Source organism: Bradysia coprophila, unplaced genomic scaffold (genome assembly GCF_014529535.1).
Source record: "Bradysia coprophila strain Holo2 unplaced genomic scaffold, BU_Bcop_v1 contig_297, whole genome shotgun sequence".
Classification (NCBI taxonomy): domain Eukaryota; kingdom Metazoa; phylum Arthropoda; class Insecta; order Diptera; family Sciaridae; genus Bradysia; species Bradysia coprophila.
In genome coordinates, this window is record NW_023503555.1 from 3,647,571 (window position 1) to 3,791,749 (window position 144,179).

Genomic DNA, 144,179 nt, shown 5'->3' on the forward strand with positions numbered 1-144,179 from the left:
AATATGATTCTAATATGCTAGTAAACACTTGATACAGTGCCGCACTGGCCATACTAGGAAGTCTGGAGATACCCGAGGAACATATGACACAATTGAATCAGTTGGTTTTGTTTCAAATTTTATAGGCCCTAAACGAAATTTCCCGAAGCGTAAGGTGCCAGTATTTGCAGCCCTGATTTAAAATTGTCACATACGTCAGAAAAATTGAAATAGACGCGAAGAAAAGTGGAATTATAGAGAATTTTTGTGTTAGTATACTTCAATCAAAATTGAAGCTCAACGAAAGTCGTGCCGCGGTAGGTTCATGGTGTCATGGATAGTAGAGGTCACTACCTACCCAACGACACCCATATCTTCGAAGTCTATCGTTGTAACTTTTTGAAAACACTCTGCAAAAGTTGGAATTTTTTCCCCTAAAATAGCTACTGCTCCACATACACGAAAAATTTCGAAATGTTTTAAAGGCCAGCTTATGCGGCGTCAACACCTCTACCAATGACCATAATTTCAGATAAATGCGTTACGTATTCTTGGTGATATGCAACAAAAACTATTTTGGTCACCCTCGCGCAGTACATTTTTTCATGATTTCTGGCGTGAAAACATAATTATTTCGAGGATTTTTTTTGTTGCAAATGACTCAGGAGGATCACCTGAATCGATTACTGTGTACCCGCCGAAAATCGCTGATGACTTGTTTTCATGTTTCATACAACTTGGTTGAAGTTTTGGCGAATTGACTCTTAACACTTAACTCAAGTTTTTACGTTCTTATCGATCTGCAGTTTTATTGGCTCCTTTGCTTTCATTAAGAGAAACGTAAAGAAAGGAGTTGCACTTACTAGTACATGTCGAATGGAAGAAATGAAAAGAGGGACGTTATTGTTATGTGATGGAATATATGTGGAACGAATAAAACGATGGAAGCAAACAAAAACCACGAAAAATAAGGACTAATTTTGAGCTGAGTTTAGTATTCCTCAAAGAAGAATGATTTCTTCGTCGTTAGCATTCTTGCGTGAAAAACAGCGAAGTGGGTCACTTTTTCAAAAATAGTAAAATGTGAAGCCTATAGACGACATTCTACAAAAAATGTCTCTACTACTTTGGACTCATGAAATGTTTTGAAATATGATAAAGCCCCTTTGAGTTTAGCTCATGAATCGTCGATGTTCACTCGAAGGCGGTCTTAACTAAACATCTCGTGTGATCAGTCCACGCAGTCAATATGAAACAAGAAAAGAGCAATTCTTAGAAGATGCAGTCAAGAAGACGGTTTGGTTGTGGCCAGAGCGAAAGCCACAAGTCACCTGAGAAAATGCAATTTTCAACTTTTTTACCGAGTGTTTTCACAACAAAGGCGTCCGAAGTTTCCGCTAAGATGAGAAAAGGACCATTTCCCGCCTGAGTTGTGAAAAAGTTCTATCGTCTAGCATGTCTATACGCTGAAACCAAGGTTGCATCACTGACAATAAAGTTTTCAGATTATTACCTGTGACAGATAATCTTTCACCAGGTAATGTAATTTCTCATACAAACATAGCTAACGCCGCCCCTTACGAAACACCTATTCGTATCAAAAGCCTTTAATGTGAAACTCTTCATTTCTCTTACTTCATTTTCTTCTCTGCTGAAAAACTATTCTTCCTTTTAAATCACTTACATTATCCACTCTTTGCCTTGTTATCATATACAATTAAATTGCCGGAGGCAATATAGACAGCCCCGTACGAAGTCAAATTTCATAAATTCCTATTTAAACAGCTATATACCGCTATATTTACCTATATTTCACTGTAAATAAACATTTCACAGAGGAATATGCTATTATATAGCTCTATATGCCTGTATATAGCTCAATATAGCTGTATATAGGTATATATAGATGTCCATATATGGAATCCCTGAAACCCCTCACACTTAACACATTATTTCCATGTTAACAGAAACTCTCTAAGCATCATTTTTCCCACTTTATATCACTTTTAATAAAATCCAATATGGCCGCCGGCAGCCATTTTGTTAGGAAACCGAAAATAGTACCGACGCTTTACATTCGTTAATACCTTTCAAACAAAAAAAAATCATGAAATTCGGTCAAAATTTACTCGAGATATTGACAAAATACTCCACGTTCACTGTACGGCCGAGTAGCCAGATAAGAGCTCACTCCAAGAGACCTAGCTCACGCTCCGGAGAACATAATTTCATAAACTTTTTTTTCCCTGATTGGTACGGTCAATACCTATCTAATAAAGCTAAAACGAACGAAATATGTTCAAATTTAGCCGACCTACAAGCAAAAACTGCTTGCCGCCCTGTGCCTGTTTCACACCAACTAACTCACAAGTCGGTCATCCGATTTCCATAAACTTTTTTTTTGTCGATCGGTATTGTAAATATCTTTCATTCGATGTATCATTTACGAGTATAGCGTTTAAATGTCCGGAGATATCTTCGAAAAACCGTAAAGCACTTATTGGGCCCCAGCTCAGGAGGGGTCGATCCAAAATCACTTATCTTCGAACTTAGCCTGTCTTTTGACATTACCAAACGGGGAAAAAAGAATTTTCAAAATCGGATGCGTTTTACTCAAGTTATCGTGCAGACAGACAGACGGACGGACGGACGGACAGACGGACATTTTTTTTCTTGCTGATTTGGCATCTCTGGACAACCACAATAGGTTTCCCCTTACTCAGGGAGTCCAATTCGACGTGTTACAAACGTATGCGTAAACCTATAAGACCCCAGTACTTCGTACGGGTCTAAAAACAGATAATGTACCTGGTGTACCTGTCACAGATAATGTGATTTTTATATGAAAAATTACATTACTTGGAGACAGAACTGTCAACTTTTTTCTGAGTGCATTTCAGTGGGGCCGTATCGCAAAAATCAGTGAGTTTTAGCCATAAAGGCCCCAGTCATAACCTTCTCATATCCTCATATAAAACCTTGGCTGAAATATTCAAATTGAATCGGTAAGGTAGCTAAGGTAGGTTTACAGCGTTCAAAACTTCTCTTTTTGTCACTGGTCCGGCGGCAATAGAGTGTTATGATGAAAGAGAAGAAGATATTTTGACAAGTACCCCAAGGCAAGTTAAAATAAACTGGTCTTACGTCCTCTCGCTCTCAACGTACCACGTTGAAAGAGAAGCAAATACTTTGACAAGTACCCCAAGGCAAGTTATAATTACTAGTCGTCGGTTTTCTCGCTCTGATCGTAACAGTCTATGCAAAGTGAACCGCTGTCATAACTGTCACATCTGTCATTCATCTACCAGCCTTCAGATACACAGTCAACTGTCTTTACATCAACTTTGATAATTATATTTTGTTTCTTAATTAACTTTTAGTCAGTGTAAGCTTTCCATTTTTTCTGTCCAAGCCGCACACGAACTCAGAGAACATTGTAATTCGGCGAGCAATCAACGAATCCATCAAAATCGCCCATGATTTTGCCGACGTGTAAAATGCCGAACTGGTATTATGACAAAAAGGACCTGAAGTGTTCACCATCGATTCGCGATGGTTTGGATTTCGAAACAGAGCGTCGTTATCGCAAAGAAGGAGCTCGATTTATTATGGACTGTGGTAGGTCAAAGACAATGTCATTTTTGTAGACGAACAATCTGATAATTTATTAGTCCCACCACTAATCACAATAAAAATCGGTTCTCTGCCAGGCATGTCAATGGATCTGGGTCATAACACAATGGCAACAGGCGTAGTATACTTTCATCGATTCTACATGTTTCAATCTTTCAAAGCGTTTCCACGCTATGTAACCGCATGCTGTTGCCTGTTTCTTGCTGGTAAAGTGGAAGAAACGCCTAAAAAGTGCAAGGACATCATTCGCACGGCAAGGACATTGCTGTCCGAGCAGAAATTTATGTCGTTCGGTGATGATCCGAAAGAAGAAGTGATGACGTTGGAACGAATATTGTTGCAAACCATCAAATTCGATCTGCAGGTCGAGCATCCGTACAGCTTCTTGGTCAAATATGCAAAGTGTTTGAAAGGTGATAAGGTCAAACTTCAAAAAATCGTTCAGATGGCCTGGAATTTCGTCAATGATTCACTAACAACAACTGTGTGCCTTCAGTGGGAACCAGAAATAATTGCCGTTGCATTGATTCATCTAGCCAGTAAACTAAGTAAATTTAAAGTCGAAAAATGGGACGGCCAGGAGACCACGCACTTACGTTGGTGGGATAAGTTCGTTGCGGATGTTACAATGGAAATTCTGGAAGACATTTGCCATCAAGTATTAGATTTGTACCAACAACCGAACTCGTCGAATGCAGAAAGTCCACCGCAACTGCCACCCAGCAAATCTAGTCCGCCACCAAAGCCGAAGCGTGCCAAAATCTCACCAACCTTCAAGGCATCGCCGATTCCAAATGTGGCTAAACCGACAATTGATGAGAAAATCGAAAACATGCCGGTACCAAAGTCGGTGATGACCGACAACTACGCTTTTCCGCCGGCGTACGGAACGATGTTTACACATTTTCAACAACCACCACCTAACAGTCAACCACTACCTCTATATCCATCGCATGCAACATCGGTTCATGCTCCACTACCTCATGCTCCACCAACACACGCACCGCCTCCGCCATCAATTCCACCACATTATCATAATCCTCCACCAAATCCTCCACTGCCGTCATACTATCATCAACAACAACCACCGCCGATGCACCGCGGTAATTTTTATCCAGGACCATAGGACGGAGATGTGACATTTCGAGACGGATGTTCGATCATAGACATTTTATCAGTTCAAATAAAATTTGTATTTTTAACGCTCGCAAATGGCTTTGAATTCGAATAACTTGTCGATGGAGATTTTCTTGATCGTTCGGTGATAATAATGTCGCTCTCTGCGTTCTATGATGTGAAAACATTTGCACACAGTAAGTACAAATTCAGAATGGGCTCCCTGCACTTATTGTCGCGAGACTTCTACAGTTTCTAACGATTCAAATCCTGATTCGGTAGTCAGTTCACATTACTAAGGCGATTCAACGAAATCTGATTGCCGACCACTTACCGTTAACGTACAATGTTTAGGACGATAAAAGGTTTCGGAAATTTTTCCCGATTTTCTCAAAGGTAGGCAGTGTTCGTTGAAACTAGTTACGATTGTAACCCAAATCATCTTGCGAACAAAAAATGACGGCCAGTGAACGAAAGTAGATCCAAGCCTAACTACGTTACGATCTAGTTAGAATTCTTCCCCGACACGAAATGTGACGCAGTCTAATCTCCTTGAAGCACACATGTAGGTGAATTACTTTGTAGAAGGGTTACACTGGACTCAAAGTCCAAGAGATTAGCAATAGGATCGACGACATCAAGAAAAATAAGGGCTACGCACCAACTTATGAGTCCACTTACTGAGGCAATGGATATTCTTAAGTCTGTTGGCAACTCATACACACTCTAGTTTTGAGTTGTTGTGCTTTGAGCACGAAGATTCAGGGAAATAAAAAATCTTTGGAGTGTGATGGATTCAAAAATCTTATCATTATCTCCCCTCGTATATGTACAAATCAGTAAAAGTAGCTCATGGTCGCAATTCACTAGGCCGTTCACCCTATATCTCCTTCACAGTCATTGAAAATCTCCATTTAATTCAGATACCCAGTCGCTTAAAGTCGTTTCAAAGCGTTCCCTTACTTGACTGCCTACCAGTGAAGATTCGGAAGCTGGAATCGTATCGAAACCAACGGTATGCTCCTCGGCTTGATGTACCTTTTTTTTGTGTAAAATGTGTAGAAACAGAAACTCGAATCAAAGCAAATTCCACAGCAAAATTACTCACATGCAGTTGAAACGAATGGAGAAACATTTTCCTGCATATTCGGCAAATAAAGGCCGTGATTCTGATTTCATCAACGGCAGCGTTGTGCTCCTCTGCTTCGTGCATCTGACGGTGTCAAATGTTGAATCAAAATTTGTCGTGAAGAATATGTTCAACTGCAAAATGCTCACCTGTAATTGATGTGCATCTGCACACATTTTGTCGCATATCCGGCAAATGTATATCGTTGTTATCAGTTTAACCCTTGATTTCGGTTGTGCATTTTGCTTAGGATTCTGAAATATTTCAAATTTGAAAAGACACAGTCCGTCAACTGAAAGGATGTTCGATGTGCGTGCCTCGGAACCTCGGACTCCAAATGTAAGTCTGAAAAATTTTGCTTGAAAATTTATTTCCTTACCCTGTCGATATCTGTGGCATCACTTTCGACCATAAAGTCCTCTCTGCTCTTTATTCGAACGAATTCAATTCCTTTTTCGTCCGATTCATCTGCAACAGTATTGGTACACCTAGTACCATCAACCGTACGTTTCTGTGGTAAATAGGAAAACAGCGGAGTCTTAAACCCAGAATGTAAAGCCAGCGCACCGATATGATGACAGATTTCGTCGGGGCATGAGCAAGATACCGATTCTATCTCATAATCATCAGTCACATAAATCTACAAATTGAAATTTGGTTAAACATTCAACGAAGAATGGACACAGATTGGGAATGGGATAACGAGCCTGTCTACCTTCACTTCATACGATTCGTTTCCGTCAAATGATGTGACGATACCACCGAATTTCATATCGTTTTCAGTGAATGAGTATTCCTTAACACAACCCGTTACGATGGCATCGAGGGCTCCTTCTATGTACACTTCATTGATTCCGTAAAATTTTTTGAGAGCTGTAACGCTGATTTCGAATTGACTTCTGGTCGATGTATCAACATTGGACGAATTCCACATTGTCATTTACGGAAGTGTCTACAGTGAAATGCAACAAAAATGTAAATCCTAGGCGAAGGAGAATTCTTCATACAAAATAGCACAACAGTCTTCACGGACTTCAAATTTGATAAACAAACTGACGGAACTGACTAGGATTTTCTTCTTACTGTTAAATGCATACGTTTCGGGTATTATGTGTGAGGTACATATGGCGAGGCATTTGAACATTTTTCCATTGATATTGTTTCGGTTTCATTCATAAGCTTTACTGTGAAGGAAATTAAATGTTTGATGATGTACTGAGTGTAATTGTGCACACTGAAATTAATCATTGAACAGTCTTAGGATAGTATGTGAAATCATAAGGCCACATTTTGTGAAGGGCATTGTCATTGTACGAATCGTAACTTATTTGGATCTTTAGCTACCATGCAATGTCTTATTGAACTCAGTATTTCGATAAACAGTGGCACAGATAAGTACGTATAACACTACGCAAAATGGACTTTGTACACAAATGGTGGGATAGTGCATTGAATAGGTCTCGGTGCCATCCCTGAGTCACAAAACCGTCTGTGGTTCCGCGGATTCACAATTTTTTAAGTAATGTGAACGGGACAGTTGTAGGTGCAGGAGGTCTTTCGTGTGCCATGAGTGTCAATAACCAATTCATAGGTCTCCAGTTCCAATCGTTAGTACAAATCACATAAAACTTTCCCGCATAGGACAAGACCAAAGTAGGTGCCTCTGATTTCGAACTAAGGGCAAGGGCTCCGAGACGTATTTAATGCCAAAATGTATGTAATTTCCAACAGTTTCAAATTTTTACCTAGTGTGATGGAATTTTGTATGAGTATAATGGTTGGTATACCTATTATCGATTAAATTTTTGTAAATTGTTTTTTGTAGGGTGAAACTTGATACTAGTGTCAACAGTATTCAGCCGAAACCATTCTTTTCTATCCAGGAGATCAGTTCATTTTTCACTAATTTAATTTATTGTGTCGTTTAGAAAAAACTATTAAGAGTCATGTTACTAGACTACGTTGTCTTAATTTAACACGACAGCGCCAATCTAAGTTTGTAGTTAGTAAAATAGTTAAATTGGAAATTTCATCGATTCTTCTACTAAGGTTCACTGAGAGCGAAATGGCAAAGTCCCTATAGTAAATACTTCATTTGTTTTTGGTTGCTTTAAGACTCAAATCGTTCTACTGTTTTATTTCTTGCTGATAATATTTCGTCTCATTTTAAGATCGCACCAGCTTTTTTTCTGTTTCACAACCACAAGGCCTCTGTTTAAATATTAAAATTTATTTACACATTCTGAAACGTGGACCACGTACACCAATTAGACGAGTGTTTTTCAAGTCACACCGATTTACATAACAGACGTATCTCAGCCATTATCCAGCGAGTTTCGTTGAGGTGGTAGCGAATTGGAAAATGAAAATTTAGTTTCGGACAAAGAATTGTGTGAAAAACAACCGGTGAATGATTTTTCTTTCTGTTTCTACGTTGTATAATTCGGTTAGTTAACATATTCAATTCAAACTTTGAGTGATAGAGGAAAAGAAACTTTTTGTAGCGATTTTTAGTTCGGTTTCCTTTTTGATACATGCGTTCTGTGAAAGGTGGGGTAAAAATGGCAAAGTACTTACGCGAAGCCTAAATAATTTAGTGCTATTCCCTTACACGGCTTAAGACTCTTTCGATACACCCTCCTAAGAAAATTAGTAAGTGTGTCTCCACTTGAAAATAGTGTAATTGTGATTGTGATGACTGATGTCGAATAATTAATAGTTACTTACTATTATTTTCTATTGTGGAATTTTAACGAATTTCGCGAGTTGACAAGTGAAAGTGCTTAAAATAAACTGTCCACAACAGATGCGTATACAATTTCATGCTGAGGTCCTAAATTAAGAGAAAAATTCCAAAATTTATGCCCAAGGCATAACCGTAACACGTAACTCTTTCGCAATATCGTTACGAAAATAACTATTATGCAATCGAGAAATAAATGTTGCAAAATAGTTGAAAATAGCAACATTTTCTACGTATACGGCTGCTTATAGTAAAATATCTTTGATGGTAACATTCGATAGTCGCAAGCCAAATTTCACTATTTTCAGTTAAATCACTGTTTTCCATTCTTTGAGTATTCCATTCTATCCTACGTTGGAGCTTTCTCTCCCAGAGTCCGACGTTTCGTTGTTGTTTAACTTTATGTAGAATCGAGTTGTAAGGTGCCACCCACAAAGTCAGCTCGCTTCTAAGCGGAGGAAAGGGGTTTAGACAAAAGCGTTCCCTTCATACATTTTCTAAGGGGCGCCTCATCACTTTATGAATGGCCCCGAAGTACGTACTACGTACTACGTAGTCCTGAGTTAATGAGCTCGATGAGGTCTGTTAAAGAGCAAATTAAATGGTAAAACTATTGAAGTAAAAGATTTTGGTTTATAATACAGTAAATATATTTTGACCAAAAGAAGGAACAGATTCGACAGGTCACACTAGAAACATTAAAAACAATTCTTTGTAAAGTTGAAGATAGCTGAATTCTGTCACATTTTACTTCTACGACTGTTTCTTTTCAAAAAAGTGTCTTCACATTCTAACTAAAATACATTTTTCAGGTCTATCGATTATGAGATTCCCAATAATTGTATTAGCAATACTTGCTAGGACAGTGTTAAGTGATGAAGACGAAAAAAGATGGGAGGAAAAGGTTGATGTTGAATTGGGCACAGTTATTGGTATTGATTTAGGAACAACCTATTCTTGGTAAGATTCTCAAACTGTTCGTCAGTCAAATGGAATATTGTGCTCAATGATAGTGTGGATTTTCAGTGTCGGTGTCTACAAAAATGGTCGAGTAGAAATCATTGCCAACGATCAAGGTAATCGAATTACACCGTCATATGTCGCCTTTACAGCTGACGGAGAACGTTTAATCGGCGACGCAGGTAAGGGAGTCTTGATTATGTTTTCTGAGAAATTTCTTGTGGATAATCAAATCGAATATACGCAGCAAAGAACCAGTTGACCACTAATCCGGAAAACACCATTTTCGATGCCAAACGCTTGATTGGGCGACAATTTAGCGACGAAAATGTACAACAGGACGCAAAATTGTTTCCGTTTAGAATTATCGATAAAGACGGAAAACCGCACGTTCAAGTAGTTACCAGCAATGGGAAAAAGTCTGTTTTCGCAGCTGAAGAAATTTCGGCTATGGTTTTATTGAAAATGAAGGAGATTGCGGAGGCGTATATCGGAACTACCGTAACTCATGCGGTCGTTACTGTTCCAGCGTACTTCAATGATGCTCAACGCCAGGCAACCAAAGATGCAGGGGCTATTGCAGGTTTGACCTTTTAAAAGTCCTACATTTTTAATGCTTGTATTGCTCGGAACGGGTCGGAAACGAATCTGAACCTGACCTCAAAATGAATTATGACCCCAAATCTGACCTGAATCTGAATTTTCAATTTCGGGTTCGATCTGAACCTGACCTGAACCTGAAACTTTTCACGTATATGAGGTCGGGTTTAGATAGCCCGATTTTTTTCCATTTTGTAGCTACTGACCCGATCTGATATACGTGAAAAGTTTCAAGTTCCGGTCGAATCCGAAATCATAATTCAGGTTCAGGTCAAGAACCAGGTTCAAGTCAAGCTGAATCTTAACAGATCAACCTGTACCTGTTCCGAGTCTGATAACATTTCCGCTGATCTTTGAACGAATTTTCATCCTAGGTTTGAATGTGCTACGGATAATAAATGAACCAACGGCTGCTGCTATTGCTTACGGCCTGGATAAAACGGACGGTGAGAAGACAATTCTGGTGTTTGACCTTGGAGGCGGCACGTTTGATGTGTCATTGATGGTGATCGAGAATGGTGTGTTTGAGGTGGTGGCCACTAGCGGAAACACACATTTGGGCGGCGAAGACTTTGACCAACGGGTCATGGACCATTTTATTGAGCTGTACCGAAAGAAGCATGGTGTGGATATCCGGAAGGATGTTCGTGCTGTGCAGAAATTGCGTAGAGAAGTGGAAAAGGCTAAACGTTCGTTGTCCAGTAATCAGATGATACGGATCGAAATCGAGTCATTCTACAGAGGCGACGATTTCTCAGAAACCTTAACTCGGGCCAAGTTTGAGGAATTAAACGTGGATCTGTTCAAATCAACGCTGACCACAGTGCAACAAGTATTGGACGATGCTGATATGAGTAAGAAAGAAGTGGACGAAATTGTGTTGGTTGGTGGATCGACGCGTATTCCAAAAATTAAGCAATTGGTCGAAGAGTTCTTCGGTAAAGAGGCGTCACAAGGGATCAATCCTGATGAAGCTGTTGCTTACGGAGCGGCAGTACAGGCAGGCGTTCTATCTGGCGAAGAACACACAGACTCACTTTTACTGTTAGATGTTAATCCATTGACCGTGGGAATCGAAACAGCTGGTGGGGTAATGTCAAAACTGATTCATCGAAACACAATCATTCCAGCAAAACATTCACAAGAATTCACAACTGCTGCCGACAACCAACAATTCGTTACAATTCAGGTGTTCGAAGGGGAACGTTCGATGACCAAAGACAATCATTTGTTGGGAAAATTCAATTTGGATGGCATCCCGCCTGCAGCTAGAGGCAGTCCCAGAATTTTAGTTACATTCGAAATAGATGCGGACGGCATTCTTCAGGTAACGGCTCAAGATAAAGCCACCGGTCGGCAAGAGAAAATTGTCATAACAAACGATCAGAATCGCTTGAAAGCAGAAGACATTGAACGGATGGTACGTGATGCTGAAAAATTCGCTGAGGAAGATAAAAAGACGAAGGAGCGTATCGATGCACGAAGTGAGTTGGAAATGGGCACGTACAGTTTGCGGCAGGATCTTGAATCAATCAAAAAGGAGTATGGCGACAAAATTGATCCCAGTGATGTAAAGAAAATAGAGGATGCAATTAAATCGGCTATCGAATGGTTAGAAGAAAATCTCAATGCCGAGGCCGCAGAATCCAAAGAGCAAAAGAAGAAACTTGTGTCAGTAGTGGACACTGTTCTGACCAAGTTAAAGACAATGGAGACGGATGAAGCGTCGAAACGTTCTACAGAGGAGAAGCCAACCGAAAGTGACTCAACGAACGAAACAACAGCTACTCCTGAAGCAGAACCATCTGAAAGTGATTCGTCTACTACGGAAGATACGAAGGAGACAACGACAAAGCCTGAAGACAGTGATTCGTCTACTGAGGAAGGAACTGAGGATACAACAGACGAACCTGAAGCGAAACCTTCCCAAAGTGAGTCATCTACTACGGATGAAACGACAGAAACTACACCGGAACCGGCGAAACCACAAGCATCACGGGATGAACAAATAAAAGCTTTGACAGACGGACTTAAATTGATTAGGAAAGAGTATGGTGACAAACTTGATGCAGACGAATTGAAAAAAATAGAGGAGGCCCTAGAAGCAGCTATTGATTATGTGAACACAGATCCCAACAGTCAACCCAACGAGGAGCAAAAGATGAAGCTGAAGACACTTTTAGAATCTCTTGTTGTCAAGTTGCAACAAATGGAACTAGCCGAAAGAGCGAAAGAGGCCGAGAGTGGAATGCCAGATACAAAAACAACACCAGAACCTGATGAAGACGAATTAGAATTTCTGCAAGAATCAACACGACTTTTAAAGGACGGATTTAGAACAATTCAGGATCAGTATGGTGGCAATCTTAACGAAGATGATCTGCAAAAAATGGACGACGCAATCAAAGCAACAGTCGATTATCTGAATTCGAATCCCACTGAAAAACTTAGTCCAGAGCACAAACAACAGTTGAAAGGAGTTGTTGGATCTGTTCTTGGCAAATTGCAGGAAATGAAGGCGAGTGCGGCAGCACAAATGAAAGCTGCAAACGAAAGAACACCGAATCCTGAAGCAGAATCATCTGAAAGGGATTCAGTAGATTCGAAGGAGATAATAGCAGAGCCTGAAGACAATGATTCGTTTACTACAGAAGATACGAAGGAGACAACGACAAAGCCTGAAGACAGTGATTCGTCTACTGAGGAAGGAACTGAGGATACAACAGAAGAACCTGAAGGGAAATCTGCCGAAAGTGAGTCATTTGCAACGAAAGAAACTACACCGGAACCGGCGAAACCACAAGCATCACGGGATGAACAAATAAAAGCTTTGACAGATGGACTTAAATTGATTAGGAAAGAGTATGGTGACAAACTTGATTCAGACGAATTGGAAAAAATAGAGGAGGCCCTAGAAGCAGCTATTGAGTATGTGAACACAGATCCCAACAGTCAACCCAACGAGGAGCAAAAGATGAAGCTGAAGACACTTTTAGAATCTCTTGTTGTCAAGTTGCAACAAATGGAATTAGCCGAAGTAGCGAAAGAGGACGAAAGTAAATTGTCAGATACAAAAACAACACCAGAGCCTGATGAAGACGAACTAGAATTTCTGCAAGATGCAACGCGACTTTTAAAGGACGGATTTAGAACCATTCAGGATGAGTATGGTGGCAATCTTAACGAAGATGATCTGCAGAAAATGGACGACGCAATCAAAGCAACAGTCGATTATCTGAATTCGAATCCCACTGAAAAACTTAGTCCAGAGCACAAACAACAGTTGAAAGGAGTTGTGGGTTCTGTTCTTGGCAAATTGCAGGAAATGAAGGCTAGTGCAGCAGCACAGATGAAAGCTGCAAACGAAAGAACACCGAAAGCCGAAGACACACCAGACCTTCAACGAGACGAATTGTAATACGAGTTTGAAAACGTTTGAGTGGAATTTTACTTTTGGTATTGAATTTTCATTTTGTCATTGATTCATAAACAAGGTATGTGTATATCCATTACTCTTGTTATTTTATCAGTTGGAAACAGCTGAAAACACTCAAGTTTACCTTGTTACTCATTTTAATTGTAGTTTTCCAAATTTATTTGAATAAAAAAATTTATTTTGGGCTGGTCTAGGTAGTGTTTTTTGATTAAATAATAAAAATTTGGGCAAATAAAATGAAAAATAAAGAATCAGTTAAACAGTTGATTGATTAGCTCGACGTAACGAACCGTATTAATGCTACGAAAAATGTGGGGCTGAATTTCTGTTGTGATTCGAGATCTTTATATAGGATCAGGCAAGGCCGTAGCTTAATAAAACATCCGACTTTTCTCAACGTAAACGAATCAAATTTTATTTAAATCTTTCTTCATCTACGGTTCGCCTGAAACTGATTAACAATCATACTCTCTCATGTCAACAACTGTTCTAGTTAACAAAAGGATATCTGCAATCGAATAATTAATTGACCTGTGCCACCTACTCGGTTCCCACATTTATGCATAAAACATTGACGTAATTCGTGAGAAAAACAATTTCCAACGACATAACAAAAGAAGTACAGGGCATTCTATATGCTTTTCCCTAGGGGCTTATTACATTACTGGAGATATTATCTCCCAATCTTCGACTATGGTTGAATTGTTTTGTTTTACAGTCGTTTTAAACGAAGTGCAGCGCGTTTGGTCTTATGGAATTTTAGCCAATAATAATAGTAGGTACAATGTAGAAATGTAGAGGGATTCTTCTGAAAAACAGAAGACCGAAATCGGACACATTCTCTATTGAAATTTTTTATATGTGTCCAGTAAGGTATTCGACCCCAGAACCCAAGACCACTTTCAAAAAAATTCTTCAAAATTTGTGTGGCTGGTAAGAGACCATCAAAAACCGAAAACTTGCACTTTTCTTACAAACATTTGCCCCTATTTGCCCCGGAAGTACAAGCAAATACCTTTCTAATGACACCCCACACGGCTCGTGTAACTGGAGAGAGTTTAAGAAAAGTGCAAGTTTTCGGTTTTTGATTGCCTCTTACCAGCCACACAAACTTCGAAGAATTTTTTTGAAAGTGGTTTTGGGTTCTGGGATCGAATACCTTACTGGACACATATAAAAAATTCCAATAGAAAATGTATCCGATTTCGGTCTTCTGTTTTTCAGAAAAATCGCTCGTAACATTTCAATGAGAGGTTAAAAAAAAACTCGTTAAGAATCCACTAAGGGCTTGGTGCTAGATGATCACTGCGACTAAAAGTTAATAACTGGAAATAATGAACAACATCATCGAAAAACAATCAGTGAGTAGCGGGAAATGTTCAAAATTGACTAGTTGAAACTCACCCATAAAAAAAGTCTTTAAAATGGTTAGGAATATTTGATTCACTATCCGACACACTAAATGTGTTAGTTACGAATCCAAAAAGATGAGTGGATTTTTATCTTGATTATTCCTGTTTTAAGTTAAATGCGAATTACATTGGTGTGAGAAAGGTAAAACTATTTGTTTGATTTTGACACACAGTCGAAGAACAAAGATTGATTTTCGTCGGGTTGTGTAATAATACAGTACATAGGTTTTAAATCCGTCGTCTTTTGATAAACTGATATACACATAGGATCTCAGATCCGAACAAAAATGCAGTCCCACAATTTTTCGTAGCTGTCTGCCCCTCGAATCCTCTCTAGTATAACACAAAACGATTTTGTTGATGTTTTTCTTTATGTTTGCTTGACCACACAATCAAAAAAATTTCCAATCACATAATCCATCATTTGATGTTTCATCAGCGATGACGTCATGTTCATTTTTTACGTTTCTGTATCTATTTTCATTAATTTATACGAAGATAATTTCTACCGGCTGAACACTGATTGAAATTAATGAGACCGCAGATAATGACGAATTCCTTATCTACGGCTGTTAATCTTTATGCAAAGTGTTCGCCGTAATAAAAAAAAATGATTTTTTTCTAATAACGTGAAAAATTGTGTATTTTAAAGAATATGAAAACTGTACAACAGAATTTCAATGGATAAAAAAACTCAAATCAAACCGTAGGCATACGATACATTTAGTTCGGTGCTAGCATTCCTAGCCTGGCCGATGGCAATTGCTTACCTGGTGGCACAGATTTGAATTGCATCAACGAACCGAAGACGATATGTTGAACGACGGGAAACTTTCCTAGCAGCTGTGTGTGTATGAATGGACAAATGAGACATGAGATTATTGAATGGAAAAATTGAATTGAATCGAAATCACGAACCTCTTTCTGATACATTTTGACGAGACCGGAATTGATTTTCGTCCATGTAGGAACTGAACTGATGCCCCACAGCTGATTCGAATGTTCAGCAAAATTTCCAATTTTCACCTTGTTAATGTAGTCAATGCAACTGATGAACATGTAGTGATCCTTGTAGTCTTTGATGATTTTTTCCTCGAGAAACTGATTCGGTCGAATCGGGCTATCGACTTAGGGATGAACAAAGAAACGAAATTTAGACATTGGAGGGTACGATGATTTTAAAATTGACATACCAGCGAACTGAGCACTGCCCCATATGAACGGAACAAATTGAAAATCGTCCAGACTCCACACACCGTGACTTCCAGCCGGTTCCATACGATAAGTTAGTTGAAGTTTTCGCACAAAAATGAGGTAAGAGTTGAATATCTACGAGGGAATCCGAATGTAGTCAACAGCCATACATCCATCAAATTGTCTTACCTTCACTCCGGTGACTGTTTTGTCCAATTCTGTCAACGCGCCGATTTTGAACAAGCAGCACAGGAACATAATGAACGACAATTCGTGTCCGGTACCATAATCGATCCGGGTTGAATTTCCAAACGATTCCGTAAAGTAGACACCAATTTCGACGATGGCTGGATGGAGTTCTTCGGGCAGTACATCTTCTAACAGATCCTTGGCACTCGTTTTCATTTTTTCGAACCAATCTCGGTACGCCTTGTTGCCGAACCGTTGCGGCTGATCTATGGGCGGTGTGTCGTCGACCATTTTCGACAATTTTTCAAACAATTCGAGTAATTTCTGCACAACCGGGATCTGTTCGAGGTAGACGGTATTTTTGATTCCTTGGACCGCATTGCTGATGGAGTTGATAAAGCCGACGATGTCGTAGTATGCCTCCGATTTTTCCCACATAGCCATATCGCCCATATTTTTAACGCATTTCGTTGGAATCACGTAATCATGTTGGGAAGATGCGGCTATGGAATTCCGAAAAAAATATTTTCCGACAACGAAAATTTGGAATTAAAAAAAAATTGCGTTACCTGCAGCTGGGTCATCGACATTGGCGAATCTTACAGACATTCTTTGGGCATTCAGTGTCAGCTTCTTTTATCAAAACAATTGCGGATTGAACAGCTAATTTATGGTTCTCTTGTTTACGCTGTTTACGGTGTATGTCAAGGCTGTCAAGGTGTGTATGATCTACATACACCTCTCTCTTTTTAGGAGATGTACAAAATGTTTGGTGGTTACATTTCGCCGGTAAAGAAGATTTCCAATCGGACCAGTTTTGTGTGGTGTAAAAATCAACCGGCAGGCGGAGTTTTGTTTTGTTTATAAATCGTAACAACCAACACGTAAAAATGGACAAACAACAGAAAACAATAATTCACTGGTTTCGGAAAGGTCTTAGGATTCATGACAATCCAGGTAATCAGATGCATCCTATGTCAGGTCCATATTCGGTCTTTTATTGGTCATTCACATTGAAATTTGAATGTGTAAATGCCTCGAACTGAGGCTCGGCACAGGTGTCAATCAGGTCGACCGAAATTAAATGAAAATCCTAGTAGAAAGCTTGAACGTAAACAATTGTGGCTTTCCATTGCCACATTTGACTTGTTGTCGAGCTTTCTATGACTTTTTTCTTCAGTTTCGCACGATCTGAATTAGAACTGTTCCAAGCTTTACCTCGAACAGAACGGTTTTTCACTGACACAACTCAACGCGTTTTGCTGAAGTGAGCGATGAGCCCCGATGAACCGATTTTGATCCCGTTGCACACACAAAAAATTCGTAGGTGCAATGTTCCAGCAAATGTAAAGAGGTCTATGCTGCTCTAAGACATGTGTGGATATTTAGAAAGCACAGACCACTTTCTCCGCCGCAATACCTTATGTTATGGACTAAGTGCATTTTACTTAGGCTCGTGCACGATTAACACGATGTACACGATTAACCAAACAACGATTCGCATTTGTGTCTGTGCTCTTAAAGAGCTTTACGCATCTTTTGTATTCCCCCGAAAAATTCTTCTTTTCCAATGCAACATAACAGCAGCTCGTCAAAGCACAAATACTAGGCTCACGTGTCCTATTCTAAGCTCTGGAGATTCTCAGATAGAACAGAATGAACATCAAATGGATAAAATAATATTTCGGCCCCTTTATTGGAGCGACTCATTCGTCAACTGAACTTATTCCCTTTTCAGCTCTAGCCGAAGCCATCGATCTGATACGCAAATCGCCGAACAAGTATGTCCTGCGCCCAATTTTTGTCCTGGACCCGGAAATTCCGAATTGGTTGAAAGTCGGTCCTAATCGATGGCGATTCCTGCAAGAGTCACTATTACAGTTGGACTCAAATTTACGTAAAATAAAATCCAGGTGGGTGCGGTGTACAGCTCCTCGATTTGACTATTTTTCATACTCCGAACGATGCCACACATCCATTTCAGATTGTATGTCGTCCGAGGAGATCCGAAGGTGATTTTTCCTAAATTATTCAACGAATGGCAAGTAGAACTTTTAACATTTGAATCGGATATAGAACCATATGCAAGACAGCGCGATATGTTGGTGGAAAAGCAAGCAAAGAAATTCAACGTAAATGTTATCACAACGGTGTCCCATACGATTTACAATCCGGAACTGATTATTCAAAAGAGTCAGGGTATTGCACCGAAACAATACGAAGGCTTCCTGAAAATTGTATCGACCATGTCAATACCAGAACCTTTAGAAGCGCCAGCTGCTCTACCTGCTAAGTCGAAACCATCAAAGGACTCGAATGAACACACAGATTCAAAGTGCTATGATTGTCCTGCGTTACACGAACTGGGAGTGAACGAAGCAGATTTGGGTGATGTCTTGTATCCAGGGGGCGAAACAGAAGGCTTAAAACGGTTCCAGGCAATACTCCGAAAGCCTGATTGGATTTGTGGCTTCGAAAAACCAAAAACGTCACCCAACTCACTTAAACCAAGTACCACTGTTCTGAGTCCTTACCTTAAATTTGGTTGCATTAGCTCAAGGCTGATGTATTCGGATTTGCAGAAAGTGTTGAAGAACAAGAAGAAACACACAACGCCACCTGTATCTTTAATAGGCCAATTATTATGGCGCGAATTTTTCTACACAGCAGCTGCATCGGATCCAAACTTTAATCGTATGGTCGGCAACTCGTTTTGTCGTCAAATACCGTGGAAGAAAAATGTGCAACATTTGGAGGCCTGGACGTACGGTCGCACTGGATATCCTTTCATCGATGCTATAATGAGACAGTTGCGACAAGAAGGCTGGATTCATCATTTGGCCCGACATGCTGTGGCATGTTTCTTGACCAGAGGTAAACTTGAACTCTTGTTGATAGTCTGACGAATTCAAGTTGACGATTCTCTTTACAGGTGACTTGTGGATATCGTGGGAAGATGGGCAAAGGGTGTTCGAAGAACTGCTGCTAGATGCCGATTGGGCGTTAAATGCCGGAAACTGGATGTGGCTGTCGGCGTCAGCATTCTACCACTTATACTATCGTGTGTATAGTCCCGTCTCGTTTGGAAAGAAAACCGACAAGGATGGTGAATATATTCGAAAGTATGTGCCGGAGCTGGCAAACTATCCTAAAAGTATGATTTACGAACCATGGACAGCGACTGCTGCTCAGCAACGCGAATTCGGATGCATTATTGGCAAAGACTATCCGCAGCGAATCGTCATCCATGACGTAGTCCTCAAAAAGAATATGGCAAAAATGGCAGACGCCTACCAAAAGCACAGAGACGGAGGAGGAGGCGGAAAATTTGACGTGGACAATACTCAAGCTAAACCGGAACCGCAGTCACCGAAAACGGAACCGGTGTCACCATCAACGTCGTCAGGTTGTTCAAGTTCAAAAATCCTGAAAATGGAACAGAACAGCACGATAGTGAAATACTTCAAAAAAGATCCGAAGAGTCCATGATGGATGATCGCAAGGGTGTCCGCATATTCGCAATAAACGACAACCGATGTTCACATGTTCCACATGCTCTTTTTTATTTACATAATAGCTAATTCCAACGAATATCCAGAATCAATCGTTGCCAATATGCTGCTAGGAATTTCACTTGTCCGCTTTTGGTGGGGTCCATGCTTCGACTTTCGGACGAGTTGTAGTGTACGGCATGTATTGTCCTGCAATGAGAAACGAGTCATGATTGCTAAATCCGTACCGTTGAGAGAAGCGATCGTTTAAGCATAGTTGAGGATTTTTGAAATTGAACAAGTTTGAACTTTGAACTTGTAAAATAGGACCAGTGAACTTGGATGAGCTAGTACTCTCGTCAGTAGACGATTATTTCTTTACTATTAAGTTTGTGCTAAGTTAGCACCGCTAACCGTTCACGTCACTTAATCACTTGAAACGTATGTAGACACACCGCAAGCTCATTTAAGTAAGCCGGGGAAAAATTTACTCAGATAAATTCCTGATTATGGTGGAGCAAAGCAATCTGGTAAGTGATACTGAAAAGAACTTTATGCAGACCATTGAAAGAAATTAGGAATTTTTGGTCACACTCAGCGTAAGTTTGCTTCACCTCTTTCGATTATACAAACAAAACTGAAAATCATCTGAGCCAAATTTCGGCTGAAATTTGATTGCCCTTTTCTGTAGTTTAGGAATCATTAGAAATCTCCAGCTCACGATGCAAATATTTGGATAAAGCGATACATAAGAAAATGACTTGTGAAATCTGGATCAATGGAAGCGTGAGGAGCGTCTGACTGAAAAATTGTAATTTTCGTAGGACTTAAGTTTGACCTGGAGGACGGGATTAATGGATGTTCATTGTTCACCCTTAGAAGAGTGTTATAGTAGTAATCGGATAACAAGAAAATAACTTCCTTCACCTTCGTTTCAAAACTAGAGAGTCACTTTAAATACGGAAATAATTCAGAGAAATTTTGCCAAAAGAAACTACGACTGAAAAAAATCTTTAAACTTTTTGAGGAGTGTCGTCATTTGAGTTTTCAAATGAATGAAATTTTTTTAGGCTAAATATCACCATTAGTGTCAGTCCTCATCTCATACATATCCACATCATGCTAAAAATTTTGCATTCGGCACGATTCCAATCAAATTTTCATTGACTTTATTTTATTGAGATAAACGTTCTATGCAACTCGGCGAAAAATGCTCTTTTACGCACACGATGTGTACTGTCACTCGAGGTCGTAGGAACCGACACTCAGTGTGAAAAAGTAAAACTTTCGTTGACTTTATTGAGATAGACGTCCTCTTCAACTCGAGTGATTCCTAATCGGTGAAATATCGTCAAACTTATGGCTGAAAATTGCGAACTTTCCTAGGCCTTTTTTCGTGAAATTAATAAAATTTACCGGAAATGTTTTCAGGAATGTACGCCGACGCAATTCGAGGACTTTCGTGTAGCACGGGTACAGACGATTGTAGGCACCGAGCAATGCTGACTGATTATGGTAATGTCTGGATCATCTAAAGAGACATACGTTTCAGTGAAAATGATTCTATTTTGACAATGGAAATTTACCGGAAATGTTTTCAGTAATGTACGCCGACGCAATTCGAGGACTGTCGTGTTCCATCGGGCTGAATCCTCTAAAGGGAACTGCAATCGAAATGTTTCGACAGTTTGCGATGGGACACTTCTTTCCCTTAAATTGTATGCCGCAATTGCCGCACTCCTTTAGCACATCGTCGATTGTCGCTCCGGGTGCAAAGTGCACGGCACCTTCTAACAACGAAAAAAATGTTCGACGGGGATCCATTTCGGCCTGTTGAACGTAAAAATGTATTGAGGGTTTCGAATGAAATGAAAAATTCAGCGCACCTACAAATTTAACTAAATATTTTCTTTACTTTTTGCGTAAGCCCTTCAATTAAATTGATTCACGACAAATGGCTGCTGTAACGAAAACAATTTTTACAAAAAAAAAATTTAATGGTTTCTTGTTTGTAACACTGCGTCAGCGACATATAATCCATATAATGGAGGACAAAATATTCGTGCGGAAATTTAAATTTCGGAACTATAGCAATTTCATATTGACAAAGTCATTCATTCTCATTGCGTTTCATTTCACAAATTTCTTTTAGATAACAAAATGCACAGCAATAAATTTGCATGAAATTGTCTTCCCATTAAAATTGTTAACGTTTCAAATTACACGAAGAGTCGTTCATACATTTTTGTGTGAAGAGTCGTTCATACATTTTTGTTTATTTTTGGTTTTATAGGATTTTAGAATTTTATTGTTCTTAATTTTTGGTTTTATAGGATTTTAGGATTTTTTTTATAAATGGAAAATACTTATTTCACCGTCCAACGTATAAACTACGCGGTAAATAAGTTTAATTCTATCGAAGACGTAAAGGTGAGCCTCATGACCTGCGGCCACGACTGCCTTCAATTTTCTGGTTAGGTTGGGATCGGCATTTGCAGTACATTCGAAAAATTTATTACCGACACGAGCTGAATAAACGGCTGAATCTCCACCCACGTTTTTATACGGAATATCCGGTCCGGCTGCTAGGAATTTCGCGCCGCGTCTTCACAATAATTGACAAAACGACACATTTTGTATAAGGAAGATGTCACTTTGTGGGTTATTGTCAACACCATATCACCGTCAACGACAATATCCTCTTCTCTGAACACCTCTAGCAATATTATGTACAGTTGGTTTTCGTACCCTTGAAATTGTGTAATTTTACCGGATGGCCACTTATATGGCTTGTATGCAAAAGCCGCTCGACGCACTTTTTCGCGAATAGCGGCATTTTACGCGACGTTTCGAACACCGAAACGTTTCAGACATGTCATTTCTCTTCGCAACCTAGTATAATTTACAATACAATTACATTCAAACACATTCGGATCACCTTTTCGTTCACGTTTGATCACAGCGTACGCATACTTATGGTTTTTGCCTGACGAGCACAACGTTTGAAGCTCGGTACCTCTCATCTTTCGGTTTAGAGACGTTGTAGCTTCGACAATTGTGCGTGAATGATCAAAAACATATTCTAAAATGTTTCTCCTATGGCAAACTACACAGCCATACTTGCGCTCAACGTGTTCACATATACACGGATCGGCTTTAGACTGGTTCATCGCGCAATGTAATATATTGTGAAAACGTAAATGGGAAAATTTGAATTCAGCTTCAAATTACGATGTGTACTTTACAAACGTTAGCTTTAGAATGAATGAAAGAGTCGTGCCGCATATTTTAAACAACAAATCTGCTATCCCCTCCCACAATTAAAAACACAAACACGGTACATCACAAAAATTTGTAGTGGGGATTGTAAAGCAAAGTTTATTTACATTATTGTTGTTGCTGTGTGGAAGTTGTTAATAGTATATTACTTCCGAGGTTCCAAGTTGTGTATTTGATAAGTGGGGTGTTCCCCACTTGTCAAATAACAACTTGGAACCTCGTAAGTACAATGCTTTACGTGATTAGGCAATGTAAATGAAAATGAAACATGCCGTAACACGTAAAAGATCATACCGCCAAATGGTGTTAGCATTCCTTGCATTATTTTCAGTAAAGTTGTTTTGCCGGCACCGTTTTCACCAAAAAACCGTTTTCACTTAAAATTGCAACGGATTATAGTTGCGGAAAATGGAATGCTAAACGACAGTGATACTCCCTATGCATATTCTCGATTCCAAATTGGCATTCAAATTGATCGTGTTGAAGATGACTTCATCTTTGTTGTACATAAAGCTCACTTCGTTCAGTGTAAGAACAGGCGGATTGAGTCGAGAGGTTCAACTTCAGGGAATTTCAACACGACTTCAACTTCCTTTTCGACTGGTTTCAGTTCAGGTCTACAAATTGAGTAAAATATTTTCAAATTTTCATTGTCCAGTCCACACCGCATAACTGTAACCGCTTTGCTTGTGTATTCTGATATAAGGGTATCGTCAGCTGATCACTTACAGCTTTTCCAGCATTTTTATCTTCGATTGTACGGAAGCAGCTCCGTTCGCGTTGTATCGGAAGCGATCGATAAATTCCTGTACGTGTTGTCTGTGAGCCATTTGAGCTTCGTATTCCTAGACAGAACGTAAGATTGAGAATTCTATTGACAAATTTCCATTCGAGTTTTACCCTTCGCTGAGCCTTATGTTTCTCCGTTCTTGTTTTGTCAAACTGTTCGTAATTGCCTTTGTACACCTCAATGCGTTGGGAATGCAAGTGAAGAATATCTGTCGGTACCGTCTAAAAGCAAATTATCTGGTCGGTATTTTACGTGTCAACCATTTAGTAACTTAGACAAACATCCAAAAAGTTGCGGTCAATTACTTTGGCGCGAATTTTTCTACACAGCAGCTGCATCGGAACCAAACATTATTTATTTATTTAAAATTGGTAAGATGAGCGTATATCAAATTTTTAGAGTTAGAAGTTCGGATTTGCTCAATTGATAGATTTATTTATCGCCAAATATTTCGACCTTAAATCAAGGACATTATCAATGGCTGAAAATACATTTTGATTTCAATTAGACGACAAATAACTTAGGACTATCGATTAATATGTTACCTTAGATCGAAAACAGTAATTTTCATGTCAAAGTTCAAACACGTAGACATTGGAAATTCTTGCCTGTCGAACGATTATCTAAAATACTACAAATTGCAATCAGAAACTAAAATTTTATCTCGTTAGAGATATTTATTTATTTATTTATATCATTTCATCAATGGCCGGGGCCCCCTGACTACAATTTAAACAAAATTAGTATTCACAGTTGAGTGTACAAATTAAATTCTTTTTAAGCTAAGTCGCACAAAGCATACGAATTTAATTTCAAATCACAACAAAATTGAATTCAAAGTTCATAAAAAAAATTGAAAGCTCATCGATGCTTTAACGGTTCACAAATTCCCCTAGCGATGACATTGCCAGGCCAGAGTTTATTATTGACTACAGCATGAAACAGTTCTGACCTAACGGTGACTTTAAATGATACGAAGCTAACCGTGTCCAAATCAACATTGGGTGAAAGCAGTATCTTGCATGACGCATCGTCAACCGACGATATTACGTTATTCTGTATCAAATAATCGATGACTTCCTCTTCGGTAACTGACGGATGTAAGTTGGACACATAAGCAATCTTATGTGTGTCGGACGAACTTTGTTGATGGATTGAACGTTTTAGCGGTTGAACAGGCGAATTTTTGACATTATGAGATCCTTGTAAGAAAGTTGACGATGTTAGCATCTCGGCGAAAGAACTGGAATTAACCGATGGAATTTCGAGTCCCGACGATTCTGTGAGAGTTTCTTTATGATCTGCAACATTATGCATCGGTTTTGGTTGAACGACATCGGATTGATTGATTTCAGATTTGTTCGGCGAGTTCGATCCATTCAATCCTGGACGATTGACTGACTGATGTGGCGGTGTTTCGTTTTTTGTTGGAGGAGACTACTTGAGTCTTTGGTCTTTTTAATACCACGGTTAACGTTAGGCTTCATCAAGAATGCTGAATTGTTGATTGGTTTTGAATTCTGAATCAATTTGCGCTTACGAGTTGCGGCAGGTAGCGAACGATGGGCATAAGATGACGATGATGTTGGAACAGCAACGGTGGAATTGAATTTATTGAATAATTGAGAAGAAACGTTGGAAGTTGAAGTTTGAACGAAACAGTTGTCACAGAACCATTTAAGATTCGGCATTTCTCGGTAGTATGTACAACAGCGCATCTTTGTTAAAGTTGACACATTCGGCGTGGAAAACTTGGCGACAAATTCCATCACAAATGACTATATTTGGTCGATCATTTCGGAAGGGATCATCACAAACCGTACAGTTGCTCATTTTCCTCAATTCAATACGAATATTCAGCTGGAACGGAACAATAACAAACAGTTAGCGTTGACCGATGACGTTGGATGATGGAGAGCGGTGAGAATCAAAACAGCTATTGTTGTCGTTGCATACGCATACATACAAACATGATTCGTTGTTAAACGCTGAATTCAGTATTTCGTTGATTATCGTCAAATGAACACTCAATTAATAAATACGTTGACGATGATATTTTATGAGAAAAACTTTTTCTGTCGTAATTCATAAGTAAGAAAACAGCAACAAGACCGTAAAACAATCGAGATAGAAGCTTTAATCACATGGTCGGCAACTCGTTTTGTCGTCAAATACCGTGGAAGAAAAATGTGCAACATTTGGAGGCCTGGACGTACGGTCGCACTGGATATCCTTTCATCGATGCTATAATGAGACAGTTGCGACAAGAAGGATGGATTCATCTTTGGCCCGACATGCTGTGGCATGTTTCTTGACCAGAGGTAAACTTGAACTCTTGTTGATAGTCTGACGAATTCAAGTCGACGATTCTCTTTACAGGTGACTTGTGGATATCACGGGAAGATGGGCAAAGGGTGTTCGAAGAACTGCTGCTAGATGCCGATTGGGCGTTAAATGCCGGAAACTGGATGTGGCTGTCGGCGTCAGCATTCTACCACTTATACTATCGTGTGTATAGTCCCGTCTCGTTTGGAAAGAAAACCGACAAGGATGGTGAATATATTCGAAAGTATGTGCCGGAGCTGGCAAACTATCCTAAAAGTATGATTTACGAACCATGGACAGCGACTGCTGCTCAGCAACGCGAATTCGGATGCATTATTGGCAAAGACTATCCGCAGCGAATCGTCATCCATGACGTAGTCCTCAAAAAGAATATGGCAAAAATGGCAGACACCTACCAAAAGCACAGAGACGGAGGAGGAGGCGGAAAATTTGACGTGGACAATACTCAAGTTAAACCGGAACCATCAACGTCGTCAGGTTGTTCAAGTTCAAAAATCATGAAAATGGAACAGAACAGCACAATAGTGAAATACTTCAAAAAAGATCCGAAGAATCCATGATGTGATGGATGATCGCAAGGGTATCCGCATATTCGCAATAAACGACAACCGATGTTCACATGTTCCACATGCTCTTTTTTATTTACATAATAGCTAATTCCAACGAATATCCAGAATCAATCGTTGCCAATATGCTGCTAGGAATTTCACTTGTCCGCTTTTGGTGGGGTCCATGCTTCGACTTTCGGACGAGTTGTAGTGTACGGCATGTATTGTCCTGCAATGAGAAACGAGTCATGATTGCTAAATTCGTACCGTTGAGAGAAGCGATCGTTTAAGCATAGTTGACGATTTTTGAAATTGAACTTTCCTTGTAAAATAGGACCAGTGAACTTTGGTGACTTTGGTAGACGATGTCTACGATTATTTCTTTGCTATTAAGTTGTATTAAGTTAGCACCGCTAATCGTTGACTTCACTTAATCACTAACGTATGTAAACACACCGCAAGCAGGGGTCGTACTACTCCTTATTTTCCTGATTTTCCTTATTTTTGAAAAAACCACCTTATTCCTCCTTATTTTTGAAAAAGTTCCTTTTTTTTCCTTATTTTTCAATAATTTTGACGAGAAAACTACATTTTTGGATAACAGATAATAAAAAAAAATCGCTGCGCGGCAGAATACTGAGCAATAGGGTCATCGTAAATCTTCACCCGATCTCCTACTGCTAGTAAACAAACCATAGAAATGTAGTTCCTTGTTGTCGATTTTACTGAAGAAAAATATCCACGTGGATTACAGTAATTTTGCTACCTTCCCACTCAATGGATTGAAGAATTGAAGGTAACGGACGAATGTTTGGAAAGAATTGCCTCTGTCTCACGCTAAAAAGCGCGGTCATACTAAGTCAGTTAAAACATCGACTTTACAAAAAGTCAGTCTAAGAAACAATCTAACGACAATAGAGCACAGTGGGGGAGGGGGTCCCAAAGTTTCAAAATTTTGGTGGACGCCACTTGTGTGCGACCTGTTGGAGGCTTGAAAAGGTCAATGGAATCTACCTGTTCCAAGTCATCTATGGGAAGAATCATTATTTTATTATTTCACTGATGTACTAAGAGGGAAACTTTCCCAACAAACTATTTGGTGGTAGATCACACAAAAAAACAAGACCTACATAAACTTAAATTCATTTGATCAAATTATTGTGTTGTTTACAAATTTGATATAATTCTGACCTCAAATCTCTACTTCACCTAAAAGAAAATTAAGGAATGTAGCATATTGAGAAATGTACAGTTTTATCCTGAGGTTCAAAACACGACCTACAACCAATGGAATGTTGTAAAGAGCCATAGTCTTATTTTGTGGGTTGTGTGGATTATTTGTATTAATATTTACACGTAAATATTCACAGTCCACAAAATAAACAATTGACATGGTATAAGAAAGTAGCGGTAAGCTAAGGTTAATAATTTCAAATTAACTTTTACTATTAAACCATGGTAATTCGTTCAGGCCGCGTTCAGGAACGAAAAATTCTTCACTGAGTGAACATTCGTTTCGTTGAGTTAACGCTGTCAAGTTTAACTTTGAGGTTAGATTTCTCACGATGTACTTTGGTCGTGAAAGTTTACCCAGATGTCATGAACGTTTCGTTTCTGAACGTGGCCCATTGCGTTTAAGTGGATTTAAGTGGATTAAATTAGTGTAAAATCGTTGAATATGGGTATGGGAATTTTGAGCCTAAAAAAGCGTGCAAGGGGTTGTGCGTATAAAAAATCATCAAGATTTTTACCCAAAAATTTACTTCCAAGCCCCTTATTTTCTCCTTAATTTCAACCGAAAAATTCCTTATTTTCTCCTTATTTTTTTAAAAAACCTCCTTATTTCCTTAATAAGGCACGCCATTTTTGAGTGCGAGGTCTGCGCAAGTTCATTTAAGTAAGCCGGGGAAAACTTTCCTGAGATAAATTCCTGAGCAAAGCAATCTGGTTAGTGATACTGACAAGAACTTTATGTAGACCATTGAAAGAAATTAGGATTTTTTGGTCACGCCCAGCGTAAGTTTGCTTCAGCTGGTTCAATTATACAAACAAAACTGAAAATCAGCTGAGGCAAATTTCGGCTGAAATTTGATTGCCCTTTTCTGTAGTTTAGGAATCCTTAGAAATCTCCAGCTCACGATGCAAATATTTGGATAAAGTGATACATAAGAAAATGACTTGTGAAATCTGGATCAATGGAAGCGTGAGGAGCGTCTGACTGAAAAATTGTAATTTTCGTAGGACTTAAGTTTGACCTGGAGGACGGGATTAATGGATGTACATTGTTCACCCTTAGAAGAGTGTTATAGTAGTAATCGGATAACAAGAAAATAACTTCCTTCACCTTCGTTTCAAAACTAGAGAGTCACTTTAAATACGGAAATAATTCAGAGAAATTTTGCCAAAAGAAACTACGACTGAAAAAAATCTTTAAACTTTTTGAAGAGTGTCGTCATTTGAGTTTTCAAATGAATGAAATTTTTTTAGGCTAAATATCACTATCAGTCCTCATACATCCACATCATGCTAAAAATTTTGCATTCGGCACGATTCCAATCAAATTTTCATTGACTTTATTTTATTGAGATAAACGTTCTATGCAACTCGGCGAAAAATGCTCTTTTACTTTACTAGTGATGTAATGTGGCCTTTCCCTCACTAGTGAAGGCCCTTTCCCTCGCTCGTAAAGTAAAACGCCATACTTTACACGTGAAATAATTTGATATCTCGTATCACGATGAGTAAAAGTACCTCGGGCTGAAGCCCTCGGATACTTTTACTCATCTGGATACGATATATCAAATTACTTCACTGGTATAGTAATGTACTATTACGCACACGATGTGCACTGTCACTCGAGGTCGTAGGAACCGACACTCAGTGTCAAAAAGTAAAACTTTCGTTGAATTTATTGAGATAGATGTTCTCTTCAACTCGAGTGATGAATAGCTGTTCCTAATCATTGAAATTTCGTCAAATTTATGGCTGAAAATTGCGAACTTTCCTAGGCCTTTTTTCGTGAAATTAATTAATTCTCGAAACACTTGAAAATGCTCCAAATTATAAAATTCAAGAATTTCAAGAATTCGCATTCTTCAAAATTCTCAAAACTCCCGAAATTCTGTAGAAAAAAATTCCTGAAAAGAGACCCTGTCTATCAAGCTATGATAACAAGACTGGATATAATCTTACTCAGTGATTTCTTAGACAAAACGAAAATTCGATTTTACAATTGATAACCCCCCTAGTTCACAGGTCAAGCTTTTCATGCGGCTTCTTAAAAACGGGACGTGAAGAGTCGAGACATCGAGATTTGAGACATATTTAAGACATATTTAACCCGACATTTTACGATTTACGCTGCTGTAAAAACTAAATTACTTTACGGGCACAACACTCTGTATTCACAAGGGGTTCCTGTTGTCTTCTTTCAACCGTGAAGAGAAAAGTATTCATGTGCGCACATTCCCACATTAAGAATATTGGCATTCCATTCCAATTAATTGGAAAATCATAGTATACCGACCGGTTCCATTGTGAAAATGAAAAACTCACCTTTTTTACCAGACAAATTTTCACTGTGATCTAACATCCACTTATACTGGGGTCTCATACCATCTCGATCCGGAGGCAGATCCGTCTACAAAATATTTTTTTTATTTTAAACTAAAAGGAAAAACGTGGAACCATTCCACTCATCCTTACCTTATAATGCATCCAACCGTACCATTCAGGTGGAATCTGAGACCCATCATATTCCAAATGGTGCTGAGGAGCGTACTCAATCCATCGATTACGACCGTAAAAATAGTACGGACTCTCGAAATATTTGTTTCCGTATTTGTCGGTGCCAACTAATGTTCCTACCTTCAAGTCATCCGTACTGCGAACATAATAAATGGAATTGTGTGTTCACGAATCGCATTATGTAAGTCGTGCATCATTTACCGATAGAGTTTGGCCAAGCTGCCCCTGATTCCACCATTGGCCCTGATTATATCGAACAGTCTGGCAATTTTATCAAGTCCTAGCAGCTTCGACATTTTCGTAGGACGAGATGTTCCTCAGTTTTCGATAAGATTTCCGAGAGAAATATTTTACTTTTCCGATGTTTTGAAATTTTGACAGTGACACTTCATGAAAAGAGTAGCACAGTGCTGCAGCGGCTGCAACACATAGCCGCACCAACGTAAATTTAAGTACTTGCGTGTAGATGTCGCGTCGCATATATCGAGGTCGAGACTTTAAAAAATTAAATCTGATTACAATCGAGGTGTTTGTAACATTGCGTCGTAACTGGTTTTACTTACTTAAGATACTGGATGTCAACAGGAAGAGGTCTGGTTAGACGAGTATATAGCTAATAATAGTAGTTTTTGGCACTAACTAAATCAATAAATCATATGACTGTTTCGGGTGCTTTTTTAAGGTCAATGCTTACCAGTTTCTGTAGATATGAACATAGAGTTACACCGTCAATTTTGAAAATGACAGGGGGCCCGTGTAAATTCTAAATGTAGATTAACGTCAGCGCCGCTAAGGCTGTAAACTTTCGAAAGGTCATGCAGATACAAATAAAATGACGAACATTACAAAAAAAAATCACCTTCCGTGTGACAACGCACCTAGCAGGGTAATAGAAAAAATAAAGTAGGTAGATTTGACAGTGTCAAATGTCATTTTTATTTTTTAAAATTTTTACACTCTTAAAAATGCGGTGAGAGCCAAGATATATTTGAAAAATAGGCACGAATATTCTTTAAATGAAAATCTGATCACTGGTATGAACATTAATATGTAATCTAACATCACGTAGCAGTCCGCATACGAAAACTAAAATACGTCATTGAAAATTGTAGTTAAGAAGTGCAAATCTATATCATTAAAATTGATTCCACACCTAAATCGAAAAAGTAAATATTCTGTTGTTTGAAAAAAATATATTGCAAATAAGGTTGTTGTTAACAAATTCTTTCATGTAATTAATAGATGTTGTGTCCCGAAATGTGCGTATAAGAATGATCCAACTGTAAGCTGCTTTCAGTTTCCATCTGATGAGAAATTGAAATCCTTGTGGCTAAAGACGGTATTTTTTTTGGCATATCTTTTAGCATATCTTTTCAAAAAAAATTTTGGGTTCCAAAAATTATTTTTGTTTCCAAAAAAAAGTTTTGATTAAGTATATAAGGAATTTGGTTGAAGAAAAAGTAACTAAAAAATACTTGTTTTTTCTATATATGAGAAAATATGGTAATAATTGATTGCAAAGAGAAATTTAGAAATGAAAACTAAAAGAAAATTGAGAAAATAGATAAAAGTGAATAAATGAAAGGGAATATTTTTAAGGTAAAGGATTGGTCTGAGCAATGGATCGGTGGTTGGATGTAATATTTTTTTTTTTGTTTTTTATGTAAAATTGATTTCTAAAATTGAAAAGGAAATAATTTCCGTATAACAAGTAAAAGAAAATTGAGAATGCAGATAATAGCTATTTTGCTAACATGTGCCTAAATGGAAATTTTGCGCAATAGATGTGACGATTGTCAATCCGAGGCGAAGCCGAGGTTGACAACACATCGTATGCGCAAAATTCCAGTTTAGGCACAAGTTAGCAACAAGATTATATGTACTGTAGCAATTTTACACTTCATCGAATGCATATTTACGCACGCAAAATGAACATATGCGCACTACAGTGCATAAAAGTGATTAGATGCAAGGAAAAAATCATTTTCAGTTGAACCATCGAACTTTTATTGTCCAATTTGTTTTTATGTATATTTGCCGTCTATAATTTGGTTTTGTAAATTTAATTTTTATGAAAAACAAATTACACAGGCTAATTATTGGACGAGGCGAGAAAAAAAAATTAACTCCTAAGTTACCGACACCGTTCCGGCGCCCGGCTCGCATTGCGGCCCTCCGCTTCGCTCCGGGGCAATGGGACGGATCGCTCGGCGTGTTAAAACACTTTTTATGTGCAATAAAAATTGGTATTCATTTCGTAAAAAGACGAACTAAACTCCTTTACGTTTTCGTAAAAGGATGAATTCCATAGGAACCAACAAAACGGCTTGAGTTGAACTTTCGAACTTCTAGATAGATAATCTTCAAATTGCAAATTTATAAAAAAAATTCCATGATTTCACTTTACTCTCTCAATCTGTTGTTTTCTGATTTTGATTTGAAGTTGTAGTTGTACCTTCGAACTTTTATTGGAAAAAATCGCCAGTGAAGAGAATATATTTGCACTCTCCAAAAAGCAACTTTTCCCAAAAGTATTCGTGGTTATATTTCACTGTGCTCCACTGGCGATTTTTTCCAATAAAAGTTCGAAGGTACAACTACAACTTCAAATCAAAATCAGAAAACAACAGATTGAGAGAGTAAAGTGAAATCATGGAATTTTTTTTTTATAAATTTGCAATTTGAAGATTATCTATCTAGAAGTTCGAAAGTTCAACTCAAGCCGTTTTGTTGGTTCCTATGGAATTCATCCTTTTACGAAAACGTAAAGGAGTTTAGTTCGTCTTTTTACGAAATGAATACCAATTTTTATTGCACATAAAAAGTGTTTTAACACGCCGAGCGATCCGTCCCATTGCCCCGGAGCGAAGCGGAGGGCCGCAATGCGAGCCGGGCGCCGGAACGGTGTCGGTAACTTAGGAGTTAATTTTTTTTTCTCGCCTCGTCCAATAATTAGCCTGTGTAATTTGTTTTTCATAAAAATTAAATTTACAAAACCAAATTATAGACGGCAAATATACATAAAAACAAATTGGACAATAAAAGTTCGATGGTTCAACTGAAAATGATTTTTTCCTTGCATCTAATCACTTTTATGCACTGTAGTGCGCATATGTTCATTTTGCGTGCGTAAATATGCATTCGATGAAGTGTAAAATTGCTACAGTACATATAATCTTGTTGCTAACTTGTGCCTAAACTGGAATTTTGCGCATACGATGTGTTGTCAACCTCGGCTTCGCCTCGGATTGACAATCGTCACATCTATTGCGCAAAATTTCCATTTAGGCACATGTTAGCAAAATAGCTATTATCTGCATTCTCAATTTTCTTTTACTTGTTATACGGAAATTATTTCCTTTTCAATTTTAGAAATCAATTTTACATAAAAAACAAAAAAAAAATATTACATCCAACCACCGATCCATTGCTCAGACCAATCCTTTACCTTAAAAATATTCCCTTTCATTTATTCACTTTCATCTATTTTCTCAATTTTCTTTTAGTTTTCATTTCTAAATTTCTCTTTGCAATCAATTATTACCATATTTTCTCATATGTAGAAAAAACAAGTATTTTTTAGTTACTTTTTCTTCAACCAAACTCCTTATATACTTAGAAAACTTTTTTTTGAAAACCAAAATTCTTTATATACTTACAAAACTTTTTTTTGGAAACAAAAATAATTTTTGGAACCCAAAATTTTTTTTTAAAAGATATGCTAAAAGATATGCCAAAAAAAAATACCGTTGGCTAAAGATGATTCCTCTAGAACCGACACATCTTGGAGTGTGCATTGTTCAATTCGACGTCAAATATGTAAAGACTGTGAACGAAAAGGAATCCAGCTCAAGCGACCACGCTTAACCGGTGATGCAGTTCCGAAATTCTTTGATATGAACGATGGGGTTGAAATCGATTTAGATATTTAACAGTGACGAAATAAATCCAGATGCCACCAACGATAATATGATAACTGAATTTATCATGTTGAAGGATAAACTAACTGAGAGTGTTACTGCCAATGATTGGCTAACAGCATTAGAAGAAAATTTTGTGTCCGTTTTTAAGTTTGGCGCTTCAACTGCAATGATAATATAAAAATTTAATATTGCGTGAACATAGACCGTGACCTGGATGTAAAGGTTTTTCATGAAAATGTTTTACTGGAGGACAGTTTTTACAAGGACATAACTCGTCGTAGTAATCGTTTATGCTTGTTCTCGGAGTTAAATTCAATCTTACAAAAATGTGACTGATGATGAAAACATTACACTTGTGGAATAACATACAGAAATTTGTTTACACCTTTGCTGCGTGTGTACGCAAATATTATTTTGAACAATTACAGGAAAAAAATAAACGATATGAACATGTTGAGTAAGGTCAACAAATCTAAAGAAAAAAAAATGAAACTCGACTCAAACAAAGAAAATGACAAACAATGCTCAGCACAAACCAAATAATCGTAAATCATCAATTTACGAAAAACTGTAACTAAATGAAAATTGTTTAATAAAAGTTAAATGAAAATAGTTTATTGTCGATTTTCAAATTTACCTCCAATACGGCATCTCACGGCGACTCCTGTCTAAATTAATCAAAATGGCAGCTCGTACTAAAAACTACTCTATTTGACATTAAAAAACCTCTATTACCCTGCTAGGTGCTTTGGTGTGATCATTCTCGTCGCCTAGCCACGCCGTGATGATTTGGTGAACTTTTTTTATCAGAAGAAGTAGTGTGTTCCCACGTATCTAATAAAATGGCGAGCGTGACCTCTCCAAAGTTGACAGTCCTTATCACCACCATGTAAACTCTCGAGTGTATAACCAAGGTTCTGAAAGAACAGGTTAAGACACCCACGAAGGCGGGTGACACCGAAATCGATAAACGCACTTTGAAGAAAATGTTTTTTAGGAAAATTCGGAATTTTGTTTTTGTTACGTTGCCTTTTTCATATAAACTTCGTAGCCGCTGAACTCAATTTGAGTGTCACCGCCTTCGTGATCAACTTAACCTGGTTCTTTCACAACCTTGAATTTTACGTACCTCTGTGTATAACAACTCTTGATTGTACTTAGTAATATCGAACTGGTTAAGCAAACTGACTCTCTTTGTTAGTTACTTGTCACGTTCGTTTTACTACTCAAAATTCACGTCCATTCGAAATGTTTAAAATTCAAAATTTAATCAATCGATCTCGACAGTTTTTTAACAAAACAAATGTTCCCGGATCAATTCTAAGAAATACACCAAAATTATCGACTCGTCTGCAATACTTTTCCAATTTTTTTGTTGTCTTACCAACAACATGCCTGTTCGGTATCAATTTACTCAAATGGAATCGAGCGAATATCGACACTATCGATTCGGTGATACCGATTGTACTACAAACCAGTGGAGCCGAAGCGAAAAAGGAAAATGTAAGCGAACTTATAGCACTTATTACTACGAAAATGAGAGAAGGAAATCTCGAGGAAGCAAAGTCATGCATTGATGAAGCGATCTGCATCTCAGAGCAAAATAATTTTGTCGAATTTCTACCTCAATTGTACCATTTCTTGGTACTCGCTACTATACGAGAAGGGAAGAACTTGCTAGCTGAAGAAATTCTTGTTCGATCCATTGAGAAGCTAACAGAGTTAGGTTACAAGGAGACAAGCAACGAAATTGTTCGACTCCAATTGATACTGGCTCGATTGTATCAACTGAGAGGTGACTCAGCCATGGCTGGATTAGGTTTTGTGAATTGTATCACTATACAGGAGTCTAAGTTCAATGCTGATGGAGTCACTGATGACGTCACAACGGGACTGTATTTGAGCTTACTGTTTTGGTATGGACTATTTTTAAATGACAAAGGTGAACTGTTCGACTCAAAAAGGTACATGGAAAAAGCTTTGACGCTCAGCAGATCGATGCCGAATAATTCAGAGCGCACAATTTTTATACTTCACAATTTGGCCGAACTGTCCTTCAGATTAACGGTAATGCCTGTCGCGGACCTTAGTAATGAAAAACTGAAATTGTAAAAATCAAATTATCAAGCAGGAGTTCGATGAAGCCATCAAATATTTAGTCGAAGGGATCCGCTTGTGTTTGCTGCACCTATCACTTGATGCTGCACTGCCGGTATTTATGGTCAAACTTGGACTGATGTATTTGATCAAAGGGATGGATGAAAAGGCCGAATATTGGTGTTCCATTGCTTATGCATTCGCTAAATCGAGTTACAATGCTTGCGCTGAAGATGAGGCTTCGTTGTGCTTGAATTATTTGAAAAATAGAAAGTCTAAAAATAAACGAGTGTAACTTATCTAATGCAGGCTTAAAGCTTAAGTTACGGAGACAACGTGAAATAAACTTGAAACATTTGGTGACGCAAATTTTGCTTTTTTTATAAGGACTGAGATCTTTGTTCCATTGTCCTTTTCAACTAAGAAATATAATAAGGCGTGTCAGGGTCAGTGGTGTCCATTCATTGAAGTGTTAAAGAACCCAAAACTTGAAGAGTTTCTAAAAACTTTCCTTTGATTTTCTGTGGTTTGTGGCGTGACAACGGATTCTTGGGATTAAAAATTAGTGTACTGTTACTGGAATATAATTTTCTTTATTTTTTTGTATACATGGATTGAAATTTTGATTAAGACGAACATGATCTAGGTTGATGAAATTGGTGCAAGATACTCGGTACGAACACAAACCAACCATCGAAAATTCAACTCTGATCCCACGAATATCATGGTCAAATCGTGTGGCGAAAAAATTGGTGAATTTATCAATTGGTCAATGTCTCTGCATGTAAGAAAATCTTTTGATTCATCTCGTCCACTAGATAATCCAAAAACTTTACGCTTCGAACGTGATTTTATCACAAACAAATGCAGGAGTATGAATGAAACTTGAAGACATTGGTAAATTGATCTCACCAATTTTTCTGCCACATAAAATTATAATTTTCGAACTTTGCACCTGTTTCAGTCACACCGTGATCTGCGTGATATTACAATAGAGGTTTTACCAAATATATTCGGCTTTATTTAATCTTAATTATTGTTTATCATTTCGTACACTTTACACAATACAATAAGTGTCCGAACGCACTTTATCCGTTTTTAGCACTCCGTTGAGAATTTCTATTGGCTGAAGCGATGTTAAATTTCAACCAATCAATTTATCACTCACGGAGTGCTAAATAAAGTGGAAATGGGAAATTTAGCTGCGTTGTTCTTTTTTGCGCTCTTGTTACCTTCCTTTACTTTATAACGCGCGCATTTGTTTTCTATTAGGTCCGTATGAACCCTGTTAATTTACTTTCTGATTAAAAATATTTGAAATTTTAATTTGGTTTTAATAATAAACATTCAAAATTGTTAACCTACATTCTCAGTCAATCTTCATTTTACATTAATTTATTTCGAGTAGATCCATGTGTGAAGCTAGATATGTTTGACTGCCAAATGAGATTAATATAAAATTATCATCGATGATGAACTAGCCATTAATACGTACTATTCATCTGTTATCTACAAGGGCGACGTGTATAAGAAATGAAGCTCTGACGAATGCTCCCTTATGTGGCTTTAAACTGCTGAAGTAAAAGATTTTGTTTTCAACGATCCAACACACTCAGATCAAAAGATGTAACAGATTCGAAAATCGTATTGATGATCTCCATTCTTTGAGCTCTATTTTCTGATGAAATAACGTCATTTTAGTAAATATCCATAGTATGTTATAGCAGTGAAATAGGTTTAAAGAAAATAGAGTGCTGGCATTTCATTTGAGCTTTAGTTGCCAAACATTATTTCCGTCCAGCGAACATCTATAAATCCTACACAACATTCATCCGACAACATTCATTTATCGAGAATTTCCCCACTTTTCCACAAAATAAAAAAAAAATGGCGAGCCTCGACGCTTGCAGGGGCATATCTAAGTTTACAAATGAATGAAAAGCGTGAGCAAACTTTCAATTTAGTTCTCAAAGTTCTAAGTGAGGACCGACCACGTATTTTCTTCATTTTTTCATTACATTTTTGTGTGTATTGTAAATTGTTTTTTTTTTCTCTGTTATTTTGTTTCATCAATATGAATCCCTTGATATCTGGGTGCATTCGTCTAAATAATTGTAGTAACTGTATTAACGTGCATCAAATGCAATGTCAATAGCAACACATTTTGTTGTACTTTTACCCAACACGTTGCCCAAGGGAATGTGGGTTAAAGTCATATATTTTCACACTCACGGTATACCACATAAAGTTGTTTTTAAAACGTTGACTTAAAAAATTGCAAAAATAATTCTAAATTACATAACATACAGCGAGAAAATTGGTGAAAAAAGTTTTTTTTAAAGAAAGGTATAACAGTTCATTGGTATGCTTATAAAATGATTTAAAATAAATATAATTTTCATCTCTAGCTACACGGTTGTAAATATAATTTCTAATATTTCTTTGTATAAGACTTTTCCCTTTTTTCTTTGTATAATAATAAATGTTAAATTTTCATTTTTTTAAATTTTATTTGTTGTTCAAATTTCATAATAATAATTTTCTTTTCTTTTTTCATTTTAATAAGATTTGTTGTAGAGTTTAGGTACGTTGGACGTAGATACTTTTGTATGTATAACAATAATTATTAGCTAAGCTGATTACAATTGTTAATTGTTTTACGAGATGCAATTAACGATCAAATAAATATTTTCAATTTCCAAAAACCAATCGATTAATCGGGAATCAGACTCACATGGGTAAGACAGTCTCGGGTACAATGCTTCTCGGGATAGGTCAGGTATCCTTTCATCTGAACCTGATTCGACCTGAAGGCTGAAATCGTAAACAGTTCAAGTCAGATCGGTACAACCAAAACACTGGCAGATATACCTGGAACCCTGAATGATTTACTCGACCTGTTTACGATTTTCATATCAATTCAGTGTTGTCAGTTATAGCTCGAACAGTAAGCATTTTTGGAAGTTAATTTTATGCTCTACTCCCCATTTAGTGGAGGGCGGTATTTGGTGGGTCGGTCGTAGATTTTTCACCTCAGAAATTCATAATTATGAAGTTATCAATGATTCAAGATTTGTATGACAACACTGAATTGCGGACGTCCTTTAGGAATGGCCCGTTTCAGCAAAGTTCATATCACATCAAATCATGTGTGGGTAGAATTGTAAGCCATAACTGATTAAAATTGAAATTAGAGAAAAGAAGTCTTATTAAAGAAATGTATTGCAACTTTCCTTTGCCATTGCAATAACTCACTCTACGTTAGGCTGTTCAATAAAGAGTCAACCTTGCAACATTTTAAGCACCACTTTGTTCCAAACACCTTGTGCCTTTACATTTGATAATCTCTCAACAACTTCATTAGAATCCAAAACGGGAAGTTGAAATACTGTCTTTTAGAATCTAGAATCTGAGCCACAAAATTGCCCAATTCCCTCTCAGTAAAATCAATTCGTCTTCGATAATTTGAATATTTACAGTGACCGCTTATGATCCCATTGTTTTAAGTTAAATGTTTCCTTTACATTATCTTCTAAGAACTTATTGTGCAGATGGATCACACAGTGGAATCCACTGAGCTGTTGCAGTTTTTGTACGAAGTATTTCCTCAAAGAAATCTCTTTGTTCTGGCTGTACATCTGATGTACTACCAACAATGGCTCGACCAAGAACTTCGTTCGAACCTGAAAATACATAAGACGACGAAAATTAGGAAAAAATAGTTATTTGCAACACTTGGTTTGAAACCGCGAAATTAGTGTGAATTCCTATACCGAGGAGCAATAGTTATTTTCATCATAAGGAGACAAACCACGAAATTACAGTATACGTGTGCATTCATATGCCGAGAGAATTATTTTGCATTTTCGACTTCGTCTCGACGAAACATACATATGTATACAAAAATAATTCTCGTGAGATACGAATTCACACACATACTGTGATTGAGTGTGTTCTCTCCATATGATGAAAACAATTTTATACGCTTTATGATACGAAAAAACAGAAGAAAACAAAAAGAGCAAAAGAAAGTGAGAGAGTTAGCTCCGCCTTCGTATACATCAATTCAAAACAGGTTGCATGCGAGTAAAACATCACCTACATCCCTAGACCTGTTTACAAGGTCTGCTCAGAGAGAACTAAAAAAGTATGGTTTCCGATAACTTTCGGCGCGTGATTTCATCTGTTTTCGTATCATGAAGCGTGTAAAAAATATTCTCGTAGTATACGAATTCACACACATGACACACATACATACTGTGATTGAGTGGTTTGAAACCTGTGATGCACAAAATTTTACACTTCGCCTTACCATGAAATACACAAACAACAAAAACAAATACAAAGAATTTCTATCGCATTTGTACACATCGTTCAATATTAAACTTGCATAGAAATGCATCGAAGAAGAATAAAAATAAAAATGAGACCGAAAATATGTACGCATTACAAATCCGAACGAGTCGATGTTCAAATATGTAGAGTAGGCTCCGCCTTCGTTTTCATTTAAATTCAAATTTCTCTCTTAGGCGAATAGATTAACGTAATAACCACAGTCACTACATGTCATCTGTTATCGGCAACGGCGACAAAAATAAACGATGAACGCTGGCTTATAGCATCTTATATAGCAAAATGTATGCTAAAGCTAATGAAGTACCAGATTTTGTATCAAACTGCCGAAAGCACTATGATCAATCGAAGTAATAGATTCAATAATTATTAAACAAAGAAAATGATTTACGTTTGTAAGAGGTTAATAGGAAACATCCGTCATGGCCATTAGTAGCCAAGACGAATTTTTGATTGAACAAACTTTTCGTCTTTAACGAGTGATGCTGATAATATTCCACGCAATTTGTTAGTATTGAGGCTATGTAATACGAGTACTTACCCAATAAGCTGTCGTGTAAAACTAGAAACTCGATTAAGCAATTCTTCAGAATATCCTTGGAAATATCAAAAGTGAGCGCTTCATTGAACACAGGACAGACTGTGCTACGGTAGACGCCCGATTTTCGTTTCTTTATTTTTTTGCCATTGTGCAACAACGACACTTTCACGTACGGATCCGATGAATTTCGCGAATCATCGACCACTCGCAGATTTCGGGCTTTGATTAGAACCACGGTTAGACGTTCGGCCGATGGCAGAAAAGACATTGAGACCATCAGATCGCCCAATTCCATTTTGGCATCCTAATGGAATAGGATTTTTGTTCTGCTTCAGATTTCGTATAAATTTGGAATATGGTAGAAATATTCACCTGTTCTGCGCATGACGTTAGCGGATTCCATAAGACAACTTTCTTGGATAGGTCCAATTGTGCTAGCGGAATTTGAGTTCCACCAATGCAAACATGCCTGGAATACGCATCAAAATCGTATAATAGAATCTCGATAGTCCGGCGACCAATGACAGTCGGTCGCTCTTCGAACACAAAATCTTCATCAAAAACTGAAAAGCATAAATTCTTGTGTTCAGCTTCAAATATTCAACATTATCGGTGTGAATGAATCTACCAGGATTTAGTGTTCGCTTGTGGATCCTTGTCTGCCATACGTTCGACTTATCGGGTAGTAGGCGAATCTTTGCATAAGGATCGGCTGTTCCACTAAAGTCTCTCGGTTGTAAGTCTTGTGCCTGAGTAGAAAATCATTTTAAAGCAACAGAAAAGCAAAACAACTCGAAATATTTTGCATACTTCAACTAATCGCACAGTCAATATGCCAGCATTCGGATCATAACCAATTGTAAGATGAATTGCCCCTCTAGCATTTTCCGGTATCGATGGTTTTCTCGGTTGTGGTTGCTGTAAATTTCAATAAATTTTCATAAAAGAAATTTTGGGAAACTTTAATCCAGGCAACAAACATTGTCGTAGAGTGAAGTGTCTATTTTGGTATGATCTAATTTCGCCTGCATCGATGACACCTTCGGCCTAGCTGGACTCATCGCAAGAACCACATGCTTGTCGGTACGAGCAATCGGTACCGAGCCACCGATCGACAGAGCCATAGAATTATGACTACCTGTTGGAGAAGTCGGAGTTTCTACCAAAGATTCGTCGGCAGACTGTATGTTGCAATCACTCGTTTGTCTCTGGATCGGTGGTACCCAGAAAGTAGGATCGTCATTTGACCCTATGCTTTTATTCATCGAATGAATGCTCATAGTGTCATGGGTGTCAATGTTATAGGGAATGGATGAACAGACCAGCGCTTCTTGACTGTTGAAAGTGATGTGTGGGTCTGTTACTAAACTGATATTTCTATGTATAATCCAAATTAGCGTTACCTTTCATTTAGTTCTTGGTGTTCATTTGCTGTCTCGAGTAGATTCTTTTCGAACCAATTCAATTTGTACTTGCGCGAGCATGTTATGTATATAAATATGCCCAGAAGCGATACAACTAGAAATGATATGCTTGCATATAATGCCACTTGTGGGATAGAGAAGTCTTCCTCTTTCAAAATATTGTCCATTGTTGATGGTAAATGTGCTGCAATTTATCATTAAAGGAGCAATTAGTATTTTTGGTAAAAAACCAAAGTTATTTTGAAAAAGCTAGCTATCGATAACGATAGTAATTATAAGTGAGTGTTCTCTTAGTATAGCACAACAATGAATGAAGTAACTGATTTTCGTAAGGTGTAAGATGTGCCTACCGTTTCACTTCAATTAAATTTAGTAAAAAATCGTCTTGTTTCGCATATTGACTTCTAGATTCTAGTTCGAGCAAACTCGTCAAAAATGTACGATAGTCTAGTCAATTTGTTAAGAGGAATGAATGTCGAAGTCAAGTAGACAAAATGGTGTACAAATTCAGAAGTTCCTTCAGAAGTGTTTCCTATTTATAACTAATTTCAAACATTTTCTGTCTGGAGAAAAAAAGCTTCCTTGACAACTTACGACTTCTTTTATAAATCATTTTGAAAGTCACTAAAAACACGAGACTTCGAATTGAAATACAGTATTTTATCTGCAATTTTTATATTTCGGGACGAAAGATAAAAATGTAAACCCACGGGTCGAAAGCTTAGAGTAATTATACCTAGAGAGGAAATTACAAACAGAATTACGTAAAATTTGTGGTCCCGACATGAAATACGTAATATTTGATAGTGTGAGTTTTTCCCTTAGAGTAATTATACCTAGAGAGGTATTTCGTACGATAAAATGTGGTCCCGACATCAGTTTGTGTAAGATTCACATTTCGTACAATTCTACGTAGAGCTTTTCACTAACACATGTAGGCGTTGAAAATTATAGTAGGCACATTCAATTTTTTTGCGCTGATTTGCCCACCAATTTAGTAGGGAAAAACTCACACTATCAAATATTACGTATTTCATGTCGGGACCACAAATTTTACGTAATTCTGTTTGTAATTTCCTCTCTAGGTATAATTACTCTAAGGTTTTTCCCTACTAAATTGGTGGGCAAATTAGCGCAAAAAAATTGAATGTGCCTACTATAATTTTCAACGCCTACATGTGTTAGTGAAAAGCTCTACGTAGAATTGTACGAAATGTGAATCTTACACAAACTGATGTCGGGACCACATTTTATCGTACGAAATACCTCTCTAGGTATAATTACTCTAAGGTCGAAAGTGACAGAAAAATGTAAGCCAAAGGGGCGAAAGCGAAAATAGTTTGTAATGATTACAAATTCGAGTTGGTAAGAATTAACCATAAGAAGATACAAAGACCCAATCCAAAAATTTGTAATCATTACTAAAATTATCCAACAAGAATGGTATCAGATACAAATACTTACAGAAATATCGGCCTCATTTGACACTTACAAAGAAAAAGCTCAAGCCTCGGATCAACATTGTTCAGAAATTGGCTGGTTCATCGTGGGGATGCATGAGGGAAGAATAGGCGTTGCGTGAATGCGTAAAAATAAGGATGAATAAAGAACTTCCAATTCACTATGATATGGAAACGGCACCCATCACACTGCGGTTAAAGTGTCGGAATCCGTTTTGGTGCTTCTACAGAGAATCAACGACAATTGGAAAGACCGATGGAGACATTGGTGGGGAAATGCCGAAGTGCACAACAAATCGCTCATAGTAGATGCGACCACAGCAGTCATTGGAATCGACCTACCCCGACGAACTTGGGTCAGAGTGAACAGAATCAGAACGGGACAAGGATGCGTAGCATATTTACTGCATCGATGGGAAATCATTGATTCACCGTTCTGCCATTGCGGTGTGGAGCAAACCATGGAGCATTTTGTTAGTGATTGCCCGATACACCGATTCGAAGGAGACATTTACGAAATTCACGAAATTACCGACAGAGCTCGAATTTGGATTGATAATTTAACTGTGGACATTTGATAATGAGTGTTGTAAAAGCTAACAGAGCAAATTGTTTCGCTGTGATACTAAACTTAGTCGATTTTGATGTTTTTATTTTTGTATAAATAAACAACTTACAGAAACTAAAAGTTGTAAAATCAACAGTTTAATCAGTAAATTGGTAAACTTATGAATCTGTAACTATAACTGCAGTTTTGGTACTTTATACCAAATAATTGTTGATTTCTGGTTTACCAATTACAAACCCAAATCAACAGGGCATATTTCGTAACTCAATATTTTCAGTGTATTTGACGAAAATTGACACATTTGAGTTTTCTCGAACCACAAACATTTCTATTTTGTATTCTAAGCTAACACATTTCAAATTTCAACATCAAACGATGTTTTTACTTTTTCCAAAAAGGATGCGAGCGCAAAATTATCTTCAAAAATGTAACATTTTTGTGCCCAAACGTAGACTACAAATTTGCCAAATGAAGATTCCTCTTAAAAATACAAAATCACATGTTTTAAACAACAGAACGGTGTGTTCTATACCGCGATGATGGTGGGCGATAAATTAATAATTAGCAGGTTAATGGCATTCATAATCTAGGTGGGGTGAAATTGCTGAAATTGTTCCCCTTCCGTTTATTTTGAATTACAAAACGAAGGAAACAGGAACAAGCGAATCCATTTACGTTTTAGACGAGTATTTATGTTCAAAAAGGTATTTAATCTTTAAAATATTTTTTGCTCAAATTGAAGTCTTGAACCCTTATCCTCCTTATCCCAAAAATAGCTTTCTACTAAATTCGAACCGACAACTTTCACGGAAACCCAATTCAAATGTGAAAAAATCACTCTACGAAGAACTTAGATTTCTATTTTAAGTATTCGTTTCGCCAGCGTGTCGTGAACATGCTGAACAATATTTATTCCTTCGTGTGATCCAATTGAATAAAATATCTTACGATAGATGCTTCCTCTTCAGCAGCATACATAATGCGATATATTCCGGAGCGAATGCGAATTCGGAATATCTAATGGAATTTGAATTGATTGAATAACGCATCACTTTGATGATATGTACAATCGTAGAAGTTGCTTTTGTTTTATTTACTGTCTTGAAATACTCTCTAGAACGCATCCGATTTTGAAAAATTCTTAATCGAATGATATGGTTTAGTGGTGTTGATGTTCACATGTTTCTAATGGACACTGTGTTTGAATCCGGAAAGTTTTAAATCTCTTTCTACGACGTTAATACTACCTACCACATCAGTACAAGAAACCTTTCACTGTTACATAAATTCGATAAAAATAATGGATTTCCAACTGTGAAAAGTCCGTTGGATTGCATGTTAATTGACCATGTAAGTTTACCATATCACGTTTACATTACATAAACATACCCACATTAAAACTCCTCTGCGCCATTTATGCGTAATGAGAAGAGCTTTTGTTTCGATGAAATAAAGGGAACCCATTTCGAAAACAATTTATTAAAGTATCGGCGTCATTTACGTATGGATATGGCTTTTGTGTTGTGTGTGGTAGCTTTACCATTTATGTTATTTACATGAAACGAAATTTTCTGCATGCGAAACGATTTTCATAGCAGAACGAGAAAGTATAAATTGCGTGCTAGATGTCAATAATTTAAAATTTTATTTTATTGTTTCGATGAAAGAAGCAGCTAAATTGGGTTGCATTCATAATTAATGAGTCAACGGATTTGATGGTAAATTTATTAATAAATTCACTTCCATAATTATCCCTCACTCTATTTAATATTCCAACAAAATCCACAATCGGATAGAGAATGTTTAATTCAGTGAGCATTCAAAAAAAGATAAAATAAATGTACACAACGAGAGGACGAGCAGACAGAAGGTAATAATGAAGCGCACCGGCTACAATTACTGTAATGTTTTAAACAGATCTATATTATAAGCAAGAAAAACGCTTTTCTACATCTATACCATAAAGTTTAATGTTTCTTTGTTTGTCGGTTTGTCTCTACGAGACGAAAAGTCCTATAACGGTTCTGTGGAATTTTTCCAAACACCCATTTTACATTTGAACTTTCTATTTTAATTCGTGAAGTCAGTGAGACTAAATGTCGCTTGAACGTTATAAAACTTCTTTCTGACATTCAAAAATATCAATCTATCTCGTTTTATAAAAATAAGGAGTATAAATTATCTGCATTCGGGAACTAGTTTTGAATAGAAACTGGCCATAATTTATTCCCTTCTAATACAGTGCAGGGTCAATTCTTGCCTGATTAATTTGAACAAATGAATGCTTTGTCTAATATAGACCTTAGGCACGTCAGAAAGGTAGAATTGGGTCGCAGAAGGTCAAAAACACATGAAATGATGTTTTGACAGTTGAAAGGACTAAATGAAAAGTATGTTACAGATGGCAAGTATTTGACCAGTATTATCATCGGGTCTATTACTTTCATCAATCAAAGTATTTTTAATCTGTTGATTAGAAATCTTGTACTTCAATTTTTTAACATGCATTTTACCATATAAAGGGCCATTTTACCCGGAGCTTGTCATTATTTTTGTCGTCGTAATCGATAACAGATGAATATCCGTATGTGACAGGTTAAATAGTGTTCTATGCTTACGATCGGTGGGAGAATCTGACATTCTTTGACCTCTTGTATATGAATTATGTATTTGTTCGATTTTGTTTTTCGATAGCCTATCGAATATATATTAAACATCCTTATTTGGGTAACAGTAGGAGTGAGTGCTACCGGTCAGACGTTAAGGTATAAGAAGTGTTAAGGAACCGGTTCCAATAAAAATAACCGTATTCCGGTTCTCAAAGAATCTGTAAAAAAAATCATCTCGACGAGTGAAAATGTTTTGAAAGAAAAAAAAACGTTTGACGAGCGAAGCCGGGAGTACTCTACTAGTGCTTTGTACATCACCACTCTCTGTTTATTTGTCGAAAGCACATCCAGAGCTCTTTTTTATTCATCAACGTCGCTTACGTGGAAAACATTACAAAGTCGGAAGCAACATTATGTTGTGCTATACTATCATTATTCTTGTTACAGTTCCAAAGCAATTTAAAATAAATTAACTTTAAAGCGATTTGTATTAATCTCATTTAAACAATGTAATTTAAGCGCGTCAGAACACAGAGCTTTTTATGTTCCTTAGTCAGAGACTTTTAATGTGAAAATAAATTACGATTAGCGTGTAGATTCGAAACGGAAAACAGAGATGTGTTGAGGTTTTGACTTAAAAAGTCTTTTTTCGTTTTTTTTCTCGATGTACAAGATTTCCACCAAAATTTGCATGCTTCGTTTGAACAGTTGAGTAATTTAAATGAATGGTAACGTCTGGTAACTTCTTTAACTATAAATTTAAGCGAATTTTTGGCACGAGGTGAAACATTGTTGAAGTTAACGTCGTTTATCAACATAATTTGCAAATAAAATGATTTTAAATGTCCTCATGAAAATGTGAATGCCAACAGAAACATAAAAACCGGTTGGGGTATTATATTGTCGGTATCACAGAGCGCAACATGGTACAGAACATTAGGAAAATTGCTTTTGGTTCTCGATTTTTTTTTGTGGAATGAGAAATAATAAAGATTCGAATCATTTTTGTGTGGAATCGTTCTGTAAAGCAAAATGTTGAGACTTATCTTGGAAATTTTATTTTGCATCAAAAAAAGGTCGCGGTGATTTTTTTTTTGTGTAACAATGAGTAGCACACTATATGATGTAATTTTGTTAATCTCGAAATCTCAATAGCCTACCTAAGGTAAATTTGGCTCAAACCTAGCTCAACTGTAACCTCTGCTTCCCACATTTTGGTGTAATGTAAAATGAGGACCCCCGAAATATAATAGCTGTTTTTGGACCCTGGATAGTCATGTGTTAGCAACAATCGAAAGAAATAAGTGATGAGCTCCTAATGATAATGTTGTAATGAGTAAAATGTGCTCCTTCTACCAGTCCGATCGTGTGAATACAGACAGACTGTAAAGTTTTTACTAACAGCAAGCATTACACAATGTTATCTGTAATCATAAAATCTGTTACTTAAAATGTTTATGCTGATGAAGCATCTTGTACTTCATTATGTTTAACAGATCTATAAAAGAAAACAATCTCTAACGATCATCTATTAATTTTGCCATTGTTACTGTTAACTGATGACGTGCTTTTTCAGAAAAGTTTTGCTTATAGTCCACAACGATTCAAATTGAATGTCGTCCATAAAAAACGTAAACCTCCTTCAACATTTTGAGTTGGTTGTTTGAAATCTACTGAAGCGAAGTGGACATCATTTGTGTGTATGACCACTTGAAAGATAACGAGCTAAAAACTTTTAAAGTTTAAAACAGAAAATAGGTTAAAAAATAGGTCACCTACGAGGTCATCACATTGGAAAATTCGTATCAACATTTCTAACTTTTTTATTTAATCAAAAAACTTTTTCGTCGATCGATTTCAATGAAATGACCAAAGTTATAGGTTTAGTGCAAAAAAGCGAGACGAGTTAAGATTACATAGCACACATATACTACTCACATACGAGCTGTTTCTTTTCCCTTTACACGACGCAAAGGATATTCAATTTTGAAACAGGAAGAATAGAGAAATTGGGCCACAAAAAATGTTATACAAACGCTTTGGCTTTATATGGTGCCGTAGAATATAATTTAAGAATTGTTTGACATGAAAAACCTGAAAAAGAAAAGATTTACTAGGGTTCTTCAACCGTAGTGGTATGTATAGATACGACACGCTGAAATGTGTACGTTTGAACGTGATGGATATTTTAGAAAATGTTCTTAACAAACGCTTCCAGAGTATGACAGGGATATTTGACGTTTTGTAAAAGGTATTCGTTGGATGTAAATGCCTGTCATAAAAATTCCACATTACCACAGCGGTAGGTACAGAAATCAAGATTTATAAAACAAGATTTTTTTTGGTAGGACTTGCTGTTGTCACTGTAACTAGTAGATGTAAGAACAGAAACATTGTACCGACGAGGGTGTGGTACATCATCATGAAAATATTTTACTGTGAAAGGATTTTCTGGATCTGACACTGTTTTTCAATTTACAAATTTTAAACTTTTTACCGTTACATCACTCAATTGCGTCCGTATTCATATAAAACTATATTGCAACATGACCATCCATACTATACTGTCCTAATGGCCTGATTTCTTCATTTATTCAAAGATGAAGATGGTAAAATATCAAAAAGGAGAACTTATCATCAAATGTGATGTATCTCCCACGAATGAACTCACAAAGTTTATTACGCCTCAAGAGTTTCCACGTTCATGCCTTGCTCCACGATAATTGATTTTCTACACCAATAACTACCCTCCGTGAAAATCTTAATGAAATTGAAATCATTGCAACAACTTTAATTACATTTGTTATATCCCCACTCCCCAGTCTGTACATTCATTAGCGGCATATAATTCTAAACTTCCGTAAATATTACCGCAACATTGTTTCCGTACAAGTTAAACGAAAGCTTTCTGAAAATTTTAACTTCATGTTCTCCAAAGTTTGATGTACACCAACGTTCGTAATTTTGTATTATTTGCTTTATTATTACGATTCTCTGGCTGCTCGTTAAACAGCATAGCTGAGTGGTAGCAAATAAATAACTTGATTTATTCGACAAATTGTAATTACCAACGCAACGTAAGCACCATTGTCCTGAAAAGCTGCACGAAGCATATATACCGGAACATTGAAATTTTCGCTTTGTAATGAATGAGTAATGTTGTACATACGGAAATAGTTTGTTGACCCAAAATGGAAACTTATATGGTACGGACGGAATTAAATTAGACTCTGTGTAACCAAATAGCAACAAGTGTATTCATAAATACTATCCGACCGAATAACACAACATATTTACATTTTTAAGTCAATATTCTAGTTAGTTGAAAGTAATACAATTTGGGTCGAGAATTGCCAGAGGAATTGTTCATTATTTTCAGTGTGCTATATAAAATACTCAGCGCGGTTCACCTAAAGAACTTCTATTTTGGGTCTAACGAGATATCCATTTCAATCATAGTTTGAGGATAATTACGTGAAACTTATATGACGCTTTATTCACATAAAATAGGTATGCATTTGCAATGTGTAAGAGGCATCGATGATTTGCTGATTTGGGCGTTTTTTTCAAAATTTATTTCAAGAATTTCATTTAATTCAAAAAAAATTTCACAAATTTTATAAATTTCACAAATTTTACAAATTTCACGAAATTTCATTAAATTCACGAAATTTTACGAAACATGAATTTCATAGGCTTTGTCGAGAATCCTTTTTCAAACTGCTGAAAAAAATAATATCGAAAATAAATGCGCACAAATTTAGGCTACAATTTTTGCAAAGCATCCATAGCTCTTAATCACGTCTGTGCTACCAAATGTTAATTTCAACAAGAAAAAATACAACTCTCCGCTTCCCCCATGGTCAAAATTTGGAAGCACAGACGTACAGTACTGTTAAGATTCTTTATCCTACTTTTTCCCATTCACTTATGATACAAATTGTACGTGAGTGCAAACTACAAAAAAAAATCTTTCTGAGACGTTAAAGTGTTAGAATAACACAGCATATGGTTACATACATAGATCTCATGTTACAATATGTAACTTAGAAACAAAACCCAACAATTTAAGAATAGCACAGCAAAGAAATACATAATTAATTGTTTCTCCAAATGGTAAGCGAATAGATCACGATGAGCGTGTTAGTTAAGTGTAACGCAAGTGTGGCATAATTCATTGTCACAGTTCATTGTGTTATTGACTTTAAATCTGTTTATTCTATTCATTGCCTAGTATCTGATACAGAATCGGTGACTTCATAGGGAAATGCTCTTTGAAAACTTAAGCTCAAATGTAGTAGATTTTCATATAATGCTAATACAGTTCTAGTACGTTTTGTCATAAAGTTACTAATGTCAGCTCAGCGCTTTATAGGAGAATGATGTTTAGAAACTAAGAGTAGATAGATATGCATGAACCGAAATTTTTTTATTTGGAAATATCTTTTTGTGACGCTTAGTGCACAACTCTCCTCTATATTCACTCTGATTCAGAATGAACTCTTAGAGCACAAAGAATGAAGTACTGAAAAAATTGTGGCGCCTCTGCAGGCCAACCGAGGTTTCCTATAAGGAGAACTAAATATTTCACTTTATAAGTGAACGCAAGTTCATCTCTTGTTTTTGTCGTCTTTGTCGATAACAGGTGACTTGGAGCATCTATAGAGTATTTTAGAAAATCTGATATCTGTTTTTATGACAGATGGTACCGATGGTAACTTTAGTTGAAGGGGACGTTTCCCTTTTCGATAACGTTCCACCCTAAATGTGAGACTTTTGTTCATAAATACCGGAGTAATTGACTACTGTTTTCTTATATGCTTTCATCGACTGAAGGCATATAATGCTTTTCTAAAAGCTCAACAAACGCTTACATTTTCCGTCTATAGCTAAAAGATTAAATTTCGACAACACACACTCTCTGCAAACATACGAACAGCAATAAAATCCGCAGAAAATACTAAAAAAAACCAATTTGGAACAATGTCGTTTATTTGCGATTTTGCAATTCTCTTCGGCGAAAACCAATCAAACCGATACGGTAAGTAAATATTTTTTTTATAATAAATACAAAGTCAATCCTTTATCGATTTTTTGGAATTCTCATTCACAGAGCACACAAACCAAATAGGTCTAAAATTGAATATCCCACGACTTATATTTTGTGAAAAAAATTGAATCTTTCGCTAGTTCTTTACCGAGTGTTTAAGTCGATACACGTAAATGCCCCCTAGAAGTTAAGTAAATAAAAAATCCATTTTCGGAGCAACATTTTCTTCCTAGGATATTAATGTTTAAACAAATAATTCCGGATGTTTTTCTTTTCGCTGTACGGCCGTACGATATAGGTATACATAATACAGAATGCACAATGGGACAAAAATGGGATATGGCATCAAACCGGTGCGGCGGTGTATCCCTCTTGTAACAAGTGTAATTAAATTCCGAACAAAATTCAAAATTATTTTTGTCGAAAATTCATTTTATATCCTGCAACCATGCATACCAAGAAAGTTGTTATTATTAATCACCGAACTTCGAAAATTACATTTTTCTTTATAATTGCGTTAAGGTTTCATTCTGCTTTGAGAAAATCTAATTTGCACCGAACGAATAGCAAGTTCGATGGCGGGTATTCTATCAAGAGAGAAATACGAATCACAAGAAACATTTTTTGCTACACAGCAAATTCCATAGTATAACGGTACGATATTACCGCTGCCATGAATTCCTAATAGAATTCAGCATAATAAGTTATTTCCAAAGGAAATGAAAAACTTGCCACTGGGTGGATAATGAGACCCACACAGTCTGTTGTTGTGGATGAGATTAAACGAAAATCGATTAGTTTCCATTATTGAATTGATAGAGAGAGACAGACTCTAAATTGATTTTTTTTAAAGTTCGCGTAAGGAGAAGACATAAAACAAATCAACTCTACGACCTTTTGACTATCTACCGTTTCACTGTGTGAAAGGTAACAAACTTTCGTTCTCACATGTTTCATTCAATCTACATTGTACACGAAGGTCACTTGCGAAGGTTAGACATACATTTCAGGAGATGATAGTTGTTCAACTTCTTTTGTATTATATTTGCTATTAGGGTTGAAGAACCCACATTGAAGCAAGTCGAGATAATAATGATTACGTGTAATTCTGTTAGCTTTTCGTTCCATCATGGGGTGCACATAATAATAACTTCCTCTCCACGTTCCTTGAACCCGTGTTAACCTTGTCAATGCATATGGAAAGGTATTAAGAATGGCTATACGTTTGTCGCTACAAATTCTGCATACGAGAAATTTTCTGATTTTAGTAAAAGATTTTCGTCAAAAAAAAAATGTAAAAAATAAATCAACGTAATCGGCATGAGTATTAGATTTAGTATTTATAAGCCATTTCGAAATATTTTCGGACAAACGCTTCAGATGTTTATCTCCTCATGAGTCAAAGCGAATCATGTCATTTTCGTAATAAATTTCGAGTCGTAGCTTTAAGTTTAGCAAGAATTTTATACATAAAGCGAATTTTCTCTGAACCGATGAAAATTTATTCAGTTGCGATGTGTTTTAATTGTGTGGAATTTTCCGTTAAGAGAAATGGATGATCTGTTGAAAAGCTCACATTTCCATTTTTTATTCAAATCACATTTGTGGTGGTTACTGTCGTCTTACATTTTTGAAAAAGTATTTTTGTAAAAATATATCATCGAAGATACAATACGGAACGCTCAAATGTAGACTCAGTAAAGAATCAATGCCTCTTAAGAGAAAGAAGCATTTACGACATTTGGTCGTATTTTAGATTTTTTTGCCAATGTCTGTTCATCAAAATCGTTTTTTCTTCTTCAAAATAATGACCAAAAATTCTCAGGAGAGGGATTACTCTCTTCTATTCTATGTCCACTCTACCGATAGACTACAATTTACTATAGGTTTGTTCCAAGGTAATTTAAGCTGTTGACGACAATCCATAGAACCGTAACCAAAAAATTATTGTTAACAATTTGCAAAAGGGTTGAGGCTCTGTGTATGCTCTAGTTCGATTTCAGCTTGCCAAAAATCGTTTTTACCGTAAGATGGAACAAACCTATTTCACTGAAAGATATTGCAGCGACATCTTTCAGTGAAATAGTGTATCGTACTCTATCGGTAGAGTTGACATAGCATAGAAGAAAGAGAACTGATGCCGTAATCCCTCTCCAGAGCTCTTGAAACAAACGAATCTGTTTTCGGTGGAAAGCTAACATACTCGTGGTCGTGGTCGTTAATACCGTTTTACATTTTTCAGAAAGGATTCTGGTAAAAAGATATATGCGAAAATACGAAACGCCAAAATGTAGACTATAATATCAGCCAAGTATCCATTACGTTTAATGTTAAATGAATCAAAAATGTACACACAAACCACATTTTCAGTCAGTTCTGTAAACTCATTGTATTATTTACGCTCCTTTTTGTAAATTTCAATTTACTCTTTTTTTCCTAACTTACACGTACATATATCCAACTTCCCGTACTTTATGTGCTACACGATTTGATTTCGTTTCTTTTTTCCCTTTCTTTGCCAACTCATTTCATTGGGGAATAATAAAAAATTGCTCGTATCATGATATTGGAAATGGATCGTAGAGAAAGGCAATTTGTTGGAATGTATTCAAATACTTGATCGTCAATGGAATGTTTATATTTCCAAATATAAAACCTTCAATTGGTTATTTCCTTTCACTTCGCTGGAGTTTCTCGTTTGGTATTTACTTAAACAGCCCATTTTGCTCGAATTGTATTGTGATAGAAAATGTTCTCTTTGCAACATTTTTCTTCTTTTCTTTCTAAAATAAGCAACGAATTTCCTTTCACCACAATTCGTAATATGGCTCTTTGGTGGCATCAATTCATATTATTTATAAGATGTTTTCGAATGAATCAGATGCCTCAAATATTATAGGTCGAAAGCCCTCTCGTGAAGCTACAGTTTGCGTAACTAGATTGGAAAAAGCGAAGTTATTATTGCCACGAGAAGTTTTACTTCAATTTAAAAATAAAAATTTTTATTGAAAGATCTGTCGTGCCTGACAAATATAATTTTGGTACAAGCTGCTTGCACCTGGGTGCAAATAGCATATAGTAAAATATCTGTACCCACATGCAAATAGCGTCTTACCCGAGTGGATGTATATAGTCTAAAATACACTATTTGCACCTAATTGTCGAAACACTTAATTGTTAAGCCAATTAGTACAAGAAAGATTCAAGTTGCTTTTGACGAAACAACCAATTCTTAAACCAATTTTTACAGGGAATGTTCGAGCCTCATTCTTAAGGCTAGTTCGTTCACGGAAAGCTTCATTATTCAAGGGTTGTATTGGTGCAAATAGAGTTTTATATACTATTGGAACTCGGGTTAATATAGTCTTTACACCCGGGTGCAATCATCTACGTCAAATTGTCGAAACACCAAATTATTAGGTCAATATGTACTAGGATGATTCAAGTTGCTTCTGACGAAACGCCCAAGGAAAACTGAACTCTAACAAGGCTATATGGTTGCAAGTAGTATTTTATAGGCTATTTGTACCCGGGTGCAATTAGTCATTTCGTAAAATTTTCGAACCTTCGAATAAAAAGTTTATTGTAGATGTGTAGATCAATAAAGTGAACACAGGGTGTGAAGGAGGATTTCTTTTTGTGAAATATCTTACATCAACAATTGATGTGTCTCATCTCATTTTCCATTTGCACTTGGTCCGTTCAGACTTTAATCAAATAACCCTCAACATAAACATAAAATACGACACTAGATCCCTTATTGCTTTACGATGATATCCTCTTCAAATTTCTTGGAACGGAGATAAGGGAAAGTGCCTGTAATAGTGAATAATTTTAATGGCAACGGTGGTTGCATACATTATTAATGTAGAGAGGTTTTTGCCTTTGTGCATATTTGATGCGCTTTAAAGTCTAATCACATTATAGTAGGACAAAAGTCAAGCCGTTGTTGGAGCACGTCTAAGCGAAGCAAAGAAAATATTATCACCCCTTCATCTCAATAACCTTTACATATACCAATACATCACCGATAGTCCATGAACGTAAGAGTCCTTTAATTAATTTCATCTCAACAAAATACAACGTAAGCGACTTCATATCGCCGAGCTTAAACAATCATGTAAAATTACGGTCGTGTTGAACGTATATCATTCTAATAAAACATGATATTAATGTTTGCAAAGAGTTTTCTACACAGTGCCAGTGATGTATCGAATAACTAAGGAAAGAAAAGCATAGATTTACAACGTCTAGTCACAAAAGCCTTGAATGCCTTCGATGCCTTATTAAAAACAAAATGTTTATAAAAGGTACACCATATTGTCTTCGCATTCGCATTCACAGCAAATTGACGTCTTCAGCCACATAATGTTATAATAATGGTGTGTGCTACAAGTTACCGACCTTCTCACTAATGAGATACGACATTGTTTCAGCAATGTTATTAGGAAAAGGTAGCCATATAAGTACACAAAAAACACATTCTGTCCGTACGTATGCTATAATATAGTGAGTTCAGCCTTTATGTGTACCAATTACAGCAGATAAAGGTTTATTATGTCAAATAGCTGACTGGATGGATAAAAGCATCCCCTTTACAAGACATTTACATTTTATGTTGAAATGTCGCATCAGACTTAGAAACTAGAGTTTTTGTAATCATGCCATTACTAACAACGAAAAACTGATATCGATGCAAGCACGCAGAGAGTTTATCTCAACATTTTACATTATAAGAAGCTTAATGTAAATTTATTCACCGTATAAGACCAAGGATTTGAAACATTTTTCATATTTTTTTCCCCATATAAAAAGACGCCATTCCTTAAGCGGACGTATCATATAGGAATGCTAAACTTATTTACAAAGTGTGAAACGTGAAATATGAAAATTTATTACTGTTTGCAATACTTTCGGTATAAAGCAGCTTCGGGTAAAGCAGACAGTAAATCAGCTACCGAGAATAGACTAAGCTTTGCATTCATATTATTCAACATTAACATAACACAAACGGCTCAACAACATACAAAAGCTTCTAAAAATAATTATGGAATGCTACCACCATAACAATTTGTCCGACTAACACTTGGTTCTCGTGTAGGTGGTGTGTATTGTCATAAGTGTATCTATATATAGTGTGGCCTTTCCCTGTTTTCCTATTCGTTGACGATTTTCTTGATTTTTATTTTATCTATTTTATCCGTTTCAAATCGTTTGGAAAACAAACGGAAACCTTGACTTATACGTTCGACATGTTAGAAAAGCCTCTTTACAAAGCATTTAAAGTAGAAAATCTTCGGAAACATCAAAGAAAGGAAAATTGTTTTTCTCGAGAGGATACCGCTCTTGAAATGGATTTGCGTTATGAAAATTTAACAATTTTCCATGACATTTTCTTCCCACAAAAAAATGTACGCAACAAAATGGTTTTATTGCATGCGTTTCGTTGATTTGCTAAATATTTTATTTTATTGAATCGAAGCGGAAAGGGATCCATTCCCTCATACTTGAAATTATTAGTGAATGAACGGTATATTGTCACAAAATCGCTACCACTTGAAACGGATAGCGTTCGTTCGTCATGTACGTTCGCTCATTGTTATAAATAAATAGCTTAGCAATTTCACATATTCAGTTGAAGATATTCAATTAAATGCGAATGGAAATGCTTCAATGAATTCAATTTAATTAATTTTTTGTTTGAATTTAATCGAAAGGTAAATAGAGTTTTGTTCATTGGAGGGAATTGTTATGTTCATATGAGTGGAGACAATATTTTTACCTCTGTTCAGTCAGAGCAGAGCACTAAACCGACCGATCGATGCACAGATTTAACTCAAAATAGGTTTTTCTTGTTTCGTGAGTTTTGTTCGTTCATGGTTCTGCTCATTCACATTAATCGTTTATTGGAGTTAAAGTGAAAATTCCGGAAATTTGTTGAAATTGAACGCAAAACTTTTTCGTTAAATTTTGATAAATTCATCAAATTTTTAGTGTATTTAGGTAATTTTTTGATTTTCTTGTTTAGAGACCTCACTGACAGTGTTTTACGGCCAATCGCAAGTGCAGTGGGCGTAACCTGACTTCCAAAGAACGCCTCGAACTATGCAAATACTTTCTGAAGAAAGCTAGGTGATATATCTCGCCTAAATGTAGGTTATACGTGTGCATACAAATTCATCGTATTTGGGGTTATACGGCAACTACCCAAATTGTGAACACTGTAGGCCGTTACCAATGTGAAATAATAGCTAGGAATAATTTTAGTGGAAGGTTAGTATTAAGCCATCTTATCTGTCAAGTAATTTCAGGAAACTTGGTCTCGCCACATCGGCGAATCATGTTCCTTGAGTTCTCAGTGTAAAGCGTCTTTATTTTTCAAACTTACTCTACATTAAACAAGAAACGCATTAATAAAATTCAACTGGTAGTTGCTGGACTAATCAAGGCTCGAACCTCTGTTATTTTGAAAACTCATGCTTTCAAAACGGTTGAAATTTTGTCCTGGTACATTGTATTCCAATTTTAAAAGGAATTAAATAAGCAGAAGGAATAAAACCGTCTTCATATGCTTATGCAACCGCTGTTCTATTAAAATAAAAACTCATCTCTCATCTCTCTTTAAGCTCGGTTTAAATTCTTGAGCAACATTCCTTCTAACTTTATGTGTTTTTACCGAGATGGTGGTATACAAAATATACGCTGTATGGAGAGTAGATATAAATTGTGTTCCCATTCCACCAAAAATATGCATAGATTACCCTCATTAAACACTCTATTTTAGATAGATGTTGGTATAAGCTTTTAATGTATTTCGTCTGATAAAATCGTTTGTAAATGTATTGCGAATGTACTGCGTTATGTTCGAAAATTCGACTCTAATTTTACAATGACGTCATTTGAGTACATACTTTTATGGAAGAATCTTTTCTCCCCGTTTCTTATTTAGAGGGCCCATATTTCTAAGGAACGAAAAATTACGGAAATCGCATTGTAATATTAGATACGAGATATATACGGCAATCACTGTCGGAATAATTAAATCTGTTAGTTCTGTTGTTTATTACATACTTTTAGCTGTAAAAGACAGGACTCACTCGTCGTTGTCGCTAACAGATATTTATTATTCCATTCGAATAACATTTGAAAACTCATTTTATGAATCGATAAAAAGTTTGTCCTCGTCGAACAATAAACGAGGTAAAGAGTTTCATACCGTTCAAGGTATAATGAAAAATCTTTCGGTTTTTCCTGTCTCATTCCCCTTAAAATTATACACAAGCGAGATTATCTAAGCCCGAGGAAGAAACCCCACTAGCCGATAAAAAATAATGTTTGGATTCGATTATTGATTCCTATTCAAATCGGTGAAATTTCATTGTGTGCTCACGTATATACAAAATATAATTGTATCGCATCATGCGGATATGCCATGAAATTAAGTAATTAAATTGGTAAAACGATCCATTTTATGTGGATTGACGGACATAACGTTTGAGATACAATCAATTTCAATCTGATACAAAAAAAAACGCCTAGGCGTAGACACGTGAACAGCACACACCAAAATGTGATTGGAGTAAGGAAATTAATTGCAAAATGTTTTTTGCATGTCTTTTCAGAAAATTTTCCGAACTTTGTGAATGGAAATCCACTGGTTTGGAGATTTTTTTTTATCCTCTTATCTCGTGGAAAACGGCTTGTCCGATAAATTCATTAATCACTTCATTTGGCGCGCAGAAGTTTTATTTCTTTCGTTTTTCCACGAAAAAAAAAATCTGTTGAAAATTTATTAGGGGTAAACCCAAAGCTCACACGATTTCGTAAGACGAGCACATTAAATTAAATTTCTTCGTAAAAAAAAAACAGAGCTTATTGAGTGCGACGTTTTTTGTTATGTTTTTAAAATTATTTGCATGAGCCCTCTTCAAAATTTTTGACCACTTCATGAAATCTGACTTTCGGGCGCACCTTTTGTACCAAGTACAAATTATCGTGAAACTGCAATGTCGAAGTTTTAATTTGAAAGTTTCTATGAAATACGCATTTTATTGCATGTATGGATTTCTTAGTTGTTGACTCAACTGACGAATCCGATAAGTTGGACTTTATTTTTATATTGACAAAGTGTTGTATTGCTTTGACTTGACCAAAATTGTTGAAAAAATTTCTTTTATTTAACGACTGACCAAGCAATACAACAATTTTATTAATATTTTTATATGGTCCACGAATGGCAAAATCTAAGCTTTCAAAAGAAGTCAATCTCGATGATTCCAATGACACCATATGCCAAAAGAAAACATCACTCCCTTAGCACTTTCTGGCGTACCTAAAGTGCCTCGAGCCTTATCCCTAAATTTGTTACAGAACAACAGAGCAAGAACAAAATGTAACGGTCTTCATCTGTGTAAAAGAGTTGTCACAATTTCGTAAACAAATTGAGCTCTCTGGTTTAATTCAAAATTGCGGTGCATTAGTACATGTGTTCGCTATGTGTTCGTAAAACATAATTTATCACGATTTCGTGGAACTCAATTTGGTTCCACATTCCACAGTTCGTAGAACTGTCGAACTGCGTGACATTTGCTTTTACGAGGTCGTTTTACGCAAGGCTGTATAGGTTTTTTCCAAGTAACTGTAAAAACTGTAATTTGACTGGCCGAACGAACACAATTTCATCCACAGAGGTCGGTTTTCACACAAATATCGATGAGGTTATGTCTCTATGGATGAAATTTGACAGCCTTGATTTTACGAAACCGCGTAAGCTTTGGGTTGGCCCTTATTGTTTTGAGATGAATGAAATGCGATGATCATTGAGACTGAGACGGTATTTTGTTACACTAAGGATTTGATTTAGTCAAACAAACAGAATTGTTGAAACGAAAATAATATCTGGGGATAGAAAGGATAATCTTTTCAACAGAAAAACAAAATCTTTAAAGACTCGAGCCAACTTTCAGTTTCCTTTGAATTGAAAGCCGTCAATCGTAAAATCTAACAATTTTTTTTATTAAATAAAGTAATATGAAATCGGTACCTATGCCTACCCTTTACATTATTACTGGTTCGATTACGATTACCATCAATGTAGGTAGAAATTACACACAGGTTACAACTGAATTAACATATGGTATTTTCTCTGATTATGAAAATGTTTTCACAACGATTAATAACCATTATCTGAAGCTTTGTGTAAAAGCTTTTCACGTGAGCTCGATAAATTTATCATTAAAATGTGTTCGAACGGAAATAAAAGTTGCAATCAAAATTAAAGTATGGACATTTTACCGTATAACTCCCAAATTAATGCTGGCAGCGTAATAACTCCATAATATGTTGTGCGGCGACAAATTGTCTTTACGAATTAAGATAAAAACGGATTCACTAAGTTGTCGATTTTCTTTTCGGATTTTCTTACAAATTCTAAGTTCACTACTCGAAAATAATTGAAACACAATTTCATCAACAATACAGCATATGGACAGCGTTTAATTCGGAAACAATTCTTGAATGTAGTAGCACAACAAAGGTCGTCACTAAAGTGAAATTGAAACAAAAAAAAATCCCTTTACTATCGCGCCTGTGGCTGCTTTATTCAATGTTTACTCATACGAATAATAACTTCCCATCAATATTTTTGGCACAATATTACACTCCAAACACCCGAACACGTCAAGATTTCTCTCTCAACTGAATTCAACACGGGAATGTGTTGCCGTATAAGGCGCAACACGTATGCCTAACATATACTATAATTTTCCATCAAAGAATTATATGTTTTATGTACGAGAGTCTTTAGAAACAATTTTTTTTTGGTTGTCACACGTCTCTATTCACATCAGATCTCAATTGCAGAGTAGCTATGCCTTATACTGAACATATAGAGAAGTTGTAAAATAAAATGAATTGACAAATTGTTCGCGCAGGTCTTTCACTGTGTAGCAGAGATTCGAACTAAAGTGTTACTATGAAAGCCCATTAGGCCTTTATGAAAGCTCTGATCCTTTCTGCCATCTAGTAAACGCTAGTTGATTGTCGGTTGTAGAATCAAAACACCTCGGAAAAGGTTTCAGTGCGTGGTATGTAAGTAAATGCTTGTTTATAAGAAGTCAACTTCTTGATAATTTTTTGGAAATAATTTTTCGAATTGCCTTTTGGGCTGAGAAGCTCAGGCATACCGTTTAAAAATTTTACTCACGAATTTTCCGGTAAATAAGTCATTATCTTTACAATTCCAGTGAAATGTAAAGTGAAGACAAACACATTGGGGAACTCATCAGGGACGACTCGATGTGTTTGTTACCTGTCTTGCCCGTTTCTCTTCTATATACTCATTGAAGAGTATAACCTGAAGTGAATCATAACTCGCCAATCCATGTGTTACACCGAGAAACACACCGATACCGAGACACACCGAAATTGCGTCGTCCATGTGTAAGCATTCACAATGATACCATTTATTGACTGGGCATTACCGTTGATTTTAGTGTTAGCGGGGGATTTACCGTTGGAAATTAGCGTTAGCGTCCGTTTAGCTAAGGTTCTCTATTACTTCATTGCCATTTGCGTTAAAAATCTTTTCATTTGGTGTGTAAAATGACTCACATCCTTGTTTGGAATTTTGTATTTCGCCTTTTGTGGTTGCATCCCTCGCCTTTGGCTCGAGCTGTAAAAGCCATACATGGCAAAATGAAAAGTTCCAAACAAGAACGTACACTACTTTGCTTTGAATAACGTTGATTACAATTAACTTGTGAAGTAGTAGATTACGTCGTTATTTGGAATTGTTTACTTTTGCGAGAGTGAGTGTTGCCCTTGTCTCGTGCTGCAATTACACAGAAGGCAAAATACAAAATTCCAAACAATTTAGAAGGCACTGGGAAATGAATTTTGAAGCTACTGTCAATAAAGTAATGACTTATTTGCCGAGGGTGCAGCGAGTAAAATTCTATTCCCCATTTACCATATCAAATCGTTTTGATTTTGATCTATAAACATAATCGACAATGGTAATATGCAATTACACTCGCTGCGGTGGGCAGAAAATCTAATCTATTTTATGTTTACACTCACGGAATTTTGAACGGCACATTTTCTGTAGTAGTAGTTTTTTGTCATTTTATATAAGTAAGGTACTTGACCATTTAAGTTACATATAGTCGCGAGCAAACAAACGCGTTTACAACATAATTGCGGATAAAAAAGACTAGATGAATGCATTGAGTTACTTAAAAAAGAAAACGAAAGAACTAGAAGCACACATTACAAACTTATGCACGGCAAGCCGTTACAGTCGAGCAATCCATTCGGTTGAAGTGCCCAATTCCAGTTGTAGGTGGACCAGTTTTGTGGTTTACTGACTTTTTATGAATTTTGCATGTATTTTTAGACCCGTACGAAGTACTGGGGTCTTATAGGTTTACGCATACGTTTGTAACACGTCGAATTGGACTCCCTGAGTAAGGGGAAACCTATTGTGGTTGTCTAGAGATGCCAAATCCGCGAAAAAAAAATGTCCGTCTGTCCGTCTGTCCGACTGTCCGTCTGTCCGTCTGTCCGTCTGTCTGTCTGTCCGTCTGTCTGTCTGCACGATAACTTGAGTAAAACGCATTCGATTTTGAAAATTCTTTTTTTTCCCGTTTGGTAATGTCAAAAGACAGGCTAAGTTCGAAGATGAGTGATTTTGGATCGACCCCTCCCGAGCTGTGGCCCAATAAGTGCTTTACGGTTTTTCGAAGATATCTCCGGACATTTAAACGTTACACTTTTAAGTGATACGTCAAATAAAAGGTATTTACAATACCGATCGACAAAAAAAAGTTTATGGAAATCGGATGACTGACTCGTGAGTTAGACCCCTTGGTGTGGAACAGGCACAGGGCGGCAAGCAGTTTTTGCTTGTAGGTCGGCCACATTTGAACATATTTCGTCTGTTTTAGCTTTATTAGATAGGTATTGACCGTACCAATCAGGGAAAAATTTTTTTATGAAATTATGTTCTCCGGAGCGTGAGCTAGGTCTCTTGGAGTGAGCTCTTATCTGGCTACTCGGAAGTACAGTGAACGTGGTGTATTTTGACAATATCTCGAGTAAATTTTGACCGAATTTCATGATTTTTTTTTTGTTTGAAAGGTATTAACGAATGTAAAGCGTCGGTACTATTTCCGGTCTCCTAACAAAATGGCTGCCGGTGGCCATATTGGATTTTAGTAAAATAGAAATATCTTGGGAAAAATGATACTTAGAGAGTTTATGTTAACATGGAAATAATTTGTTATGTGTGTGGGGTTTCAGGGATTCCATATACGGACATCTATATATACCTATATACAGCTATATTGAGCTATATTCAGGCATATAGAGCTATATAATAGCATATATTTATCTGTGAAATGTTTATTTATAGTGAAATATAGTTAAATATAGCGGTATATAGCTGTTTAAATAGGAATTTATGAAATTTGTCTTCGTACGGGGCTGTCTATATTGCCTCCGGCAATTTAGTTGTATATGATAACAAGGCAAAGAGTGGATAATGTAAGTGATTTTAAAGGGAGAATAGTTTTTCAGCAGAGAAGAAAATGAAGTAAGAGAAATGAAGAGTTTCACATTAAAGGCTTTTGATACGAATAGAATTATTAAAACACTGATTCAGAGAATGTGTCAGTTTTCAAAATTCCCTGAGTGTAGTTTCTATTTATGTTTAGTTGCCTGCCTGGGTCCTCGATTGAAAAATGTTTCTTCTACTAACCGAAACATTTACTGCGATGTTTAGTCTCAATATTTTTATGTGCCATACTTTCATAGGTCTGGTATTAGTTTTCATATGAAACACGACCTTCATCAATAATTTTTTTTTTCACATATTCTCAGTGTCTCGTTCAGACGAAATTGTAGAGGTGTTAGCTCATGAAAAAGTCTCTGTTCTGTGTCACTGGTGTTCCATTCCTACCATTTAAAATCTGATAGTTGAATACCACCACATAACATGAGCATAATAAGCGAAATAAAGCCAATTAATGGAAATGAAATTGATATTGCGTCGTGTAATATTGATTTCAAAAAAAAGAGTCGTTGTAATGAGGCTTCTTTTCATTGATTGGAAATTGTCGGCGTTGGTTGGATGTGAGGTTGTTCGAGAAGTTTCACAATGTTAGTTTAGAGTTTAATAAATCAGGCAAGATAATTCAAGGTCTGACACTATGTAAAATGATATTTTAAGGAATTTTTACAATCTCAATGGCTAAAAGCATGGACTCCTGAAAAATGCTTTTGGGGAAATCGGAAAAATGTTTACACAAAAATATTACCTGGTTAAAAGCCAAAATAACCATTGGGAACCAATTACATTCTTTATCTTACCTGATAAATCCGCTTGGCTAGATAATTAAGAAGAAAGTGCGGTCTGGCTGGTTAATGTGAGCAATAGAAATGTCTAATAGCGTGAGCCCTCTGATACTTATTTCGCCTGAAAACAACGATAATTCGAAAATTTTAAGGAATTTCGCGAATATTCAAAAATTTAGGAATTTAAATTTTCGAAAATTTTTGAATTTTACAATTTCAAGCATTTTCAGGATATTCACAAAAGAGAATCTATAGCCCTAATAAGCTTGCCTTAAAGTATAATTACCCATTCCACCTGTTATTGCTAATTATTATTAAGATTAAAAACCAAAATTATTTGTACAATTTTGCTATTGCGAACATAAAAACCGCTTTGCGTTTTACTATTTCATAAATCGTACACACAACAGCCAATGTCTCTAAATAAACAATAAATAATATTGAATGGACCAACAGCAGTGTTCGATGAGTATCGATTTCGTTCACACATGCATTTAACCTCACAACATTCGTATTTATTACAGATGTCTATATTTCCGCCGACGCCGCAGACGTAAAGTATACAGTCTATGTGTGATTTTAGTATGTCTTCAAACATAAAAGTTTTTAGCTTTAATTCAGTTTCTGATCAACACTGAAGAAAAGCGCAACGCTATAGTGGAAAGTGAAAAATTAACATGTTGATTGACGAGTCACTGAACGTAGCTGAGAAGTTAAATTCGGTTTCGGGATTAGAGTGTTTTACATTGAGCCAAGTAGCCGACCATGGTGATGCCAGTGATTGTTGGATAATACTCTACGACAGAGTATATCGGATAACGGATTTTCTTGATAAGGTAAGACCTCCGTTCAGCCAAAGCACTTTAGTAAATTAATATGTTATAGCATCCTGGCGGGAAAGACCTCTTGCTGGAGTATGCTGGTAAAGACGCTACATTTGCGTTTCGGGGAACTGGTCACTCTGAAATGGCAATAAAGTCACTGAAGCAGTTCGAAATTGGTGAATTAATTTCGCAACAACAAATTTTTCGCAAAAATGCCACCATTTCCGTTAAAGATTTACCTGAATAAAAAGTGGAAATAAATTTGTTGATTTTACGTTTGTAGTGGTTTTTGGTGTAAGGGAATCTCGCGCCGCGTCATTCACAAAAATTTACAAAGTGACATCTTCCTTATACAAAATGTGTCAAAATGTGTATTATTGTGAATGACGCGGCGCGAGATTCCTAGCAACCTGGTTTTTTCGTATCAAATGAACATTGATTGAGTAATTGAGTGATTCTTTTGAAAAACAGCCTACCGGACTTTTTGATACAGTTCTAGTAAAGTGTATCCTAAAAGCCAAAGTCATTTTCAAAAAAAAATCCTCGATAAACGTGGTTGTGGCTTCTAGGGTCCAATACCTTACTATAGGTAGGGCATGTATAAAAAAGTCAACTGGAAAATGTGTCCGATTTCGGTAGTCCGAATCACCCCATTTTGTTTCACTGTACATAAAGTATATCACGCGTAACGACTGTTTGAATTCCTTTCTATCACATTTTCAACCATATCTTGCACCTCTTTCCTACACGTGATATTGCTTTTTGAACAGTTCCTAACTTCGAGCAACTGTCTTCACGTACTACTACTTTCATCTGTTAGCACTTCACTTCACTGAAAACACTGGTTATTCAAATTAAATATAAAAACAGAAGATCAACAGAAGTAAAAGATTCGATATTGAAAATAGTATGGCAATATTGGATAAATTTCGGGAAGCATTTAATAAACTGATAATCGTAAAAGATAATTTGATCGAAATATAATTAGTCGGGAAACAGACAATATTTTTACAACTTATTTACATTCTTTACACAAAATAGAACAATTCTGCGTTTACAGAATTTCTTTTACGATAATTAAAATATATATTCAAAAAGCATTTTAATAAATTTGTACGACTTTCTTCTCAATATGTTTAAATATTCAAAAAGACTGTCAAGAGACTGTCAGGAGGCTGTAAGTTTTTTAGAACAGCTTAGAACTTTCATTTACTAACACACATAAACAATAAGAAAGGCACATCGGAGCCATGTTATAACATTGCCGATTGCTGTATCAATTTGATGTAAGTTTTGTAGATTTTCATTACAACTTTTAAAATATAAAATTGAGATTTTGTTATATGTTTTAGAAAAATTATTTTCCTAAAATAATCTTATTTGTAAAAATTAATTTAAAAAAAGTCGCTGTTTCCCGACCAATTGCGCCATTCCCAAAATTTTTATATCCTGCGTTCTCTTCACGAAATAATATCCCCAACTTTTTTGGATATCCTCAAAAAAAGATTTTGATCAGTATCCTTTGAAACAGAATTTTTCCTTTTACGGATAGGAATAGGAAAGATTTCGAATTATTGAAAAGAGCGAGAGAGCGACTGTCACATTTCGAACTAAAGCTTACGCTTCCATATTTGTCTTACAGTTAGTCAGTGTCTCATTATTATCAAGCTTTACTAAAGGGACAAATCGCAACCTCCCTATTATCAAAAAAAAAAGATTGTAAAACTAATGAACAATTTTCAAACTTCAGAACATTTCGACAAAATTTATACGAAATTCAGTATACTTAGACTACCACACTGCGTATTATTCATTCAAATCATCAGAACGAAACGTCAATGAACATTACGAAAACGCCTTAAGTTAGACTATTGAAATTATTTCTTCGCTTTTCATCAACAATTTATCTGACATTAGTCCAGTAAACACAGAATATTTTTGTTGCTAACATTGAATATAGTGTTGCTTGATCTTCTTAGGGAGATATTTTTTTATCAGCGTAATCTGCATTAACCTTAGCAGGATATTATCTTTAATCTCACATTTAAAAAAAAAATCGCGCACGTTCGACGATTACTTGTACATTCACTTTTTTGTTTTCGTAATGTTTCAAGAAATTTCGTATCAATGACGATATAATCTCTACGATTATTGGGGAGTCGTTTCATGGGGACTATATTTTAAACAATTCTTTCTCATATTTTCCTCATTCTTCCATATATCGCATAACAAATAAAGTTACGATTCATATGTGCGGTGTGATTAACCTTATTTTCTCAACTCAAAATAATGTTTCATATACAGTTGACAGTTCAGAGGAGGAAAAATCTTTTTTGTTTTGACAGTGGAGAAAAAAGATATTTTATCCATAGAACTGTCATCCTTGGTGGTTTTGTTTAGAAAAATAGTGTAAAAAATTGATGTTTCTGTTTCGTGGAGAAAAACCATTAGTCACAACTCGCACATGTGAAAATCGTTTTTATTGGAATTTAATATCGATGACTATAAGTCCAATTAACGATTTCTTTGATAAAATAAAAATGGGTAGTAGACTCACTTCAATTCTTTTTACTAAAAGATAAAGGGGGTAAAAATACTATTTGACCATGTCGCATATGCTTCCGTCTCAAAACATTAATAAACGAAAAAGAAAAAAAAAATGTTTAAAGCAAATACAGGGGTCATTTCTCATTAAAGAAAACCGTCTACGGACGTCCAGCAGATGCAATGTACCATACATTTCATATAAAACATAACAGGATTTGTAATGCAGCCACGAATATGATTATTCACTCCAGAGCTATACCGACTGTGCAATATAATATAGATCAACATCTCACATTCGTCCTGCATTTTCGTTCAAATAATTTGTTTATATAAACCAACGGCAGCATCATATATTTTTACACCTATACATAACAACAAAATCGATCTCGAATTCCGTTAATATAGTTTTACAATATTCACTTCCGAAAACGGTACAAAAACAGATTTAATTTTGGTGTGTAGACTCATTTTTTTCTTCACTGTTATACCGTGTGTACAAAAAGCATACATATAGCAGGACCCTTTTCGGTATAATATCCAAACCATCTTGTTTAGGTATTAGGTTATTTAATTCATTGAATAAATTTTTCTGTATTATACTCTTACTGGTAGAGCAGGTCATAATGCACCGGGCTGGTATTCCTTTATGGAAAAAAAAAAATTCTAACATTTAAAACTGCATGTGTGCAATACGTTTTATCCATTGAATTAAAAGGTGAAATTGTTTGACAGATGCGATATTTTATGAATTAAAAAAAATTAAGGAGAGGACCATCTAACGAAAAATTTATGTTAAGAATATATGAAGCATTCATACAATGTGTAGAGTAGATCATTTTGTGAGCTACATCAGCATAATTAGATGGGACATCTTAAACAGATCTCAAACAGATGGAAACAATCTAGCGTTGCATTTTGTCTACCAAACATAATCTGCAGTTCCAGTGTCGGCTCATCTTTTCGTAACAACTCTCTCAAGAATTTTGTTTTCGAATAAAAAGTTGAATATCATTCTTGCATCGTACCATTATTGCATTTGGGTGTACTAATCGTTGTCTTCTTTCGCCATTGTTGGGAGTTGCTACTTGCGAAACGATGAGAAAAATTGCTGTTGCCGAGGTCTGAACGCCAGTGTACTTTCCCTTTGAATTATATCATTGTCCCTAATGGATTCGAATTGGAAAGAGCTTACTGCATTGATGGGTGTCATCAATGTGGGAAAAATATTTTTTTTTTTTTGGAAACTCGAATTTTGGTGAAACAACGAAAAAATGCTTGCACTTAGCCAAAAACTTTTCGGTTTTTACCGATTAACTCGATATTTTAAACTAGAATTTTTGGAGACCCCTTCCACCTTCCACAAATGTTACTACTGGCATACTCTACTTATAATCCCTTGTGTCAAAAAAAGTCGGTTCGCTCGTTTTAAGTTTCTTTTAGGTTTTAGGTTTTAGGTTTTAAGTTTAAGTCTAGGTTCTAGAAATCTTAGATGTCCGAAAATAGTCCAGTATCCTGTGTTATCCTGAGTTATTAAAAGGTGATCGAAAACTTTATGCGATAAGTGTATCAGTTGCCTCAAAAAATATAAAATACAGATGAATCTCGAAGTAAAATTAAAGGCTACAGATTTCTAGAACCGAGACGTTAAAGGACCCATAAGGAATGATCAGTATAGGAACTGACTTCTAACTAAGAATGACATAAATTCAGAACAACATGAAAAAATCCGAAAGAAATGCGGTAAATCTATAGGTTCTAGAGCTGGAACGACGATGGAACATCAGGAAAGTACTTTAAATGAATGGAAGGTACATGGTACAGTTAGTTATCATCATTTAAAACACTTTTGATGTTAAATTGTCGAATTAAAAGTAGTTTAGTACAAAAATAGGGTTCATTTTGACGAGTTGTAGAATGGGTAGAATGGCATCCACAACATCTTGAGCTAGTGCCGTGACTAGGATTCAATTCTAAAATGATATGGACATGCGATTCTTCAAAATTCTTCAGCAAAAATTAACTATGTGTCGCTATTTTGCTCAGAAATAAATATTAAATAATGTTGGAAAATATCAGTTGTAGGAACCGTGGAAATCCGGGCTTTTATCTCGACATCCAGTAAACGGCCGCCGGGCTGCATTCGAAAGGTGCTGACTTAAGCTTTTCAGGCAAAGTTTAGGAATTTTCCGTGTCATTTTTTGGGAAGATTCCTATATCGACGCCATTACATTTTACAGAAAACAAAATTGTTCCACGAAAAGTTGGTATTGAATCAGGCTTTCAGGGAAAAAGAGAATTTTCGAATTTTCGCGTTCGGTAGATATTTGACTTAATTTTTTCATATAAACCGGCTTCTCGGCCGGAAAAGCGATTTTCCATTTTCCAGAAAAAATTTAGTTCCACAGCTTTTCATGCTAAATCACATGAGATAAGATCAGGGGCGGATCCAGCTTTTGTTCTGACTCGGGCGGTTAGAAGACAATAAATTTTTGCCCGGGCGATTTTCGTTTTAAAAATTTGTTTCCATATAAAAATCATCTTCTGACCCCCGGCGACCGCCTCGACAATTTTCGAAAAACTTAAAGCGAGCGGATTGACACAAGGGTCTGTACTAATATACCAAAGACCAAAGCACTGTCGCTAGACAGTGCGTTGCAAAGACTCAAATTAAGATTAACAAAAAGTGTACTAATATCGATTCTGACGAGTGGTAATTGAATTGTAAAATCAACCAAAACTAAGAACAATTTCACGAGTGCCGGTCCATTATATCAGTCTCTTTAACTTGCTTCAAAAAAAGATTTTAATCAAATCGTGATAAACATTAGCCTAAAACCATCACCTAAACATGTCAAAGGTTATCATACGTATACCTTATCTACTGCACTCAGCACTCATCCATTGTTCGAGATTATTCATTATATCATACCGTCCCATGACTAACAAAATATATCATGGGAACCAACAGAAAATTTCTTTTCAACAAAATTGTAAATTTATTGTGGTTGTGCGAAATAAAATCAAAAATTTCCTGCTTCTGCACACATTTCAACGCACCCAATAAAATTGTTGGGAAAGTTTTTTTTTCCTGGCGCTAAAATGACAATAATTTATTCAAATCAAATTCACTTTCCGTGGGATCCTAAGGTGATTTCGGTAAAAAAAAATGTTTCTCGTTTTTTCTATTTGCAAATTATCATTTTCGGAATTTTTTGCAAAACAAAACATGTTGGTTGTGCACTAGAAAAAGGATCACAATAATTTCTCCTTTTTTGCGCCATGTGTTCAAACTATTTTTTATCAGAATTGTCTTTCTCTTCATTTCATTCTTCGTCTTATTTTCTCTTTCACTTCTATCCCATCCGTGTATTGTATATACACTATGTATAGTTTACGGAGTGTAGTGGCGCTTAACTTTTAGAGCTGTTTATGATTATATTCACACCTAAATGTAAACACAGTTTTGCAATGCTATTTGACAAAAATATGTTCCATTCCTTTCCCATTTCTTTTTCTCTGCATATATTGTGTTTATGAATGGTGTGAGAATAATTCTGTTTTTTCTACGATTCGTTTCTATTTAAATGGGTTTACTATGCAAATAAATTGTAAAATCGCACTTTTTTATTTACACAAGATGTGGTGACCAGATGCGGGAACAAAAACACCAGCCATTTAGACTGTTATTTGTGTATATGCACATCAACCTATCTCAATTGGGGAAAACACGTGCTGTTTCACCATAATAACAAGAAAAAAAAATCATTTTTTATGACTTAATTGAATCATGTTGGGTGTTATGAATGGGAAGTATTATGTACAAAATTAGGAAGTGCTAAATGTTATCCTGTTTTCTTTCCTATTAGTTGCATACCTTACGTGTAGGTATCCGAATAAATCATTTTTTTGTTTGATGAATAAAGTGAAAATTCTCAGAGATATTTCTCTTCTCTGAAACGCACTTGGTGCACAGATGTTTCACTCTATGCACAGATCATTTATATATTCTATTTTGGCACATGTTCTCTATAAACATTCAATGTCAAGGTATTATGTGTTAAGCCGAGACTTTCGAAATCTCTAAATGTAATTTGTATCCATTTTTCCAATGTTCTTTTTTTGTCCATTTTTTTACGATGTGTGTAATTGGATGTTTAGGTAAATTAGTTTGAAAATCTTTTTTTTAAATGTTACGCTTTAGGCTGTAACTTTTAAGTAATTAATTATCATTCAATTTCAAACTCAGAGTGTTCAATCAATTAAAGTAAAGTAAAGTACCGTCGACGAGACGTTAAGTAATAATTGGTTGATTCAACTATATAAATGACAGAGAAATCTATGTCCTATTACGTTCTCACTACTAGCGAGATAATAGTAGATTGAGTACGTATACTATATAGAGGTGCACCCCGCCGAATTTTGATGATACTACCAGTCGCATCGATTAGGAGGTAATGTTTTTTGAAAAAGTTGATCCATATAATGCAAAACTTCGCTTGTTCAGCTCGCAATCACGATCGGGAGTTTGACAAATAAACATTTAAAAAACGAGGAATGTTAGGGTGCGTGAAATATAAAAAAATGGCGGTAAGATCGACCACGGTGCTGGGAATGATAAACCGGCAGTGGAAATTGTACAATACACACTTTTGTGAGTACGTTTTCCAATGAAAACTATACAGAAAAAATTTGCGATTTCAGATACAATGAAATTTTTCGATCGCCGCACTACAATACTAATTTCGTACGACCAAAAGTAGACTACAATCATCATCGAAAGCGAATTGAGAAATAAACGGCAAACTCTGACTAATACGGTCTTTTATGGCAAGAAGCATGTTCAGAAAAAGGAAGTAAAAGATTTGAAATACATTTCTAGAAAATACTTCAATCAATTGAAGTAATAGATCCGGTGGTAGACCTGCTGATAAGTTTTTCATCTCTTTCCAATAGATATGCTATGACACGATTCTTCCGATGCATTCAATATAATTTCCTATTTATTTTGAATTTCTAGGCTGCTAGAAAGCTGTTCAAAACTACTGGATTCTTTTCACATTAACAAACTAATCAATGTGATACTAGTGAACGGCCGAAAAAAATCCTAACACGTAAGTAGAAGTAGAATAACACATAAGTAACGTAAAGTGGAAAATTACCAGTCATTTTCAATATTAACCTTTGATTGATGGTAACTAATCACCAACCAGATATTTGAAATATTACCCATCCTTTGATAGATGGTAACGATATCACCAATACAATTTTGAGGTCTATTACTTCTAATGATCTGAGTCTCATCAATTGATGCGAACTCTTTTTCTTTTACTTCATTTCTTCAATCATTCTTTTTTCTGTATAAAACCAGATTAGCCAGAGCGCATTGCTTATTTTTGTCGGTGATGACGGTAAGAGATGATGATAACTTTGATGAATTTCTGTGAACCAAAATTGCGTGTTGCATTTTTTTTGTTCGAAAAATACATGAGTGTTGCATTTTGTAGTTCTCGATGGTGCTGGGTCAGGACCATACTTTTTTCATAACAATTGTTGATAAGTACATTCTGTGATGTACAGTGAATAGATTTTTTGAAGGGGAGCAGTGGAATTTTAAAATTGACCACGCTAGTGTATATCCAGCAAGTCGATTATATTTGAACGCCAGCGACATTGATAATGGATCTTAGATATGATTATAGTTATTAGTAATTAAAACACTCGATATTGTTGGAAATACACTTCATATATCATAATCTAGTGATCGTACAAGACTTTTATATTAAAATTATAATCGTATTAGCCAGTCAGTCGTTCTAATACAGTCACCGAATAAAGAACTAAATTTACTTTTTCTTAAAACAATGTTTTCACTCAAATTACAAAACTGCAACTTACAACAGGTTATGGGCCCAGTTATATAAAAAAGTGATTTAGTGAAACTCAAATTAGAACGATTCAAAATAAAGTTTTCGACGGCAAACAGAGAAATGAAACAAACTTTAGTGGAAGAAATTTATGGGCAGTCGTTAAGGCACTAGCTGCGAATTAATAAAGGTTTCGACGACGAACGGAGAAACGAAATAAATTTCTTTTACACGTAAGAAATTTGTGGGCAGTCGTCATGGCATCAGCATTAATTAAAAGAATTCGTGGAGCGTCAAGAGGAGCGTTCTCACAGACATCAATTTTAAACGAGATACAGAAGCAGTTGGAAAGCCAATTTTTGTTGTTGCGTAATAGCAATCACGAATTAAATGATTCCATGCAAGAGAAAAGAAAGAAATTATCTGCATACGAATTGGCCAAATGTTTTACTCCAGTAGCTACAGATTATTCGGAAGTGATAAGAAAATTCAAATCTCGTTTTGATGATGATAACAATTCAGAAATCCAATACATACACTAAAGGTTCCGATGTGGGTAACATATCAAGAAACAAAATCTAGGAAGAAAATTCGTTTGAAATTGCAAAAGCCATTCAAGAATAAATCAGAAGGTTCTATAAATCACGCGGTAGTTAATGATTAGAGTTTGCATATTTAAGGAGGAGTAATTATGATACATAAATTGAGGAGGAGTGTTGGAAATACGCTTCATATATCATAATCTAGTGATCGTACAAGACTTTTATATTAAAATTATAATCGTATTAGCCAGTCAGTCGTTCTAATACAGTCACCGAATAAAGAACTAAATTTACTTTTTCTTAAAACAATGTTTTCACTCAAATTACAAAACTGCAACTTACAACAGATATAACCAACCTTTTCGTATAGCATTTACACACCAATCTCAACTTGATACTGAATATAATGCCTTATCAATTGCAAATCCTTTCTTATCTTTCTTTCGATCTCTCAATCGAGAATGGGAAAATGTTAAAAATTATCGTCCCTTAACCTTGTTTTGACTGCCACGATTTTTTTGATTGAATTTTTGATGACCGTATCAACAATGTCTGATCAATTCAGCCATGATCTAGTCACTGAAATCGCAGCTCGCTTGGTCGCGCTTCAAACTAATTATCAGGCGTTTCGAATTAGGAACACAAACATGCGGTTTATCTTGCAAATCTAATATACTTGATCCGTCAACCAACGCGCACCCAGTCTACGTACATTTAACGTGTGTATTTGTATGCAGTTGTACACTGATTTATCATGAGTATATTTTCTTCATTTGTTATAATTATAATAAACATGTTTTAATGACATAATCTGAAACAGATCAATCAAATTGAACAAATCATTTCTTTAACCGAAATCTTTTTTTTTTGGCTTTCGTTTGGCTGCTGCTGTTGAATGACCTCCGGTTGTATGAAATGACCATTAAATCAACAAAACCGACTAACATGTTGGATTGTTTTTTTTTTCTTTCGTTTCGGAGTTATTTTAATTCTATGTAATAAATTTCAAAAGCACTTGTTATTTTCATTAAATAGGTGTCACAAAAATATACTTAATTTGAAATGAATGGAAGGAATATGGGATTGGAAGCCGATATGATTGTGTATGGATTGGACATTTATGTTTTTCTCTTTCTCATTCAATTTTTTTTTGTTTTGTTTCTTTTCTTGAACAATTTAAACTCGAGGAGATCAAATTTACCGATTACATTTTTCTGATTATTAAATTACGCCACACCAAATGAATATATATCGTTCAATGGCAGGAAAAAAATGAAATGTTTGGAATTCGGTTTCGTTTTTCTTTCTTTTGGTAATATATTAAAATTGCGTAATATTTTAATTAATTGTATCAAGTGGCTGATGAATGATTGTTTTTCCAACACTTTGCTTGTTATGACTCTATATTTTCAAAATGACTAGTTGCTAACAGATATTAATGGAATTCTTGTTTCACTCGGGGTTATATGGCGGTCCATTATAAATTAAAGTCCAGCAACAATGGACAGTCGATTATGTGTCTTATAGAATTTATTTAACAGCACGAGCCGAGGCCGAGAAAGTGGAATAAATTCTCCTACTTTCGAAATTCAGATAGCAGTTTTTGAATTAATTTAACGTCATTCCTTTTATGCTAAATTTATGCCAGCACATCACTACTAAAAATTTCGAAAAATAATGTTTGGGAAGTAAGGAACATTTTCTATTTTACTCCTTGGTTCGAATGTCCTTCAAACTATTTTATTTGTTTTCTGAGCATCAATAAGAGTTCAACGACCTATTACATATTCAAAATTTAAGATTAACGATTGGCAAGGCCTTATATCCGGAATTTTAATGCTAAAATACTTGCAAAAAATTCTAAAAACCATTAAAAATTCTTAGCTTCCTAGAAATTCTAAAATTTGAGAATTTTAGGAATTACACCAACGGTACTTAATTTGGGAAACCCGGGAAACCGACACATTTTCTGTTTCTGTGTTTTACTTGAATTTTTGATTTCTTCATGTAAAAATACATGAAAAATTCACAAAACGTAAATAAACAACAAAACAGAAAATTCTGAAAGTTCTTAAAATTTGCAAACAATAAACGTTGCCTCGCTACCTTCAACACTTTTGTAAGTAGAATATTAGGGCTGCTCTGACTCCGGGGAGTGTAAGATATTGGGCTAAATAGGTGTTTTTCTGGTACGGAAGGCTTAAATATTGGACCCATATCATTTTTTAAAATTAAAAACATAATTTAGGGATGCGGAGCAAGTCATTTGTACAAATGTACGAATGCGTTGGTCCTTCTTTAAGAACTCTCCATGATTGCAAAGAGCTCTGAACTGAACTAGTAGACAAAGTAATTTCATTTCAAGCAAATAAAGTGACAAAACTGTAGTATTCTGTAGTAACTGTAACTTTCAAGTGACAACATTTTTCAGAATAGACAACGGGTGTCAGAAAGGTCTCACAAGAAATCAGATTTCCTTTAAATAGCTCAATTCCCGCAAGCGCTGATAGATTTACCAGTAGTCAATTAAATTTATCCGGGCAGCTATAAGAAGATGTAACTGAATCTGAACGAGTATCTGTGACTAACATATAATCTTTTTCATAGCAAAGTATTATGGTAAGAATAATGAAGTAGTAGATTTCGTATCAATCTCGTGAAAATACTTAGAACCAAATAAAGTAACAGATTCAATAAATTATTCGGGTGATATGCTTGTCGTGTGTGAACGATTTCGAAACTATTCAATTGATTCATTTTGTGTGATTAAATCGTTTATTTGTCTTCTTTAGAATACAAAAAAAAATTCGGACATTTTTCGCACACAAAACCCAGACCCAAAAAATGTTGCAACTATTTGTGTCCGATTTATTAAATGTTGATGAATAACCTAAGGTTAAATTCGTCAATTAATTTTCAATGAACCATAATTATGAATTCATTTCATTTTATTTGTGTGTCTGTGTATAAATCGATGTCCAAATGCATTTATAAAATGATTGCGTTTTGATCTGCTTTTAAATAGATTCGAGAAATGGTGCAATTTTCGGTGCTGTAACAAGTATAGCACACACCACATACGTTCGGTTGATCTTTACAATTTTTTTTTTTGGATAACAGCACCACCAGCAGCACCAGAAACAAAAAAAAAATCAATCTTCATTTCAGTGATTTCATAGTGTGCATTATTCAACATTTTCTTTTAGCGTTCCATGGAAATAACAGTAATTATACAATAAAGTACATGCCACAAACATCACACCTAACACAAAAGCTTCTAGCTAATACGAATATAAAGCATTTTTATTATTTAGATAGATTGTGTTATGTAAAATAATTGTAATTAGCTCGTGTTGTATGGACTTTACATTTAAAGGCATAAATCTAGAGTAATATCCAACATAAAAATTTATAAAAGAGAGCGAAATGAAATCAGAAAAAAAAAACTCGAAAAAAGAAGTGAATTGTACCTTACATTTTACACAGTTGAATTAATGAACACAAAGCTCGACGTTGTTGTGGTTTGTTGTTTTTTTTTCCTTCTAATACTTCTCGTCTCGAATCAACGCCGAAGCGTGATCGCTTGCGGTCACAGAAAAATATATATTGTGCAAATAGCTAAATATGAAGCTGTCATGAAATCGAAATAATTTTTTGATCTCTAATTAAAATCAATTAATTTTTTTTCTTCGCTCATACACAAACTACCATTTTACAATAAGGTCTCCGGTCTCGATTTTTCGGTACATTATTTGGTTATTAAAAAATTCTATGCACCGAGACTTTCCTTTACAATAACCGTTCGCATGGTTGGAAAATAAAAGAAGTTTTTTTTTCGTCATCATGTCCATATACTTACAAGCGAGCATGAGTTGAGCTTTTGTCGAAGTTTTTTTTTTATCTTCTCTCTTATGGATGACCTAATTTTTATTTATTTTTATGTTTGTTAAAATGTGATGAATAATAGAGTTGGGTGTATGATTTGATCGGTTTTTTTTCGCTGTCTCTATTGTATGGCGATAATTGAATGAAACAGGTTAAAAAAGATAGGCAAAGCAAATGGAATTTTCGTTATTTAACATTTCAATTTTTGGTCATGGATGTAAGGTATGCGTAATGATATCATCTAAAATAAATATTTGGTATGCACAGTGCACAGGGTGTATCAGTTCTTAGAGTGGAATGACTTAGGAATTCTTTCCGTTGAAAGAGAGTCCCAAAAATAAGGTTTGGAACGGGTTCGGGTTGACCTTTCTAAGGTCTCATTAACCTGAAAACTGTGCTTGACTTGAATCTGAATTTTCCATTTAGGGCTCGACCTAAACCTGATCTGAACCTGAAGGTCAGAATCTGTCCTGAATATGAATTTTCAAGTTCAGGGCAAACCCGACTTAAAAATAAATTTTCAATTTCGAGTTTGACCAAAATTATCAGGTTCAGCTCAGGTTCGGGTCCTAACCCGAAATTGAAAATTCGGTTTCAGGTCGGATTCAGGTTCAACCATTTCAGATCAAGTTCAGATCGAACCCGAAATTGAAAATTGATGCTCAGCTCGTATTCGGGTTTAACTATTTCAGGTTCGGGTCAAATCCGAAATTCAACTTTCAGGTCGAATTTGAGTTCAACCATTCCAAGTTCAGATCAGCATCGGGTCAATCCCGAAATTGAAAATTGAGGTTCATTTCGGATTGAAAATTGAGTATCAGGTCAGATTACTTAAGTCGAACCTGAAATCCTAATTCAGTAGTCAAAATCAGATTCGTGTTAGGGTCAGAACATTTTAACGAGTCTTTAGTCCATCAAGGAATTATGCAGGAACACACAACTCTCAAGCCACATTTGGATTTCTTTCTTTATTTTATCAATCAAATCCATTAAATTTCGTCAATATTAACAACAGTTGGCAACCAAAATGCCACATCTGAACAGGCAGATGAAAACATAACATACTTGGGATTGAATTGTACACATTGGACCGGTGAAGGATGGCCACTGTTTAAAACACAAACTTTGTAGCCAGACGCGGCATTCCACACATGTACCCGACCATCGGAACTGCCAGCAAAAACGTATTGAGAGTCGGGACTGAACGAAGATTCGATCGGTATGCCATCGTTGTTTGCGTATCCTATCGATTGAGTGAATTCATTTGATTCGATGCACGAAAGGAAGTCTGGGCGGACAGATAAAGTGGTAATCTTACCGGTTAGAGTTTGCAGATGAGTTCCGAAAAATGCATCGATTAATAGTGAAGACGAGCCGTCCGTACTGATCAAAATAGTTTTCCCGTCGTTCGAAAATTTCAGCGAGATCCAGTCGCATTCCTTTTCACCGCTCATTTTGAATGTGGAAAACGGGCCCTTGTCGAACACTCGAGTGTCGTACAGTTTGATGCTTCCTGATCCGGAATTGACACCGACAGCAAATACTATGCCATCCGGGTCGTAAGCAGCTATTGGTCGACCCGTGATGTGTAACATTTTTTGATAATCTTTCAACCGTAGATCCCACATTCGCAACGTTTTATCCAATGAAGTGGATAGGAAGGTGTTGTTGCTCGGTGAGACAGACAACGAAACGACTTTCTTCGCATGACCAGTAAAGTAGTGGAAGTACTTGTTGTTGTTCACGTTTAAATAACGAATATTGTCATCAATTTTCGTCGAACTATGAATGGCCGTACCGCCTTCGTCGGTGAAACGAATCAGATCCACTCCATACTTTTTCGAATTAAGCAGAGCCGTTTGAATGCCCAGTTCACAATTGTAAATCGAAATTGTATCGTCTGCACTGCAGGACATCAATTGTTCTCCGTCTGGCGAAAAGTCTATGGCCGTAATTCGATCGCCGTTTTCAAATGCCTTGACCACTTTGAAACTGCGCGTCAGTTCGTCGAACAGTTTTATCTTCACGGTCTCACTTTGCATATTTAATGTTTGTTGCAACACTCAATGTTTTCGCAAGATGAACAATTTACACAGACTGAACGACTCGATGTAACAATGAACGTTTGGCACAATTAATCTGACCTGTTAGAACCGTTAGTTCTCTGCGGACCGTGTAGGGATGTCCAAAAAGTTATGCGAATCGAGAGATAACGTAGATTTTTGATCCGCCACCGAATCGAATGTTCCAAATTTAGAGATAATCTAATCGTTGATTTTAACTCCTGTTTGGCCATTTATATGGTCTGACGATATAGACCATCTATTCTGGTGCGTATATTTTGTGCTCATGAAAATTGGTTCCAAAATCGGGATATGATAGATTAAATCACTCAGAGTTTACTATTCACGGTACAAAAACAGCACATCATCAGAATAACCGGTCGAATCTAATACGTTATTTGTTTTAAGTTTTTTTGGCTGATTTATACAAAAATCCAAAAATCTTTTATTTCTTTAGTTTTAATGTACACCAACTGATCAGGTCATACTCTTTACTATATAAGACAAAATTAGTCAGACCTCATCGGTTATTTTTGCCGTTGCTATCGATAACAGATGACATGTCATAGATCGGCTATTTGTGATTCTCCAGCGACGAACCGCTTGTATCGCATTTCCAAAATTTCTCTCGTCAGATGTCTCTTCTAGTGTAGAAGTAATAAGACGTAACAAACCTTTCTGATATTCGAAAACTCTGTTGTCGAAATTATTTGATCATTTCGGGTACGCGCCACACGCTCTACTTTAATATTCGGAATATTTTCGGCCCATTTAGCTGCTAACCCTGAAAGTGTTGACAAGAACGTTACTGCATTGGCAATCCGTCATGCTACACCCAGAAAAAGAAAATTCATACAATACTCCGGTTATGTGTAAAATTCTTCGGAAAGTAAGAATATACTTCATTTATGTATATGATACATGGACAATGTCTTCCATACGTGCAACACGTTGAAAACGTAGTTACGTATTTCGATTGTCAGATTTGAACATTCATGTGTTACGTATTGTGGTGATACACGTGGAATATGAATAACTTACGAGTGGGACGGAAGCTAAACGCACATCAAGTATGTTAAACGTATATAGTGGACGCTGGTCTCAGACATTGAATTTGGATCATATTTATATTGCTTAACACGAAGAAGATAACCGACAAAAAAAATATTTTAGTAAATCAGAAAAATTCTCGTCAAAATACTTTCATTTTTTATTAAGTAATTTCATTTTGATAATAAGTGTCCATAACTATCTTGCCGGTTCAATTCCCAGAGAAGTCAATTTTTAATTTAAAGTATTTGTTACCAATGACTTCTAAAATGTATAATAACTACTATAAACTGGTTAATATGGTGTAAATCGTAGGTAAATTCAATAAAATTCATATTTTTGAATCTCTGTCAAAGCGAAATACGTCTCCCACGTATTATATTCGAGCCCGCTGTATAACTTACGTTACCACACTTTTTAACAGGTGGCACGAATGATGTACGCATAGCACGTAAGAAATTTCCCTCAGTGTAGTACTTATCGCTGGGGCATGGCTTAGAAATATTACATTAGCATCGGAGACCACTTGTGAGATTTCTGAGCTTGTTGCAGTCTGTATAACATTGTTGATTCAAGTTCAAAACTTTTTATTAGTAAGGCCACCCGTAAAAATTTGTTCCCATTCAACGTATCCATGACAATCATGGCATGATTTATAAATTTAAAAAAATTGTTGGAACAAACCTCACAGTCTGAATTCATGCTGCTTCAGCGAAAATCTATTGCAAAATCCCACCTGCTTGATTTACAACTGAAAATGAAATTCATTTGTTCGTCTCAACAGCAAGGTATTCTTTTTCACCCCTAAAAAAATCAAAATACTCAAATGCCCCTTCACACAATTGCAGTGAATAATAGGTCATTACCCAATCCTATATAATGTACACCTTTCCACCGAAAATGCCTAATGTATGTAAAAATGTTGGAACGACAAAATGTTTTTCCCATTTTCAAGTTCATTGATGTTCACAATAAATATCCAACGTATTTATCGGGCTGAACAAGGAACTACGAAAGATACAATTTTTCAGGTTTATTTTTGGATAATTTCCAACATTATATACACTCAACTGACGAGCGAACAGTTTTTGGATGGGGTCGGTTAACAACAATAATTTAAACGTTAGGAACATATAATGCAATCCACACACAACGGTGCAGACTGCGTACAATTTCGTCATATTACGCAGATAACTGTAGGTAAAACACTTACAAACTTCTAAAAATATAATCAAAGAATTTCCCATACAAGTTGATTTTCTCCCTCGAAAAACTCGGTACAAGGTTTTCGTTTCTCATGGAAAATAATTTTTTCAAGGTGTAATGTTATGTGAACAACCCTCCTATTTAGAAAAAAAAATCAATGCGTTAAGAATCATTCAATTTCCCTGTTATATTACATGTGAGCTTCCACATGTGAAACCCGTATACACATCCTTTAGACCGGTGTTATAATAACCCGTCGTTAAAGTTTATTTAATGGAAGAAGAAAAAATCACATCCAAACGTTGAAAATGGTTTTATGTACATCATTTGGATGTGTGTAAGTACAAGCGATCGGTACTGGTAAAATAGGGGTCATCTTGTTCCTCTGCGCAATGTGTTTAAATAAATTAGAAACAAGCATAGTGTACACACATGCGTTCATAGGGAACATAAATTTAAAGCCGAAATTGTCCGTTAAAATTCATTACCATAACCTGGGGAAAACTTGTACAATCATGATTCTCAACAGGTTTTCTATGATGAAATTCAGATATGGATGTGTTGCATATCATAATTTTCGGATGCAGAGCTCGAGAACATCTATGATTTACCGGCAGATTGTTGCAACTGGATGCACTGTTGTGTCTAGTTCAGGTAAATGCAGGACGGAAAGGTGTGAGGGTTTTTGTAAAATTAAATTTCGAGTTTGTCATCTTACATCATGTCTAGTTTACGTCGTTACTCTGGTTACTATTTAGCAGATGTTGTTCGCAGGGCCTTTTTATGGAAAATAGATTTCTTTAAGCCGAAATTTCACGAAACTTATTTACCTTGAGCAAATTTTGGCTTTTTTTCGAAAATTCTGTGAAATTCGGAATGTGACTCTGTGAAATCTGAACAAATTCTGGGAAATTTACGAAAGTTTTAGCAAAGAACAAAATATGGGAACTTTGAAAGAAATTGTGGGTAATTTGAGCAATTTATGTGAAATTTGGGAAAATTTTAACAAATTATGGGAACTTACAGTAATTTTCTGAAAATTATGAAATTATGGGAAATCGAATCCCCAAAAACATGCAATGGTTTGCAGGCCGCAGAGGCTATGTTTTTGGGATGAAGTTGATTTTGGTGGTCTCAAGCGACTGAGTCCGTCTGCAAATCTTTCAACATAAACCATGCTAATCTAGCTCTTAATGTAACTTTGCCCAACAATAATAATTTAGGTAAAAATTGCCAACAATTTTTAGAAGAAAAGCTCTAATAGCCCATGACAGAAATCGCATACCGTGAACAAAATTTTGAAATCTGTCTATAAGGAAAAATGATTTTATTTGCAAAAGTAGGTAATGGAAGGTCGTTCGTTATCCATGTAAGGTGCCTGTTCTGTGAATGTTTCTCACATATGTTTCACACCAGATGATTTGATCTCAATTTTATCTAAAGGCTGGCCTGGCCATTCAATTTTTTTTTTATTTTATTGAAAACCATAAAGACTGTGGTACGTTTCCATATCGCCGTTGTGCAGACATTAATTTGATTTGGTCGAGATCTTTTTAATAATTTCATTCCAAATTGTAGGTGTTTCATACACCGACTATTTATGCGGTAAAAGTTTGTTGTTGTTCGTTTAATTTTTTACTTCGTTTAAAGTTTAATGATTTTATTATGATTTGGTCTTTACCGAAAACTATTTATCGCTTACGTAATTGCGATTAAGTTCATCGAGTGTGTGTATGTAATATCAAGAAAAAGGAACAAATTAATCAAAATTTATAACATTGACTGTGTGAAATACGCGAGACGGGGAGAGAGAGATAAATAGAAAAAACCGAGAATAATAATTTACGAATTAGAAAGCACAAATTGTTCAAGTTCCAAAAAAATGTGTAGCGGATATTACACAATTCCTCTGTATAAAGGCGAAAAAAAAAATGGACAACGAAACTTTAAGTCCATTTCATTAAATGCTCATAAATGGGCCTCGATTATAGGCTTATAATTGCTGGCTTAATTGTTTCGTTACGAATTGTTAAATCACTTCTTCGTTTAATAGTCAGATGAACACACTACCGATTGAATTTATTACTTCGCCGTTCGGTTAAATGATGCGTTATGTGTGCGCATCAACAAAAACGACGAGTTTGAGCATTAAACACGATTTTTGTAGAGTGATTTAGTTTACATTTTCGTCAATAATTTATACCCATCTTATACCACAACATTCGTCATTACTGTTTTACCAGAGACATAAAATCTAAATTCTTTCATTTCAAAAATTAAAGTTCTAATGTTCTAAGCCGCATCTCGGGTATGCCTAAAGTGACTAGCGTTCTAAAAATACCCAATGAATACCCACTACGAATATCGTTCGCTAGAACTAACTGTAAACACTTTTATCCTTTAACAAAAATAATCAAAATATTTGAGCACGTCGTACACTTAATTATTATTTTTATGGTTCGGTATTATCACCCTTCCACTTAAATGATTTATGCACCGAAAGAGTATTGAATTATGTGGATGGTAGTTTCTTATGTGATGCTATTTATAACGACCAAAGACGATAATTCTCAATGCATAGTCAATGAAAAACGCTTTACAAACAGGTATCAAGATGATGAAAATCGGTCGCACATTCAAGTCAGTTGTATATATCTGGGATAGTAAAACTCATTAAAATTGTAGCATGATTTATTGTGCTGCAGACAGTGTGTTTTTTTATATGTTTGGAAGTTTTGAATTTCATGTGGATCGGAGAGATACAATGGAAATATGAGAGAGTTGATGATACTAGAAACCAAAGTGTTTTTGTTTCGAATACTTTTTTCACACTTGTTTGGATCGCTCAAAATTAATTCATAACTGGGAAGAAGAGATAAGACATTTTTATGTTACCCGCCGATCTATTTTCCTATTTTAATCAACTCGGAATAGATTTCGTTTTCAGTTTCGTTTTTTATTCATTCCGTTCAACAGGAAACATTCATCTCTTTTTTTGTGTTACACTTATTATGCATACCTATCTACCGAATAAAAAGAGCTTTTTTTTCAACATATTTCGGGTTAGTTCCTTTTATGATTCATAAAACTGATTTCTTCTGTTTGTTTGGAAATGAATTTAGAAAATACAATTTATATGCAAGGGAATATGATTTATGCGATACGAGCCGTTTCAAAAGAATTTTTAATGATAAGACCTTTAGTCACATTATTCTTACAAAAGCTAATGAATGCACATTTCGGTTGTACAATCTACATATACCTGAACGTCTTAACAAGACAGTGATATTGAAGAACAGTTAAAACGATAAGTGAATAATTGATAAGAAATTTTTGAATAATATTTATAACAAGGGGTTCGAAATTTTGTATTTGATTTGCATTTTATGTTCAGCTGATCAAATAGGTTTCGGTGTGTGAATCAATTAAATTTTCAGTAAATTAGTAAATTTGAGTGGTGTGACTAATAAAAGTGATTCAACAAGCGATACAGGGGTCTTAGGAAGTAGGATTTTCGTTGAGGAATCACGACAAAACCATGAGATGACGAGGAAATTGACTAATTGTTCCTTGGAAGGGGCACAGCTTCAGCTTCGTCCATAGCATTCTACTAGCATTACATGGAAAATATTCGGAAGCTGACGAAATCACAGTAGGTTTGTGTTTCTTTTGTAAAGAGAGGTGACCTCTTTCCGTTGTATGGATTCTACCAATTCAACTCAATAAAAAAATGGAAGTAGATGGCACAATAAGTTTGACATACTCTGCAACTTCATTCTGCTTCTTTTGCACAGTGTGAACAAAGTAGTAGAGTCTTCAGCGCCATTGTGTTTTCTTTGCTACAGAGAATATTGGTATGTCTTTAAATTTTAAGCTTGGTAATTCAGTGTCAATGGTAGGAACAGTGCTATGCTTCATTCCACATCGTTGTCAAAGTTGTCAATGTTTTACAACCTAAGCGATTAAATTGAAACGAGTAGAGAGAAAAGGATTTTTTTTAAATCCCACTTTTGGGAGGTTTGTTTTGTAAGGTTTGTATGAGCACAGCAGTTCTCTCTAGCAACGACACAAAACAAAATTATGTCGAATATAAGTTCGCACACGAAATGCCATTTTCACCACTGTCACATTACCAAGCAATGTATTTTAATCAAAAGCTGGAAGTAAAGTTTGGCATTCGGGTATTAAAGATAACCGTTACTTCAGGGTTTTGAGTAAACTTCTGACAATTTTTCAATTTTTGTATTACTCATACAAAATTGATAAGTCATCGTTTCCATTGACAGCAGTTACCACAGGGTTCAGTGATCTTTTAGAAGTGGTTGTTCATCTATTATCGATAACGACGTGAAAAATATGTGATGACCTCAGTACAGTGTTTTCTTATATAGGGAAACGTACATTAAAACATTGAAGTACAAGATTTGACAGTAACTGGTAAAGCAAACGAAGTAATAGATTTAATCGTTTAATATGAAAAATTTGAAAAGTAATTAATTCTTGATGTTACTGTTGACTATAGGGGCGGATTAAGGTTTTCGGCGCCATTTACAGATAAAAATTCAGCGGCAATTTGTTTTTTTTTTAGCATTTTGTTGTGTATTTTAGAGAATATTATTAGAAATTTGAATGGTGCACGAGTTTATCCAGCGCCAAGCTTTTCCAGCGCTATGGGCACGGTACCGAATTTCCCATAGGTTATCCCCCACTGGTTGACTAAGTGGATAAGTCAAACACTTCGTTGTTTTCATTGTTACCCGATCTATGTCAGCGAACGTTATCTTCGAATAAGACGTTCCACTTTTTCTTTTCAGCACCCTGTGAATCGATAGTGAATCGATAACCGAAGTATTTAGCATACGAGCACAATATTATTTAAAAAATCACCGATCCCATATCATATCAAGTTTTTATCATAACGAAATTTTTTTTGTTAAATTTATCCTCGGGGTTCATTTTTACGTATAATATTCGATGCACCTATATACACATCTACGGTGGTAACTTGTAAACTACAATCAAGATTAACTCTTCAACTTAAAGTCATGCATGAAAATTGGTTAATAATATGTATTATTGCCGTCCCAATCATTACATGTACCATTCCATATGATATAGTTAAACATTTTAATTCAATCCGTGTTTGTAATCAAAACGAAGAAGAGGAAAAAAAAGTATGATAATAACAGACCGAGAGATCTACAACACACATTTATATCAGATGAATTATAAGTAAAAAAGATCGAGAAGAAGGTAGTTTTCTGTTTTTGTATGAAAATTTTTTTTTGTCTGCGTGAGTCGTTATGGTATGTAGGAATTTGAAATTTCCACCAAATTGATATTACACGTCGATTTGTGGATTCCGTTATGCGAACGTATATGGGAAAAATCATCATATTGGTGTAGCGTTTTAATGTCAATGGCAAGGAGTTTAACTGTAAAAAAACATGGAATTCTATACAGTTTTTTGTTTTCTTTGAAAAGGGGAATTTTTTAATATCTACAAGCGTTAGAGAATAGATGTGATGTTGGTAATCATTTTTTATCAATCTTTGGCAATGAAATTCGGTTCGAAATGTGGGTTGGTAAATTACGAAAAATGGTTTCAGACCCCTTCAACTTACGTAGACCTTTATGATCTTTAATACGCAAATATGTTGCACCGAGGATAGGACAAGTCTATTAGTTACGATATTTTCTTCGAATATTTTGATTCGAATTTCGTATAGCTACGCTATTAACATGTTACAGACGGCAAGCTTATGACCCGTATTATTATCGGGTCTATTACTTCCATCAATCAAAGTATTTTTAATCTGTTGATTTCAAATCTTGTACTTCAATTTTTTTAACATGCATTTTACTTTATGAAGGGACATATTACCCAGAGCTGGTCATTATTTTTGTCGTCGATATCGATAACAGATGAATAGCCGTACATTTAAAGTTAGTCGGTGACCTGTTAGCGCTTCATTTTAAATTATGTGTTTTCAGACTTAGTTCACATAAAAAGCTTCCGCAACTTTTAACCCTTTTCGTCCCACTTTAAAATTAGGGACTCGTTTCGTTACAGCTGTTTGTGAGCTGGCCTACACATCCACGCAAAAATTCTATACGGGCAAAATATTTACACTCATTTGCTGTGCGTGGTAGTGGTAAAACCGAATGAAGACGTAAAAGACGTTTTGCTTGTATGAGTGGACCAGCTGAAACAAAACGAGTCTCTTATTTCAAAATCGCCGTCTATACCACATTAAAGACATTCAGAAGTTGTAAATTCACAAACTAGAATAACTTGAGAGTGGGCAGTCAGGGACTATTTTCTTGAACCATTGAAAATTCTCGAAATTCTTAATTCGAAGTTTCATCGATTTTGAAAATTTTAAAGAATCAATTTCAAGAAGACATACCATGGCGCAGATGCCTTATTTTTTACGTTACGCTTTAGCAACACACTAGTCACGCATACACTAGCTTCGACTACAGTGCTTATATTCGCGAAAATGTTTTCACGAAATTTCTCAAACTTCCGCGATTTTTTCAAATTTTCACAAAAAAACTTTTTGCGAAAATTCATGAAAATATTTTCGCGAATATAGGCACTGCAAACTTTTTCGTGTTTCCTGACCCTTCAAATTAGCAAACATTTTTTTTTCTATTCGTTGGACTCGAGTGAATCTAGTCAATCTTTTGGAACAACAGACAAAGTTGATGCAAAATCTTTTACTTCATTACTGTTAATGCTGTTGAATGTATCGCTGTATAAAATCAACCAAATTACCTCGACGTCATTGCTTCCTTTTGTCGTCGCTAATGATAACAGTTGATATAATGGTATGAATACGTTTTTGAAGTTGTTCCCAGCAATGCTTTCTCGATTCCACAAATTGTAATGGTAACAGCAGTGTTACAATGTAACTCTTTCATTTCAGTCCGGCAGAGTCAGACTACAAACAGCCATGAATTGAGCTTTTAATTTTCAGAATCCAATTTAAAACTGACTCAAAAAAGGTAATAAAAAGTGTTTTTTTTTCTTTCTTTTGTAATTAAAGTAAATTAATAGACCAGAATACATTCTGTTGCATACCGAACCAGTAATAAATAGCACCATACGTGACATCTAAATAAACAATAAAATCACTGATCTACGATAGGCAAATTATAAGCAAAAACTCATTCCATTTGCCTATAACCATTTTTTATATGCAATAAATAAATTTACTACGTTCGGATGACAGGTGTTTATGCTGTTACATAGAGTCGGGACTGTAAGTACACCGCGCGCACCACATATATATAAATAATAAATTGAGTAATTTGTCATGCAAAAAACTATATTGTGTCAGTCTATAATTAAAGAATTATAAAGCGTTTATCTATGTCCGTATGAATTAATATAGAGATTAATTAACAGACATCGTAAATGAGCAAATTTCTAGCGCTTTTATAGAGCAGCGTATTTTACTCAGATTCAGACCATCCACCAGTTTTTATGTTACAACGTTTTGTTATTAGCATTTTGCATTATTATTTGACGAAAGTTATGATCGAACATTTTGTAGTTACAAGGTATGATGATATAGGAGATTGGGTGAATGCGTCTGAATTACTTAACCAACTTTTTTTCTTTTATTAAATGAATGAACCCAATTTTTGCCTTTTTTTGTTTATTGTAATAAATTGTAATAAACTGGTGATAAACTCTAAAATAGCAACACACGAAACTGGAGCAAATAGAAACCGATTTTTTTTTGTTTTGTCTTATTTTCTAAAGTTCAGAGCTAAAATATCACACAAAATGATAAATTGTAATTTACTTGTACCTTGGCATAATGGTGAAATTGTGAGGCATTTAATTGCTTTTGTTTTTGTTTTAATTTCAACCAATTTTTTTTCATTCGATTTTAGACACGCGATTTAACATAATTTGTGAACGTTTCATTGAACAAAAATTGTAGGTGTTTCTGGTCGAACCGTAATCCACTAGAATGTGGTATTATATTCATATTGTTTGTTGATCTACATCTACAGTGATCTAACTGACATTGAATATATGAATTTATAACACAAAATTTTTTTGTTGGTTTTTTGGTTGGACAGTGAGGAACTGTTAGAATTATACTGACTTTAATGATTACCTAAACGAAAACTTTAACCTAAAACATGCGAACAAATTTGGAATTTTTTCTTCCTTTTTTTGTAGTTGCAATTTACAAAATATTTTTTTTTTTAAATTTGTTATAAAATTTACTCATACGATTGCTTACGTATAGGAATTCCGGTATTTCAGCCATATGTGGAAACTTCGCTTCAAGTGCGAAGTAGCTTCTCTGACGGTTTATTGTTATACTCCCTGAATTTTACTAAGTAATGAGTCAATTTACATTACATTAGAAATTAAAGGAAGTTCCGAAAGGATATTCTATTTTTATTAATCTACGGTTTTACACACGTATAAAGTCCCACTTTCGTATATATAGGCTGATCTTTCTGTTCTCCTCCGTTTCCCTGATTTTCCTAGTTTTCCGCTTAATATTTAACATACGAAATTAGAGAAATCGGATAAACGAAGAATAACAGTAAGAGCAACTCCGATACGAAAGAGTCAATTTTTACGTGTGCCAAATAGGTTGACTTGGCATTTAAATAGTTGTTTCAAGGGAAAAAAGTTGAAAATTGAACTTTCACGTGAAGTTTGTTCATCCGAGGCGAGGCCGAGGTCAACAATCATACGAAAACGTAACATTTAATTTTACCCATAGTTTTCTCAGACCAATTCTCGTATCTTCCCTGGTAATCAGGGACTATTTTTTGTGAAAACTTTTTCTCGAATTTTCCCACATTTTTCTTAATTTTTGAAAAAATATGGAAAAATGTTTTCCCTTAAAATAGTCTCTTCTACTAATGTAATAAGCCATTTTCGACCCTAGAGAAATAAAAGCATGTAACAGTAGATTACGTCCTTGTTTGGAACTTTTTATTTTGTCAACTGCGGCGTTTGCAGCTCGAGCTGAGGCGAGGGTCCAACACCAAACAAGGTATAATACAAAGTTCCAAAAAATGTCACAAGTGATTTTACTCACTAATCCCCAGATATGAGTTTTTTAAAAAGCAAATATTCTAAATTTCGTCTGTCTCACGACAAACTAGCGTAGACTTTTAAACACAATGAAATTCCATTGTGTTTTTGGGAGATACGTCAGTTTGTCACGAGATAGACGATTTATTTGTCATCTGTTACCGACAACGATGTTAAAAATAGGGATTGTTGGTAGTATTCCTATATATAGTGACAAATTTTTAACATCAATGAACTAAAAGATTTTGTATCAAACACAAGACGATATTTTAAACGAAAGAAGTAATAGATTCAACGATTAAAATAAGTATCGCGATACATTTGCCTGTTAACAAATTTAAATCTTTATTTTTATATTAAACCGCTTCAAATCACTATGAGGATGAACAAATATCTTCTTTATTGAGCACATTTAGTGCAAGAAGTGTGTCATCCGTCATCCGCTGATGACATTTGTATTATAAATTATTTTGCTGGAATCTCTTAAGGTTCCGTTAACAAACTCGAAAATAATGTTTCCTAAGAAATAGTTTTATTTCTAGCCCTATCAAATCATCCCCCGAGTTCAGGATATATTTATTGTTACAAGAAGCCTAACATTTAACTTAGACGACAAAGAATACGATAAATCTGCTAGTCCTCTGAAGGTGAACTTATACATGAAACATAACTCAAAATACAACATTCTCGCTGCTACAAAGCTATACTCCATGTTTCATATACATATGTGGCAAGGTACGAGATCAAGTATAATTGCTGCTTCTACACACCGTATTTTATAAGAATAGAAAAACGTTTAAAACTATAACTATTGTTTTAACAAAACGTTGTTGGCTTAACCATTCATTAAGCTTTGGCGCCTATAATTTGGGTGAGTTTTTGTATAATAATAAATTTCGAATAGCAATACAAATCAAAAAAGTGTAACTGCAATATTGCCATTTTAATGCACACCGAAGTGATCAATGCAATAAATTGCAATTTAACACAGATTTGAATATCAAAACACCTTTTTTCAGAAATAAATATTCATTTTCAAAACAGGTACACGCAGCATTACCATGAGTCATACAATGAATATTGCTCATGGACATGCACCAAAGTCTATCAAACACACCTCATATTTTATTCAAAATATTTTTACGTTCAATGTAGATTAGAAGTGTGTTTTCGAGCAAAAGAGAAAAAAAGTGATATGCATGTCACACGGCTCGATTTATTGTTCAAGTTTCCGAAAGAAGGACTTCAGCTAGACATAGATCACGACTTTCTAGAATATCAGAAACAGATTCCATTTGCTTCAATGAGGTAGCTGCATCTCCATTTCCTTTAAATTTACATAGGAAAACTCAGAAAGGTGCATAAACGGCCACGATCCAAATAAGTTTTGAATTCGGTTTGTGTTATCTTGTACACCAGACAATACATTAAACAAAATAAAAAAGATTCATTGACCAGATCATATCGTTTCAATCTTCCGGTTGCCCAAACCTTTGAATGTCGGATAGGGATGGGAGACGTTCAAAATTATCGATAATATCAATCGAAAGAAATTATCGATAATCGATTAATCATATCGTTATCGATAATTTAATAACTATCGATAATTATCAAAATATCGATATTTTGATATTTATCTGAAAATTCATGATAATTTACCGATTTATCGGAATATATCGATAAATATCGGATTTCGGACCGAAATATCGATATATCGAATTATCGATATCTTGATAATTATCGATTATCGATATTTTTTTTGATAATTTTCGATAAAAAAAGTCGATAATTATCGATTATCGATAATCGATAATTATCGATAATCATATTATCATTATCGCCCATGCCTAATGTCGGATTTAAGATTTTGGAAAATTTTAGATTTTTGAACTCGGGTTTTATGTGTTTTCTAGAACTTGTGAGTGCGAGACACACATCCGTTGGTCCCAATGTCGTCTGTGGCTCCGCTGCAGCCCTTTCCCAAAAAAATTAAAAACTAATGGGAATGGAACAGTTTTTGGTGCAGCAGGTAGCATGAGTTCTAAGAATCTATTACCTTTCGTTAGTGCAATATCAGTGGGTGACAAAAATTACGTTCGAACGATAGGTAGTGGAGACGTATGGTTATTTGAACTCACAGCATCCCAGATACCTGTCACTCCCGTTCCCATTTTCAATTTTTTTGTGAAGCAGCTTCAACGGAACTACAGACGTCATCGGGACCACAGACGTCATCTAGACCAACGAACTCGTGTTTCGTAATCAGGGCATCGAGATATATCCAAGACCATTACATTCCATTGCGTTACATTCCCAAAAGTTCCAAATTGTTGCCTAGTGAATCTACGATTTTGCTACTTGTTTTTATCAATACCTTACGTCAGTATAAAGATCTTATTTCACGTAGGATCACGCCATCATCACAATAAGAATGTAAAGTTTCTAACAGTAAACGAACCTATGAGTGATCTACTAGTGTCTTACACAACACTTCCAAGCAACGAAAAGAAATAATTAAAATCTAATCAAATATCGAATCGCTCAATCCGGTAACACTTAACATTCGCTTCGAACAAGACCTTATTGGCTTGTTTCGATTCCTACCGATAATTTATTCAATCCGTTGCTTTTATATTTGTTAGATCAGATCACATCTAAAAGATCGCAGCGAAAAAAAATCCATTTTCCATTTCCTATGTTGTCTATGCAGTACAACCATGCACACAATTCGTAAGGCATTGAAAATGAACAAATTAAATTTTATGCTCTGCTATTTTGACCTTTGCTGTTCATTTACATTGCAACGAACTATATGGACGCTCTGACCTATTGCGCTTAATGGATATTTAACCTGAAACACAGTCACTAATACCATATTTTCATTATAAATGGTAAGTGGTATGCTGTTGCGACCAGATTTTATTTTGAAGGAAAAAAACATCGATTTTGTTTTTAAAATGCTTCTCGCTTTGTTGTGCGATAAAAAGAAACCTTTTGCCATATACATATTTGTGTCGGAGTCACAGAGAGCAAGCAACTATATGGGACGATAATATAATAGCAAAGGCGTTTTTCGAAGTGTTAAGATCGCAACATCAACATTTTCAAGTGTTAACTTAAAAGGTTTTTCGTTTGGTTAGAATGTTAAATGAATTCGTTGGAATATACCATAAATCGGTTTAGGACGAAAGGGTGTGTACTCATGGTCGCCTTAAGCACATTCGGCTAAGAAATTTTTCGTTTCTATTTTCAAAATTCGAAATTGTTTCCCAGAGTTGACATATCAAAACGATTAATGGTACACGTTCAGTCGAATACAATGATTTGGCTTGACAATAAATCTACGAATTTGAACTCTAATCTTTACAGAAAATCTGAAGGTGAAGAGTTAAAAATGGAATGCCTTAATGCCCTGATCAATTAAAATATATTCCATCCAGCGACTCTGTTCTTGCGAGTAAAATTTCTTTGACACTGTCACCCAAGAAACATGAGCTCTGCTTTCTGTTTGCATTATCTCACCGACAAACTCTATATAAATGCATCGTCGGATTGCACAGAGAAAGAAGTCGTAATTTGTTTGACTATTTATTATGTTCGTAGTTAAACAAGTCGAACATAAAAAGAGTTAGAATTCTCACTTATCGTTTCAGCATAAAATGTAAGTCTTGTAAGGGGCGGGATGATTTGTTCGTCATGATTGAATATTTTGAAAATATGTTCGCAACGCAATGGATTGCCATTTATTTTAGATGATTGAGGTCTGGATATTCTCATTTCGTTTAAATGCACTTTACGCTGCAACAGAATGTGTTAGTGTATGTGTGTCCTTACAATGAAATATTTTCTTGTCATCATCGATTCAAACAATCCACTGGTCCGTTTTTATTTGGGTATACTACAACGGCAACATTTCTGGTCGATGATGGCATGAAACCGTTTCAATAATTTCATTTCTATACGTACAATAAAGTGGTTGTATGGTGTACACAATATAATATATATAAAATATAAAAATCGGTAAAACACCCTGAGCAGATGCGACGATCATTGATCGCACACGATCTATTATAGCCCATTGACTATAAATATAATATTTTACGTTTTGAAAAATGTATAATGTGCGTTAAACGAACAGATGTCACATTTAATTTCTTCAAAAATTCACGCATTTCTTATGTAACGATATTTCTTAAAGGACTTAATATATCAAGGGGGAACGAAAAGGTAGCCTCTTTTCTTGTCGTGGATAGAAAATGTGATGAAAAAAAAATGAAGAAATAATGCTTTGACGTTACACAATAAACTGTATTGTTCGAAATCATTTGACTAAACAATTTTTTTTTCCTTTTTGGTTTTTCGATAGATGTAACGCATTATTTGAACAATTGTTGGTTCAGTTTTCATGTCAATTTCGTGGCACATGTCGACAGAAAAAAAATAATAAGAAGAAGAAGGAAATCTTGCTTTTTAAAGACGAAGAAAAGCACCTTGATTTCATTCATACCCCATAATTCTCGGGCTTAGGCATGCGACTTGTTCGAAATCATTAAAATTGATTTTACAATACAAACGAACGAGTGTTCTATTATTATCTGCAAAAATGTTTGCAATGCATTTATGACACTCTTAATATCTTGGGTCTTTCTTTACTGGCTAAAAGTATACGTCCTTCTGATAAGGCGATTACACGAGATAACGAGGAATCGAGGAATCCCGCGCTCATAATTTTTTGTTATCACTTCGAAATTTTAGAAATGAATGCGAACTCGATCTAGAGTGTTTATAAAATCTGTAAAAAATTCGAAAAGTTTGAAGGCTACCCGAAAAATCGAAAATTTTCCATCTATATTCTGGTCCTCGCAGAGATTTTCAATTTTCATTCACTTTTTCTGAAAGCAACCTAAACTAAAAAATATATGTCAGCCTCCAAATTCAGCATTCAGCATTCTCGCTCAGCTTGGTATTCACTATATAAATAAACGTAGGAATTTCGCTTATGATGTTGCATGGAAACATTTTCGTCGTTATGAAAAAGAATAAGATGCTTCCGGTTAAAATGAGAATGAATGTTGTAACAGCACTTACACGCTTGTAAGGGTTAAACCAGAGCCAGCGACGAGTTGAGGAGTCATTCACAATTTGCACACTCCAGAAGTGATGGCAATCTCTATGAGTATCACAATATAATTTTTTTTAGATCTAGTCAATATTGTTGAGAGGAACCCGACTATGTTCATATTCACCACCTTTATATCATGTACATAGAGTCAATTAGCTACATTTATATTAGGAACGACTACGAGAATAAAGTTTAGTTCGTATCGTAAAACCAACCACACAACGTCTTATCATTTTACCCAAATACTCTGCCATTAGGTTATGGGCAGGCCAGTTAAATAATTTTAAACAAAGAAAAATTATTTAAAAAGTTTCGAATAATTTGCATATATCTACAAATTGGGCCAAATTTCATCAAATATTTTTGTGTGATCTACGAATATGGCGAAGAAACCTGAATTTGATCTCAAGAAGTTAACGGGATCGGATAATTTTCATTACTGGAAATTCCAAATGGAAAATTATTTCGCACTAAAGAAATTGGATAAAAGCATAAAGCCAAAGCCGAATTTACCGGATGTGTCTTGTGAAAATGATCCTGAAAAACTCATCGAAGCGAAGTCGATTTTATCGCTAAGTGTGCACGAGTCATTGGTGGTTCATATTCGTAAAGCAAAAAGTGCGCTGGAAATTTGGAGGATATTCGAATACATGTACGAGGACAAAGGTTTACTGCGGAGAACGGGTTTGTTGCGCGCCCTAATGTCTGTTCGTTTGGAAGAGATGAATTCTATGCAATCCTATGTGGAGGAAATCATGAACATTTCAAACAGGCTAAGCAGCATTGGATTTGAAATTGGCGACGAATGGATAGCATCGATTTTGCTGGCTGGATTAACAGAGGAATTCAAGCCGTTTATCATGAGCATCGAAGGAAGTGGCGTTGAAATAACAGCCGACATGATAAAGCAAAAATTGCTCGATTCGGAAATTGGCGCCAATAATGTGAAAGGGAATGTGTTGTATACGAATAAGAAACCGAAGCCGAAACAGAGCAAGAAAGGTTTTTCGTGTTTCAATTGTGGTGGGAGAAATCACAAAGCCATCGACTGCAAGAAGGAGAAAAAATCAAACAATTCATCACAAAGTGGAACTGCTGGTTCGTCTGTTCACGCATCGAATCAACAAAATACTACGGCCAAAGTGGTGTTTTCAACGGCGTTTTCAGCTCAAGTTAAGGATGAAAAGAGAAAGCACGAGTGGTATGTTGATAGTGGTAGTGGACGAAATATGACACCGTATGGAGACATTGTTATGAACAAATCGAAGAGCAATGTCGATAAAGTGATGACTGCTGATAACTCAAATTTGGACGTTAAATGTATGGGCAATTTGGATTTGAATGTTTCAAACAACAGAATCGATGTGAAAAATTGTCTACACGTACCAGATTTATCGGTCAATCTTCTATCAGTGTCGAGCGTAGTGAAGAATGGCAACAAAGTGGTTTTTGATCATAACGGCTGTACGATATTCAACCGAAACAATGATGTTGTTATTCAGTGCAAAGAGTCAGATGGTGTATACAAATTCGAGTCGTCAGCTGTTGTAAACAGCAATTTTTTGAACGTAAACAACAACAATTTGGTGAAGTGGCATCGTCGTTTGGGCCATTTGAATTATCAAAGTATGTGCAGCATGCGTGATGGAGCTGTGGATGGAGTCAAATTTCAAAACGATTCGAAATTGTTGAAGTCGTGCGAGATTTGTGCATTAGGTAAACAAAGTCGACTGCCGTTCAAGAGCAACAAGTACAAGAAGAATACGAAAAATATTCTGGACATGATTCATGCAGACCTGTGTGGCGATATGGAAAAGATTTCTATTGGTGGTGCGCGCTACTTTCTTACGTTCATCGACGATTTTTCCCGGAAAATTTTCATCTACTTCCTAAAGTCAAAAAGTGAAGTTGCAAAGAAATTTTTGGTGTTCAAAGCTTGGGCAGAAAATCAATTCAACCGCAAAATCAAGATATTCCGCACGGACAATGGCCTGGAATTTTGCAATAAGTCGATCGATACAGTGTGTGTGGAAAGTGGAATACAGCATCAACGTACTGTAGTGTACACACCGCAGCAAAATGGTCTCGCCGAGAGAATGAATCGAACCATAGTTGAACGGGCAAAATGTTTGCTATTCGATGCCGATCTGGACAAATCTTACTGGGCAGAAGCGGCGAATATGGCAGTTTACCTCATTAATCGTTCAGTGTGCACTGCTCATCCTCGAAGTACACCGGAAGAAGTATGGTCAGGAGTGAAAGTCGATTTGGGCCAGCTTCAGTTGTTTGGCTCGCACGTTATGGTTCATGTTCCAAAGCAAGTACGGAAGAAATGGGACCACAAGTCAAAGAAGTTAATTTTCGTTGGGATGGACAACGACCGTAAAGGCTACCGATGCATCGATCCAATTACCAAGAAGTTGCTAATCAGTCGCGACGTGATATTTTTGGAAAAGGTAATTGACCCGATCGATAATCCGAACAATGAATTCGTTTCAGTGAGGGAAATCGAAGTCGATGACATGGAACGATCAAATGGAAACGAATCGGGTGTTGTCATCGAAGAGTCGTCGAGTTCGGACGATGATGAGTACAATTCGGGTCTAGAATTTTCGGATGAGGAGGAATCATTCGATGACACTATGGCGGATCCGAACTACGAGCCAAACGAAAGCGAAATGAACGATGCGACAATGTTTGTGAGGCATCAGCAGCTCAACCGTTACGTTTTATCAGCGAAAGTACAACCGACAGATGCTGAACCGTTGACAGTTCAAGAAGCTTTCTCGAGCCATAATGCAAGTGAATGGAAGGTTGCCATGGAAGATGAGATTAATTCGTTGGACGAAAACAACACCTGGAATTTGGTTAATCTGCCGCCTGGTCGAAAGCCTGTGAAGACCAAATGGGTTTTCAAACTGAAAAGAGACGATAAAGGAAACGTAATTCGTCACAAAGCACGATTGGTTGCGAAGGGTTGTTCGCAACGATATGGCGTTGATTACATCGAAACATACTCGCCGGTCGTTCGTCACACGTCTCTACGATTTCTCATTGCACTGGCGGTGAAAAATGGACTGAAGATCGACCAAATGGATGCAGTTACGGCGTTCATGCAAGGTGACCTGACAGAGGAAATATACATCGAACAGCCTGAAGGTTTCAAAGATGGTACAAGCCGTGTATGCAAGTTGAATAAGGCAATCAACGGCCTGAAACAATCTGGTCGTGTCTGGAATATCAAATTGGTAAAAGCGCTAAAGTCATTCGGTCTGAACCAATCGAAAATGGACCCGTGCGTTTTTTATACGAAATCGTTGGATTTGTTGTTGGCAATCTGGGTCGACGACATCTTTATATTCTGGAAAGACGAAGTGGTTTTGAAAAAGTTAAAAAAGTCGTTGAGTTCAACTTTCAAAATGAAAGAAATGGGGCAAGCTACAAATTGTGTTGGCGTCCGTATCACCTACACCGAGGACGGGATTGGATTGGATCAATCAGCGTACATCAGAGATGTGTTGAGTCGTTTTCGAATGGAGGATTGCAAACCAGTTTCAACACCGAGCGACGTTAACCAAAAGCTATCGATCAATTCAACAACAAACGAGGAGGAGGATGTCGATATTACAGGAAGTGTTCCGTATCAAGAGCTCGTTGGTTGTTTATTGTTCCTGGTGCAGGGAACCAGACCGGATATTGCCTTTGCCGTCAGCGATGTCAGTCGATTCAATCAAAAACACCGAGCAGTTCATTGGAAAGCGGTGAAGCGAATCGTTCGTTATCTCAAAGGAACGATCGAATTCAAGCTCCACTATTCGAGTCAAGGCAACGGAAATCTGATCGGTTATACGGATTCGGATTGGGCATCGGATGTGGATAAACGTCGTTCGTGCAGTGGGCATTTTTTCAAGTTTTCAAATGGAGCTATTTCTTGGTATAGCAAAAGACAACAAACAGTCGCTTTATCAAGTACGGAAGCTGAATATATGTCATTGGCGTCATGTATTCAAGAGGCAATTTGGTTGAAACAATTTGGTCGCGAATTGGACAACAGTTTAAACGAAACAGTTCAGCTGTTTTGTGACAACCAAAGCGCAATAGATTTGGCAACATGCGATGGATACAGGCAACGTACAAAGCACATAGATATCCGTCATCATTATATACGCGAAAAAGTCGGAGATGGTACTGTTGCCATTGATCATGTTTCAACAAACGAAATGGCTGCAGACAATTTGACCAAGGCTGTAACCAAGGACAAACACGAATTTTGTACCAAGGAAATGGGTTTGTGGTTTTAAAATTTTTTTTCATTCATTTTGCGTTGCAGTCAATTTTTTTGAGTAAATCCGTTAAAGTTTTTTTTTTTGCATTCTTTGAATCGAGTACGATTTTGAATAAATTTCTTTTTGGTATTTTTGCTTAAACTTTCAATTAAATTTTCATCAAAGGAGTAATCAAAAATTTTAAAAAGTGAGGGTGTTGAGAGGAACCCGACTATGTTCATATTCACCACCTTTATATCATGTACATAGAGTCAATTAGCTACATTTATATTAGGAACGACTACGAGAATAAAGTTTAGTTCGTATCGTAAAACCAACCACACAACGTCTTATCATTTTACCCAAATACTCTGCCATTAAATATCTTACAGAATAAATAAGATAAATTGGATTCCTTTTGACCAGTGCCGGACTGTCTCAAAAAAACCCTTCGGGCGTTATATGATTTTTTTTACAAAAGGCCATTCGCTGCCATTTCTTCATACAAAAATCAAAAGGCCCTTCGGGAATCGCCCGAACTCCCATAGTCCGGCCAGCCCGGCACTGCTTTTGACACCCCACATACGTGCGATGATGATTTGAGCTAGAGTGTTAGGACAATAGTTATTTTCCTAACGTATGCTAAAATGCTTTTTTAGCGAATGAGAGATTCGAATTCGCTAAAAAAAACCTTTTAGCATAAGTAAGGAACAACGATTTTAATAAATGACGTGGGAAATAAGCGACGAAGTCGCAATATTTAAACACTAGTTAGGAAAAGGTTTTTTTTGTAAAAGTATCGAATTTCACGGGTGACTTAGGACAATCAACACTCTCGAAATGTAATTTCAATTTTTTACCAGAGGCGCGCGTATTAACTAAATTTCCATTTTTCAAAATATTATAGAATAGTTATTTGTCAACCAAGTAGAGAAAAACCAAATTGGAAATTTAATTTCGAGTACTTTCATTTTCGACAGTATCACAAGCTCACAAGGCACCTGATATTGACATCTGTAACAGTCAATGTTGATAAAAATAAGCGATGAGCTCATGCTTTTGTTCTGTTTTATAGCAAAAGCTTTATGCGAAAACTAACGAAGTACAAGATTTTACATATTACGTTTAACAAAATAGAAGTAACAAATTTAACAATACATTGGATTTACTGTTTTTAAAGTTTTTTTTAATAAAAGAATTATTTTACAATAAATAAAAAATTAGTCTGTTCCAATTTCATCCATAGAGACATATCATTCATCAATATTTATATGACAACCGATCTCTGTGGATGAAATCATGTTCATTCGGCCAGAATCTTATGTGACTCATATGTTTCCAAAGCTCTCTGGAAGCTGCGGGAATTTGCTCATAGATAGGCCTCACAGATAAATGGAATTTTTGGCTAATACTTAAAACATATAATTCCAGTCATTGAAAGTGTATTTAAAATTCCACGAATCAATGCTAACTTTTTGCATTATTGTTCTTTGAAGAACGAATTAAGTACAATGACGCTCTTAACGATAAATCGAAAAATTAGAACGAAGTTCTGTGAGATATGAAATCTCAATATTCCCATCTGCGTAACAAGCGCCTTTTGCAATTAAACCAAAAAAATCATTTTATTATACGAGCCTATCACGCAATTTTTTTCGTTTTAATAATTTAAAATTAAACCTACCAGCTACCAGTCTAAATAAAAAAGACAAAATTTCGATTCTGTGAACAATAATCATTCAAAATCAAAATTATACACAAAAATGTGCGCCAACAATGCGAATTGAATGATTAAAGTGTGCGCACTCCAAACGTTTCAGATGTATGCATTGCACAGTGCTTTCTACGGCAATAAGATAGCCGTGCCTTTTTGCCCACAAATGTTCTGAGTGATATTTTGACCAAAATGTCCGATCAATCTTCACCAAACTTTAGAGAATGAAAGTTCCCCACAAACCACCTACGAAAATGTTCCGATATTCCCACGTAAAACATCCAACTTTTTACATCTAAACCGTTACTGCTTCTCGAGTTTCATTATTTTTAATTCATCCTTTTACTGCTGTTCCTGTCCGTTTCTCTCATTTCGTTTGCAAAATGGCTAATGAGTGAAATCATATTCTAAGAGGAAAGGCTAAGATACGAAAGTGGGATTTTTTTAGCGTGCAAAACAGTATCTTCTCTCGTCTGCTTCAACAACAAAATTAAGACTCTGAATCTATACAATTTTCCTAAAACCTAGAGGTCCCCGTGAAATTAGTTAGACTCAAAGCTCAAGTCGATAGAAATATTTCCTCGAAGGACTATTCCTTCAACTATACAGGATCTACCATCAAAAGTGAGGCAAAAAATTGCTCAATTTGCAGTGGATTCAATAATCTCAAATCTGGTAGACTTCAAATTCATATTTGATGTACAAAAAGAAATTTTACAATTTCTCACTCAAAAAATTCATTTAACTTATCCACAAACAGGTGATATGTGTGTGAACCGAAAAAATTCAGGTGAGAAAATACCGGCGAATATAATCACATTTCCGCCGGTTTCAGACATTCACCAGACCTACAAAAATGCTGACATTATATTCTGATACGTTTCTCATATCCAACAGATTAATTTCGGGAGCGATACTGTAAAAGGCCTGGGTACAATAGAAAATATTTGTGTGGCTGCAATTAACATAATATTGTTACGTTATGAAATGGAAGTGACACATCCTTTCACAGAATATATTTGAAGGAAATCTTCCCATAACACACAGAGCCCGTATGTCAATAAACAATTAGTAACAATAAGTCACACATTAGAACGCCCTTTTGTGAATGCTTAAGCACTATGTGCATTTGTAGAATATTGAAGCCGTCTCTATGCCTCATAAAAATTATTCAATCAAATGTTCAAATGTGTTTTTTCTAACAAACAAATTCGAAATATGATTTAATATAACAAAACATTTCGAATAATTTACATATCAACAAGACGTGGGAGGATTTTTTTTTCTTTCGACAAAAAACCTTGTCTCGACTATTGTATTGAAAATGTCACCTTTTATTTGTATTCAAATTTGTTACGGTCTTTTCTTCCCTCCGGTGGAAATCGTTACTTTAATTTATAGTTATTCAGGTGACGAGAAAGAAACATAAAACTAAACAACAACGTCTTTCTGATATTAGAGATTAATCGTACAATGAATAAAATCAGATTGTTATTATGCAAAAGAAAAGGTAAGGTACACACTCGAAGACTTTTTATTTCTCTCTTCTGAAATTAATAACATTGAATGTATTCCAACTGCCTTGGATATTTCATAACCAAACAGACATGGTGAACCAAAAAGACAAGTGAAATAAAATTTATTGTATGAACCGTGAAAACATGTCTGGTGTGTATGCGCTCGCGATAACATGTTAGGTTGAACTTTCATTCCTTCGCCATTCATACAAAATATATTCGATCAAATGTTTTGATTTAAAAATTGTTTCGAATTTGAATATTCATTCCAAACAAATACGAAAATGAAAAAAGAAACGAAATAAAATTCAATTCTATTCACACTTCCATCAGCAATTCGAACACAATCCAAATACCAAACAATACTGACCCCATTTACCATATTAATAGCACACGGTTCATAATTCTCTGTTGCGTTTCGTTTAATTCACCTCTTCTCTAGAGATGAGCGGGTCGACGTTTTTCGGAACCCAACCCGAACCCAATACGGTTTATTGACTAGAAGTTTTATCGCCTGTTTGACCAATGAAACCCGATCTGATCCGAACCCTATCCGAATTAAATTTGTAAAACACGAAATATCAAAGCCGGATGGAACTCTGACCCGACCCAACCCGATTTGAATTTTAAAAGACCCGACAACCCGAGGACCCGAAAGAATGGTTTTAATATCCGATGTTCTAACAATCTATGGAAGCAACCGCAGGATAGAACTTTAATAAAAGACCAATGTACTGCGTGATAAATACGATGTGATAGTCATATGTGTGGTCAGGGTGGACTACACACGGTGAACAATTAGAAGGAGGAGCTCAGATACAGCAGAATGGTTTTTATGACTCCTCTGAAGTACTGCTAGCAACACTAACTTTTGGGCACCCTTTCGAATGTTTACTCTATTGAAGGACACTGTGATACTATTTCTCAATTGGCACTTGAGGCGCAAGTTGTCTGGCAACACCATTTAGCAAAGATCGAAAATTCAAGCCGAATCCAACATGGCTCCCTTATTGTGACAACCGACAACCCAAAAGCTCAATAAAAGTGAACTGGATCAAGTTGGAATCGGGTCGGGCTTTTTAAGAGGTTCCGGTAACCCGCTCCACTCTACTCTTCTCTTCTACCAATCTCTACCAATCCGAAAAAAATATTGTTCAAATCAACCTGCAAGCGATTTATTATAAAATCTAAAAAATTAAGACAAATCAAAATACCACGCTGCATTATAAATATCACGGAGCGAAGAAAAAAAAATCATTTTAATTCTTTAATTTCATTTAATAAAACGATACTGTGCGATGTGTTAATTTTTAAATATAAAAAAAAAACTTTTTTTTCTACTTTTTACCAACTTTATATTACAGGTTTATTCACGATTTTTAATACAGCACACTAAAGCCCTCCAGGCGTTAAGAGCCTTCAGGGTCATTATTTCTCATGATCATACTACACAAAGATCAATCAATTTTATAGGTCTTATTCTTACATCTTAAACATTACGAGCAAACATGCAGTCTACGATAGAGGTAATAAGCTAGATACAAGTTACAATTTGCGCAAAGAAGAAGTTAAAGAAGAAGAAGATGAAAAAAAGCACCTTACCTAGAGATGGTGCATGTACTAGTTTAGAGATTTAAATTTAAAAAAAATAAAAATAAAAGCAAAACGAATGTAAAAGAAAAGTGCATAATATGTGAGTGATGTTTACTTCTTGTAACTCGTGTTAATGATTTGTCTGGAAGATTACTGCATGTTAGACTCTATACAAGACATATATCTCAATAATTCGTTTCGAGTCACATACATAATAGAAAATGAACAACAACAACAAAACATTCTTTTTCTATCGTGTCTTCATGTTATGTCTCTACTTTGGAGAACAGCACGTTCCTTGAAGAATGTCAGCATGTTTTTTTTTTTAAAGAAAGATGATGAAATATAATCCAATCAGAATTTTCCATGAATCAGACAGACTTTTTTCAATTTTATAATTCATGCTTTAATGCCAGGTATGCCATACATTGTATGGTAAGTCTAACATTTGACAAGATTCCGTTTTTTCTTCTTCAATCAGCATGGGAAGCACATTACACTCGTCAAATCAAAATAAAAATTTGAAACCACTATACTTAACGAACTTCTGGTCGGTAAAAGCGAATATGAGCACGAAAAATTGCATTTACCGAACAGAAGCACGTAAATGAGTTTTTCATGCTACATCCATTGCAAAGCTCGGGATAAAAATGAAAAGTCTCGTTTTCGTGTGTTTATTGACCTCGGCTTTGCCTCGGAACTTTACGGGACAACTCAACTTTTCAGCATGTCCGTTCTTGTGACGTAATGGTTATTTATGACATCGAGCGAAAGAACTTTACTGGACTCTAGATGTGTAATTATGACACGAGAAACAAATTACTAGAATTGCTAGCAAGAAACTTTTTTTCTTCAAACGGCAAGTGCACCATGGAATAATCATCAGCCAATCATCAAAATACATTACTTTATTTGCTTAAACAAATCAAAATTCTGGATGCAAAATCTATTACTTCGTCAGTTGTAACATTTCTTACAAAAGAACAAGCCGAAATCATTGGTGATTTGTTTGGACATCGTTGTCATAACAGATAACTAGCAATAGTTTTCGTCATCGTTACACTCTTGTCAACTGCTTTTTAAGACTTCCGCAAAATGTTTACAACGTGTATGATCACATAGAAAATTGGCCAAAACAGACTCGTAAACATAAAAAGTCAGAAGCAGTAAAGCAATGCTTAAAAAAAGTTTTTAAAATGGCAAATAGGAACAAGGAAATTCCATTTCAAAAAACCAATTTATTGCCAGAAATTTCTATCCAATTATCCATAATTTCCTTAATCTTGTTAAATTAAGCATTTATCCTCTCTCAAGTCGCCTAATCATAGGACAAATTATAGGAAAAACATTCACATAATAAATAAAATAAATTCGCCAATCTTGGAAACATAATTTATTAACGCTGATGATCTTCAAACGACGCGGAAAAATATTGTTAGCCGTTCCAATGAATTTATAAAATAAAATTTCTTCAATCTGTCTCTAAATGCATAAACATAAGCAGGCAAGAGGCAGGGCAAAAAAATGTGCCGACCAGAAACTGATAAAGTAATGCAGCAAAATTTATACTTTAAATCTAATCACAATAATAATGACCATTAATCATACCGGCCTTCAATATAATCAGTAAATATTCCACTTGCAAATGAAGTCAATAATCGAAATAGTTTTGCCAGTCAGTTTGATTTGAATGAAAAATGATAAATTTAATGCGAAGCTTTACAAGTTAAATGCATAGACATCAAGTTTTGAATAATTAGATAAACCTTTGGTTGGAAATGTGAACTGTCAGGTTTCATACCATGCTATCTATATGGCTCAACACTGGCTCACTCGCATTGTAACAGACTTCATACAGTTAGTTAATATGGCCAAGAGTAACAGGTTGATGTTTTCGGCATACTTTATAGTATTTTGAATTCGTGAAGTGAATGCACATGTAACAGAGAACGAAAAGTTTATTTATTTGTATATGATACTGGTCTTAAAGTCGTCTCATCGCGTTTGAAAGTTTAAGTTTTAAAAACGACAATCGTATTGAGATTCACACGCTGAATCTGTCGCTGCGCTTGTTTAACTTATCGTTCAGTGTTTGATACGATCTTTTACTTCATTTGTTTTGACGTGCATTTTGCTATATAAGAGACCACCAGCTAAAGTTCATCGCTTGTGTTTTTCGGCGTTGTCATTAACAGATGAGCAGTCTTAACAGATTAAATTTCAGCCTTATCGTATATTCATTACCGCCCTGTCTACTAAGTCGTGATCCGAGTCATACACAGACGAAAATTTGGGATTAAAATTCTAGGTTCGTGAGTGATTATTTTCATTTTGTCAAGGACGGTTATGGATTAAAGAGCGTTTCTTAACCCCACCGAAATTAGAAATAAACTCCAACGGCATTAGAAATACAATGGTTCAGTATAAAGATTCAGGTGTAGTGTTGGTCCAGGTTCAAATCTCATTAGGCACGAATAATCGAGGGGCCACAGAACATCCTGTGTCCATTAAAGGGGAGGAGAATGTGTTGATTGATCTTGATAGAGTTCGATATGCTGAATACGAAAAGTCCGGGTGCCAGGCTGAGTTCGTGGTCATTTTCGAGAAAAAAAAGGGGGAAGTCCATAATGCAGAGTTGCCGTTTTGATTTTTTTTCGCCATTTACAGCAAGATTTATAATGAAATTAAGTATGGAATCCACGGGAAACTAAATTTCCTATATCTAGGAAATTTTTCGGATGTTTTAAACCCCTTAGGGTGGTCCAAAATCGTGACCGAAATCAAAAAATTTTTTGAACTCACCCTTTTTTACTACTTTTTAGTAGTTTTCAGACTGAAAAAATTGTTTTACACACAAATTTTGTTCTAGGATATTGTTCCTTGGTAAAATTCCAATAAAAAGAGCCGTTTCACACTTGCTTTCTGTGGTCCCTGAACTAGAAGTTGATGTCAACACATCTAAAAAGAATTAATTTTAGCTATTCGAAATGGAATAAAACTAATTCCTGAGGGATTAAATTTTAATCTCTAAAAGATTAAAATCTACGTCCATCTGTAAAATAAAGTTATACTGCAGAATCCTACAATCCAGCTTTAACTTTAAAATGTTTAGAAACTCTATCTTTCCTCGCCTGAACAGAATAACCTTCGATGACCTTATTCGCTAAAGAATTCAAATGATTTACTGAGAAAAAAGAAAATGTTCCAATAATCAGTGACATAAGCGAGGAACACCGATTCATATAATAAAATGAAAACTTTTCATTTTTTTGCGAAACAAGTTGAGTTGATGCTTTTTTTATATCTCCCCAAGGTATGTTTTCGTATTTCATCAAGTTTGAACATTATTTATTTACTAAAAAAATGTATGCTTAAATCACGCAAGTCACGTTTGTCTTTTTAATGTCACATATCACACAAAATAATGATTTAAGAAAAAAAAAAACGAAAGAAAAAAAATTGGTTTTAATGCGCACCTATAATGTATAACGAAACATGTTCTGGTTATTTATCAATGATCATCACGAATCACTTCAAAGTGATTAATGAACAATAATTGCTTAATTTGATACTGTTGGTATAGAGCACCATGATGATGATATACTCAATATGAATACCATGTATAAAACAAGAAGAAAACTTTTTAATGCTTTTCGAGTACACATTTTTACAATATCTCATGTGAAATGTGCGACTTGCAGAAGATTTCTTCTCGTCTTGTCTTTCTGATTTTTAATATAATGTCAGGACAGGTTATTTTTCCTCGTCTCGACTGTGAAGTGGATTATTAATATTTAAATTATATATTGTAAATAATCAATTGAAATATTTTATGATGATACTTAACTTACAGACCAAAATTTAAAAAAAAACTCCGACCTGGACTGAATTAATGAAGAAAAAAGGGAAAAGCGTTTTCGGATCTCTTTCTCTTTCATTCGTCTGACATTGATTAAGTCCGTAAAATAATGATGTTTTGATGATGTAAAGTGTTAAAAGTTCACGGGCTAATTCCAATCAATGATTTAATTTAACAATTCAATACATCTCTTCATTTTCGTTTAGTCGGAGCATCTTGTCGGTTAAACTTCATTTACTTCGGAATGAAGAATGATGCATGAAATTAATAATGCTAATGTTTATTAACGTTTAATGCAATCGGACATTGAGTGATGCAAACACAAAGATGTGGAATTTTACATTCTTCTTCAATTGGTCATTATTTATGACCATTGCAGGCAGAAATGTATATTGGAACAATTTCTTTTCTTTTATTTTCTTGGTGATTCAGTCTGGGTAACAGCGATAGCATCGATGCCGGGATGCGAAAAACGATAATGTCGGAAATGATTGACTAGCGGAAAAAAAACTGCAAATTAAGTTCCTCTTCATTGGATAAGACGTGATTGACATCAGTGTGATAACAATCAATGTTTTTCGTGTACACCATCTATATGATGTGATTTTAATATCGTTATACTCATGCTCGTCAGACTACATAAATTAGGTGTTGATCATTGTTGATCGGAAGCTCATAATATGGCATAATTTGGAAAATTTGGGAAATTTCTGGAAAATAACACTTGTCTGACATAAAACACATTTTTTCGCCTAGACAATAAGTTGAAAAAGGAGCTTTTAAATCAATTCAATCTAAATTTGTAATTGGTTAGCATTCTACAGTTTTAATTGTTCCATATCGTTCTAGTACATGTTGTCAACAAAAGAAGCGTAAAGAGTGTCGTTTCACTCATACGTACGTGTGGAACAAATATACCGAAAGAAACAAACGAAACCCACCAAAATTGTATTCTTATGATGAGATCAGTTTAGGTTCCAATCAACAGCCACTTCGAAGTTGTATAGATTAGTTGACTATAGTCAAAGCACCTAGCAGGGTAATAGAGGTTTTTACACGTCAAATAGAGTAGTATTTTGGTACCAATAATACCATTAGCAGCCTTAATGGTAATTTTGCAATGACATTATGAAAAAAAAGGTATGGAAATTTTCGCATACTTCGATTAAAATACTACTTTATTTTTTTCTATTACCCTGCTAGGTGCTTTGCTATAGTACTTTAGGAGTCGTACAATTTTTGTTGACGATAAGTGAGGTCATCCTCTGTTAGGAATCTGACAATGATCAAGAAGGCTTTTAGAATGAATTGAATCTAAGGAGACTGTTGTAAGACGATAGAAGAAGAAGATAGGATTAATAAAAAGATGGTTGAACAAGAAGTTCAGGGGACAACATCCCCAAGTGAATTGTTTCCATTTTGTGTAGTGAATAGTTGTGACAAGTGGCGCAGTTGGTAAAAACAATCTCAATAGAGATTGTAGCTCCAGTTCTTGGTCTCATATAGTGGTTTAGTGATCAAAATAAACAAAACATTTGGTTGGCTCGACATACGTGTGGTTGGCTAGATGGACATTTGGTTGGCTTGACAATGGTTTGCAGTACGAATAGTACGAAATGCGGGTTACAATCGCTGAGAAAGTCAAAATCGTTGTATGCTACGTTGAACGTTCAGACAAGCAAAAGCATAGGTGGTCCGAGTCAAGACGAATTGACGAATGGAAGATCTCCGAAGTTGGAAAAATAGTGTTTTTTATCCGAATTTTTTGGCCGTTATAAATGATCGTTCCGGGCGAGATTGGGCTCGTTGGAAAGCTGAGCTTAAGTACTTTCGGGTCATGCCTAGTTTGATTAGATTCATTGATATATGTTTGCAAAAATTTGCAAGAAAAATTTTCAAAATCTGTGTGAACTTTAGAAAGGGTGGGCTGGTACTGATGACGCTTAATGTGAACCTTACATGCTAGTTGTAACATACATTGTCTAAGCTTTCCGTTGATACCTCATTTGTAGTGCTGGTGATTGCTGACATAACAAAACTTTATGTTAGTACAACCGCTACTCGTAAAACTCGCCAGCAATCACCAGCACTGCAAATGAGGTATCAATGAAAAGCTTAGACAATGTATGCTACGACTAGCATCTTAGGTTCACATTAAGCGTCATCAGTACCAGCTCAGACCTGTCTAAAGTTCACACAGATTTTGAAAAAAAATTCTTGCATTTTTTGAAAACATATATCAATGAATCTAATCAAACTAGGCATGACCCGAAAGTACTTGAGCTCAGCTTTCCAACGAGCCCACTCTCACCCGGAACGATCATTTATAACGGCCTAAAATTTCGGATAAAAAACACTATTTTTCCAACTTCGGAGATCTTCCACCAGCAACCAGGTGTGGCTCGAGACAGTGAGAGGCCTGTTTTGAGGTCTACCATGTATATATCCATCCCAGACGAAATAGATCCGATTTTGATAGGTGGATTTTCAAAAGAATCCCTCACAATATTTGCAACGTCTAAACAATTACTGTATTTGACACGTTTTAGGCCGAAAACACACGAGCAATTTTGTGTATGCTAAAAATCGAATGACAATGGGGAAAGGCAGCGTAATTATTGATTTCAGTAGCTCGAAATTGCTCTTGTGTCTTCGGCCTACTATTAAAGATCGTTAGTGTGAACCGATAAGATATGCAGTTTCATAACCAACCATTCACTGTACATAAGCAAAACTGATGAGGTGTACATAAAGTTCCTGTGGAAGGTCGCCTTTTTACAATAAAAAAATTTAAGTCTACATAGAAGTGATGTTATATGTCATCTGATAGCAACAAAAGTGTCAGAAATAAGTAGTTCCGCAGATAGTTTGTTTTATATAGCAAAATATCTGTTAAAACTATTGAAGTACAAGATTTGTAGATTTTGTATCGATCACAGTTTTACCAAGAAAAGTAACAGATGAACTGACACACAAACATTATTGTCAGGAACACTATATAATCCACATTAATGTTTTACTCGTGTGCTATATCCGACAACGTTTCAGCACACCGGTTGACTAACATACCGCAATAAATGAGACGACATATCCCAAGAAATTGGTTGCAATGCAATTTAGTTATTTCATTTTGTTACTCCTGCGCTTTCAATCTTCTCGTAACCGTAATAATGCATAAACCTATCACTTGTTTCTGTTTTCAGGAAATCTTGAATCTGACATACAGGGGCAACAAACTCTTCGTGTTAGATCAATTTATTTGCTAACCTGTATCCGATATGCATGCATATTCGAAGATCAATGCGCTATACATGTATGGCTCTCCGTGTTTTTTTTTTTTGTAACATTCTCTACGCGCGGCTGTCCGCCTACATTTCGATCATCTTGCCATATATATATATTCAAAAGTTCATTGAATGATATAGAGCTGAAGAGAACAGATCAGTCAAGTAGAATAGAACATGGTGCATGGTGGATGGGTATTGAAATGGATAGAAATTGAGAGATATTTCTGCTTATTGGCTTTACGTTGCACGGTTGGATGGAGTGTTTTTTTCCTTCTTTCTTTCTTTGCTATTCATCGAATTGGCATCGTCTTATGTTTCACGTTTGCACTGTGAATGGATTTGGTGCAATTTCATTTTATAAATCATTGTGTGTGTTGTGTAACAAGTTGATTTAATAAAATGTATTTAACACACATATCAGATATGTATACAAATAGACTAACAGAGACTTAACCGTAATTTTCCATTTTATATTTTTCTTTCAATGAAATGAACGAATATTATCGCGTGCATTATCCGATCGAACAAAATATATCTGCCACACTTCCAATGTTTTGTATATCCATCGATTGAATATCACTAGGAGGAGAGTAGTACTAATAACACATTATAATACGAATGGTAAAACATAAATTATAAATCAAACATTGGTCATGGTTAAATGATTTCACATTAGCCGGAGTGTAAGACAAAAACCGAGAGAAAAAAAAAAGAAAAACCGCGCGCGCACACACAGTGCACACCGAACCGTTCACGACAGATCCTATATTATATTGAACACAAAAAGAGTATAAATAATCCCATTTCAATAAATGAGCTTAAATTAATTTATTTCGAAAGAGATCGCTTGTTGATTAGTGCGAGAAACAAATTAATTCGTGAAGTTTAAATAATAATGTGGTTCAATGTTTTATAATATTTGCAACATAATTAACATGAAGCAGCGCACATTATAGCCGCGTACAAACAGCTGAACATTTAATATATCAACGAAACAGAATGAAAATAAATACAAAACAGAAAAAAAACTAGCCATCCAATGTGGGAGTTACATTTTAATAACGGCGCCAATTTCAATATTATTTATAAAATTTATAAATTTATTTCATTTTTGCATATTAACAGATAATAAGAGCCACAGATATTTCAAATTGAAAATTATTCTTTATGCAATAAAAAGCAAATTTTCCGTCTGTTACTGTTGATTTTATTGAATTACTCATTCAATTCAAAATTGAATTGATATTTCCGAACAATTGCAGAATTGCATTTTGAATTGAATGGATTTTTTTCACGTGTGCTAACCGTGAAATCCGTGCATAAGTTAATATTGACTTGCATGCTCCATTTCATATTAGATAATAATGTATGAACACACTCGCAATTGGGAGAATATAATTTTTGGTTTTATTAAAAATGAAAAAGGAATTTTCACCTTTAGTTACATTAAATTTTCTTCGTGATTATTCTTCGTGCAAATTCAAATTCCAAGGTGGAGGAATGGCCGAAAAAGAACGATACAAAATGATTTCGGTTGAGGAAATGTTTTATGGTTGGTACTAGAATTTCACGATTATTGAAACGTAATGACGGTAAGACAAACTCACGAATTAATTTGTAACAAGGGAAGGACTGAGGTTATTAACATCGAACTATATTATGAACAAATAATTTAAATTCTTAACAGCTAAAACTGATTATTCAAGAAAGGAGAATCTGGCAAGGAGATCTTAACCAAAGATAATTAATATGAACCGTTCTTAAAGCGTATATACGATAACCATCATATGCGAAAGGTGAATCTCTCAGAGAGATCGGAAGCTTGATATTAAACGTGATGATATGGTCTCCACGTAGATCAGAATAGCAACAACAATCTAAACAAACATGTCGGACTGTACACCAACTGTTGGTCAGTTCTTTGTGTGTTTGTCCATTTTTATATACCTGGTTGGCCTAGCGTAATCTAGGAGGCATAGCGAATGGAATACATCGCTCGCTGGGTATAGTGAAGTCGGATTAAATTTTCTTCATGATTTCTCACGTTTTTATCGGGTGAATTGGGCAAGCGGTATAGATCATCTTCAAGGATGTTTGAAATGCCTTCCACGCGGGTGGAAATTTTGTTTTCTTCCCGGTATCCGAGTCAAATTTCCCGGTATCTAAAATCGTAAATTTGATTTTTCGACACATATTTTTCAAGATTTTTTCGATTTCCCGGTATTTAAAGAATTTTTCTGAAAACTTCCCGGTATCCAGGATACCGCGGATAGCGTGAATTTCCACACACGGCCTTCTACGTTAAAAAATTTATACAAATGAATGAACGAAACATTTGACAAAATTTAAGTGAGGCTACGTTTGAAAGTACCGTAACTTGAAGATGATCTATCGAGGAATCTCTCCCGATCAAGATTCCTACTCTAGTGTCGCATTTCACTCAGTTTCAGTTTCTCGGAAAAACCCCCCAATATCGAAATCACAATTAACGTCAGGGCTCACACTCCTCCTAAAACTCCTTTAAATCCTAAAATTTCAAATATCATCCTAGCACTTAAAGAATAATTGCTGCTAACAAAACTCATCCAAATTTCGCCTGCGACGCGACTCAGAGCTCTTTCTTTACTCTGTACATATTCACATTTAATTTTGAAGTTCTCTCTCAATCCCAAACATTACCGAAGCCAAACCAGAATCTTACAAAATCCCCCTTAAATCAGGCATCGCCAATCAAAAAACTCCCAAAGTCCTCCTTAAATCAAGCCCTTGATATTCCTTGAATTGGAGCCATTTTAAACCGTGGAAGCACTGCAACTTGGAAGATCTGTTCATTACAATGTGTTAGTGCATCCTCCTATGAACTATCTCTAAAGAAATTAAAGATGTCAGCTGTCAACTTGAAAACGTACACTGAGCGAAATTTCCTACGTGCTATGCGTATATCATTCGTGCCCCCTGTTAAAAAGTGTGGTGTAGTTATACAGCCGGCTCGAATATAATACGTGCGAGAAGTATTTCTCTTCCACAAAGATTTAAAAATATGAATTTTATTGAATTCATCTACGGTAGACACCATATTAGCAGCTTATAGTAGTTATTATGTATTTTAGCAGCTATTGGTAACAAATATCTCAGATTAAAAATTGACTTCTTTGGGAATTGAACCGGGGACCTCTGGATCATGAGCCAACGATCTTTCTAATGTTGCAGTACAGTAGTGTTGGTTGACATTTCTTATTGTTGAAACGTACTTTAAAGGCCATATACGTGTGTGGCGTATAAGTTACGCATAGAACGTTATAAAGTATCGCACATAAATAATTATATGTCGTTTTTTAACATAATTGAATTTAAGTCGACTTGATGGCATGATAGTTATGGATTATGGATTGTTATGGATTATCAAAATGCTTATATAATCAATTTCAGATAAGTCACTAAAAGAACCCTGAAGATGATTGCATGGCAATCGAAACCGTGGTCGGTTAAATAAAAATAAAGATTAGCACAATTTCAAGAAAAGTGGTTTTATTGACTCGCGGATATCAAGTATTTCCAAAAAGTACCGGATGGAAATTTCAGATAATTCCGACTTAAACAACTTTCTGATATGATTACGAAATAATTATGAAATTATTTTGTCGAGATTTCTCTTATTTACTAAAAAACAATTTTGTAGTTGATCTTCTTCGTTTTAAGAAATATAAATAAATATGATCCAAATTCAATGTTTAAGACCAATATCCACTACATACGTTAAACATATGTGATGTGCGTTTAATTTCCGTCCCACCCGTAAAGGTATATGTCGTCAGCGCCCCCACCTTTTTGGGCGGGGGTTTTCGTTGCTGATTATTATGAGCTAGGTTTTGTGCTTTCGAATGATGCTACCCAAAAGTTTTGTGCTGCTCAGGCACCCGAGCACAAAACTACTTTCTATTCAAAACATGTCACTTTGTATGGTAGACCCCTAATATATCAACTGCACCCAAAATACAATTCTAGGACTAAAATGTACACATTATGTGCTGACAATATCACCCCACCAATAGTTTAGTGCTGCCACCTGTGTCCAGCACAAAACTACTTTCTGCTCAAAACATGTCACTTTGTATGGGAGACCCCTAATATATCAACTTTATTCAAAATACAATTGCAGGACTGAAATCTATACATTATGTGCTGACGATATCACCCCACCAATGTTTTAGTGCTGCCACCTGTGCCCAGCACAAAACTACTTTCTGCTCAAAACATGTCACTTTGTATGGGAGACCCCTAATATATCAACTTTATTCAAAATACAATTACAGAACTGAAATCTATACATTATGTGCTGACGATATCACTCCACCAATAGTTTAGTGCTGCCACCTGTGCCCAGCACAAAACTACTTTCTGGTCAAAACATGTCACTTTGCATGCATGGTAAATAGCTTATAGCAAATATGTTAGTTTGATTGTAGGTCAAGGTCACAGATATTTAATAATAAGTTTTTATTTACGGTCATTCAAAGGTTTGTGATTCTGCATTGTTCAGAGTTCATCAGTTCATTATGCATACAACAGAATGCATAAACAATGACTAATGTGAAATCCTCTTGTTACATGCACAATGGACTCAGGCTATTGTGCAAGCATTCTGTTGCATGCACAATGAACTTTGACTATTGTGCAAGCCTTTTGTTGCATGCACAATGAACTCTGACTATTGTGCAAGCCTACTGTTGCATGCACAATGAGCTCTGACTATTGTGCAAGCATTCTGTTGCATGCACAATGAACTTTGACTATTGTGCAAGCCTTTTGTTGCATGCACAATGAACTCTGACTATTGTGCTAGCATTCTGTGGGATACACAATGAAGTTTGACTATTGTGCAAGCCTATTTTTGCATGCACAATGAACTCTGACTATTGTGCAAGCATTCTGTTGGATACACAATGAACTATGACTATTGTGCTAGCATCGAGATGCATGCACAATAAACTCTGACTATTGTGCAAGCATCGAGATGCATGCACGATGAACTCTGACTATTGTGCAAGCATTCTGTTGGATACACAATGAACTCTGACTATTGTGCAAGCATTTTGTCACATGCACAATGAACTCTGACTATTGTGCAAGCATTCTGTTGGATACACAATGAACTCTGACTATTGTGCAAGCATCGAGATGCATGCACAATGAACTGTGACTATTGTGCAAGCCTCTTGGTACATGCACAATGGACTCAGGCTATTGTGCAAGCATCAAGATGCATGCACAATGAACTCTGACTATTGTGCAAGCATCGTGATGCATGCACAATGAACTGTGACTATTGTGCAAGCCTCTTGGTACATGCACAATGGACTCAGGCTATTGTGCAAGCATCAAGATGCATGCACAATGAACTCTGACTATTGTGCAAGCATCGTGATGCATGCACAATGAACTGTGACTATTGTGCAAGCCTCTTGGTACATGCACAATGGACTCAGGCTATTGTGCAAGCATCAAGATGCATGCACAATGAACTCTGACTATTGTGCAAGCATCGTGATGCATGCACAATGAACTGTGACTATTGTGCAAGCCTCTTGGTACATGCACAATGGACTCAGGCTATTGTGCAAGAATTCTGTTGCATGCAAGACAAATTCTGAGAATTGTGAGGGGTCTACCATGCATGCAAAGTGACATGTTTTGACCAGAAAGTAGTTTTGTGCTGGGCACAGGTGGAAGCACTAAACTATTGGTGGGGTGATATCGTCAGCACATAATGTATAGATTTCAGTCCTGCAATTGTATTTTGAATAAAGTTGATATATTAGAGGTCTCCCATACAAAGTGACATGTTTTGAGCAGAAAGTAGTTTTGTGCTGGGCACAGGTGGCAGCACTAAACTATTGGTGGGGTGATATCGTCAGCACATAATATATAGATTTCAGTCCTGCAATTGTATTTTGAATAAAGTTGATATATTAGAGGTCTCCCATACAAAGTGACATGTTTTGAGCAGAAAGTAGTTTTGTGCTGGACACAGGTGGCAGCACTAAACTATTGGTGGGGTGATATTGTCAGCACACAATGTGTTCATTTTAGTCCTAGAATTGTATTTTGGGTGTAGTTGATATATTAGGGGTCTACCATACAAAGTGACATGTTTTGAATAGAAAGTAATTTTGTGCTCGGGTGCCTGAGCAGCACAAAACTTTTAGGTAGCATCATTCGAAAGCACAAAACCTAGCTCATAATAATCAGCAACGAAAACCCCAGCCCAAAAACGTGGGGGCGCTGACGACATATACCTCACCCGTAAGATATTCACATTCCACGTACATCACTACAATACGTAGCACATGAATGTTCAAATCTGACAATCGAAATACGTAACTACGTTGTCAACGTGTCCCACGTATAGAAAACATTGTCCATGTATCACATATGTCAATGATGTATATCATACCGTTTCGATGAATTTTACACATACGCGGAGTATTGTCTGAAGTTTCTTTTTCTGGGTGTAGGGTTGTTGTTGTGTAGATCATGTCCGGAGCGATAGCGGAGGACTTGACGCAGTCTAACTTCCAAAAAAAGAACGAAGAAAATTTTTTGAGACAACTATATATAGGCGAGAATTTAAGTTTCTTTCACTCGACTATGTAACTTTAAAATTGCCGGAGATACATCGTTTTGAAGTTGGTCATTTTGATAGAAAATGCACCAAATTAACGTTTTCCAAACAATCAAAATCTTTCAACTTACTCTGTATGTTTCTATCTGTCTATCTGTCTATCTATCGACGGTCGATCTCGGAAACTAGTCAGCCAATCTCCATGAAATTTTGTGGGTGGGCATAAAAATGAAAATGTGATACGCCATTATCCCAGGAAAAACCAGAATTTTGTTTTATTGGCCTCGAAGTGGTTTCTGAGTGAGGTTTTCGAGGGTCGGGAACGCGTTTTCGGTTGTAGCTTAGCTGTATTGAAACCTACAGAGGCGTGTGTTGAAACCCATCGAATGAAAGGTTTTCGTAACACGATTCGAACAAAAAAATAATTTAAAAAATCGGGGCAGATTCGTTTGAGCTAGATTGATTAGAGTGACCAAATTTTGAGCTACTCGAGCGTAGGATGAAAGGACTAATATTTTTTTGGGTTATGAGAGATAGAGAATTACTTTCTTCGGCAAAGTCTCAGAGTTTTACGAGTAGAACAGAGGGGCATATGTGAAAAATGTCGAAAGTTGGAAATGGGTGGGTCAATTATGTTTTTAGAGGTATTTTTTGAATGGTGACAGATAGAGAGTTACTTTCTTCGGCAAAGTCTCAGAGTTTTACGAGTAGAACAGAGGGGCATATGTGAAAAATGTCGAAAGTTGGAAATGGGTGTGTCAATTGGGGTTTTGAAGATATTTCTTGAATGGTGGCAGATAGAGAATTACTTTCGTCAAATTTTCGATTTTCGTCAAATTTTCTGAATTTCGTCAGATTTTGGAGTTTCGTCAAATTTTCGATTTTCGTCAAATTTTCGAATTTCGTCAAATTTCGTCAAATTTTCGAATTTCATCAAATTTTCAAATTTCGTCAAATTTTCGAATTTCGTCAAATTTTCAAATTTCGTCAAATTTTCGAATTTTGTCAAATTTAGACCAATTTTCGAATTTCGTCAAATTTTCAAATCCCAACAAAAATCTCTTCGAGAAAAGTGTGACGCAGTCTTTGAAATACAATTTCTAAAATGAATGATATCGCTAGAGTTGACGCTTTCAGCTTCGTTACGCAAAAATTAAGTTTTACACCCAATTTTAGTTCAAACAAGCTGGCTTAGGTTTTCTCATCATCTGCCAAAAAATTTAAAAAAAAAAAATTTAGACTGGAAACAACCAAAATTTTACCAAAAAAATCTGCGTCGCAAAGTTTCAGATGTTCAGGAACAGACCAGCAAGAAAATTTATCTGCCACATGCTACGCAGATTCTTTTGGTAAAATTTTGGTTGTTTCCAGTCTAAATTTTTTTTTGTAAAAATTATTTGGCAGATGATGAGAAAACCTAAGCCAGCTTGTTTGAACTAATTGGGTGTAAAATTTAATTTTTGCGTAACGAAGCTGAAAGCGTCAACTCTAGCGATATCATTCATTTTAGAAATTGTATTTCAAAGACTGCGTCACACTTTTCTCGAAGAGATTTTTGTTGGTCCATTTTACCGAGATAAGAAGATGTGAGCTGGTTATGAAGGTACTCAGTGATATGGGATTGATGTAATGTGCTACTTTCTTCAAATTACATAGCTAGGGATAAAAAGTCGAAAAGTAGAGTTTTTAAGTGAATTTTGTTAGATCGAGGCGAAGCCGAGTTCACACGAAAAAAATTTTTCCTGAGTTATGTAATAGATTTCATATGCTTTCGAAAATTTTCATATTTTCCCTAGTGTTGTAATAAGCCACTTGGGGAACAACAGCATGTCAACAAAATATTTGTTACTTGTGGTGAAAGTTTTACGTTCTGATCTATGGCACTAGACAATCTGTATGCATACCATGAAGGGTACAAGATATTTCACTTAAATCAAATTCTCGGTCCATATTTCTAGGCATTCGAAATAAACTAAAAATATCTAACAGCAAATTAACACTTCATTCTGAGTTCTGACAATTTAAATTACCAAAAATTTCGGTAAAATGTAAAATATTTCAACTTCAACCCCATATAGCAGGGAAGACACAAAGGCATTACCAACGCGCATTTTAAAATTCATATAAAAGGTTTGTATCATTGCACATGGAATATTCTATTTTCGTACCGAAACAGGCAACATATGTTCCAGTTTCATTTCCTTGTTGAATAAACACATTTCAGCTAATATGTCTAGCTGATGCACCCATAATGTACCCATAATTCAGGCACGCGTAACGCACGAGGTTCGACGAATTTTTTGTTGTTTGTGTGCCAACAGTAGAAACATTTTTATAATAACTTTACAATTCAGCAAACGGCATAATTATTCCAATGTGCACAAGTGCGTGACGGCATCATCCCGCTACAAGAACACTATGCACTGGTATTTCACTTTAACCAAAAAACAGAGTGTCTAACCAAATTTAATCATTTTACATGCAGGTACGTACATATATGATATGAATGCGTCCGCAGACAGGTGGTGCGGCACTGGTGATCCTCGAATTAAAATGTTGTATGTATGTCCAACCATTAGTCACACACTTGTTGTTCTACAAAGCATTGGGTGTTTTGAACCAAATAAAAAGAATTTTTTTAAAGTAAATTCTTAAACAGAATTACATTTCCACTTATGTTGTTTCTGGTGATGTACTGATGGTGTACAACCGTATGTAGATTTTAGTCGCGTGTGCATCGAGCATATACAACACACTTAACCATTTATGAAGATATGGCATTTATAATATATCCTGGACGTTAAGTTGAATAAGGAATGGAAAGACAGGAAGTGGAAATAAGTGAATAGAAACATTTTCAGTCGTAAATTATTTTTCTGTACAGCAGGTGATCTATGCCGGTATGAATTGTAGGTTTTGCATTTTGTTTTCGAACATTAGATGCGTTGTTTTCGTTCGAATAAATTATACAATTAATAGCATGATGTGATGACAACCAAGCATGAACGACATCGTTTGTGGTGATACATCCTTATTTTGCTCAATTCGAGTCGAAAGCAAAGGCAATTTGTGCTCGGAGTACGTCAGGTCTACCTGGTATTTGCATTGACTATTTTTGGTTACATTTTTTTCGAGAAAAATCAGAAAAACTGTCCAAAAATTGGGAAACGTTATCCCAAAAATGTTCTCTGTATGTTTGTCATGATTAACTTAAATTTATCCTCTCTTGACCTGCTGTAATCTTGCGCAAACGGGAAACGTATCGGGATATAATCTTTAAAATCTATTACCTCTTTTGTTAGTGGACAAAACCTTGCGTGCCAGAAGCCATCGCTCATTTTTGGCATTGTTGTTGATAACAGATGATCTAGACAGAAGAAAAAAACACAAATTTGAATTCTCCTTCGCGTCGCTATGTATAGCTAGAGTTAGAGTCGAACTGAGTTTCCCGGGGTCCACAGGACATTAAATGTGTCGGAGTTTGCTACTTAAGATGTGAACTGCTCAAGTTCCTCTAATTATCCTCACTTTCGGAGGTCGTTGAAGGTGGAACAAATGTTTGGAGTACGTCAGGTTTACGTGATATTTCATGACCTAGATGTTTCTTCACTCGAACCTGTTTTAATTTTTCTCAAACGACAAACGTATCGGAATGTAATCTATTACATCTTTTGATAAAAGTATGACCTAGACCTCGTTTTAGGTGTATAAAAGAACGCGAGCAAAAACTTATTGCTCACTTTCTGCGTTGTTGTTGATAACATATGAAGATACAGATTAGCATGATAGATATTCGTCTTTTTCATCAGACTTAGAACTAAACTAAGTTTTCCCAACAAGTCAATAGCGCAGTGTGTAAATCGAGACTTCACATTGAATTATTGAATTGCCTGTTGTGGGATCGAAACTCAACCGCAACACGAATAATTCGTATCACAGGTTGTTGTCCACAATAACGACATCTGATTGAATCGGTTATTAGGTTGCGTTTTACATGTAATTGTTTGTTGTAATTCAGTAAAGTTGTAAAGTGAAGAACAGCCCGTTGACGATGTGAATTGGCTTGTTTTTCCAGGTGTACAGGAAATTAAAAGTGCATCGGATTTTGCCACTAAAGATATGTGATATATCCATCCTCTATCATTATCCTCAATTTCGAAGGACATTCAAAGGAAAACGCTAATTACTACAAGTTGCTGTACAATTGTTTTCAACTGTCCGATCATGATTCCGACGAAAAACAAAACACAGAAATACAGCAGAAAAAAACATTAGTTCACGTTCAGCAGCCAGAAAACAGCTAAGCAGCAGCAAGAAATTGGTGGTTATACACAGAAAATTTATATAATAATTGTATATCAAGGTGATTGTAGATCGTGAAATGTTTATAATTTTCTATGCAATTTATATATTTGCGGTGAAGGTGCTAATAATGCACCTTGTATATCGGTGGTATAATAGCTGAAAAAGAAAAAAAAATTGGCATAACATTTATTTTCCAATGTCTACCCAATAAAAACATGAAGTAATAATCTATCTTAACATAAAGTTCCACACAGCAAAATGGGCATAAAATAATATCAATTCTTGAGTGCACTTGATCAGAGTGTACATACAATGCAACAGCATACAATGGAGCCCGGGCAAAAGTATATATTATTGACCGTGCGGTAAGTGAGCACACAATTATAGATTACAGTATAAATTTTGTTACAATAATAATAAAATACCCAGGCGAAATAGAGTTTAAATCGAGTTTTACATCATTATTACATGTTTTATTGAGATTTTGTATTATAATTTCAGTTGAAATTGGTGCATTTATGCACTGAAATTTATATAAATTTAATTATGTGATTGTGAGACTGGCGCAAAAACTACAAACAGAGAGTAATGGGTTCTATGGTCTATACGAAAATTGCTTTGATTAATATCATTAGTATGAGAGTTCGGTTTTGGTTTCCTACCGAGTGTGAGAGATGTTTGGATTATATGTTATTATTAGATGGTAGCCAGGCAATCAGTTCACTGAAAATTAACAAATCCTTAACGATTCTGTTAAATGTGTGCAATAATTCACACAGAAACGAAGTCGAGAACATAGGGCTGAAATTTGATGAAATTTTATTCGAATATTTACTGAAGCGACACATTATTGTCCTCGATTGGTTTATAATCTTTCATCAGTATATTTAGAGACACATTTACTCCTCTGACAGTGAAATTGATTATTGAAAATTGAAAATTCTTGAACACACTATTTTCTTGCCCAGTTTTGATACAGAAATCTTTTACTTCATTTGTTTTAACAGACATTTTGCTATATTAAACTCGATTAGACAGTCTGTGATCTCTTATTTTAGTCGTCGCTATCCATAGCAGACGTCTAGCAAAAAATACGTTGCTAGTATTATATAGGTTGCCCTTCATAGAACCAAATCGCGTTTAGAGATCTATGCCCACAAACTTTGTTTACAAAAATCGTCGTGTTTTACTGGTTCAATTGTTAACACTATTAAAAATCCCACTAAATAGACAGGTTTACACTCTCGTGTATGTATAGAAGCTCAGACAAAGATTTTTGGTTGAACATGATTCCTTCCTCCTTCACTTTGAGATACAAAATTCTTGATCCAACAACCACTTAAACCAATTAAGTCCTTTTTAGGCTTATTTAAGAGTTAATAAAATTTAACGTGCGACAACGTTCGAGTTAGAAGCTCACGATGCATATGATGAGTCATGTGAAAAGAGGTGCGGGAAGCCCACTTTCGCGGGCAGACAATACATCTCTAGTGCTGCTATCAAATTGTATTAATATTGATATGATAGACGGGCACATTAATTTTACCAACATGCCAGTGTTAATCTCATGCTATCCGTAATACACCCTAAAAACTAAAACAAAAATGAAGAAAAGCAGTCCAAGAAAAAAAATTATTTAAAATTTCATTGGTCTTTCGCTGAGCTTTCATAATATTATCGTAATAAAATTAACGTTTTGTAATGAATGGTCCAAAGCCACGGACAAACCCTCCTGGAAATAAATCGGACTGGGAAAATGTAACGGAAATCGACAAAAATTTATTGGAAGCCTTGGACGTTAAGGATTTTGACAAAGTGGACAAATTGATACAGAGTGGCGCGAACGTGAATGTACGTTTCGGACAAATCAAAGACGGTGCGCTACATTATTTCGACAATATTGACACCGTAACGAAATTGATAGAATGTGGAGCCAGCGTGTCTGCATCAAATCGATATCATGAGTCTCCATTGACGTACGCATGCAAATTTAGGAGACACAGGGAAATTATAAAAATTTTGATGAACAATGGAGCTTATGTGAACAAACAAGTAAAGTTCGGCAAAACGAAAGCGATTCCTTTGACATTGGCGTTGGAGGCAATGAACGATGACATTGACCTTGACGTCGTAGAAGAACTTTTGTATTACGGCGCAAATGTCGACTTCGGAAAAATGTTTTCTTTTTCACCATTTATAACAGCATTGAATGGCTCACCCGAACTGGCAAGGATGATGATAAAATATTCGGTTCTGAAAATCTGGGACAAATATCGATTCTTGAGAATGGGATGTGCCGAACGAAGATATGTGATATCGATAAATAATTCCAGTTATTTACCCTATTTGGAAGAATGTTCGGCTGAAGCCGATCGGATGAAAGACGAAATGTTCAACACATGGCATTCACTGTACGACATTTGTAGAGGAAGCATATACTTCAACACATACACTGGACCATTTTCTTCCTTTCTCGATTCGTATAAAACCGAGGCGTTTCAGCAAAAGTATCCGATTTACATTGATGTGCTGGTCAGAAGATTTGAATTTTTAAAGCAAAAACGTCTGACGCTTCTCAGGGGTCTAGACGGTATACGCATCACACCGAAAATAAAAATGACCAAAAAGAATAAAGATTGCAAGCGACTTACCGCATTAAATACACACTGTTTGCGGCACGTTGCTACATTTTTAACCAACTCCGATGTCGAACGTGTGGTTCGGGCGGCTCAATAGTTCGTAAAAAATTGGAAGTCTCAATAAATTTATTTATTTTCGAGTGAAGTTCAAATTATTGTTTCTGATTCTTATAAGCTCTCTGCGCTACGCCCGAGCGATTGAAGCTCTTAACGTTGACCGTTAAGATAGGTCAAGACTAGAGTAATCTAAGTGGTCGACCCGTCGATATGCGTGTGGCTGATCGTTGGCATAAAATAAGTAAAATCTATTACTTCAGTCGCTGTAACATATACTTTGCTATAAAAGGAAACATTAGCCAGAGCACGTCGCTTATTTTCTCAGCGTTGTCGATAACAGATCGTTGTTCAAGATTTAATAACAAATTATTATTTCTGTGCGCTGTGTTTGTCAGGTTAGTATATTATCTTACCAATTCTGAAAATTCTTTATTTAGATTTACGATGTGATTTCGTTACTTTTTATTTGTGTAAATCCGTTACTATATTTTCGTGAAATTGATTTAAAATTCTCGAAATACATAAAAAATTCCCGAAATCCTTGAAAGTTCTCGGAATTCTCAAAGAAATTTCCTGAACATTGGCCTTACCCAGAGCCTTACTGTTTGAATTATGACTTGACGAGAATCCTCGAAAAGAGATGAATTTTTCTCTATGAAATCAACCATTTTACCGCTAACTGTAGTGTGTTACCCGCGTATCTGTATCTGTGTGGCCTTACCAAAATTTACAGTTTCAGACTTCATCTACAATCACAGGTCCTTACAAAAGATCTTTTTTCATATTTATTGCATTTTTGTTCCAATTCAGGCTCTCTAGTTAGTATATTTGTCCCTATGTGTCTTACATTTCTTAGACTGTAACCTCTAACCTCTAACTTCAATAGAGCTGAATCTTGTGGAACTGAATGGATACTTTTCGGCATTAAGTCACACTTCATTTGTAAACATATCTCTTTGATTTAACCAGTGAATTTACACCGAATAACTGAAAACAAAATTGCTGATCTATGTTTATTTACGCACTGATCGTAAAAATAATGATTGTTAAAGATTCCACTCCTGTTTATAAACTATTGATCCTAACTCGTGGATAAAGCGGAATTTTACACACACTATTTGCTGTTGTCCTCGGCTTTGCCTCGGCTTGTCAGGTACATGTTATGATAATTGCTATTTATTGTTCATTGTTTATTATATGAAAAGAGTATTGCCAGATTTCGATCAAATCTCTTACTTCATTTGTTTTAAATTACGTCTAGCGCTGGATAAAAGATCTTGTACTTCGTTAGTTTTACAGTACAATTTGCTTCGATAACAGATGAACTAGACGTTAGTTATCGGTTATCTTACACAGCTGTCATGACTACTAAGTGACTGTAACTATGCACACAACATAATAATTGTTTAACTAATTTGTTGCCCGATCTTGCCACAAACAATGAATTATTATCCAACTGCGTTTCATTAATAACTCAACATTTAAATAGATCATTTTAAACTTTCAAATCTATCGAACAATAAATTTACAAAAGGAAAAAAAAACAACAACAACAGCCGAACCGACCGAATAAATTGGACATTGAACACTGGACATTATTATAATAAAATAGACGACAATGTCATTTATTTAAACAAAATACAGAAAAAACGAAAGAGAAAAAAAAAGCCGAACGAAAACTTTTATTATTAATATCGTGTGTGTTTTTCTATAAAATATTAAAACAACTACATTTAATCACTTGGGCGGTCTCTGCATATCAAAGAGAACGAAAAATGAAAAATATATCCACAACTTGACTATATCGGAATTCCTGCAGTTCGGACAAAAATTATATAAATTTATTAACAACTTTGCATAATATTTCATATTTTCATCGCCAATCTTTTGATAATATAATACGTTAAAGCAGAAAATAGAAGAATAATTGACTGTGTCAACCATAGAGTCACTCAGAATCCATCTGACTCACGTGAAACGTTTTTCTTGCGCAATAGATTTGAAAATGGTCAACCCGGCTGAGGTTAACAACATATCGTAATGATTAAAGTATCAGTTAAGGAGCAAGTTAGGAACAAGGTGTTATGTACATGAGTGGAATCCTCATTTTTACAAACGTCACTTTTACGCACTAGTGCGTCAATATACATGAAAATCCATTTACGTACTTGTGTACATAAAATCAATTGTAAAAAAAGTTTATCGAAAAAACAATTTTCAAAAATATCGAAAAATTTTAGTTTTCACTGGTTCAGACGTCGAAAAACTCTAATCCAAAACCTAAATGATCAAATGATGCACGCAAATCAGTGCTACCTTCTGCATTATAAAATGTACGATCTGTGTAGCCAGACATTCAAATTGAGTGAGTGTATCAAGTACGTACTTGTAGACCTATGCTAAATATTTAATAATAAAACAAAAACCAAAAACAAAACAAAAAAATCCAACAACCAAATACATTCTTGCAGACATGCCTCACCACCTGATAAATATACAAATTGTGTGTACGTTAGATGCAACTCCATAAGTTGTTGCATTTTATGTTGATATGCTTCAATCTTATGTACAAGAATTAATATGTGTCAGCTAAATGTTATTTATGGTTAAGCATTTTGCTTGTGCGATGATGATGGTGTTTTATTTTGATTTGATATAGTATTTTCAGACGAATCGCTTTTGGAAAATCTATGATTTGTCCCAGATAGAGAAAATGGGGATTTTTGAGTATAAAATCATCTCTTTTTTTCATTTCGTGTGTGTCGATCACTTTATATAAAATGTTATTCAAGAATTAGCGTTCCGGTTGTTAATCTCTGTTTTGTATTTGATGTTGAAGAAGCCCGTTTTTAATATGTCTGAATTTACGATGATATTTTGTAAAAACATGTTGTGTGTCTGATGAGATTTTCTTTTGAATGTCTTACCTAAATGCAGAACGTTGTGTATGAGCACACGTTTCAGATCTTCTCTTTTCTTTTCTACTTAGGAAAACATCAATGAGAAGATTAAAATGGTGTCAACATGTGAACTAATGCGATTAAGTTAATTCAGTTAAGGCTGGAAAATTGTTGGTGTGAACGGGGAAGATGCAGCAGTGTGACGCCGCCTCCTTCAGTATTTTTCATAAAGTTATATTAAAGACCTTAAAGTTTTTTGAGCTTCCAATTCAAGATGTTATTAAGTTATTCCCCGAATAAACGGAGAACGTTCAACTGTAGTTCAAGACATTAAAGTTGTTTGAGCTTTAAAATGAGTGGTTTGTATCTAGCTACTGAGTAAACAACCATCATCATCACTATCGAATCTATTACTTCTAGTCAGCTAAACATTTTGGTCAAATTGAAACAAAATCTTTTACTTCATTTGTTTAAACATCTATTCAATACGCCATGCACGGTAGAGTTTGTAGTATACGCCGTAAATAATTTTAGTATTGAGCATTAGCAATGAATATGATGTCAGCTATTTCTTCGACGCACTCTATCAACAAAATCAAAATACGATTTTTTCATCATGTTTCTCTCACTTAAAATATCAACGTTTATAACAGTCATCGATTTATTAACATTTTGATGGTTCTCAGCTATCAACAACGTATTTATTTACGACTCATCTGATCGTGCACACTAATTTAACGTCAATCTTTCGATTCGGTGAATCGGATAGAAATCGTGTAAGCAAACGTTTCTATCTAAGAATCAATGAAAAAACACTATTAAAAGACGGAATATAACGGCAATCAATGTAGTGTAAATCATGTCATACACACAACTGTTCCATATAATACTTGCACCCCGAGTGGTACATATATCTTTTCATTGTCTAAATACCTAAAATCTGAAAATCTTTTACTGCTTAAACGATTGCATTTCGCTGTTAATCACTGGTAGCATTTAATATGTTTGGAAGCATATTTATTCATCGTCCAATAAAAGAAGATTGAATTTAATCCGCACAAACAGTCGAATGAATTTTATGTTTCTATTGAATCGAAAAAGGGTTCAATGAACAAATCTTTTTTTCTCCTTTTTCGCAGGTGATAAAATGAAGTCTTGTGGTTTCTTCAAATATTTATAATTCAAATCGACAACATGTACATGCATCGAACACATATATATCGAAGAATTAATGTTACTTCTTTTGAAGAACTTGATTTTGTTTGTCGATAAATTTCCGTACACACTGAGTTTGGTATTATATCTTAAACCTTCTGGGTGAAGAAGTTTTTTTTGTGTATATTTCTTGGATTCTCATATATCGCTCTTCTTACACTTTTTTTCTTCTTTTCTTTTCGTTTTTCCAGTTACACTTTTATCGATAAATATTAATGTGATTTCATAATTTCTTATCGCACTTCTAAGAATTGTATTCCTTTAACAAAAACTCCTTTTTTCAATACAATAATGTTTGTTTTAATGATAAATAATATTTTTGTGTTTATGGATTTGTCGCATATAATATTCAATATTTGCACTTGTAAAAATGGTGACAAAAACCTTTATTTTTTACGATGTTTGAATCATCGGATTAAGATAAGGCGAAATGAGATAATGGGCTGGATGTTTAGGAAGATTTCGGTTTTAGAAAGAAAAGATTTTTTTAATATTCTATTTTTGTGATAAAGAACAGTTATCAATGATGCAGTATTTTGCAGTGACACATATGGATATTGATTCATTTAATGAACTTGCTGCTTACGTACTTACTTTTCGAACAATATTAATCAATACTACTATAGTATGCACCATCTCGGGCAAAATATTTAAATATTCCTATGAGTGCAGAATGTTTTCACGAGTCCAAAATAAATTTTCCTCAAAACAATTTCACACGTCAAAAATGTTTTCACACGCCAATATATTTCCACGCGTCAAAAATAAATTTTTAAAACGTTTTTACGCGTTGCAAAAGAAAAAACTTTCAAAGAATGCATCCAGGCAGCAGAAAAACCACGCGTCAAATAACTCACGCATGAGATTAAAAGAAATTTTCGCGCGTTACTTATGACTTTTCGTCTGGGAGGTATTTGAATAACCCCGGACTAAATAACCAGTTCAAAATAGCTCCGATTAAAGACATAAAAATTAAATATCAACTCCTGAAGCTTGTTTAATTTACTTACCGCCTGCAAAACCTTCTGCATGTTTAGAATTATTTGTTTTGCTTCGTTTCTCACACCCGAGAAACGATGCCAGATGTGAGAATAATGTCCAAGGATACCTGGAACTAACAAAACAATTACATTATTTATTATTCAATTCGTCGTTGAAGAAAAAATTTCCAGATATTTTGCAAAGCAAATTGCACATATCCCATACATGTGTAAGAGTTGATCAGTAGAAAAATCTCAAAAAGGTGCGGTTTTCATGTGATTTTGGTTCTGAGGGGTAGACATTTTTTTGACTGAACAGAGAACTTTCTATGATATCGATTTGATGTTTATTTTCTCCATATAATTTCTCACAGAAATAGCATTGCCTGTGCACGGTGTGCCTTAACCAACTTTAAATGGAAGTGTCGCACCACATCGGATTTTTTTTGCTAATTCAATAGGGGGAGGTAGACTGGTTACAAAAATAGCAATAATAAGAAAAACGGCTGGGAGAATTTTTTTTGCGACCACTTTGAAGTCATTTTTCCATACATTTTCATGTATTTTATGAAAATGACAAAAATGTTTTTTTCGCCAAAATACGCATTCACAATTTTTATCATTAAAAAACATTATTTTTAGCAAAAAATTCTTCAGTATGCATCTAAACATTGAGATTTCGTTTATACAGCTATTTGGATATATCAAATTCTGCTGGACATGAAAAATAAATTGGGTGTATAAACGAAATCTCAGTGTTTAGAGGCATACTGTAGAAGAATTTTTTGCTAAAAATAATGTTTTTTAATGATAAAAATTGTGAATGCGTATTTTGGCGAAAAAAACATTTTTGTCATTTTCATAAAATACATGAAAATGTATGGAAAAATGACTTCAAAGTGGTCGCAAAAAAAATTCTCCCAGCCGTTTTTCTTATTATTGCTATTTTTGTAACCAGTCTACCTCCCCCTATTGAATTAGCAAAAAAAATCCGATGTGGTGCGACACTTCCATTCAAAGTTGGTTAAGGCACAGGGTGTGTGGCGTGTGTGTTTATTATTAAGTCTGCTCCTCATTTTTGCATTGAATTTTAAAAGATTTGAAACCGTATCGCTGCTCTTAACAGTCTTTGAAACAAATTGTCATCAAAAGTTAAATTTATGTTCTTTGTCGACTAGGTTAGGTTGGAAATTCCCGCGATACTAGCAGTACCTGATTTACAGTTCACTTTTTTTTCGTTGTTCCACCTAAATATTTATTAATTTTAGCACTTAGTCCTGGTTATTCCATCTAAAAGTCAGTAAAGATCAGCCCCACTCAACTTCTCTTTCCTAAGTTTATTTTGATACAGTCAGATGAGGTACTCAACCTCTACGGTTGAATCTACTACTTGGTTGGTTGGTTTAAAGTATGGTCTCTCGTCATCTAACACTACATAAAGTCTTCAATTTTTCAATTTTGACAATGTTCAGACAATTTTGAATAAATCTTTTAGTGTGAGGTCATTCCCTTAATTCTAAATTCCAACACAATCTACATCGCTCAAACATAGTTTATAACAATATTGACTCAGAATGGTTATAGAAAACATAATAACCGAATTGATTTGGGTATATGTTATGGCAACAACTTTTTATCCATTCAAGATTTTGGATTGTGATAACTTTTTTAACAGGTGAAATATCTCATCAAGATTTTTTTTTTCTTTCACCCCAAATACAAATATTATTTCAGGCCCAAACATATTTGCTCACTGATGACTGATAAATTTCAATATTATCGAAAAAGTGTAAAATTTGATGGAAATGGCGCTTCATGTCGAAGTTGAGTGTTTTTCTAAGAAAAATCGTTTTTAAATAACTCGTCTCTTCATATAAAAGAATTAGAAGTTCTTGGTTTTCGTTTTCTCGGGATTAAAAAATCGCTTGGGGGAATAAGATGTTACAATGCTTTGCGTGGTATTTATGGTGTATATTCCAATCTGGTACATAATTTGATCCACACATTTTAAGAATGATTTGAAATCTAGTACCTCATTATTTTCACTATCCATTTTGTTATAATAAGACTACATTAGACTGAGCTCATTGCTAAATTTTGTCGTCGCTATCGATATCAAATGACATAGTCGTTGTTATATACTCTTCTTCCTAAACAACACTTCGCGTTAATTAACCTGTCACAGACGGCAAGCATATTAACAGTTTTACTGTTCAAACTATTAATTCATTTGATCGAAGATTTACATAGATTGATTGTTAGAAATCTCTTATTTCATTTGTTTTGAACATGCTTTTTGCTATATAAGATCTCATCAGTCAGAGCTTGTTGTTGATTTTTGCTGTGGTTGTCGATAACAGATCACAGCCGTCTGTAATAGGTTCAGACATTTTTACGATGTAATTTTGGATGAAAGTTAATAATAAAATGATTCCAAAGTAATAAGCCTAACATTACACCTAAATGAATTGCTATGAATTGAGCCATTTCCGTTTTATAAGTGTTTCGTGTCACTATAAACATTACCTAATTACAAACAACCTTCGAACTTATGAGAACATTTGTTTAGTACAATTCAAGTGCATAATATGCCATATTCAGCAACAAAACTGTTTATGATATTCTTTCTCAGTTTGAATGTCTTTTAAGACCATAATAATGCCTGATCAAAACTTACTTTCATTGACTTTAAACGACTTTATAAAACGAGCAAAGTTTTTGGAAAACAGTGGAAATTTAGTGCCAACAGATAAAATTTGAAACTTTAAATGCCGCGCTTCATTTGACTGTTATCTCGACTAGAAATGCTAATTTAATAACCACAAACACAAACTCTCACATTATGGCAATTTCAATGGAACATTTTATGGATATTTCTGGTGCTCAATGAAAAAAAAATGTTTTAACAGTTGCGTAGGTTTGGAGAAACAGTCTGCGAAACAAATAATGAAAAGAGTGATTTCAACTTGCGGATATGGTAATTGCGCGGTGAAGGTTAAAGAGGAAAATCTGTTTTTTTATTAGACGCCTTATTGTGATGGAGTTCAAACTTTGATTTAAATAAATAAATTTTTTGTTGTAGGAAACAAATAGACGGTTTGTTTAACCATTCACAGCAAGTACTTAAATCTATTATTTCAATCATTTAAACATAAAACTGCTCTTAGATGAACTGCTTAGCTTTTCTATTACCCTGCTAGGTGCTTTGACTGCTTTCGTCAATACAAACTACATTTAGCTCTTATAAAATGAGGTATCAAGAAACTCTGTAAATTAAAAAGGTAAAAAAAATGAAAGTGGTCGACAAACCGGTCGAAATTTCTTTGGAGTACTAAGTGACATTTTAGAAATTGTCCTATCTCTTACAGTCAATTAGTCCTCCAGCACAAGTTTTTATACTTTTAGGAAGTAGGGAGTCTTTGCCTTCCAATGGAACCCTCAACCGTCAGGTTCGCTGATGCGATGCGATGCAGTCACTGAAGCCAGTACAGCCAACGGTTCGATGTATTTGATGTCTTGTGTGATCGGCCTAGTCTAGCACTACAATCCCCTAAAATTTTAACGAAGACGACCCCTTATTACCCGAGATAATCAGGGTGAAAAAATTTCCACCTTAAATCCACCGATATTTCCAACAGCTCTAGCATGAAAACGACAATTCCGCGAGAGGCGAGATGTACCTCGTTGAACTCGTAATGAAGCAAGGACTCTTAAAATTATTGAATTACAATAATTTCTTGTGCTGCCTGGTTTTAGAATGTAAGTCACTGTAATCTACAGTTCTGCATTAAAAATCTAGTACTTCAACAAATTCGACAAAACTCTTTGCTGGGTGAAAGACTGCTGGCCGGAGCTAAGCACTTTTTCGACATGGCTCTGAACTGAACAGCTAACATAGCAGTATATAAAAGGTTAATCGAAGCGAATTTATTCCTGAAATTATTTTATTACTTTCTTGACATTGCAATTTTAACGACGCGACAGCTTGTAAGACTTTTTTCTCAATTACAATTTAATCTTTTACTGTAACAATGAAACAAGTGAGTCCCCACTTTACATAGCCGACCTCGCGATGATACAGTATTTAAACGAATTCAAAGCATTCCTGGAAGATCTGTCTGTCAATATATTCGCGCGCGACATAAAATTGAAATCTTCTTTTGCGTCTCTTTTAGATCGCATTTTCAACGATATGCTAACACATCTCTTTGGTCGTATATCAACAGAACATACGAATTTCACGGGTTCGAAGAAGAAGTAACAGTTGAAACACTTTTTTCCCTTTAACATAAAAATATTATTTTTTTTAAGAAGATTTTTATGGTTATTGCTTTGTTGGTGTTGTTGTTGCATTTTGTTTTTTTTTCTTCATCGTCTTTTGCCTCCTTTGCGCAACATTTTCAGTTTGTTCGGAAATTTATTTTTTGTTTTTATTTACGATTCGCGAAACCATAAGAAATATATCATTCCATTTTATAACTTATGACTTTTATAGTGTATTTTTATTACAATTTAATTTTTTTCCTTTATTAAATGTGAAGCAATTGATTATTAAATTATCATATATTGACGGTTTCGATAATGGTTGTTGTTGTTGGACTGTTGATGCAATATACGTGCAAAGAAATTAAATTTAAATTAAGAACAAAAAAGTATGGATTGAATTGACTTCATTTGCTGTATAGCTCAGTTCAAATATCTTTTGATTTAAATCTAAATTAGAATTAGCGTCGCTGTATAAGGTCATCAGTAAATCAGTCTAAAATTCACACAACAAAATTTTTTTAATTAATTTTCATTTCAAAAATTCTTCAAATTGTTAAATAAATACTCATCGACCGATTATAAACTCTTAAGATGATCGGATTAGTCTTCAGAAACATAACAGTACTGTTAGTATTACACTGCTTCAAGCAAAGAACCAGCCAAAACCCTTGAACATATTTAAACATTCTCTGATTCATTATACAACGGTTTGTCAGCTGTAAATATGTAAGCATCGCAATATAACCACTATGACTCAAAAAGATGTTTACAGAACTGTGCGCATTATGCAGCTAAGAATTCTAGCATAAAGGTAAACGTTATCTCCAATGACACATTTGCACAGTTTTAATGGGTCGAAAGTGCAAATATTTTGATTTCGATAAATATTTTTATTGATGGATGTGGATGACACATTTCGATATTGACGGATTGTTTTGGATGTCATTCTGATCAGTAAATTGATGATGAAAGTAGTAATATTTAAGCAATATTCCATATAACGAAACTTGTTGCATAATAAGTTATTTATGCCACCGCGTGATAAATGCTTTTTGAGGCACTAGATGAGTACATTGTCATTCGAGACCGTAGGCATTCAACAATTATTATGTATCAGTGGTGCTAAAAAGAGCATTACACTTCTGTACATAACACGAACGAGCGAAGTGAGATAAATGTAGAAAATCCTTTTGCACTCAAAAGGAAATTCTTTGTTGAGCAAATTGTTAAATTTGTTGAAAATCCTCAAAATGTACTATAAATTTGAAAATCAAACCCAATTTCCTAAGCTCACAAAGCAAACAAAAGCCAAAACTTCTGTTTAGATTTATGGAGTCTACAAGGATAGTGATGAATTGGAATTTCATTTCGATTATGATTCGTTAGACTTGTCTGTGTGCAAATTGATATAGTGTTCCTAGAGCATTGTATCAAGTACAACCACTGTCGCCATGGCCTGGTGAGAAATGGTATTTTTGAACTGTGTATTAATTGCTTTTGCGTATTTAATTTTCTCTCAGATCGAAATAGTGGTTAAATGCTATTTCTTAAAAATCTTGTAAAAATGATTGAAATTCCTTTGAAATTGATAAAAATCCTTTGAAATTCCCAGAAAATCCTTTGAGGAATTTCTTTCAGAAAATCTTTTTGTTCACAAGATACTCTATTATCTGACCTTCGCTTTTCCTAACATTTTACTAATGGAAATCACATCAAAAAAATTTTTAAATCATTTGTTTATACAAAATCTACTACTGCGTTAGATTTAACATAAATTTTGTTACATAAAAGAACACTACGCAGTGCTTGTTGTTTTTTACGCTACTATTGCTATCAATTTTCTGTCAATGGTTGCCTATCAATCAAATCTTTCTCGATAATTAGTCACATTGACACGAAACAGGTCAGGTATCCCTTGATACCCTTGATTCTGGGTTTCAGTAAACATTAAAAGTTGGCCAAAGAATCTGAGGATCGAATCCGACGAGAATAATTTGATTGGATTTGCGTCGATCTAGTATACCGCAACGATATCAAACTGAAAGCCGCTAATTAACAACAAAAATCGACCGAAAATGTTACATAAAACGTTTACACTCATAATTGGCTCTTCAGATGGTTGTGACTATATTTGAAAATTAATTGGACCTACAAGAATGCACTACCAACTTGTGTTGCACACGCAAAAGATAAATCGCTTTCGTCTCGAATTGAATGCATTTTTTTCCCGCTCATACTCATCCATTCCATTTCATCTCGTATATTTGCTTCGCGATCCGACTAAAATACATAATCACATATCCCTAATGCCTTCATTCAATCAATAATTGAACGAAGTAAAAAATGCGTCATCAAAACTTGTTTCAATAAAATAATAGCGCTAATCCGACTCAAGCTGCTATATACACTAGAAAATACATATTACCTTCTTCCGAGCGAAAAATTCAATCTTAACGACGGACGGTTGTACATACGATTACATAACAATTGAATGATCCAACCATATAATATGTTCGTATATAACGCATAACCATTTCTTATACAGTACAATGAACGTGTACAATATGATTTCATCCTATCCGCTCTCTGTTATTGTTTTCCGTTTCTCTTAAACATTTAACTACCTGCTACTCTCTCTCCCGAAGACCACATTTTCATTGAATGCATATGTTTAAAGTGTACCAGAGTGCCATACTGAGTTGTAAAACGTAAAATGTTTTATATACAAAACAACTGGCTCTCACCAAGAGTGTATGTATATAGTGTGTTGCATTCAGAACCATGAAGGGGAAATTAAGCCACACGTGCCGAGAAAAGAAAAAGAAGTGAGGTGGGGATGGACACATTTGGTATAGAGTATAGATCCGCAGGTTATTTCAACTAGACGATCATTCAAGGCCTGGCCGTTAAACCGTACAAACGTGAACGTTTCAGCTCTTTATTTTTGTGTTTTTCCTTTTTTTATTTGTTTGCACCGCTCTTATGCAAAGTGTTGTTTGAGTTCGATTTTCTCGTACCGATATAACTTTCACTGTGAACAGTTTTGCTTCAAATTTTTTTGTGTTTGATTGCAAAGGAACATTTTAACCATGGCTGCAACTAAGAATTATCCTTTGAAAAAGCGACCGATAAATGTTGTTTGTGATGATGTTGCTGATGAACCGGAACAGGACGAACCAGTTGATCTGTGTATAAAACGAGTGAAATATGATGAGGATGTTAAGCCAACAATTGCATTGAAGCCGATCAACAACAATACAATCAGGAGCCAACACAGCGACAGTGCATTTAGTTTTGAAAATGCCGAATGTGAGAAATATCTTCAAAGTAAATATGCTCACCATAAATCAACATCGCCACAGCAACTGTACGATATGTTACCCGGATATCATTATGACCGTTACTACCACGAAAATGCCGTTCCTATCAAACAAGAATATCCAGCATCAAACCCGTCTCGAGACTACTCGGTATCACCGGATTATTCGTTGCCAAAAACTCCAATCGAATTCTATTCGAAGCACTATGTGAAAGAAGAACGCTACAGCCAGCCGAACACTCGTTATGTGCCATATCCATTGAAACACAATAGTTTACACGACCAATATCACATGGCATCGTCACCCAACTCACTGAATTCCGTTGGATCACCACGAAGCTCCGTATCACCACTATCAACATCGTCAATCAACGACGAAATGTACCATCATCACATGTCCAAATCGAATGTAGTGTCATATGAAATAACCGAAGTGCCTCCACAATATTGCGAAGAGAAATCATCGGAAACCGCCCAACGCTACCAATGCACCGAATGTGGAAAATCGTATTCAACCTACTCCGGTCTGACGAAGCACACCCAATTCCATTGTCCAGCCATCGAAGGAAACCAAGCGAAAAAGACCTACGACTGTGAATACTGTGACAAGGTGTACACCTCATCCGGTGCCCTGAAAATGCACATTCGAACCCATACCCTGCCATGCAAGTGCCAAATTTGCGGTAAAGCCTTCTCTCGTCCATGGCTGTTGCAAGGACACATTCGTACGCATACGGGCGAGAAACCGTTCAGTTGCCAATATTGTCATCGTGCCTTTGCCGACCGATCGAATTTACGTGCGCATTTACAGACTCATTCTGACGTGAAGAAATACTCATGTAAGACGTGTGTGAAAACATTTTCCCGAATGTCGTTGCTCACGAAACATACGGAGGGTGGTTGTGCTGGACTGCATCGGTCACTTTCACCGCAGTACATATGATTTTGAAGACGGTTTTTAGAAGTTTTTTTCTCGGTTATTTTAATGTGAAATTTAGAATCGAACAAAGTCAAATTGATGCGAAAGTGTTTTTTTGTTAAATTTCGATAGAATTTAAACGAAAATGTGTTCATGCCAAATAATAGTTTTTTAAGATTTTTAACTTTTCGAATTCACAATTTTTTAAATATTTCTTTTAAACTAGTCACTTCATCGACGTAATTTATTTTTTTAATTTAATTTTTAGTTTAATTTTGATTTATTTATAATTTCCCGTTTGGAGGCATTGAAGACCATAAAGAAAGTAAAAAAAATAAGGACAACGAACACTGCCATTTATTTTTTGTATTAAATTGAACTGTGCCTTTTGAAAGACAATTATTACGGTTAGGAATTTAGTTTTAACAAAATCTCACATTCAATTCTTAGGCGACATTTTAAATTAGAAATTGTAAAAAGTATTAATAGGCTTAAGGAATTTTAATTTATTTTTTGTGTTTTTATTTTGACGAAAAAAATGATTGTGCTTTAAGAGCACAAAATATATTCAAGTATTTTTATAAAACAAAATTTTCGGCCTTTTTTATTTGATGGAACACAAGTTTTTTCGGGCAGCGAGCTTGGAAATGATTTCGAAATAAAGATAAAGGTAAGTCGTCAACCAAAAGTAGATTTATGATTTGATCCCAGATATACGCCGAAACAGGGCGTGGGTCATACGAAATCAAAGAATAATGTTTTTCAACTTTACCAAAAGTAAACTAGTTCGCAATTTTTGTTAAAGGAGAAATTAAGTTGAGGGCAGTGCTAACAGCAATTTGTTACCAAATGTGCCAAAAAGGGCTGAATTTGAAAACGGATGAGTCATCTGCTATAGACACAAGGACTAGAATAAGCAATGAACTCTAGTAAATGTGTTATTATATAGATACAATAGAAAAAATTAATGATTAAACCAATGAAGTAGTAGATTTCGTATTAATAAATTGAAATCACTTACATCAAACGAAGTAATAGATTCGTCATACTGATGATGAACTTGACATCTGGGAATAGTCAATTTCCGAAATGAGATCTGCATCTAGAAGAAGATAAAAAGAGACAATTCAAAGTTCTACATGAACATCTGGTAAGGATTCAAAGTTCTATATCAGCATCTGGTAAGGCTTCATTTCTAACACAATTTTCCAAGGTAAATTATTTCAAACTGCAGCAAAACATTAAAATATTCAAAAGATCGCTCAGACTGTCTGCTTTTTATCCGCAATAGTATGGATGGGAATCAATTTTTCTTTTCAAAAGAATTATTTCCTCAAATCAAAAATCAGCGTGAGAAATTCGGAAAAATGTTTAAAATGATCTGAAATCAGCCAATTTTTTTTTTATTTTGTCAACTAATTCGTTAGTATTCTCTTCACATGCACTTCAGTATACAGATGTGCCTTGCGTAAAATTTCCCCCCAAAATAAAAATTCATTCTTCAATCAAAAGGGAATGAAACAAAAGATTGCGTCAGAAGACTGAGATCTTTACCTATAAGGGTGACTGAAATTGTGAAATTCCCATGAACCTTATGCAGGTCCGTAGAATAAGATATTTCTCGAGAAAAAAAATTGGGAAAAAATCTCTAGGGGTTAAGATTTACGGTAACTTCTTTAGAAAAAAAAATCTGGGGCTCACAATTTTATGATGTTCACGGCAATAGTGGACAAGACATATGTGAGGATATATGCATAAATATATATGCATTGCATAATATAACACATAAAGGTCTGTTCTTATGTTATTTTCGTCTTTATCTTAGTGTGTAATGCTGTCGGGAGAGTATATACACTGATTTGTTTAACAGACACTTTTATTACTTCAGTATATAAAATACGACATAAAAAACAGGCACAGAATTAAGTCACTGGTCGGCACACACGGCAATCATATCAGAAGTTTTACTATCGAATTGACTCTATTACTTCATTTGATCTAAGTATTTTTAAGAGATTGACTTCAAATCTTTTACTTTCATTTTCTTAGATCATATGTTATGGTGTATAATACCATATTATTGAGAGCTTGGTGATCATTCCTGAATTCGTTATCGACACCAGATGAAAAAGTGAGCAGTCTTTTTTATTGTATTTGAATGATTTGGCTAACATAAAAAAATGTAAAAAGTAAAATTTGCACAGTGCAAGTTGGATTTGACCGCGAAATATTACTTGACTCTTTTCGAAGTAACATGCTTTAGACGTTAATCATAAATCTTTCACTTCTTTCGTTTAAATTGATAATCTGCTGCCTACAAAATCTTTTACTTCGTTAGCTTAAGCATACATCGCTGTTTCCCAGAACCAATTGTTTGTTCTGCTCGTTGTCGATAACAAATGAGCAAGATTTCTGAAATTATAAAGCAGCACTCTTAAACCTCTTTGTGCCTAAAAGTGGACGTCCCATGCACTTCTATTTAATTCAGCAAACACAGTGAGAGGTGTACTCGAACATGATTGACCAATGTATTAGCGTCTAGTGACGTAAGGATTGCGTTACCAAAATTC

General features: G+C 35.5%; 13 protein-coding genes and 1 long non-coding RNA gene across 18 annotated transcripts; 8 read left to right on the forward strand and 6 right to left on the reverse strand.

Moving 5' to 3' along the window:
* The first annotated feature begins 3,259 nt into the window (after window positions 1-3,259).
* Window positions 3,260-4,818, forward strand: LOC119078528 (cyclin-K). Its single transcript, XM_037186094.1, has 2 exons — window positions 3,260-3,597; window positions 3,690-4,818. The coding sequence occupies exons 1-2, from the start codon at window positions 3,456-3,458 to the stop codon at window positions 4,736-4,738; spliced, it is 1,191 nt and encodes a 396-aa protein (XP_037041989.1). The 5' UTR covers window positions 3,260-3,455; the 3' UTR covers window positions 4,739-4,818.
* A 703-nt stretch (window positions 4,819-5,521) lies between these two features.
* Window positions 5,522-6,928, reverse strand: LOC119078539. Its single transcript, XM_037186108.1, has 5 exons — window positions 6,573-6,928; window positions 6,237-6,497; window positions 6,007-6,111; window positions 5,837-5,941; window positions 5,522-5,766 (listed from the first exon to the last, which is right to left on the reverse strand). Exons 1-5 carry the CDS (start codon window positions 6,795-6,797, stop codon window positions 5,626-5,628), a joined length of 837 nt encoding a protein of 278 aa, XP_037042003.1. The 5' UTR covers window positions 6,798-6,928; the 3' UTR covers window positions 5,522-5,625.
* A 1,219-nt stretch (window positions 6,929-8,147) lies between these two features.
* On the forward strand, window positions 8,148-13,789 carry LOC119078507 (endoplasmic reticulum chaperone BiP-like). Of its 4 annotated transcripts, none has more exons than XM_037186069.1 (6): window positions 8,148-8,303; window positions 9,413-9,560; window positions 9,627-9,742; window positions 9,808-10,143; window positions 10,535-12,678; window positions 13,492-13,789. In XM_037186069.1, exons 2-6 carry the CDS (start codon window positions 9,424-9,426, stop codon window positions 13,576-13,578), a joined length of 2,820 nt encoding a protein of 939 aa, XP_037041964.1. In that variant the 5' UTR covers window positions 8,148-8,303; window positions 9,413-9,423; the 3' UTR covers window positions 13,579-13,789. The 4 variants fall into 4 exon arrangements, with proteins under 4 accessions (XP_037041964.1, XP_037041962.1, XP_037041960.1 ...); XM_037186067.1 differs by having other exon boundaries at window positions 8,150-8,303; window positions 10,535-12,791; window positions 12,858-13,789; XM_037186065.1 differs by having other exon boundaries at window positions 8,150-8,303; window positions 10,535-13,789.
* A 1,833-nt stretch (window positions 13,790-15,622) lies between these two features.
* Window positions 15,623-17,166, reverse strand: LOC119078531 (serine/threonine-protein phosphatase 2A activator). Its single transcript, XM_037186097.1, has 5 exons — window positions 16,961-17,166; window positions 16,392-16,894; window positions 16,202-16,337; window positions 15,927-16,135; window positions 15,623-15,851 (listed from the first exon to the last, which is right to left on the reverse strand). The coding sequence occupies exons 1-5, from the start codon at window positions 16,998-17,000 to the stop codon at window positions 15,732-15,734; spliced, it is 1,008 nt and encodes a 335-aa protein (XP_037041992.1). The 5' UTR covers window positions 17,001-17,166; the 3' UTR covers window positions 15,623-15,731.
* A 52-nt stretch (window positions 17,167-17,218) lies between these two features.
* LOC119078517 (cryptochrome-1-like) lies at window positions 17,219-19,942 on the forward strand. Its single transcript, XM_037186080.1, has 4 exons — window positions 17,219-17,348; window positions 18,130-18,304; window positions 18,376-19,265; window positions 19,324-19,942. The coding sequence occupies exons 1-4, from the start codon at window positions 17,282-17,284 to the stop codon at window positions 19,878-19,880; spliced, it is 1,689 nt and encodes a 562-aa protein (XP_037041975.1). The 5' UTR covers window positions 17,219-17,281; the 3' UTR covers window positions 19,881-19,942.
* Window positions 19,943-23,598: 3,656 nt separating this feature from the next.
* LOC119078549 (ATP-binding cassette sub-family F member 3-like) lies at window positions 23,599-24,322 on the reverse strand. Its single transcript, XM_037186120.1, has 4 exons — window positions 24,233-24,322; window positions 24,062-24,172; window positions 23,891-24,006; window positions 23,599-23,778 (listed from the first exon to the last, which is right to left on the reverse strand). Exons 1-4 carry the CDS (start codon window positions 24,287-24,289, stop codon window positions 23,685-23,687), a joined length of 378 nt encoding a protein of 125 aa, XP_037042015.1. The 5' UTR covers window positions 24,290-24,322; the 3' UTR covers window positions 23,599-23,684.
* Window positions 24,323-26,174: 1,852 nt separating this feature from the next.
* LOC119078546 ((6-4)DNA photolyase-like) lies at window positions 26,175-26,924 on the forward strand. Its single transcript, XM_037186116.1, has 2 exons — window positions 26,175-26,272; window positions 26,331-26,924. The coding sequence occupies exons 1-2, from the start codon at window positions 26,224-26,226 to the stop codon at window positions 26,855-26,857; spliced, it is 576 nt and encodes a 191-aa protein (XP_037042011.1). The 5' UTR covers window positions 26,175-26,223; the 3' UTR covers window positions 26,858-26,924.
* LOC119078548 (probable NADH dehydrogenase [ubiquinone] 1 alpha subcomplex subunit 12) lies at window positions 26,912-30,991 on the reverse strand. Its single transcript, XM_037186119.1, has 4 exons — window positions 30,794-30,991; window positions 30,551-30,728; window positions 30,401-30,485; window positions 26,912-27,074 (listed from the first exon to the last, which is right to left on the reverse strand). Exons 1-4 carry the CDS (start codon window positions 30,886-30,888, stop codon window positions 27,004-27,006), a joined length of 429 nt encoding a protein of 142 aa, XP_037042014.1. The 5' UTR covers window positions 30,889-30,991; the 3' UTR covers window positions 26,912-27,003.
* A 1,343-nt stretch (window positions 30,992-32,334) lies between these two features.
* Window positions 32,335-49,639, forward strand: LOC119078556. The gene is made up of 3 exons (XR_005088027.1): window positions 32,335-32,540; window positions 35,332-35,333; window positions 49,629-49,639. It is a non-coding gene; the product is annotated as an uncharacterized LOC119078556 (long non-coding RNA).
* Window positions 35,690-37,000, forward strand: LOC119078529 (tetratricopeptide repeat protein 19 homolog, mitochondrial-like). Its single transcript, XM_037186095.1, has 2 exons — window positions 35,690-36,582; window positions 36,647-37,000. The coding sequence occupies exons 1-2, from the start codon at window positions 35,764-35,766 to the stop codon at window positions 36,905-36,907; spliced, it is 1,080 nt and encodes a 359-aa protein (XP_037041990.1). The 5' UTR covers window positions 35,690-35,763; the 3' UTR covers window positions 36,908-37,000.
* LOC119078520 (synaptotagmin-5) lies at window positions 38,972-62,305 on the reverse strand. Of its 2 annotated transcripts, none has more exons than XM_037186083.1 (8): window positions 61,912-62,305; window positions 42,910-43,114; window positions 42,487-42,841; window positions 42,317-42,424; window positions 42,135-42,255; window positions 41,879-42,069; window positions 41,507-41,810; window positions 38,972-40,295 (listed from the first exon to the last, which is right to left on the reverse strand). In XM_037186083.1, the coding sequence occupies exons 2-8, from the start codon at window positions 43,095-43,097 to the stop codon at window positions 40,153-40,155; spliced, it is 1,410 nt and encodes a 469-aa protein (XP_037041978.1). In that variant the 5' UTR covers window positions 43,098-43,114; window positions 61,912-62,305; the 3' UTR covers window positions 38,972-40,152. The 2 variants fall into 2 exon arrangements, with proteins under 2 accessions (XP_037041978.1, XP_037041979.1); XM_037186084.1 differs by lacking the exon at window positions 61,912-62,305 and adding an exon at window positions 56,934-56,944 and having other exon boundaries at window positions 42,910-43,183.
* A 4,146-nt stretch (window positions 62,306-66,451) lies between these two features.
* LOC119078550 (cytochrome b5) lies at window positions 66,452-67,073 on the forward strand. The gene is made up of 2 exons (XM_037186121.1): window positions 66,452-66,806; window positions 66,856-67,073. Exons 1-2 carry the CDS (start codon window positions 66,648-66,650, stop codon window positions 67,039-67,041), a joined length of 345 nt encoding a protein of 114 aa, XP_037042016.1. The 5' UTR covers window positions 66,452-66,647; the 3' UTR covers window positions 67,042-67,073.
* A 13,508-nt stretch (window positions 67,074-80,581) lies between these two features.
* Window positions 80,582-81,794, reverse strand: LOC119078534 (WD repeat-containing protein 82-like). The gene is made up of 2 exons (XM_037186101.1): window positions 80,951-81,794; window positions 80,582-80,875 (listed from the first exon to the last, which is right to left on the reverse strand). Exons 1-2 carry the CDS (start codon window positions 81,672-81,674, stop codon window positions 80,622-80,624), a joined length of 978 nt encoding a protein of 325 aa, XP_037041996.1. The 5' UTR covers window positions 81,675-81,794; the 3' UTR covers window positions 80,582-80,621.
* Window positions 81,795-140,267: 58,473 nt separating this feature from the next.
* On the forward strand, window positions 140,268-142,194 carry LOC119078527 (zinc finger protein SNAI2-like). Its single transcript, XM_037186093.1, has one exon. It carries the CDS (start codon window positions 140,461-140,463, stop codon window positions 141,631-141,633), a length of 1,173 nt encoding a protein of 390 aa, XP_037041988.1. The 5' UTR covers window positions 140,268-140,460; the 3' UTR covers window positions 141,634-142,194.
* The last annotated feature ends 1,985 nt before the right edge of the window (window positions 142,195-144,179 follow it).

Bases quoted from the DNA above. Each gene is read 5' to 3' on its own strand.
- LOC119078534 (XM_037186101.1), bottom strand. From the start codon at position 81,674: ATGCAAAGTGAGACCGTGAAGATAAAACTGTTCGACGAACTGACGCGC. The intron at 80,876-80,950 runs GTAAGATTACCA...CTCAATCGATAG, and splicing joins TCATCTGCAAACTCTAACCG to GATACGCAAACAACGATGGC.
- LOC119078507 (XM_037186065.1), top strand. From the start codon at position 9,424: ATGAGATTCCCAATAATTGTATTAGCAATACTTGCTAGGACAGTGTTA. The intron at 9,743-9,807 runs GTAAGGGAGTCT...GAATATACGCAG, and splicing joins ACGTTTAATCGGCGACGCAG to CAAAGAACCAGTTGACCACT. The intron at 10,144-10,534 runs GTTTGACCTTTT...TTTTCATCCTAG, and splicing joins AGATGCAGGGGCTATTGCAG to GTTTGAATGTGCTACGGATA.
- LOC119078520 (XM_037186083.1), bottom strand. From the start codon at position 43,097: ATGGACAATATTTTGAAAGAGGAAGACTTCTCTATCCCACAAGTGGCA. The intron at 42,425-42,486 runs GTTTGTTGCCTG...TGAAATTTACAG, and splicing joins ACACTTCACTCTACGACAAT to CAACCACAACCGAGAAAACC. The intron at 40,296-41,506 runs GTAAGTACTCGT...ATGTATTTTCAG, and splicing joins TTTACACGACAGCTTATTGG to GTTCGAACGAAGTTCTTGGT.
- LOC119078528 (XM_037186094.1), top strand. From the start codon at position 3,456: ATGATTTTGCCGACGTGTAAAATGCCGAACTGGTATTATGACAAAAAG. The intron at 3,598-3,689 runs GTAGGTCAAAGA...GTTCTCTGCCAG, and splicing joins TCGATTTATTATGGACTGTG to GCATGTCAATGGATCTGGGT.
- LOC119078548 (XM_037186119.1), bottom strand. From the start codon at position 30,888: ATGTCGAAGCTGCTAGGACTTGATAAAATTGCCAGACTGTTCGATATA. The intron at 30,729-30,793 runs GTAAATGATGCA...TTATGTTCGCAG, and splicing joins AGCTTGGCCAAACTCTATCG to TACGGATGACTTGAAGGTAG. The intron at 30,486-30,550 runs GTAAGGATGAGT...AATATTTTGTAG, and splicing joins ACGGTTGGATGCATTATAAG to ACGGATCTGCCTCCGGATCG.
- LOC119078549 (XM_037186120.1), bottom strand. From the start codon at position 24,289: ATGCAGCTGCTGTGTAGAAAAATTCGCGCCAAAGTAATTGACCGCAAC. The intron at 24,173-24,232 runs GTTTGTCTAAGT...ATTTGCTTTTAG, and splicing joins TTGACCGCAACTTTTTGGAT to ACGGTACCGACAGATATTCT. The intron at 23,779-23,890 runs GTAAGTGATCAG...CTCAATTTGTAG, and splicing joins ATAAAAATGCTGGAAAAGCT to ACCTGAACTGAAACCAGTCG.
- LOC119078546 (XM_037186116.1), top strand. From the start codon at position 26,224: ATGGATTCATCTTTGGCCCGACATGCTGTGGCATGTTTCTTGACCAGA. The intron at 26,273-26,330 runs GTAAACTTGAAC...TTCTCTTTACAG, and splicing joins GGCATGTTTCTTGACCAGAG to GTGACTTGTGGATATCACGG.
- LOC119078550 (XM_037186121.1), top strand. From the start codon at position 66,648: ATGTTGATTGACGAGTCACTGAACGTAGCTGAGAAGTTAAATTCGGTT. The intron at 66,807-66,855 runs GTAAGACCTCCG...AATATGTTATAG, and splicing joins TAACGGATTTTCTTGATAAG to CATCCTGGCGGGAAAGACCT.
- LOC119078539 (XM_037186108.1), bottom strand. From the start codon at position 6,797: ATGACAATGTGGAATTCGTCCAATGTTGATACATCGACCAGAAGTCAA. The intron at 6,498-6,572 runs GTAGACAGGCTC...TTCAATTTGTAG, and splicing joins ACGAATCGTATGAAGTGAAG to ATTTATGTGACTGATGATTA. The intron at 5,942-6,006 runs GTGAGCATTTTG...TGACACCGTCAG, and splicing joins CAGATGCACATCAATTACAG to ATGCACGAAGCAGAGGAGCA.
- LOC119078517 (XM_037186080.1), top strand. From the start codon at position 17,282: ATGGACAAACAACAGAAAACAATAATTCACTGGTTTCGGAAAGGTCTT. The intron at 18,305-18,375 runs GTGGGTGCGGTG...CATCCATTTCAG, and splicing joins TTACGTAAAATAAAATCCAG to ATTGTATGTCGTCCGAGGAG. The intron at 19,266-19,323 runs GTAAACTTGAAC...TTCTCTTTACAG, and splicing joins GGCATGTTTCTTGACCAGAG to GTGACTTGTGGATATCGTGG.
- LOC119078527 (XM_037186093.1), top strand. From the start codon at position 140,461: ATGGCTGCAACTAAGAATTATCCTTTGAAAAAGCGACCGATAAATGTT.
- LOC119078531 (XM_037186097.1), bottom strand. From the start codon at position 17,000: ATGTCTGTAAGATTCGCCAATGTCGATGACCCAGCTGCAG. The intron at 16,136-16,201 runs GTATGTCAATTT...TTCATCCCTAAG, and splicing joins GGGCAGTGCTCAGTTCGCTG to TCGATAGCCCGATTCGACCG. The intron at 15,852-15,926 runs GTTCGTGATTTC...ATACACACACAG, and splicing joins TCAAAATGTATCAGAAAGAG to CTGCTAGGAAAGTTTCCCGT.
- LOC119078529 (XM_037186095.1), top strand. From the start codon at position 35,764: ATGTTTAAAATTCAAAATTTAATCAATCGATCTCGACAGTTTTTTAAC. The intron at 36,583-36,646 runs GTAATGCCTGTC...ATTATCAAGCAG, and splicing joins AACTGTCCTTCAGATTAACG to GAGTTCGATGAAGCCATCAA.